The sequence below is a fragment of the Glycine max genome, chromosome 13, assembly GCF_000004515.6.
Source record: "Glycine max cultivar Williams 82 chromosome 13, Glycine_max_v4.0, whole genome shotgun sequence".
Taxonomy (NCBI): Eukaryota; Viridiplantae; Streptophyta; class Magnoliopsida; order Fabales; family Fabaceae; genus Glycine; species Glycine max.
In genome coordinates this window covers 28,622,495-28,738,245 of record NC_038249.2, presented here as the reverse complement: position 1 = coordinate 28,738,245, position 115,751 = coordinate 28,622,495, and the positions used below count along the sequence as shown (strand labels likewise).

At 29.8% G+C, this 115,751-nt stretch overlaps 11 protein-coding genes, 1 long non-coding RNA gene, 1 other non-coding gene and 1 pseudogene across 16 annotated transcripts; 8 read left to right on the top strand and 6 right to left on the bottom strand.

Annotated features, from left to right (window-relative positions):
• Positions 1-7,933: 7,933 nt before the first annotated feature.
• Positions 7,934-11,095, bottom strand: LOC100780480 (50S ribosomal protein L21, mitochondrial). The gene is made up of 5 exons (XM_003542699.5): positions 10,593-11,095; positions 9,748-9,828; positions 9,364-9,465; positions 8,371-8,445; positions 7,934-8,281 (listed from the first exon to the last, which is right to left on the bottom strand). Exons 1-5 carry the CDS (start codon positions 11,016-11,018, stop codon positions 8,162-8,164), a joined length of 804 nt encoding a protein of 267 aa, XP_003542747.1. The 5' UTR covers positions 11,019-11,095; the 3' UTR covers positions 7,934-8,161.
• Positions 11,096-16,632: 5,537 nt separating this feature from the next.
• Positions 16,633-19,479, bottom strand: LOC100790788 (GTP-binding protein At2g22870). Its single transcript, XM_003541485.5, has 4 exons — positions 19,005-19,479; positions 18,801-18,870; positions 17,494-17,656; positions 16,633-17,401 (listed from the first exon to the last, which is right to left on the bottom strand). The coding sequence occupies exons 1-4, from the start codon at positions 19,477-19,479 to the stop codon at positions 17,192-17,194; spliced, it is 918 nt and encodes a 305-aa protein (XP_003541533.1). The 3' UTR covers positions 16,633-17,191.
• A 2,108-nt stretch (positions 19,480-21,587) lies between these two features.
• LOC100779951 (probable hexosyltransferase MUCI70) lies at positions 21,588-28,368 on the bottom strand. 2 transcript variants are annotated; one of them, XM_006594255.4, is made up of 9 exons: positions 27,452-28,368; positions 26,592-26,828; positions 26,159-26,372; positions 25,877-25,986; positions 25,599-25,798; positions 25,152-25,255; positions 22,906-23,093; positions 22,620-22,819; positions 21,588-22,013 (listed from the first exon to the last, which is right to left on the bottom strand). In XM_006594255.4, the coding sequence occupies exons 1-9, from the start codon at positions 27,624-27,626 to the stop codon at positions 21,792-21,794; spliced, it is 1,650 nt and encodes a 549-aa protein (XP_006594318.1). In that variant the 5' UTR covers positions 27,627-28,368; the 3' UTR covers positions 21,588-21,791. The 2 variants fall into 2 exon arrangements, with proteins under 2 accessions (XP_006594318.1, XP_003542746.2); XM_003542698.5 differs by having other exon boundaries at positions 27,438-28,363.
• A 4,898-nt stretch (positions 28,369-33,266) lies between these two features.
• TRNAG-GCC (transfer RNA glycine (anticodon GCC)) lies at positions 33,267-33,337 on the top strand. Its single transcript has one exon. It is a non-coding gene; the product is annotated as a tRNA-Gly (tRNA).
• A 5,926-nt stretch (positions 33,338-39,263) lies between these two features.
• Positions 39,264-42,137, top strand: LOC100779411 (uncharacterized). Its single transcript, XM_003542697.4, has 3 exons — positions 39,264-39,874; positions 40,622-40,853; positions 41,529-42,137. The coding sequence occupies exons 1-3, from the start codon at positions 39,590-39,592 to the stop codon at positions 41,999-42,001; spliced, it is 990 nt and encodes a 329-aa protein (XP_003542745.1). The 5' UTR covers positions 39,264-39,589; the 3' UTR covers positions 42,002-42,137.
• A 5,091-nt stretch (positions 42,138-47,228) lies between these two features.
• LOC100778883 (probable RNA 3'-terminal phosphate cyclase-like protein-like) lies at positions 47,229-50,712 on the top strand. Of its 2 annotated transcripts, XR_001383998.3 has the most exons (7): positions 47,229-47,497; positions 47,625-47,777; positions 47,874-48,052; positions 48,138-48,313; positions 48,453-48,669; positions 49,077-49,454; positions 50,001-50,712. XR_001383998.3 is itself a non-coding variant. In NM_001255470.2 (6 exon segments), coding segments are annotated over 6 exon segments (1,140 nt in total). In that variant the 5' UTR covers positions 47,268-47,292; the 3' UTR covers positions 49,287-49,519.
• Positions 50,713-55,446: 4,734 nt separating this feature from the next.
• On the top strand, positions 55,447-59,640 carry LOC100778344 (serine/threonine/tyrosine-protein kinase HT1). 2 transcript variants are annotated; one of them, XM_014765636.3, is made up of 4 exons: positions 55,447-55,878; positions 56,098-57,037; positions 57,543-57,998; positions 58,966-59,640. In XM_014765636.3, exons 2-4 carry the CDS (start codon positions 56,282-56,284, stop codon positions 59,236-59,238), a joined length of 1,485 nt encoding a protein of 494 aa, XP_014621122.1. In that variant the 5' UTR covers positions 55,447-55,878; positions 56,098-56,281; the 3' UTR covers positions 59,239-59,640. The 2 variants fall into 2 exon arrangements, with proteins under 2 accessions (XP_014621122.1, XP_040864130.1); XM_041008196.1 differs by having other exon boundaries at positions 55,447-57,037.
• Positions 59,641-64,895: 5,255 nt separating this feature from the next.
• Positions 64,896-66,161, bottom strand: LOC112998726 (uncharacterized mitochondrial protein AtMg00810-like). Its single transcript, XM_026124859.1, has one exon. It carries the CDS (start codon positions 66,159-66,161, stop codon positions 64,896-64,898), a length of 1,266 nt encoding a protein of 421 aa, XP_025980644.1.
• A 5,704-nt stretch (positions 66,162-71,865) lies between these two features.
• Positions 71,866-72,763, top strand: LOC100789728 (transcription factor bHLH162). The gene is made up of 3 exons (XM_003541484.5): positions 71,866-72,001; positions 72,099-72,431; positions 72,506-72,763. Exons 1-3 carry the CDS (start codon positions 71,879-71,881, stop codon positions 72,569-72,571), a joined length of 522 nt encoding a protein of 173 aa, XP_003541532.1. The 5' UTR covers positions 71,866-71,878; the 3' UTR covers positions 72,572-72,763.
• A 7,315-nt stretch (positions 72,764-80,078) lies between these two features.
• Positions 80,079-82,222, top strand: LOC100777472 (non-classical arabinogalactan protein 31). Its single transcript, XM_003542694.3, has 2 exons — positions 80,079-80,783; positions 81,723-82,222. Exons 1-2 carry the CDS (start codon positions 80,189-80,191, stop codon positions 82,010-82,012), a joined length of 885 nt encoding a protein of 294 aa, XP_003542742.1. The 5' UTR covers positions 80,079-80,188; the 3' UTR covers positions 82,013-82,222.
• A 5,824-nt stretch (positions 82,223-88,046) lies between these two features.
• Positions 88,047-88,978, top strand: LOC106795697 (uncharacterized). The gene is made up of 4 exons (XR_005887884.1): positions 88,047-88,100; positions 88,192-88,313; positions 88,669-88,736; positions 88,816-88,978. It is a non-coding gene; the product is annotated as an uncharacterized lncRNA (long non-coding RNA).
• Positions 88,979-90,762: 1,784 nt separating this feature from the next.
• LOC100776944 (60S ribosomal protein L30-like) lies at positions 90,763-91,099 on the bottom strand (annotated as a pseudogene).
• Positions 91,100-100,433: 9,334 nt separating this feature from the next.
• Positions 100,434-101,713, top strand: LOC100776411 (VQ motif-containing protein 4). The gene has a single exon (XM_003542693.5). The coding sequence runs from the start codon at positions 100,625-100,627 to the stop codon at positions 101,468-101,470; it is 846 nt and encodes a 281-aa protein (XP_003542741.1). The 5' UTR covers positions 100,434-100,624; the 3' UTR covers positions 101,471-101,713.
• A 7,312-nt stretch (positions 101,714-109,025) lies between these two features.
• LOC100775865 (protein RALF-like 19) lies at positions 109,026-109,793 on the bottom strand. The gene has a single exon (XM_003542692.5). The coding sequence runs from the start codon at positions 109,656-109,658 to the stop codon at positions 109,323-109,325; it is 336 nt and encodes a 111-aa protein (XP_003542740.1). The 5' UTR covers positions 109,659-109,793; the 3' UTR covers positions 109,026-109,322.
• Between the last annotated feature and the right edge of the window lie 5,958 nt (positions 109,794-115,751).

Here is a 115,751-nt window from a genome sequence, read left to right as displayed (position 1 = left end):
AAACACCAAATGAAGGAACTCCACCCAGAAGAACTAAACAAATTGAAAGTATATATGCTACTTCACAAAATTTGCTTTCAGCTTCAAAAGGCTATCTTATGCTCTCTTCTTCTTCTTATCTAAGAACTTCAACCTTAATAGAAGAAGGAAGAGGAGGGTATTGTTCAGATAGGCTTAGTTTCAAGCCCAGTTCCACCATCATCCACGTCACCACTAAGCTTTGGAACCATTGTAGAGTGTCACTTTTCTCTCTGTAGAATGCTAAGAATGCTTCGTGGTGAAGATGGGAACTTGTAGTGTTAGTGTAACAAATGGAGACTTTTTGTTACATATAAATAGTGTGACTATTGAACCAACTGAAAGAATATACCAGATAGTATCCGACACAAAATACTACGAGGAGACAGTTAGTGTGTAATTACCTGTTTGCCCTCACTATGTGTCTCATACAGAAGTCAAAATTTTGAAACTGGTCTGAAGCCACAAGGAAAATGACTATAATTTTGGGAAATTTCCTTTGATTCTTATTATGTGTCACCTTTTTTCCTTTGTGGTGTTGTTTCATGGATGAATTATTGAAATCGAATTGACTAAATGAAAGATTTGATGTCATTTGGTTACAATTTACTCTGACTCATATCAAACCATTATGTGGGTTAGTACCAATGGTTCAAAGATTGTGTGCATGTGGGGTTTTTTTTATTTTACTTTTTTGGGTAAAATTGCTAGCTAGGAACTTTGTATGATCACTGCCATCTGTCAGTTTTTTCTTTTAATGATCTAACTATAATTTAATTATGAAATTTTAATTTTAAATATAATATAAGTAATGTTAAACAAATGCCTTTTTAAAAAAAAGTAACGTTAAACAAATTAAAGACAACAATATTGATAATTTTATAATATTAAAAATTAAACTTCACTCAAAAATATTATAATTCATAACTTATAACACATAACATTCAAAATTAAAAATGAAAAGAAATATAATGTATATTATTACATTTTAGTTCAACAACACACAATAATATTTATTAACAATTATAATTAGAAAATAAATTCATGTAACTAATATAATTATCAATCATTATAATATTAAATTAGAATTACATTAATTATCATAATATTGAATTTTTAAATTGAAAAAAAAAATCCAACAAACCATTTACCAATTCAAATTGGTTATGTCCGGTTTTAAATTAGTTCAATTGGTTTTATAACAATTTTTTTACACGTCCTGTTTTTTGTACTATTAAATTTAAATGGCCTAGTTGTTGGTTTTCGGCGCTAATAGATAAATGGATGCATGATAATGTTGGCACATTGTTGAAAATAAGTACTTATTTTAAACAATAATGTGTATTTGGATTAGCATTAAAAAATGTTTAAAATAAAATGTGTTAAATTTTTTGTCAAGAAAAATAATTTTAAACAAAATTTTATTTTAAATATGCTAAGTTTTTAAGAAAAAAATTATATTCTGTTTTTTATAAGTGAGGGAATAATCTTTCGAAATACAGTCATGTACTAAAGTAGACATTCCTTATAAAAGTGTTTTTTCACACAAGAATCTCATATTCAAATTCAAGATTAGTATTAGTCATCTTCCTAAGGGTTAATTAACAAAATTAGATGCAAAAGACTTGAAAAGAAATTAAACACCTCATGCATATACTAATATACTTGCTGATTGAAGCATTAAATGACTTGCGTGTTGTCAATTAATGGAGTATATATCGAACTTCACTTTTCTAATAAATAAATACCAGATGTTAATCTAAATCCACCAAAACGTGTACTTTGGTGATAAAAAGCACTAATTAAGTTTGCCAATTATATATAGCAATTTCTAGTCATTAAGCAAGGATATCTCAAGTTTATTCTCCTGCATATTCGTATTCTTATCATGCATATGCTACTTTTCTAGCCAAAACCAAAGAATATCCTTGATGCTTCAAAACTGAGTGGAATGGTTTTACATAAAAATGTAGCATTAGCATGATCTAAAGACAAAGGGACAAACATGTTAAGAATGTTTGCAGAGACAAGTGATTCAATCTTTTTATTTCCTATTAATAGACAGAATATGCTACCTAATGTCCTTGACAGAAACAAAAAGGATCTTAGAAGCCAATCAGTATGGTTGTGTAGTAATATGAACTAAACCACAAAACTAGAGGATTTTCTTTTCTTAGTTGCCAATATTTAAAGAATGTGACTTAAGCACTAAGACACTGTCTAGTTGGAAAAGTAGAACAGGCCACGAACTGAAAATGACCAACTCCTAACAACTTATCTCTCTTCCCATAACTAAATGGAATTTTAAACCTTCTCTTTTTTACTTTTTGTTTAGTGGATTCCAGATTGATAGTGCTTTTGGTACTTTGTTATGTTATGCATATTCATGCATTTCCCAAGATTTGATTCTAAATTTGAATGACCTTTGATGATTGCTAGGCGACCAAGTTATGGAAAGATATGAATGTTCTTCTATATTAGTCAATTAAGCATTTAAAAATAGCAATTCTTGAAATGTTTTGGACTTCTGACTTTACCTGTATAACCCATTTGTTTGTACTCAACTTTTCTGCTTCAATTCCCACCCTACATATTGCTTTACTTTTCTTGTTAAACAACCAATGCAGAAAAAAAAACACTAACTCTTTGATTCAACCAAATCCCATAGGGTCATTGCCAATAAGAAATGCACCACCAGAGGTTCTTGTTTTGATGCTCATAAGCACTTATAAGAGAAGTATATAAGTTTTTTCATGCGTAGAAATTGATGATAATTATCATACAATTTACAATAACTCACACATACTCCTGTATAACTAATTAAATTAAATCATCTTAGTAAAAATTTATATAAGTTGATTTTTTTAATCTATAATATATAAGTTGATTTTAGTTTATAGAAAAAAAATAATTCAATTTACTTTTTATTTTGTTCTTCTAAAAACATTTAACCGTACAAGAATGATAAGTCAAAGTTGAGAAATTAGACTAGTCATCATAAAACTATGGGGAGGCATCTCTAGATTTTTTGGGCAGTGAGGACTGAATGAAGTATCCAAGCATGGCACGCCCACGTTAGGTAAATTGGATGACTAATTGCAACTTTCATCTAATCCACTTTGGTTCATATGTGCTATTGGCCATGGCCATAAGAAACAATTTTATATAAATATGCTCCAGGATCTACAGTATTTGTCATTGCTAATGCTCTTTATTTATTTTTTCCAATTTGGCTCTGGCACATTAATAAATTATTTGCATAGTGGATGGCTTGCATTTACGAACATTTAGGCCATTGCTAGTGCAAGTAAAAATAACACAAGAAAACCCTCAGGGGTACCAATTCGAATATTCACATATTTTGTATCTGTATCTCACTATTATTTAGGCTGCATTTCATGCATAATGCATTATAATTCGGATAGCATGATGTCAATCTTCACAGAATAAGGTGAAAGATCCTAATTGGTAGGTTTTGAGCCACCTGTGTAGCATATAATTATATGCTTTTGAAATGGGTGCTTGCGTGTCAATTTTGTTAGATTGTGACACTCATGGAAAACGATATTAACCGATGAAGGTGGATATGGAATTATACTCTGCGTCTGAAATGCATAATCAAAGGTCACAAAAGTGCTTGCCCACGTTTTAAATTGACAATATTAATGCTTGTGCAGGAAAATATCACCTAAAAGTGCTTCCCAAATCATGCTTATCCTGAAACTGTTCACCAATTAATCCCCCCTTCCCCCTGATTTTTGAGGAACACATGTTCCTGAGGAAAATATTGCAGTAATTAAGAGTTTAATTTTTAAGTATTAACCGTGTAAAGAACCTTTACATTCTTAACCAATTAAAAATTATAATTGATATGACTATAAGTCAATTATAGTAAAAATTAACAAATTTATTAACCAATAACAACAAAGTCAATCTTATTCTATTAAGTAAAATCGGCTATATAGAATATACAACACCATTTGACATTGAAAATCAAAGTTTTAAATATATTATTGAATCTAAGGTCTTCTTGATAATTTCCTCCCATGTCATTTTTGGTTTCCCTCTTCTCTTTTTTTTTTGGACTAAAAATTATATTATCCATTCTTATAACCATGTTTTTTAATTATGATCTTCTTTGTACATATTCAAACCATCTTAAATAATTTTTGTCATCTTTTTTTCAATATATATTACATCAAATGTTCTCTCGTATAATATTATTTCATATTTTATCGTTTCTTGAACGCCAATCCATTTTAACATTTTTATTTCTATTACCTCATTTTCCTCTCATGCTTTCTCTTTAAAATCTTAAGTTATGATAATATAAAAATCTTTTATATTCTCAATACATGTAGTATTTACTCACATAATTAAAATCCATTTTGAGTCATCCCACTATAATACCAACTTTATGTTCTGGCTGAAAAAAATTAATAATTACCGGTACGGTGAAAATAAATCTAAATGTGATTTCATGAGCACTTTAATTAATTATAAATTATGATCTCAACAAGAAACTAAGGCTGGTCAGTGCAATGGCCAACAAAACCATGTGTAGCACACTAGCACTGAAAATGCAAGGTTGAGAACAAAGACAGGGTCTGCGTCAACTACTGCAAAAGCTAGTAGCTTGGCTGTATGTTGTCCATATTTAATAATTAAATGGGACTTGTTACTTAAGAATTAGATACTCTAATGATTGAGCATTGAAGAAGATCTATGATCAAAGTTTGCTGACAGACTGGAACTAAGATGTCTTTCACAAGACAAGAATAACATACCAATGTACAAAAGTCCAAGAGTGTATATAGCATGCTATTCAAGTATTCATGAACAATAATAGCCTGGTAATGCACGGATTTTCAGTTATATGTATGTTTGCTTTGAATTTAGAGCATGCATGTCAACTTTCTGTGTGTTTGAATAATAGTTTAATTTTTTTATATACATTGGATGTATTTTTCATCCAAAATTCGAGTTAGATAGGATCCATGAAAAGTTTTTTCAAAATATTTAATATAATTGTATATTTATACTTAAAATTCAAATTAGAGATCAATAACTAGTTAAACTAAAATAATATATTTTATGTGAGTTGATTCATATATTTGATGATAAATAATGAACTTAGTTAAATATTTATTAATAAATTTTATTATGTATATAAGAATTTTTTTTATATAAATTTCACTTCAAAACTTATTAAGATAAGGTAAAAAGGAGTTTAATTATTTTAAATTTGATATATTCTTCCATGAAACTTAGTAATAGGAAATGCTAATTAATAAAAATATAATAAAGTATCTAAACATACAAAAGCTATAAAAGACTGAATATTCACACACCTGTGAGAAGTTAAATAGTTTTCTTTAGTTATTTAATTTATTTGATATGAATGTCATTAGTGAGAAATTAAACGATTTAATAATGGAATAGATATTAAAATGAAAACCCCTTCTGATAGTGGCCCATGTTTGCTTGATATAGATATAGGAAAAGGTTGAGTGATACAACCACAAGTCTAATCAAAATCCACCGTATGTTCCATCAAATTAAAAAGCGAAAGATATATATCTGCGGATGGTGCACAGTGAAAACAAAATAATGGTCACATGAAACAGCAAGTTCATTGCAACCACAACCAATTATACTAGTAATTAAATCAGATAACAGCAAACTTTTATTATTTTATATCTTATACAGTGGCAAGAAGTGGAGTAGCTGTTGCAAAAAATAATTTATTAGAATAATAATAATAATAATGAAAGTGGAAGAGGCGGAAGTGCTTTACAATGTACTAACTCCTTGTATGTAGTTAGGAGAGATTGACATGTGACACAGAAAGTAAGTCCACTTAGAACCACTTTGTTCCATGGAAGGAGATACTTCTTATTCTATTTTATTTAACCCTTAATTGCAACTATCCACACGAGGCAGCCATGAGACAATCATGGTAAGAAAATTTGATGCCACATTTTAACCCAAAACCTTAAGATACAGATTTATGAATCTTTTTTTCACTTATATGATATTTAATTTTTTCATTTTTATTCGATGTGAAACTTCCCCTTATATTTATACTTCACAGTAACAAATTGTAGGTTTAACTCCTTACTCATCTATTGGAAGGCAGATAAATGGAAGTTCTTTAAAAGTGTTTCTTGAGGCTAGAAAATTTCTCTGCCTTAAACTGAGCTACCATCTACTGTTCCTAAAATTTTCTCAACCTCTGGTTTTATAAATTATAATAACATATTTAATTATCACTAATCATAATTTTTCCCAACATAGAGATAATGGCCACGTGTGAAATGGCCCATACTATATTGCAAGGTCAACCAAGGGGTGGGGAGACATGAATGTTGATCCATTTCCTTTTGCATTACTCTCGGAATAATCAAGAACTTGAGTAGAGGGAACTAGTTGTCTGCTGAGGATAGGTTGAACTTGAATCCTGATGTTGTTGTCCATAGTAAACTGTGGAAATTAACGTAAAACTCAGTCATTGTCTCTATCTCTATCCAAAGTTGAGTAATAGTCCCAAGTTTGGATATAAAATCGAATGGACATTTGACAATGACAATTGACAAGTCTGATCTTTTTTATTTTTCATATAGGGGTGGCTATCAATGAAAGAGATATCTCAAGACCCACCAATTCATTTATAGCCTCTGGAAAGAGTATTATCCTAATACCAGATTCATCGTTCATAAAATAGATTGTGTTGTTGTTTTTCTTCTTTACCACCTCAAAGAGTTAGATTATTGTATTCTAGCTTATGGACGGTTTTTTATCATAAAAATCTGTCACTAGCAAAATGTTAATCTATTAAATTTGTAAGTATTTATGAATAATTTAGGTAAGAGTTTTAAAGAAGTTAAACTGTGCAAAAACATTGATTCATTTTACTACCTTAATTTATTTTATTTTGTGTTTTTTGAGAAACTTTGTTAAAGGGTAATAATAACTAAATCAGAAATTTCTCTTGTATTCATGATGCAATATTACAAACCATATGTCCCCCACTGTGGGAAGATGAGAAAAGTCCTGGAAAAGTCGACATGGATGGAACTTGATCTTAGTTTCAAGAAATCTCGAAATGATGCCACTTTATTTAAGCTTTCTGGGCCTAAAAATCCTAATAGAGTTTTTCAACTTTTAAGAAATAGGAAGAGATTTCCACAATAGTGACACATTCAGACACTGCATTTAAGTCAATATAGTGTAAATGACCTGAGATATTGTTAAGTATTTGAACACAATTTGCTAAATGTTGACCTAGTTCATTTGTTTTAATATAATATTAATTTCAAACTTAATTATAAACTCAATTATATAAATAATCAAATTCTCTAATATCAATATAGATAAAGACATAATTTCCCGTAAAAGTATAAATGCACTTTTAAATTATTTAAACCCAACTTGTTAAGTATTCGATAAGCTAAAAAAAACCTCAAACTTGACATTAAAAACTGGTAAATAATGAGTGAATATATAATGTTAAAAAAATGTTAATTTCATAAATCATCACTACATATTTCCTATGTTAAATATTCTATTTATTACTATATTTTTTAGCCTAACAAGTTATTAAGTACAAACTTTATATTTTTCTAACAAACCAAGCTCCAGCTTAAATAAATCCTGAGAGCCATAATTCTTTTCACAGGCCAAGCTTGAGCTTTTGGCATTCAAGTTTTTTCAACTCATTTGCATCTTTAGACGGCACTCTATAGTTCATGTCAGAATCCTTTTTCTCCAGAACCTTTGCTTTTCGAAGCACAGGATGATAATGTCAAAGTTTGAATTTTTTTGTTTGTCAGAAATTGGTAAAAAGCATTGTTTAGTATCATGTTTTTGACTAACAAAATAGTACAGGAGTCATTATTAAATTTCTTGAAACCAATTTAAGAATCAATGGATCTACGTTTCAAACGTCGAATCACTAGTTATAGCATTACAGAGGGAAAAGAAAATTTGTGTAACAATTCTACAAAACCCTACTACTGAGTGGATGGTTTTGACTATCACCAGCAATACCACCATGCTCCTACATGCCATCCAACTATCAAAACTCACTGAGACAAAAAGATAGCAATAACCATCAACACCCAAGGGGGTAGGTACATCCTTTTTAAGCTGTAACTGCAACTTTTTCCTTTTCTTTCTTAGCAGGTTTTGGAGGTTTTTCAGGCAATACATTTTGAGGTTTCTCAATTCCTTGAATATCAGTTATCCTTAACTTAGTCAACTCCTGAAGATGATAACCATGCATCAAGTAGAATTAGCATCAAATAAATGATATCAAACTTTACGTGATAAAATAATTGATTTCCAACACACCTGACGATGTCCTTTGGTTCTTCGGTAATTTTTTCTTCTCTTTTTCTTAAAAATAATTACCTTTGCATCAAGTGCCTGGTATAAAGGGAAAATGAGCACACATGCAAGTGTATGGAAAGAAATCAAATATACAGTGGTTAGAAAAACCAGAAAATTTTCATTATTGCATCACATGGAAATCTAAAGCTATTAGAAATAGGACAATTATAATGCATGGATACAGTTCAGAGGAACAGGCAATGTAGCCAGCAGGAAAGAGGGGCAGCACACACAGACCATGATAAAAGGAAATCATTATGAGCACCATTATTCTACTATTTCAAAAACCAAATCACAAGGATGGGTGCGATGGATCAAAATGGCATTAGGACAAAATGGCAATAGAGTCAGAGACTTGGATCTAGTTTGGTTGAGAATTTGTAAACTTTGAGCAAATGGTGAGTGGCGAAGGAGAGTGTTGCAACATAGGTGGAGAGGTACCAGCAGCATTCAGAACTCAAAAGCCATTGAGATGTCAAATTGTAGCATGATAGGAAAACACTCAAAATTATTATTTTTTGTTTTCAGATTTGGGCTTAATTTCAGCAAGATTTTCTAAAAAATGTTTTTTAAGTTCAACGAAACATTTTCAACTGTATTTTCAATTTTCTTTGAAAATGAAAAGAGGAAGTGGACCAAACAAACAGCTCCTAAGAGACCCTCCTTATAACACAAATGCAAAATATATGATTCTTTTTTAATTTTGAAAACCAGAGGAGATTATGTCATTTAGTCACAATTGGCAATTTAATTCCTTTTTTCATTATGAATGCAAATGAATGAATAGAAAAAACAGTAAATGGAACATAGATGCAACTCCCACCATAAAAAAAGTCTTGAATGGAACAGTAAAGACTGAGAGAGCAGATCATTCTATCCAAGCCTATGCTATTCCTACTCCCATCATAAAAAAAGTTGATTCTACACAATTTAAATGGGAAGTTCTACACTTACATGCTCCTCAACAACAGCATGAACAGCTGCATCTGGTACTATAGGTCTGCCGATAATTGTCTGACTAGCAGAGCCAAGCAATAGAACTTTGTTCAGAATCAACTGCAATGGGCAAAAATGCAATGAAATATTCAATTAACTGGCATGAAAGATTCCATAACAAAGAAAATAGCAAATAATTAGTACAAAGAAAACAAGCCATTGATTATTATTTATTAAGATTGCTGACACACTTATAAAACATATTCCAATCACACAAACAACTAGGGCAAACAAAGTAGTTTGTAGAACTATCAAAATGGTAAGAAGCAACTGTACTTTAACAATTGTTGCACATGTTAGCACATACAAGAGTTAGGATCTTCTAGTAAAAGAGACATTCACCTTGTCATTCACTTCACAAAACTTCAATCTTTCAGTGAAAATGCTGTCTCGGTTGCTTACTTTAAACTGGTGCGAACCAATCTGAACCAACAAAAAAAGCAACACAAACAATCACTAAAGCCGAAATCTGATTCTCTTTCAACTTTTTAGTTTTTAAAACAGTTTTCTAAAACAATTTCACTATGAAGCACAGACACCTCTATTCAAAGTATCGCCTTGTGGGACGTGTTTTCAACATCGACACACCTGAACACTTGTTCAACGCTTCTTATTAGGTGTCTAACTTAAAAATTATTTTTGTTAACTAGAACACTTAAGTTGTCACTTTTCCACAACTAAAAAATTGAAAAAAAAAGTTGGTTTAAAAAGATAAATGTACCATCAATTTAGATATTTTGTTATATGTTACTCATATTTCATTTAATTAGAATCTTTGTTTATGTGTGTATTGTGTTCGCGTTGTCCCGTGTCCTATATTTTGGACATTGGCCATGTCCAAGTGTCCGTGTACATTTCAGAGTCTGTCCTTCATAGCAATTTCATGCCTAATTTCTTAATCAAAATCTATCAAGTCTTGAAAATTATTTTCTAAACAAGTGCTTTAAAAAGCAAAAAACAGAAATAACCCAAAGAAGTTCTCATTCTCACTTTTAATATGCACATGAATTTAAACTATTTTCTTAAAGAGGGTTATTTGTTTTATCAAACATGGTTGATTTGTGGACACAGGCACACTTGCGGGTATTGAAAAAAACTACAAAAAAGTTTAATCAAACAAGTTTTAAAATAATATTAAAAAAATCAAAAATTATTTTTTAAAAAGAATAAAGTTTGAAAATTGGAACCTGAACAACAGCAAAAACAGGCTCGTAAGGCTTAAAAACGCTATCTTCGTCCTTTTGAAGGGGACCCACTACTCTGTACCCAATTGCCGCGGCTTCCGCTTCCTTCTCCTCCGCAGTGTACACTTTTTTCCCTCTCGACACAGGGACGTCATCATCGTCGTCGTCATCAACATAATCCTCTTCTTCATCATCGTAATCCTCATCGCCATCATCGTCTTCGTCGCTGTGGTCGTCTTTTTTCTCGGAAGAGAAATAGCGGAGGTGGGGCCATTGCGCGAAGACAGAGGCGCGTACGGTGAAAACGGGGGAAGAAGCGTTGGCGTTGGGAAACGGAGGCACGGTGAGTGAGCGGAGAGAGGATGCGTTTCGGAAGAGAAACGGTGTCGTTTTTTGCGTTAACGCTCGCAGACACCTCCTACTTGCCATGGATGCTGGTGTTGCAGTGTCTAAAAACTAGGTTTTTGTTTTGATCCCTCAAACAGCAACTACACCTGCACTGCCTCAGCCCACTAAGCATGAAATGCAAGCCCATAAGATGATGTGACTCGCTCTCTTGGGCCCAACACCATTCAAGCCGACAAAACAAAAACTCTCTTGCGGACCACAGAATAAAATTATAGTCTAAATAATCAAATTTGTTTCCCAAAGTTTGACATGAGAGATAAATTGATTCTTAAAAAATAAAAAAATTAGTCCTATTATAAAATTATTTTATTATTAAGTTTTAATATTTAAAGATTAATTTAATAATAATTTATATATTTTGATGACTAATTTAATATTAAGTTATAAAATTTATAAACTAATCTCTCATTAAATTATTACAAGATTAATTTGTCATACTTTTTATTCATTTAAAAAATAAATTTAAATTTTTTTTCTTTTATAAATTAATTTCTCAACACCTTACACATTTAGAGGCGAATTTGATTATTTATTATAAACTAAACGGAAGAACAGACAGCACTAAACTTACATGCCAAAGATAATGTAACATAGTTGACAAATAGCATTGCCACTTAAAGATTGTGGTGAGGATTCAATTATAGTCTATGCATATGAAAAAAACATGACTAAAAGAGATCAATCCTATAAATATAGATTTTAGTATTTCATGAAATTAATCATTGATTCACAGCCAAAGAATGCCCGATTTCACCCAAAACACTAAAACTATATATAAAAAATTATTAGTGCTAAATATAAGGACGCACATGTACCTATTTATTTTATAGCAGAAAAATTAATTTTCATACTTTTTTTAATAAAGAAAAAAATTCTAATTAAGATTAATCTTATCACATATTTCAATTACATTCAATAATTTAAAACTAATTTTATCTAATTTAAAAGCAAGCTAACTTTAAGTGAATCAATTAAATTGACACCGATTTTTTACAACATTAAATACAATCATAAAACCGTTTGTGTGTGAAATTATTTTATATTATGAGAGCATAAACATTTTTCTCTATTATTATCATGTCCTCCATTATTGATATTACTGAAAATCGAAAACTTGTCTACATGAAATTTGGTGCCATTAGAATTTGTTTGGTTGGGAGTTAAAATGAGTGAGTAAAAGTAAAATAAACAGTCAGGAGAAGTCGAAATTTGGCAAATTTTAATACATGTTCAGAAGTTTTTTTTATAATATACTTATTTATCATCAAATTAAATAAAAATATCATTTCATATATTTATTTTAAATATTTGGATAAGATTAAAATATTTTTTTTCTTTTAATTATTTTATTTTTTTATGTTTCAATTTTATTAAATGGGGATGCGAATAACATATGTATTCTTTTGTTGTGTTATTGTCATGTATCATCGTCATTTATATATTTTTTAGTTTAAAATAATTATATAGTTGGATAAGATTAAAATATCATTTAATCTTTTAATTATTTTATTTTCCAATTTTAGTTTTATTTTTTAAATTAAAAAAATACATTGATCTATTTGCATGTCTTTATTAGATTAATTATATCATATCATTATATACAAAATAATTTATCATATTTATCTTTTTCTATTGTTGCTTGTAATTTATTATATTTGTTCATGTTTAAAATAAACTATAACGTGTTTCTTATATATATATATATATATATATATATATATATATATATATATATATATATATATATATATATATATATATATATATATAGACACATTTGAACTTCATTTTCTCTTACCCAAAGGTTTTCATATATATCTTGCATGGTATCATATTTTTTTAATATATAAAAATTTCTATTACATTTTCTCCTACCCAAAGGATTTCATTTTATTATTATATTTTTTTAGGGGATTTTATTGCTATGTTGTTATTGATCACAAATAAATATAGACTAGACTTTTGTAAACTATATACTTACCGCATAACAATGGACTCTCTTAAACATCGACTTTTTTTAACAACAAAGACTATAATAAATTAAAAATATATAATATTATTTACTTGTGTATAAAACGTGTGAAAGTAGCCATGTCACCTATGCGAATGCAATATCATACTCGTTTTCTTTCAACTTTGACTTAATGTCAATTTTTATTCATTATATTTCACAATTATATCATTAAAGTATATTAAATTTTAAAAAATTTCGTTATAGTTTTTTAAGTTTCTAACATTTCCAACAAAAGTCATAATAAATAAATAAAATGAGACACTTTTTAAACTTTCGACCAAAGCATTGTTGGGACAATTGATAAATACACTAGCGAAGGTGTTGATCTAAAGACTACATATGAGGTCAGGCCATTAATTATCTTTTTTTATTAAAATGAGTTAAAAATGAAAACAAATTATCATAATGGGTTGATCAAGAAAATATTTATCAAAATATATGATTGTTGTCACTAGTAAGTAGAGGTGTCACCCTTAGTGTTACCTTGTGCTTCTCAAGCACCACCTTCAAAAGATCTATCATGTTTGATATTTTATTTAATGGCATTTTCACTCAAAATAAAGAGTATATTATAATTACAAAATTTACAATGAAATACAATTATATAATGAAAGGTTAAACAATAATGCAAACATTGTTATAACTGCACTTTTAATTTTAATTTTAATTTTTTTAAAAAATATATTTATTTAATAAAATAATATATTTTTTCATAAGAGTCTAACTCAATTGATTGAGTGTCATGTGAGTTGTTGTAAATCTCTTAACATGATTTTTACATATAAAAAATAATGATGATGATATTTTAGATAAAATAATATTATAAGTAAATAAATTTCCTTTATTATAGCACAAATATATGTATATATAATATAAATAAAATGAAGCCTAAAAAATGTGTCATAGGATACTTGAAAGAATTGTGTACAGTTAGATTTTAAAAAACTATTATATATGATTGAGGTTCAAACAATTTTTTGTTTCAAAAATATATTTTTTATTTTTTTTAAAGCTAAAACATTCACTCAATATTAGACTAATAATATATACAAAGAATTACCAAAGGAAAAAAAGAATATAACGATTTTTATCTATCATAATTTGTAGTATATTATATTAATACTTACTCATATTACTTCATTCTTTGTTATTAAAAGAAATAAAAATACATACTCCTATTATTAGATTGTTTGTTTCTAACATTATGTATTTTTTTCCTAATTAATTATATATTTATCTTGAAGCCGACTCTAAATATAGTTAGTGTTGACTTGACGGCTGGCACTAAATACCTTAAAAAAAAAAAAAGAGATATTAACCGGAGTTGAGCCTCCTATTTTTTAGGTGGCAAAAATTATTCATTTGATAAATATTTTTTTGACCAATCCATTAATTAGTTCAAGTTTTTAACCCATTTTGATAAATCAACCTATTAATTGTTGACCTTAATCGTGATAGAAACAGTTTTTCTTTTTCTTTTCTTTTTACAAAAAAAGGACAGCAACAGTTAACAACCTATAAAATGTTCAACATGTTTATTTTTAATTAGAGCATGTTTCTATGTTTCTTTTATGTAAATAAAAAATGTCATGATGATGCTATACTGATAAGAATAAATCAATATCAAAGTATTAAAAAAATGAAGCGAGATGAAAGTATAAAAAAGTATTAAATTTTTACTGTGCTGTTGTTTATCTCAATTTGCAACTTCCTGTATTTTGCAACATTATCCCTTTTTCTTTATTCAGCTTATAAATTAAATTAACGTTATCTAAAATTCAAAATAAATTCAAAAGATAAAAGTATTTTTCATATGCTTATTTAGAAATCAAAACCTGATTAACATATTTAAGAGACTTATCTATATTTTATAAAAACAATTATACGAAAACATCACATAACATTAGATATGTGTGTTTAGAATTATTATTATACATGTGTCAAAATTATAGAATTTAACCATTAATATTAGAAATTCATAAATAAGACCATTGTCAATTTTTGAGAAATTAAATCATTATCATTTAATTCCTCAAACATCAATAATATCGCACATCGAAATTAACTAATTGTTCATAAGGCTATCATGTATGTATTTATTCTCATTTTTAATAAATTCATGTTTTTATCCTTTAAATTACTATCAAAGTATAATCATTATCGAAATTAACTTTAAAATAAAAAATAATATTATAAAATCTAATTAGAAATTATCATGCCAACCATTATGTGATATAATTAGAATCATCTATGAATATTTTTACCAAAATTATTATCACCATATATATTAAGTATTAGACAAATTTCTCATCAGTAGAAAATTATAAACTTACTTGTTTGATTGAAAAAAACTTATAATCAAAAATAAATTTTATATCTCATCTTTAAATATTTATTTGTTAATAGAATCATTTAATTTAATAAAAATTACTTATTATAATATTACATTCTTTTCAAAGAATAAATATAATTTTCACAATTAATATTATTAAATTTATCTGTATTTTACCATATAGTAGAAGTTAGTCTTCAAAATTTCGAGGATAAATTTCACTACTAGAAAAAGTCAAGAGACCTATGTTTAATTTTCGTTGTTCAAGTACAAATCTGATTCACACACCATATATTTTTCGTGGACAAATTTTAGTAAACGTACTAGAAAATGATTAATTATGGCCTTGGTGTCGGCGTGTGGCGTGACTCGTGATTGTGCTTAATTTTCTTAATACAATGTTTGATCTTTGTAAACCCTTTATAAATACTATATTGACTTACATATTTTTTAGTGTCGTATAAATATTCGATATTTGTTTTACCTTTCTAATAGATTTTCTAGTTATATTAAATCTCTACTCTATTAAAACTTTTATTTTGAATTTGCACCGATCAGTTAATATATCAAAAAATTAATATAACAAATTTTTTTATTAGAAATTTTAAAAAATTCGATAATTTATTATAAATTTGTAACATATTTAAGTCATTATATCCCTTCAAAACTTCTCATTTATGTTATCACCTTCAGTGTCACAAGATCATTTTTTGTTTTCTGATATAAAGGTTAACAATTGTATACACTATACAGAAATGGCTGGTATAAAGACTCTCATGGTCACGAGTTCTGGCAATATTAATGGCATGCTGCACAACAAAATTCATTTGAATTGCCAATTTCTTGGTCTCGGCCATTCCATTAGTGTGCTCATCGACACTGAGTAGGAGTGGTAATAAGATGAAACTTAAGAGTGAAGAAGAAGGGGAACCAAAGTAGTTCCTCAGCAAGCATGATGGTAGCACTCAATGAGGGTCATGAGGTTATCTCTAAGGAGTCCACTACCTTGAAGCTCTCGGCAGTGGTGGCTGTGAGGAATAGTAATGATAACAAGGTGTTTGCAAATGAGATGGTGAATAACCTTCTAACATTTTTCATGCGTTTGTGTAACCGTTTGCATCAGGCGATGAAACCGGACGTTGGCAAAAGGAAGGAACCCCTTATGTGTTGAAGGTGCCTCGGAATAAATGCTACGGCAATTCAGATGCGCACACTTCGCAGCATTATTTATCCCAGCCTCAAAAAATACATCAAAACATCTACAATGTTTACATAATGCAAAAAGATCATTTTTGCTCCAGAAAGTCCTAAATAAATGCCAAAGCAATGGGATTGTACTCCTTTCCAGTACTGGATTTTTCCAGTATGAGAGAGAAAGACACAATGGGTGTGTCCCTCCAACGGGAAAAATCCAGTAACTGAAGACAATCTGAACCCAATACAATGGTAACCCAAAACATGTATTCAGGCAACTAAAGATAAATAAAGCTAGCACAATACTATATCCCAGTTGAAAGCATACAACATTTCCTGTGATTTTTTATCCCCATTTGCATAAAACGTTACCATTAACCCTAATACTCAGTGTCAGTATGTGGAAATTCATTATCCAGAAACAACTCAAACTTGATTCCCATGCAAGTTATATATCTTGTTGCAGTTCAAGAAGAACAAAGATCCCGAATCCTGAAGAAAGATCCAGCTGAAATATTTCAAGGCTCAACCCAACCCATAGCTCTTTCACATGATTCTTCCATATAGTTGCATCTTTTGTAATTTCAACTTTGATCCCGCATGGCCTGTTTTCTCATAGATACTCACATCTTGCTTAATTTTGAGCTTTTTCTCCTACTGATCCCAGTAGTTTCTTAGCTGAGACATATGCAAGAGAAGCTCATCTCTACCCATTCCAGTGACACTGCTGGTCATAATCCATGGAGGATGTTGCTTGTAGTTTTGTCTGATTAACTCTTGAAAATCCCTTATGTTCTCATCGGGCCGTTTCCCTTTTGCCACCTTCATTTTGTCACATTTTGTGAAAACAAAAGTGATTGGTATCTGCAATTCACAAAAGTTTTTACAGGATTTAGACCTGTTTCAGTACCTTGACAACATTACTTTAGGGACTATATATGTATAAAACATCATACATTATTGCGTCCAAGCCAATTTGCACAATCCAAGTCAACTTTTTGGGGTGGAACACTTGCATCAATGAGAAGCAAGACAGCAACCAGAGTACTTCTGTTCAAAAAGTACCCTTTTGTGAATGAGGACCAATCCGTTTTTGCTGCTTCAGGTGCTTTAGCAAAGCTGCATAAAAAACAGTATTTCACGAGTAGATAAAACACTTAACAGTATCACCACCAACCACTAATCCCAAATCCTCTCCAATCCAGGAAGGAGGTGGAAATACAGGGAAGAAAATCATTCAAGAAAACATATATGAAACCCGACAATGGGGAGATACAAGTAAACATACAACACAGCTACTAAGCATTTAAAAAAATTAATTGCTACTATTATTAAACAACTCGAGAAACTTGAAAACCAAAGAGGGTATCTATGGCCTGCATCAACCAGCTTTATTAAGCAAATAGGGAATCGGAAGACCTCTCTCAATATGAATCTATCCATATAATTTTGAGATTTAATAAAAATTACATTTCCATGTAGTATGTATTATGTCATATTTTTTATTTCCCCCCAATGCTGTTCTCACTAATGCTATGTTTGTATTTGCGTTTGAGACATTCAAACACTGAGATTCTGCAACGAAACATAATGTTTGGTTGCATCTCACTAAAATTAGTGTGGGTGGGTGAACGTTCGCAAAATTGGTTTTGAAGTAAAGTGACCTATGTTTGAATGTTTTTATTATTAAGCAAGTTAGTGGTAAAACTATAGTACTTGATAGAACATTATGGCGGAAGTTGATCCATGTAGCCGACCCCACCTAGTGGGATAAGGCGTTGTTGTTGTTGTTGTTGTAGTGGTAAAACTATACATAAACTATAAGATTTTGAACCCAATGCAAAAACTGCTTAAAGTTATTTTAAGTCAAAATCAATTCCTCAATTTAGGATATTTTGTACCTAAAGTCATGTTAACTGGTATTTCAACTTGATTTTAAAAATGTGAATCCAAAGATGCACTTAACTTTACTACAGAAAGCACGTTTGACAAAAAGTGAAAAATGTAACTCTTACGTCGACTTGAAAATCTCATACTACAATTCTGCTTATATGATAAAAACTTGAAAACATTAACTTTAAACTCTCCATTAACCAAAACCAATTGTGCAAAACGATCAGCCAAACAAATGCAGCAAGAGCATTTTAATTTGTGAATATAACTACTTATTACTTTTATAAATTTAAAATCTTTTTTATATATAATAAAGAAGCATAGGAACAAGAAGACATGAAGCAGAAAAAATTAAGAAATAGAGACTGACCCGTAACCAGGCAAGTCAACAAGGTACCAGCTTTTGTTGACCAAGAAGTGATTGATGAGCTGCGTCTTCCCTGCAACCACCATTACCAAAAATCAGCACAACATTATTACATCTTAGACCGTTGGTTATAGACTGTTGGCGACCTCTCTTCAACACTAGACGAACCTTATATCTCCTAAAAGAAGCTTAACCTAACTGACTAACCTGGTTTCTTGGAAGTGAGAGCAATCTCTTTCTTGCGGACGAGGGAATTGATGAGGGAGGATTTGCCGACGTTGGAGCGACCGAGAACGGCGAATTCGGGTAGGTCGTCTTTGGGGCAATCCCTGGCGCGGGCGCTGCTCTTGACGAACTGGACGTCCTTGATTCGGGAATCGCCGGCGTAGGGTCCGACGGCGATGTTGGAGCCGGGAAGGACCGTGGAGTCGTCGACCTCGTCGGGTTCAATGCCCGGAGGGATGAATAGCTGGGATTCAAAGGAAGAAGAAGGAAGAGGGTTGGTGGTGGGGGTTTTGGAAGCGTTGCTCGAATGGGAAAGAGGGTGGCGGAAGGAGAAGAAAGAGGGTGGTGATGGTGTTTTGGTAATGGAGAGAGAAGAAGAGAAGAGAGACAGAGAAGGAGAAGGGGTTTGGAATTGGAGAGTGAGCTTCATCACTCCACTTCTCACCAGCGCTGTCATGGTTCCTACTTCGTAGCTTCCAAATTCCAATGGCGATGATAGGGTTCGTTTTTCTTATCGACGTCGTATTGTGTTTTCTGGATGGTAACACTGTTCGTTTGTTGTGATGAAAGAAAAGAAAAAGATATCAAAGAGAGTGGAAAATTAAAATTTGGGATAGAGATGAAAGGGAGAGATGAGATGAGAGGAAAGAAACTCACGACTTGGTAGATAATAAAATCAAGGTAAAATTATACATCTCATCTTTTAATTTATTTTTAATTTTAAATTTAGTCTTCTAATAATTTAATTTATGGTTTTCTTATTTTATAAAAGTACAATATTGATTCCTTATAACAATTGAATGTTGATCAACATTCTACGATCTTATGAAATAGGAAGAAAAATTCATAAATTAAATTACTGGATAATCAAATTTATAAGTAAAGTATTTGTGAAATTTTAATTATATTTATGTTTTTTCTGTTTTAATATTATTTTTAAAATTATTTTGCTTTTTTTAAAATAAATATTTTTTATTACATTAACTAATATTAGATTATATATATATATATATATATATATATAATCGATTTTTACTGCCATCAAATTGGATGCTGTATGGAAATTAAATTTTACTAGGCATAGGCATATTCAATTTTATATTATGCTAGGCATATTCCCATATTTGAATTTGTCCGCGCTATATTTGATTTTGTTCCATGCCTGATGAATTAAAAAAGTGCTCCTAGCTTAGAGGGTTAGTTTTGGAAACATTTTAACGTTTTTATTTTATTCTTTCTTCGCATTTCTTCTCAGTTTAGTGCAGAAATCTAAAAGCATGGATCCCACGGATTTTATACAAATTTCTATATAACTTTCTACTAAAACGATTTCTTTCGTTCGTTTCCATTGGTGCAATCACTTTCACCACATTTCTTTCCTCTAAGACCAACATAACCTAAGTGTTAGTGTGTAGTATTTATTTTTCCGTTCAATAAGCTTCAAACCTACGGTTACGATTCTAAAAAAAGTGCATCAAAGTACATGCTAATAATAGATTGAAACGGTAAAATAAACACACCCTCAGTGGTTACTCACTTGTAAGTTATAGGAAATACGACTAGAGAAAATGTTCGGAAAAAATGAATTGAAGATACAATTAAGAGAAAAAAAAATATTTTTTCTTTTATTATTTAAATAAAAGAAATTGGTGATTTATTAGATGGAAGAAAGTGTGAAATGTATGTTTTTGTTAAATTTATATTCCCTTTTTATGCAATAAAAAAAGACAGATTTGTTATGTAATTATTTATGTAACAATGTTTGATATTAAGAATTGAAGTGCAAGTTTTAGTGTTGAACATAGTTTTTCACATGATCTCATCTACTATCAGAATTTATCTTTCGCAGGAAAGGATGTTTAAGAGGAAAAGAAAGGAGAGACGGCGATGGGTGATCTCATAAGGAGGGAATGATAGGCTGCATGGAGAAAAAAGAAGAGGAAGAAGAATGTTAAAGGTAGGGCTCGTTCACTTTACTCCATGAGATTTGTAAAATAAAACATTATTCTTTTGAAATTATAGAACTTCAACTATTTTCATTCTTGACATGTTAAAGGAGTGATAAAATGTTGACATGTATGTTAGAACAATGTGATTTTGTTATGGGATTCTTGTTTCTTTTATTTTCATGGAGTAAAGTGAACAGGCCTTCTATAATTTTAGAATTTCTTAATAAACCATTAATTTAGTGAAAGAGAGACTTCTACACCAGTTATTAGCCATTAATATGTCAAGAAATCTATTAATGTAAAAAAGTTACTTCTATTAATAGAAATGAACAAGTCTTGAATGAGTAGAGATCCTCTCCACTAAATAGAATCAGGTGATAACTATTACAGTCGACTTAGTGATAGAGGTTTGAGATAACACCCACAAGATCTTAAGTTCAAACTCGACCATTATACACCAAAAATAATTCAGGTGGGTCCTACATACACCTTGTATTTTTCACTCTCCTAATGGAGACTAACCCGTCTTGAATATATCTTTGGAGTATAGTATAACAGAGGAAGTACACTTTTTTCTGTAATATTGCGGAATGGCAAAATGAGTTGCTACGTATAATTATTGAAAATATTACCATATATACAGCAAAAAATTTAACAAAAATGGACAATTGCGGATAGTCAAAAGAATGAGAGCGTCTATATGTGGAAACAATACAACACTCATCTTGCACATTTTCCCTCCAGCTCTGCAACGAATGATTTCCGTAGGTGGAATTTTAAACAAAACTACTAATAATATAATCTCGCCCAAACAAAACTGTTAACTTGGTTCCATCTCTCTGCTTCCAGCAACAACTTTGCGGTGGTGCCGTGAACCAGCTCTTCGATCTCTTCCACGCCTTCCAGGGCCTCTTCTAATGGGAGAGTTTGCACCCTTTTCAGGTGATGTTTCAAGCACAGGCAATGGAGGAGGAGGAGGAGGAGATGGTGGAGGAGGTGAAGCTGGTGGAGCCAGGCGCAGCAATAGATCCCTGTGGTATTTCTGTAAGCACCCAAAAATAGAGTATAATAAGGTAAACAAGAGAGAAAAGTGACCATGAAATTCCATTGCCAATGAAGGAAGTTCAGATAAAAAATATAACATTCAGAATAAGTAAGAAACAATAACCCTTGAGACAAGGTTTTCAGCAAATTCCCAGCCAAGGTGGTTGTAGTACACTTTTCATAACACAAATTTTGTGAACTAAAGCAAATGCTATTATCATAAAACTAATGATGGAATAGGTCATATCCTCCCCAAGCAATGTAAAAAATAATTCAAGTACTTAAATAGTGAAATAAGGGTAAGTTCATATCTAAGTGTGAAAACATTTAGAGAAACAGAGAAAAATAATGAAACGGAAAGAGGGGGTTTATCTCTGAAAATATAAAAGGGTAATCATCAATATGGAAAATGTTATCACATTAGTTGCTTACTAAAGAGTGCACACATGCATGTGCAAATCTTTATTTTCAGAATCATGCACATGCATGTGCTCATCTTTATTGCACTACTAAATGTTTTGTCTGTTCAGAATCAGCATGTACCTTCTGGAAATCAATGCAATAGAAAGTTTCAGTCAGATATTGAAACAATTTTAATAGTTACCTGAACAACAAAGTTGCGTCTCTCACAATCCAAGAACATGTTAAAATGAAAATCTACCCTCGACAAAATTTTGTCCCTGACGGTTGAGAAACTAATCTGGTCCCTTGAAGTAAATCGGTCAACTTCATTGAACCAAAGACAAGTAAAGAGGTTGCTAATAGGAACATGCTCTCGTACTATCACACATCCTTCAGGAACATCTGCAGCATTTGAAACAAGTTTTTAAAAAAACAATGAAACAGGTGCAACTCATCCTAGATAAATACAGGAAGGCAGTTCTACCTACCACTTATAAGAGGAAGCTTAGCCTCTGTGTATGGTGTCAATCCCTCATTCTTGTAAAACTCTATCTGAAAGTCAATAGAGGCATTTTCATACTTTCCAGCAGCTTTATTTGCCTCAGCCTCAATGAATACATCAAAGCGTCTATAATGTTTTGATATTGCAAAAGTAGCATTCTTTCTCCACAAAAACCTAGATAAGTGTGAAGGGAGTTTAGGTGTCAAAACATGTATTATGGGTTTATGGATAGGCAAAGCAAAAATATAGCTTGTAAAAAGTCAGAAAGAGCATAGGTATGAAATATGACCTCAAATTAATTATAATTTGGTACACTACAGATTAACATACATATAAATCCAGTAAAATCTAAAGCTTCATTTTCATAGAAAAAATACAGTTATGTATTATCAGTATCTTGTTCATCTATGAAGAAATTGTTACACCTTGGAAAGTCACTCAAAATGGAAGGTAAATTCAGCATAGAATGGAGGGTAGATAAGAATCAAACAAAACCAATTTCAAAATCAACAATATTGTGCAGTAAAAAACAACTAAATAAAAAATGAAAGCATCAAAGCTGTTAACATTTCAATTACACAACCTCTAAATGACAGTCCTATGAGCTGAGGTAGGCATTTGACAAGATTCTAGTACTTGCATATAAGTAATATTAATGCTACAAGCCTATAAATATTTCCTAGAGGCAAGGCAATAAAGGAGATAATTGATGGACAAGGCTTCTCTCAAGTAAGCTTATTTTTTCGTGCTCAAAGAAGGGTATATCCACCATTGTATTTAAGTGAGTTATGATCACAATGTATTTTAAATTGAATTGAGAGTGGATATACCCTTACTTGTATGCTTCAGAGACAAATTCACTTTCAACTTTTCCATAACTGAAAACTCCATTTATGCCAACCCTCAATGAGCTTTAATGTCAGAGAATTATCAATTTGAAGAGATACCTACACCACAAGATGATAATTATCCTAATATCAACAAAACAGAGGTAGAGATCAAGACTTCTGATCCAATCTTATCTACAGCATGTATTGTTTTCTAGCCAGTAATCACAGGCTTCCAGTCTCTATGTTACCATACCTCTGTAGCCCCCAAGACAAACAATTTTACACCAAGCTGTCATAAATGGTATTTTGGGACATGCAAGCAGGCATGCCATGCAGAACAGATGGGAAGTTTGGGAGGAAGGAAAATGAGTCACATGTAAGAGCTATACAGAGCTATTGTTTCTTTTCTTTTGGTTTATTCTTAGAGGACTTCTTACTCTCCTTTTTTTTGTTTCCCTACTTTCTCATTCCAAAAAAGCACATGGAGATTGAATTGGTGCATCAGGTGTTTCTGGGCCCATGCTGCTGAAAACGTTGAGTCCCAAGTGCAATAAACTATAGGGCTTGTTTTGTAAGGTTCTTAAAAGTTAAACTAGCAGTCTATCGGGGATTAACTGAAAGTGGAACTAGAGTAGAGTTTAATCTAGTTGATGAGTAAGTTATCCTCACTTTCCACTGCTATACTCTGAAAAGTCTATTTTATCATTGGTTAGCAATCTACTCAGCAACACACAATAGTAGAAAACTAAGGAAATCTACAGCTTGAGTATTGGCAATCATTTCAAGGCAGAAAGCTCTGTGGTAAGAACATTCATTTGTTTTCTTTGAAAACTCGCAACTACACTGAAGACATAATCTTTAGACAATCTGAAGGGACTTTGTGTCTAGATAGATTAATATGTCACCTTCAGCTAGGGCAGGAAAGAAATTCCATACTTGGACTTCAAGAATTTCCATGTTATCAGAGAAAGATATTTATGGAGCAACAAGCATATAATATGGAGATATGTGTGAGTTGCACCTTCAATCTTGGAGAACAAATCATACACATTGTGAAGAGAATATTAGTATATAGACTTACAGAGCAAGTGTGACACGTAGCAAACTACATGAATAACCAATCTAGTTAAAGCAAGGGATGCATACTGACAAACATCAAACTCTTATCACCTCATCTAGCGGTGGATCTAGTTTGAAAACATGTAATGAGTCTTAAAGCCAAATAGCAGGGACATCATATCTATCTCATACAGAAGTGGATAGAACAGTAAACCACATGCTAAACTACATATAAAACAAAGCATAGTACTGAAATGAGAATATTTACATCCCTTTAGCATATAGAATGAATATGTATAGTGGTATATTATATGCAGTATCAAAGAGATTCACCGGAGTATACCTTTCAAGAATTTGATATGGATCCACAACAAGCTCAAGCTTCCCATCAAGCCATATAGAATAGCGAGCATTCGGAACCAATCTATGCAACAGAAGCTTTGGAATCTGTGGAAAAGGTAGTAAAAGTTACAGAGTATGCAAAGTACTACTTTAGGAATGAGAAAACACATCAGCACCTAGGCAAAAGTTTAATTTTATTCAATTCATACATAGCATTTTCGTGTCCCCTTTCTGTGTATTGAGGACAAATCAGTACGGCAATATTAACCTTGACATGGTAGATTACAGAAAGATGAAACCGCAGCCAAACAATATTACTTTTCTACAGCAACATTCAGATCATAAGAACCACATAGCAAAAAATGTTTCAGTAACAAAAATGGCTAGCATCCCATATGCTAATTTCTATTTCAGTCACAATGGTTCGGGTCAAATATGTAATTCTGACCTTTCCTGTCCGTCTTGCATCTGGGTAAGGAAGATTACGAGCAACAATAATTCTCCATAAACCAATTTTCTTGCTGATTCCCAATTTGCCAGAACTAATCAGATATTTTTCTGTTTCTTCATCAACAAACATAAGGAAGCATACAGTCTTCCTCGAATAATCACTTATATTGTTTGGCTCATTTATCTCGTCAAAGTTTCCTGAACAATAAATTTGATATACAATCAATTACAAGCTTATAAACAAGTAAACAAATGAAGAAATCACATAATACAGACCAAATATGGCTGATGCAACAACCACTCCATTACACTGCTCCATTTCAAAATGGTCAGCTTCATCAATGTCAAATCCTGTGTTGCGACCAGGTTTAATTCCTCTAACAAATCTGATTGGTATACACATTCATTATTGAAGATGGAGAATGAATTCATGTCAGTAAAAAGGTACAAGAATGCTTAATTACTAGCACGGACAATTATAACCACAAAGAACATTCCTCAGTGGGTATAGATGTAACTTATAAGTAAGGGAAACATTCAACAAAAAGCAAAACATACCCACAGTGCACACTCATCGACTCTCGTATATCAAAAGAATCATTTCTCTGCTTCAAAGTAGGATACCCTCCAAAGTCTGAACCACCAAATTCTCCATCTCTACTTAAATTTTCTTCATAGACATATGTTAAATTCCCAAGGACTGGTGAAGGTGAGGGCAAGGCTGGCATCAGTCCAATGGCTTCTTCCACAGGAAGGTAACACACCGGGCATGCTAAAAAATAAAACAACCCGAATATTCAGTACAAAGTAGAAACACCATACACATTACGCAATCTAAAATATATCTCATGCCCTACATACAGTCATGAATCACAACTTCCAAGAACTAATTGATATATGCATGGATGATGGGAACTATTCCAAATTATTAAGTGTCAAATAGTGTATAAGAAAGATATCTTATCCAGCAAAATAGTAAACTAAAACTTACGACGTGGCCCAGTACGCTTTTTATCAGCAGGTGGGGGAGGGAGTGTGAAGCTATTACACGGATGCCCTGGAGGAAGACGGTAGCCCAAAAAATAACCCGCGGGTGGAGGGGGTAATACCGATCTCTTAGTTAAGCCCATTGCATTTGTCGTTGAGTTCTCAGATGTAGAATCACTTGCAGATACACTTTCATTAACATTAATGCTTGACACAGTGTTTCCGTCCTGAGAATCTTCAGCTGAAAGCAAGCCACACCACGAACATCATGCTATGTTCTAATTAAGGTAGAAACCAAACAACAGTTGTAAATCACAACTCACAGCACATTCTAGCATACCCGGTTGAGCCAATCAAAAGAACTAGATAACAACGGCATATTAACACTAAAAACACAAAAGCTCAAATTGTAATCCAAACCCCCCCCTACTGGATATCCCCTTTAGAGGCAATTCTGTTTGATACACTATCAGAACTAGCCACCTCTTCTAAAATATATCCGAACCTTGGTACCTCTTCTAACTATTGTAATCCCTCCTAGTTATCCTTCCATCTGAGACAATCCAGATGCACTATCAGACACTAGACACCTCTTCTAACTATTGTAATCCCTCCTAGTTATCCTTCCATCAGAGGCAATCCTGTTCGATGCACCGTCAGACACTAGACACCTCTTCTAACAGCCATTATTTGAACCTTGATTCACCACATGCGGAAACTAGTCCTTTCTGCTAAACCCAACTCCCATTCGTGCTCAAATTATAACATAACACTTAATGCAATCACATAATTAAAGTTTAGCACAGTAACCATAGACAAACAAATGGAAGGAGAGAAAGTGAGGAGGAACCTTTTCCAACATACAAAACCCAGATGAAAACCGCGGCGGAGATGAGGCAGAGGAAGAGCATTCCGACCTTCTTGCGGCCGGCGAACTTGCAGATCCAAAGGAACAGCCTCTCCTTCTCCTTCTCCTTGAGCATCTTTGAAGCCTTCCGTGCAGTCCCGTTCTGATGTACCTGTTTATCCAAAGACCCATAACTTCCAGAACGAATTCCAATACCCAATGGAGCAGACATTTATGCCCCTCCTCTCATTCCTCACACCAATTCCCAATTGCACCCTCACCAATCCCACACTCTCACACCCCCAACTCCAACAATGGGAAAAACAAACAATGATAAACAACAAAACAAAATTTGATTTCTTTCTCGGTATTCGAGATCCCCAAAATAACAGAATAAAAAATCAACTGAAACTCGCGCTTCCTGAAAAATCAACTGAAATACGGTTATATTACACTGAAAACAAAATCTCCCTTTTATGAATCTAGGGTTTCTGATTGGCCCCTGTAGGATTTTTTTTCTTCTGAAATCCAAGATCGCAAATTTCAAGTGGTGAAAACAAAAAATTATTGTTTATTTTTCCGCTGATCCGGAAGTGAGGATGATGATGATGATCTCAGAGTCAGACTCAGGAAATTTTCATAGAATGTTTATTTATATGAGAGTAAATTACGTTATTGGAAATAAAAATAAGAATTAAAAAAAATGGAAACATGGAAATATGTAAATTGCGAAGATTATAGTGTGCACAATTATGACGTGGGATTTAAAAATGGCACTAGCACTAGTCATAGTTTGACATCTGGTAACTATGATAAATTATTTTCGTTAACTTAATGGTGTTAGTAATTAGAGTTTAATGCCAAAAGGCGTCTAGAATCTGGCGATAATAAAATATTTTAAAATTTGTTTGTCGGTATTGTAGTGGCTAATTTGTGGACAACCATGATGCTTTGCCTCTCCCTGTTAACGTGGTGATTGATCAACTGATTCATGGTATTGGTAGGATACTTTGAATTGTGTTAAGACACTGAGTCTTTGGTTGTTGGAGAAGATTCTTGTAAGAAAATATTAATATTTCGATGCCTACATCAGGAAAAAAAAAAAATGGCAGATGGATGATAATTTAAGGGAGAAAATAGTGTGCTTAGACCTTATTTAGAGATGTTGGTAGATATGATTATAATAGAGGTTTATTTCAATTACATTGAAATCTTAATTGCTTACTATTTATGATTATTATGTTATTTTTTTAGTCACATTTACAGTTCCTGCATATTTAAATGAGTGTTGATAAAATTAATTTTAAATCAAATTAATTTTAAAGTGATATGATTTATATTTTGATATTTTTATTATGAAATCAAATTAAAAGGAAAAATCAGTATAAACATTTTGATCCAATGCAAAAGTTATTCAAAGTAATATTAATAAAGACTCAAATTTGTTCCACTTAATCACATTAACATAAAAGTGACAAACATATTAAATAAAGTCATAATTAAATTTGATCGACTTTAGATTCAAGTTTGATGATTTCAAACACAAAATCAAACACACACTTCATAATGGATATGATAAGAAAATATTTTTAAAATAACAAAAAGATATAATCTTCTTGTCAATAGAATTTTAGTAATGCTCTTGTCTTAATCAAGCTCAGGTGATTATGGACAAAAGTCTTCAAAATGTTATCTTTACGTGTCTTGTGATGATTAATAGCTTTTATGTTGGTTGAGGTACATTTTATTGGATTAGACAACAAATGCTAAGCTAGAATCTCTACCTTGGATTAAAAAAACAATTTTTATGTAAGAAAAAAGGTTGAAATGAAAACAAATTATTAGAAAATAATCATAAACTAAAAAAATCAAATTTTAATTCATTAAGTCATTACACACCTTTTACAAGTTATACTTCAACCCCAATTTGATAAAGATTTGGTGAGAACAACTTCTAAAACTCTATCTTGATCATATTATTGATTAATACAGAATTTTCAATACTCTCCTCACTTTGAGGATTGAAAAAACTTAATATTTATCAATGGTTCAATAATGATTTGATAGTGACTAATTCAATAGACTTAACAATAATTGTTAGAATAGACTCTTATATTCTCTCAGAATTTTGGGTTAATATTTAATTCAATTTTATAAATGTAACTTATAAGGTTAGTGTTATGTCCAACCAAAGTCCACCATGCATTTAATGCACTACATGCCTCTTTGAAAAAAAAAACACTAGCCCTACTTAAAGTTATAGCTAGAGGCGCAATTAATTTTGAAAGGTATGAAAAACATTTTTACGGTGCAAGCTTTGTTGAAAAGCTTAGCAAATTGTTCTATAACTAGAGGATTTTGCAAATGCAGGAATGTATTGAGTAGAAGCAAAGTAAATTTTCTGGATAGTTGTGAGAAAATAGTGAGAGGAAAAATAGAATGTTGAGAAAATTCTAATAGTGTGGGAAAAATACAACAAGGTGGGAATCAATTCTATAGTTTTTTGGTACTATAAAAATATAGTATTTGAATAGGAGCAAGTCTCACAAGAAACACTATATTGTATTTCTTATTTGTGAAAAAGAGTAGAGAAAAATATTGTAATATTCTTTAATACAGTGTGATATTTTTTGGAGTTTGTTTTGTGATTTTTCTTTGGGTATTGGAGAACTTTTCACGTTAAATATTATTATTCATTTTTATTGTAATAATGTTTATTTTATTGTTTCGATTGTACCATGATTTCTAATTTTAATTTACACTCATATTTCTCTGGTTGAATCCAACATTTAAAACTCCTGTATATATTAATTTGATCATATCACTAATTAATATAGAATCTCCACCACTAAAAAAAATTCTAACAGTATCTAGTTAGAATTTAGAATTATAATAAAATTACGGCATGACTAATTTTTGGGATCGTTGGCATCAAAACACCCCTAATTCTTAGATGAAGCGGTTGAGTAATTGGTTAATATTATCCTAAAATGGAGAAGTGGTTTCTTTTTCAATTTTCAAATCTTTAATTTTAGGGTTTTCTTTCAAAGTTGTTAGAATATTTTCTAATATGATTTTCAAGATCTAGGAACCAAAACAGTCGCAGTGATAGTTGGTACAAGTTAAGTGCATAATCTTTTCTTACCTTTTGTGTGTGCAAGGTGCATCATATTTATATATTTATTTTTGGAACATTGGCATTATCTCTGTCTCTTTGTCAAATTGGTGAAACTATTGTCTTTAATATTGCCTCCTTAAGCAGACTACCTTTCATTATCCTTGCGTCCTCTTCAAAACAACACTCAATTAAGAGCCTAAAAGCAATGGGCAAAAAACATAACAAAATACCAACTCGAAAGAACCCTCGATTCTTCTAGACCCTGGTATCTTAAGAAATTTTTTTAACAAATTTGTACCCTCGTATTAACAAATTAAAAAAAAAAATCTTGTAAAAAAGTGGAGGAAGGATTTGCCCATAATGATCTTTCACGGCTAGAACATAATTGTTTCTGTTAAAAATATTTATGGTGTTTAAAAAAAATATTTCAAATACTTTCTTCTTTTGACAATTAATATAATAAAAAATCTAACTGTTAAATAAAATCTTTCCCTACAAATATTAACATGCAACTAAATAAAAACATATTAACATAATATCCGTCTATTTAGTGAAGATATTTTAAAAACAAGGACGGGGATATACTTCAATAGTTTTTGACTGTGTTGAATTAGCATGACATTATTGACCTTCATCAAGTTGTAATGTTTTTTGTTTGTTAAAAAACAAAAACATAAACAAAATGCATTTCTCCTTCTACACTTGGGACTTGTGGCCGATAGTTTTGTGGCCTCTTCTAGCCCTTGGTTTACAACTTTTTAAGCAAATCCATACTTTTATCTAAACTTTATAGAACGCTGATTAATTACTAGATTAGCATAGGATTTTTTTTAAAAAAATAAGAAAATGTTCATAGACCAACCTAATCTAATACTATAAATTAAAATAATTAAAAATATTAAAATTAGAAAACTAAAAACTGAAAAAATCTTAAGAAATTAAGTTAAGTTTATTATTTTTAACTAATATCTATTTTGTTCTTATAGTACATCTGTAAATCTGGCAAGTCATATCATAACTTTAATTGGGCAACTGGTTGGTGATTCAAGCTAGGTTAGCTGTCGAATTAGTTAATGATGGTATACACTGCTGTAACGCATTGCTTCATAGGCAACAAACTTTGATCAAGGAAGCTTGTCTTTGTTGTATTTTCGTGCATATGGCGAAGGAAATTAAATAGGGTAGTTGGAATTGGCTGACGAATTGCTATTGTTCTATATTGTTCAAGTTTCTTTGGCATGCATGTTAGTTTTGGAGTTTCCTTTCTTGTATGATTTTTACTTTTGAGGCTTAACTCCTCCAGAATCCAGATCTAGTTCCCAAGAAGAAAAATGGAAAGGGAGATGGTCCATTCAAATTTCAAATGTTTAAATTCAATATCAGTTAATTAGTTGTTGGCAAATTAATTGTAAGAACATATACTCCTTTCAAATGGACAGGGAGTATTTTGCTAGCATCCTAGGTGACAAGAAGTTAATTTATATATTGCCAATTATAATTACATAGTATAATTAATTGTGATACGTAATTATATTCACGAGTTATGACTAATTGTAATATGTAATATTCAATTATATCTGGTTTCATATTTTTTTTGTTTTTTATTAAAAAAATGTTCTCTAAGCCAATACAGTTAAGGGAGAAAAAAATTAAGTTAAATTTTATAAGGATAGAGTCGACATGTTTTTCAAATTAAATTGAACTATTTACTTAGTACGAAGATTTTTATTTGACCTAACCTTTCTAAAAGCTTGACAAAACTTGTTTAATAGAGAATGTGATTTGGCATATCCAAACTTTGTCTTGGACTTGGTCCAAGTACAAAGGGCTTTGTTCAAGTGGTTTATCCTTTGCTAGTTGAATCATTTCTTGATTCTTTTTTATTTCTGTCTTTTCTTGGATCTTGATTATTGTATTTTCTCTTTGGGCTATATTTTGTGGCTGTTATCATTTATATAAGTTGGATGCTTGCCTTTCAAAAAAAAAAAACTTTATAATAAGGTTCATTTATTTATAACTTACAAACATACCTCTAAATAAGTACATAAATGAAACTTATTTGTAAACTAATGAATTTAAGTATTAAATAAATTAACAAGTATGTAATATCAAAATATTAAGTGTAAGACCATTAATACAACAATAATTTATTTACATAGATTGATTTGATGTTAATTTTTTAAAAAATGACCTGACTTGTTAAATACTAAAACCAAATAATTAGGAATTTTTCTGTAAATCCCCAAAAAGAAGTAATGTTAGACACATTTCACATAAAACAAAAAAATTGTGACTATAATTTACTCTTTTAAATATATTATATGTATTGAGCGAATCTAACTCGATGGATGAATATAATGTATGACCAATAAATAAAATAATTAATGAACAATAGAAAACGAAGTAAAATAAAATGATAAAAGTTTTGACTTTAAACTTTTCTTAGAAATATGAGATTAGAAATTGTATAAATGACATGAATAAGTTATAAGGGGTTTCAGGCTTTCACAACAACTGCCAAAGTATATATATATTGCATGGTAAATTATGGAATGTGAGAATTTATGGCTGAAATTTCACGACAGATGGAAGCAGTACAATTTTTCATTCCTATTTTTATTGTCCTCACACACATCCTAATGTAAGGTGAATAAACCAATCTAATCATGGACTTATGTTTATTTATCTAATAAATAAAAAGAATAAGGCAACAAGCACCAGTGGTCTAGTGGTAGAATAGTACCCTGCCACGGTACAGACCCGGGTTCGATTCCCGGCTGGTGCAAATTTTCTTTTTTTTATTTATTATTTTTGAAAGACGCCAATTTTTTAAGTTTTATTGCTTTGGGTCATTACATCACAGAAGCAAAAGGCTAATCGCCCAAAGACGAGAAACAGAAGCCCAAAGGCCATACACTGGCGAGCCTGGCTGATTTCTGAAGAAAAAAAAAAGTGATGATTTTAGGTTTCAATTTTTTAGTACTAAAATCCAAATGACACCATCTGTCTCAACTAGGGTTTAACTTTTTTGTTCCCCGTAATACATAAAATGAGATTTTAGGGTGGTAATCTGGACAATAACTACAAGATTTTAGGATGTGTATTTTTTTTTCCGGAAATTGTCTTAGGTGTTCAAATGCACCAAGATATCTAATTTAGTTGATTTAGAAAAATGTATGATTTGCTGTAAATTCTCTTTTAGGTGTCTTCAATTTCTATGTATCAGCATAAAAAATAATCTACAAATAAAAAAATGCAATGTATATAAGTTTACAGTTTACCATTAACCTTAAATAAGTAATCACGGGTTTGTAAAAAAAAAATTACGGATGCATTTAATTACCTCCACAGATATTTATTAAACTTTCTTCCTAATAGTCTATATTTATTGTTCTTATGTATCATAATAATTTCATATAATTTAGTACATATTGTCACTACTGCATTTCATATATTGTCGATCACTGCATTTCACATAATTTCTCATTGATTAAGTTAAAAAAAAATTATATAATATGATATCTTTAGATATCAACTCAAACAAAATATTTTTGACTATTTATATGTTTTCGATTGTAAATGAAGGAAGCACATGTACACAAACCACGTGGTACTTTACCTGGATGTTCAATATATAGCCATACAATGAATTGGTCACTACGTGGACTTGTGTTATGCACCACAGAAGAAACACTAACATTCACTGACTCACACAGCTAGCACCTAAAAAATAACCAAACAGCATGGCCTGAAGTTGATCGAAAGGCCAGATTGCACACATGATACTTATCTTATCTGTTTGGAAGCATTGTTTTCTGCTAATAATCAGAGATCTGTGTTCCATCATCATCATGTGTGTACGTCGACATTGATATACACCAATAAAAAGATTACAGGGTAAGAAATATAATAAATAAAAAAGTTATATCAATTAATTAATGTATTGCATATAAGGAAATTAAACATATATGCATGATGCATATTCAATATTTGGTGTTGGCACATGTTGACCCATATGTCAATCATCACACACATGATACGTGAAAAAAATATTAAACGAAAGAAGATTATGTTTGAACTGATCCGAAGTGTTTGATTCTTGATGCTGACTTTAACTAAATTCAAAATGTTTTAGTGGTGATTCCTTCTTAAGTACATTCTTTCTGCTGTTAGGTGGAATCATAGATGCATTGTCACGGCAAAATATTTTTATAGAGAAATATTAATTATTAATTTATTAATTTTTTTTAATAAGAAAATTTTGAATTGATATTTTTTTTTCTTTTTCTTTCTTTTTTCAACTACTAATTAATTAAGTCAATATTATAATTCATACAAAGTTTCGGTGTAGATCTTGACTTCAAACGGCAAAGTACAATATCATGTGGTACATCTACAAATACTCCGATGTTTAAGTCCGTTTCAGAGGAAGAAGAATGTGTGTAAATGAGATCAAAGTTAAATGGTTATACTTGTAGTGTTTATTTAAATGCTCAAATTTAGAAAAGAAAAGTTAGTTAGGCAATAACAGAGTTAGAGGTCGAGGGAAAGGGGACTCGTAGGGGCCATTCCATCCCCCACCCCCACACACTTTTTTAAAAGTGTTTTAATTATTATAAAAATAATTTTATGGCTTTCCTAAAATTTATAAAAAAAAATATATGTTAAAAAAATTATACATGAAATTAGTGTTATCAAAATTGATCCGAACATCAATTCCATGGAAGGACTGAATCAATAAATTAGAGGTCAAACCGGTAGATTACTAATTAGTTCAATTAATTCAATATATATTAAAAAATTATAAAATATATGATATAATATAATTAACAAAATATCATCAATCCATATTTCATATTTTAAATAAAAATATATACTTTTTTTAAAAAAAATATAGTATATAAATATTATTTTTGTCATCTAATATTTAATAATTAACGTTGATCTAATGGAAATTGAATTTTTTAGTAACTAATAAGGGACATGTCTTCAATCTCTTGTTAGACCAAAATTTCACTCTTATTTTAAAAATTATAATTTTTAATGGAATATTTGTGATGTTGAGATGTCGATATATAATCATCCAAAATTATTTTATCTATCTAATTTATTTTGTTCTCATATATTACTATCTCTATTTATATATAACAAATAATTAATTTATTAAATTCAATTAAAATAATTAAGCTAGTTAATTTTAATTAATAATATCAAGAATTAATTAATTTTAATAGTAATTATATTTGATAACATTATTTGTAATTTAATGAATAACTTTTTTACCACCGAGTGTAACTTAAAATGTTATTAGGTCAATGAATGTATCTACTTGTGAAATAATTTAGTGTCTTATTAATAAATTTCCGAATGAATATCTAAGGGTATAAAAGAAAACATATAATTAATACATTTAAAAATGAGTTTATGTTTCTATAATTAGAATCAAGAGATTTTTTTTCCTAGAAACAAAATATTCACATAACCGAAAATCATAAATTAACCCTCAAGACATAGAAATTATAAAAGTGTTTTGTCTCTTCCAATAAAATCTTCTTCATATGCATGACTAAAGAATGAAACTCTATATCAACATGTTTAAGAAACTCAATTATCTACTAACTGTATTAGACTTTGTTGATAACTAAAGAGATTAATCTATTGTCTCTTGTCTAAAGAATAAAAGATAGTATTATTTTTATATTTTATATAAACATATTTTTTTTAAAATAGAATATATAATATATTATAACTTTTTATTATATTTTATGCGTAAAAAAATGTAAACTTTATTTATTAAATTATACTTTTTTCTTGGTCTCCCTCAAGCCAAATTTCAAGCTCCACCCCTGGTTATGGTCACACGATCCTCGGGACCTGCCTCAAGGTCAAGGGTAATGCATGTTTCACATAATCACATGCCCTTTTCTCGGCTTGTTGGTCTAGCCCAACTGAATCATGTCGTACATTGAGATACTAATCCAAAATACTTCAAAATATGTGTTTGAGTTTTATTTGTAATTTCATTCTTATTAATTCTTCATATTCTTTTTGTTTTATTATAATTGTTGTGTAAGATTATTTTTTTCAAAAATATTTTTTATTTTAGTTTTTTAATGTAATATTAATTATTTTTTTCATTCATATTTCTTATAATATTAATGATAAATAACAAAATTTATAAATAAATTAATGATGATATAAAGTTAATTTTATAAAATTATTTATTTATTACTTTTTATTAATTTATATAAATTTATAACGATAATTATTCTAACACGAAAGAAGCAATATGATCAAGAATATGTAAAATAAATGGTGATTTTAGGCTAACTTCATTGATTCAATGTAACATTGCAACAACCCTGCCTCGTGATATTTTGATTCCATGATGCTAACAATTTTACAAACTCTTCCATCACGTTTCTGAAACAAGACCCAAGTGATCGAATAGAATTTGACGGTTAAGAATAAGATGAAAAAACAATCATAATTACATAAAATATTGATGAATAATCTCTGAGAAAGAAGCAATTAATCATGCCGAAAACAAGGAAAACACTGAACTAGAAAAAGGTTGGCTTTCAAGTCCCAACCTGAGATTCCCCCACGAGAACGTTCATTCAAATTTGTCTTTTGTGCAACTTACGCGGCGCAGCATGCATCATCAAAGTTTCGCACTTACGCTACTGCAGTGCTGCCAATCCAATTATTGTGTCCTTAACAAAATTACAAATAAACCCTCCACTTTGAATTAAGGAATTTTTTACATACAAATCCTTTGACACTAGCAAGCGGATTTATCCATGTCAATCCCAAATAAAAAAATTTCCAATTCCACGTACACTTTACTATAATAAAGTTATCATGATAGTGGTTGGTACTTCAACTTCTTTCATTATTATACCCCCAATAAGTGATATTTAAAACTCTGCCCTTTTTGTCTTTTTTATTTTTCTTCGTCACTAATATATTTATTTTATAATTTTTAATTTTTTCTTATGATTTTAGAATATTCTTAAGTGAAAGCTCGTGATTAATATAATATACTTTGAGGTACGTATAGAGATTTTTTTTAAGAGATCAATTTTTTCAACTCAACTTATACGGTTAACTCGACTTATTTGACAAAAATGGAGGTGGTAGAGAATGTTCCAACCAGGTTTTATTCTGTTATGGAGCTTGCATATCCCATTAAATATTGCTGCACTTGTTTGGAGGATCTCTCTTAATAAATTACTTATAAAAGAGAATCTCAAAAAATGAGGTGTGGCACTTAATGAACTGGGTTATCTGTGCAGTTTTTACCAAGATCAGGAGGAGTTTGTAAATCACGTATTATTTACATGCACATTTGCAACTAAGATGTGGAATTGTATTTATTGCTGGGTAGGCATCTCTTTCTCATAACATGAAGATCCTACAACTCATTTCTTCCAACGTGAGTGTTACCACTTGAGAAAGGGAGGTTTGCTTGCTTGGTGGTGGGTGGTGGATGTGGTGTGCTTCAGTGTGGGAACTGTGGAACCATAGAAATCGGATTATCTTTGATCAAAGTTTACTAGATGTTGATAAGGTGTTCGAAAGTCTTGCATTTAAATCTTGATTGTGGAACACCAACAAATCTAACTCTTTCTCTTTTTTCATTCTATAAATGGTATAGGTGTCCACTGGTATGTTTACAGAGTTTGTAGCAGAAGGTATGATGTGGCCTAATTGAATGTGTTTGGAGATATCATCTCATGTACTCGACACACATGCAGACAGACATGCTACTGTCTGTTTGTATTGGGCCTTGGGAAGTTGTGGATAAGTGTGTCTATAGGGATGCCTTGATGGCAATATGTGTCTGGCTGATTATGATGGCAGAATATTAGTGAGGGAAATTTCTGAGTTATCAAAATTGGTATTGCTGACTGGTACCTACCATATATATATATATATATATATATATATATATATATATATATATATATATATATATATATATATATATATATATATATATATTAATTACAAAAAGAAATCAATTTTTTCAACTGGAAATAAAACTTATGATCACATGCTTAAAAAAGACAATGTTTTTTTATCAATCTATTAACACCATATTAATATATTTATTTTATATGTAGTTGTTACATATGAATGATTACATTAATTTTCTTTAATCTTTACCAAATAAAAAAAGTGAACTTTTTGCGGGAGTATGAGTCACAATTTCAAGAAACCTAGAAACGTTATTATTTGAATCAGTTTTATTTGTACTGAACTATCTGTAATTAGTTAATCGCCCCTATTTGTTATTAATTAACAACTAATAATTATATAACATTTCTAGTAGACAAATCTAACCAATGTCTTCACACATTGGTTAAAGAATTAAAAAAAAATTATTATTGATACGTAAATTTATATTATTCATAATTTTTTTTTATTTTCTCTTATAATTTTAATAATAAATATTTTTTTAATTAATGTCTTAATATTGATTAACCAAAACTCTTTCTGTTATTGGAACAATCATGAAGAAACGTATATGCATATTGCTGTTTAATTATGACATGGCAGTTTTTTTTTCATACACATGCATGATTATAATTTTTATTTGAAAGGACAAAGCGACAAGTAAGCCCCACAAGAGATAAGCCCAAAATATAGTTGAGCTTGCAATTGCAACGTATAAGCTTTTCTCTCTCTCTATCATTCTCCGCTGTTCTAATTAGATCAGGATCAACATGGTTTGCAACAGTGTGATGATGATGAGTTGGATGAAATTATTGCAAACCACTGACGTGGATCCATGCTGTATATGAATTTCACCCCAAATATTAATAAATGAACCAATAGGGTCACGCCACTACGTATATGCTACCAGAATCTACCCTTACATGTGCGCGGCGATTAGAGATTGATATATCTCACCACTACTCACTTTTTTTTCGTATATATAAATAACCCTTTCCTTAATCCAATTTCCACACTCTAATTTGTTTTAGTAAAAGAAAGAAGACCACCTTGTTCGGTTGTTGTGTTGTTCTAAATGGGTGCTACCTCTATGGTCCGAGGAGGAGTCACGAGGTTTCTACCCCGAAGGGAATCATTGGGGTGCGAGAAACTACAACTTGGAGTTGGAGATGTGGAGTTTGAATTTCTCGATGATGGTGAGATGATGATGTCGTTGGTCAAAAGTGATGAAAGTTCTGGCGATGAGTTTCGTCAATCCAATGAAATGGAATTGGATGATGATGATGATGGTGAGAGGGTTGATGGTGGCAGCGTTGAGGAGAATAGAAGCTTTTGGGATAATCAACACCAGCTTTTGCAGGTAATTAATTAACTAACATGGCATAATGTTCTTGATTAATTGATTCTGGTATTTGATTCTTTCTTTGTTTGATTTGTTCAATAGATCAACGTTAATACATGCAAAGGAAATTAATCAATCAATTAATTTTATTGGTACTTCATTAATTCTTATCTCCCACATGCATGTTTCAATGAAGTTTTGAACTACTTGAAATCTGCAAATTTAAATTCAAGTTACAGAAGCTAAAGCCTGTGTTTAGAGTATCCAATTCTTTTATTTCAAAAGTTTGAGTTTAGTATCCAATTCCATATATCCATTGTTTGCATAGAGATTTTTTATCATTTCAACTCAACAAGATTTATATCAGATATGATTTTAATTATTTTTAACATCGACAAACTTATTATATTTGAAAATTTGTGAGTAGATGATATACTATTTTTTTTCTTCCATATTCTCGATGCATTCTAATTAAGTTATAAACTTTTTCTTGAGAAAAAAAGAAAAAAATATATTTTTTAAAATAAACTGGGTTTAACGTATATATACTGAAAAATATGAACATGAAATACATGATTAAAATTTGAAATATCTTGTTAATTAGAATTTAATACATCGTTAATAATTAATTTCATTTTGATTTAAAACGTAATTTTGATTAGTAGTTTTATCATTTCCATTTTGTTGCTCCAAAATCTTAGTTGGCTTATGAGGTTTTAGACGCGTTGGTTTTGACCAAGTTGGTTTTTCTATTTAATTATGCAGAACTACCTATATAGATCAACTTCTATTGAGTCAAGGATAAGGAATGCCACCAAAGAAGCCGTTCAGGAAATACAAAACGCAGAAATAGTGTGCAGTTGCAGTAGACAGATAATTTCCAGATCCTGTAGAAACTGCTTCATTATAGAAGTCTCAAGACGCCTTCAGAATTCTGGTTATAACAGTGCCATTTGCAAAACAAAATGGAGAAGCTCACCAAGTAATATTCCATCAGGTAAACAGCTATATTGCATTATAAAAATAATAAACAAAAAAACTCTATCTGTTCCCTATTCAAGAATTAGTCAAAGACAATATACATTCATTCCAACAAATGTACCTTTTGATTCTTTTTCCCTTTTTGACATTCGTAACACTTTTTCCTATTTCATGTTTTAAAAATTGAAAAAAAAGCCTTCTTGATAGGTATATATATATATGTATGTATAATTAACATATATAATCAGAAAGAAACTATTATTAATTAACAACGTTATCTCATTTATTTTTTAATCTAGAAATCACTTTCATATCAATAGCTATTGTCACTTTCCTTTGTAGCTCTATTATAAAAAATAATTATATCATTTTCCATGTCAGTTATAATTTATATTAGGCATTAGGTGCATACATATTTTCTAGGACAACTTGGCTTCCTAGTAACTATTTAATTAAGGTGTTCGGTACAAACAAACTTTAAATTTATTAGTCCCTCACAAAAATAATTAATAACTTCAAACTTTTTGATAGACGGATACATGTAATTCAGTGTCTAATTTAGTTAGTGAAACAGTATGTGTTATTGTAAAAAAAAAAATATAGGAGTCGAATTTCTATGAATAAAAATGACACATATAAGTAGCAATTAAAGAAATGAAAAGCTAACTTAATTTTACAATTAACTGTGCAGGAGAGCATACTTTCCTAGATGTAATAGACAGCACAAGCAAAAAGCAAGAAGTTAGGGTGATCATAGAACTGAATTTTCGAGCAGAGTTTGAGATGGCAAGGGCAAGTGAAGAGTACAACGGGCTAGTGAGCAAGCTCCCTGAGGTGTACGTGGGGAAAATAGAGAGATTAAGCAACATCATCAAGGTGTTGTGTATGGGAGCAAAAAAGTGCATGAAGGAAAACAAAATGCACATGGGACCATGGAGGAAGCACAAGTACATGCAAGCTAAGTGGCTAGGTTCATGCAAAAGGAACACCTCAACAACTACTTCATCACTTAATTCAATGATGGGGTATTCCGAGGTGGTGATGCCAAAACCAAAGCCTAGAGCATCACTGCTAACAGTGGATCTGATGCTAGAAAATAATAATTTTAAGACAGAAATGTTGAAGCTTCCCAATATGCATTGTACAGCTGTTGAAGTTTTGTGATTGTAATTACTACAGAAAAGTAGGTTTTATTTCTCTAATCTCTAATTAAATTATTTGTAGCAATAGGTTGGTACTTCAAAGTCGTTGCCCTGAATTTGGAAGATCCATTAAACAATTTACCTAGCTATTTTGTTGATTGATACTCTCTTTAGACCTAAATATAATAAAAAAAAATAATCTCAAATATAAGTATTTTTAATTATTTTCATCCTTTTTATTGACATCGTCATTCACAAAAATACTTTTTAATTGATTGTGATTATAATTTTAATAACTCATTTTTATTCTTAATATCAAGTACTAATTAATGAACAGTACTTCAGAAAAAAATATTTTTTAAATGTTATTAAAAAAATTTAATGATATTAACTAATTTTTTAAATCCTAAGTTAGTTAATTTACTTATATTAGGTTCGGAATAGTAGATTGTTTTACATATATAATGACACAATTGAAGCTAAGGTTAAAATCATATTTATTTTGCCAATCTACTAAAGAGATCTACCTAATATTTTTATAAATTCAAAATCTTTTCTTTTTTCCTTTGGTGGGCTAGTTTAATTAAATCTAATGACCTTGCTTTAATCTCTTTATAAAATCATATAGGTGATCAAGGGGATGAATAATTTTTGCTCCTTTATTAGTTCAAAGTAGCATGAAAAGTAATATCTGGAAATGCAGATTAATGACAATAGTTATTTTTATCTTTATTTGTTGTTTCATTAGGATATTATCAATTTATCAAATTGATCACTAGCTATGAAGAGATTTTATTATATAATTTGGGTATGCCAGGATAGATTTTTCTAATAACCCACGTATAAGTTAAAAATCATCTTTTACAAAAGTTAAAACATATATGAGAGAGTTTTTATAAAGTATTTTATGCATAAAGTAATTTTAACTTATATTTCCATAAGCTTATTTCATTTTTCTTTTTAGTTTTCTCCTTCTATATCTTCCTATGAAAAGTTTATTCAAATAAATTCTTATTATTATGTATTGTGCACGGATTAGATTATTCATCAATGAAAAATAATTCAAATGTTATTTATTTTATTATAAATTAATTAAAAATCAGAATAAGAGAATAAAAATATCAAGACAATAAAAAAAAGCTTAAATAAGTTTGGGAGAAGAAAGGTTATAATAGATCTTAGAGATTAAGAGAAGAATTCTATAGAAACATCTCATCATATTGAATGAATAAAAAATGTGTTTAGCATAATATATGGTTCAATATGCTCTTAGCATAATTCATGAAACATTTGGTGATGAAGTGTTTGAGAAAGTGTCTACTTGCTGAAACTCTTCTGAATAATCACTCAAGATTGCTTGGCCTTTGTTAAATAATTATAGAAGAGTTTTATCAAATCAAAAATTAAAGATCATAATCTTAATGATTGAAAATATATTTTTTTGTTTGTTTGTATGCGTGTCTTCTTTGCATCAATAATACTTATATTTACTTTCATTTGATATATGATCTTTTGTTCTTCATTAATTAGTCTAAATTTTAAACGATTAATGAAATTCGTTATTGGTAATTTTACTTATATTGCGATAAAGATTTTCCCCCTTGCACTTTATTTTGGTTTCGCCCCTGATCATGATCATGTCGTATATAAGCATTCTGCAATTCTAGTGCTTGTTATTCGAAGACTAGTTTTGTTATAATTTGTAGCCTCAATTTCTAGGATAGTCCTATCCTTCTCTACCTTGAAACATAATGTCAAACAACTTTAGTTTTATCGGAAATCAAATTTTCACCATTCTCCAATCCAACAAATCAAACATCTAGATCAATTTCACATGCTTTAACATAGAAGATTACTTTATACTTTTACACTTTCTCAATATTCATATATGTCCTAGTTATTTGGATTGGAGAATTTGGAGGAATTGATGTAGAAATTGGGGATTCTGCATCTGTTTTGTGATATATGCAGAATCTTTCCTACATTTAACATCGCGTTATACTACATTGAATTTGGAACCAATGTAAAATGTCTTCCAAAATTGATATAAAACGTGTTTCTGTAGCCGTGAATGTTACATAGATGTATGGGATTGCCATAAAAATGTGTTCTCACAAAAGTAGGTTATGTTTGCATTAGACGATGTTCGAAAAGTAACTTTTTAATTATGTGGATTAAATTATGTTTGTCAAATGTAGGTAAACAATTAACTAAAAGCCAAAAAATCAATTAAAAGTTAAAAAAGTTAATAATTGCTGCAAACTATTTTAAACTAGCTTATTTAATCATAGATATTCGATAAAATTATTTATTGAAGTAGTTAAGAAATATAAAATGATAAAAATAGACATATTTATATTTGTTTGATAAAATTAATTTAAAAGTTAACTGAAACATATAGACAAGCTAGTAACTAAAAATTAAAAAAATAACTTATTAAATTAAAAGTATTTGATAAAATTAACAATTAAAAGTTGAAAAATGTAAAATAATATAAAAAAAATAAAATTATGATTTATTTAAGAAAGATAATAAAAAATTTAAATAAATATATCAATAATAAAAGTGAAATAAAATATAAAAAAAATAAAAATTAGAAGGTAATATTTTAAAAAGGGTTACTTCAAATAATATTTCAAAAAACATTAAAAATAAAAAAAAAATTATTTATCAAACAATCAAATGAGTTTTTCCCTTAATAAAAAAGTAAAAAATAGTTAAAAATATGTTGTCCAATATAACTTTATAAAGTTTTTGATATGTCGTTCCAAGATATTGTTTGCTGCCGTCCCAAGAAAAATATATTGTTTGTTATAACTTATAAATGTATTAATATCTCTATGTTACTAAATATATTTTTTTTTTGTTTTGTTAAAAAAATACAAATCTTTTGTACATGTTTTATAAATGAATTCCTTGTTACTCTTATAAAAACTAAATGCAAGTATTAGTATATTGAATTGTCAAGAATAATGTCAACAAAAGAGTTGAAAATTCTTACTGTTAAATAATACGCAATGTATGTTGATTAAATTTATGTACAGAAGTAAAATTGACTTCATGTTAGTATTGAATATTTTATTAATTATATGTAATAAATAATAATCTTTAATGTTATTATTAAATGTTATATTCATTAATTATTATATGTAAAACTTTTAAAATTAATTATTATATGTATTAATATCTTTGTTATTTTGTCTCATTCATGGAAAATCATTACATAAATAAAAAATAATAATAATTTTACAAAATTAATCTTATCCTCATTATTTTTTTTTGTTTTCATAGATCATATAATTAATATTATAAGGAATATAAATAAAAAATAGTTAATATTATATTAAAAATTTAAAATAACAATGATTTTGGAATACGTTTTTTTTATCACACATAAGAGTTGAAATTTTTTATTATTAAATAGTACCTCCGATCCTTTTTATACCGTTAGGTATTTTTTTACGAATTGTAACAAATAAGTTATCTTTTTAACTTAAATTAATTTTTATACAAATTATATTAATGATGACATATATTATTTTTTTAATAGTAATTAAATTAATTATTACATAAATTATATTTAAATTAATGATGACATAAATTACTTTTTTAATTGTAATAAACTTAATTCTTATAATAATTAATTTGATTATCTTTATAAATGATAACTTGTATCCAATTAATTTAATTCTAATTTTAAAAATAGGTTAAATTGTAATTTTAGTTTTTTAATTTTTCAAATCCATGATTTTGATTTCCTTTATTTTTAATTGTAACATTTAGTTCCCTTAGTATCATAAATTTACGATTTTGGTCCCCTGATAGATTATTAACTAATAATTATGACTATTAGAGATATTAAATTAATTAAAAATTATAAATCATTAAAAAATTTAATAAAAGACTATTAATCCTAATGTGGTATTACTATCTATTTGTCACGTGCAATAGTGGAGGAGGTTGAAGAAGTGTTTGTGGAGAAGAAGAGGAATATAGTGTTATGGGAAATTATGATTAATAATTTTTATTCATTTTTTAATAATTAATAGCTTTGGTTAATTCATAATTATTTTAATACCTAAACTAATCTAAATTATTTGTTAATCGTCTACCTGGAAGACCAAAATCACCGCTTTATAAGACTTGGGGAGGGAGACCAAACATTACAATTAAAATTTACGGACCAAAATTACGAATTTTAAAAATTAGAGAAACAAGCATTACATTTTAGCCAAAAAGATACTAAGTACTATTAAAAATGATAAATTATATCACAATTAATTTGATTATTTTAAAAAAAATAACTTACATTTATAACTGATAAAAAAATCATAAAAACAAAAAAAAAACAAAACAAAAATATGAAGATCACAATAAAATCATATTCACATTATCTATTTGTTTATTGTTTTAAGAATATAAAATAAAAATATAATTCTATTGTGTATTTCAATAAATATCAGTGTAATTGTGTTTTTGTTGTGCATTTAACATCGGGTGAAAAGAAAGGGGCACATGTAGGAGGAAGGAGACAGAAGGAGGAATAGACTGTTTGAACAAAGGGATAAAATAATTTCTTTTAGGGATTTTAAAGTTTTGTAAGAGTCAACAACAATTTTGGTTGATGCCAATATCAACTCCCTTCAGCATATAAGGCTTGGGCCATTAGTAATTGTTTGAAGTCCAATTCCTTGAGAAACCAAACAAAGAGTTGTTGTTGACTCCAACAATAATTGCTATGGACCCTTATCAACTTTTAAAGCTCATGGAGAGATAATTTTGCCCCTTAATTCAAACCCATTGCACCCTTTCTTTTCCCATTCATCGAACCAAATCTTTTCTTATTTTGCGTATAAAATCTGAAACAAAATCATGTTTTCCTTTTATATTTTATACGCAGAATCATGTTTTCCTTGTTTTTTTTATTTAAAGTTAAAACAAAAAAAAAATGAAATTGTGATTCCGTGTTCAAAATCTAAAATGGAATCGTAATTCCGTTTCAAAATTTGTATAGAGAATCATGTTTCCATTATAGTGCGGGGTGCGAACAAAATATAAAATGAAAACACATTTTCACGTAAAAAAACATGATTATGTGGAAAGGGTATCTTTAGAAAAATAAAATTGAGCCACTTGAAAGGGACAAATAGCAATAGTGTTGGGACCAATAAGAATGGGCGACTGGCCCAGATTGAGTCACACTTTAGAAACCCTACAACAAAAAAATAGACCGAGTCTGAACCCGAAAACCGTCCGTATAAATATGTGCAGCTTGATAAAGTTGGCACGAGTGAGTTTGAGTTGCTGCACAGAATGGGGAAAACGGCTTACAAGAGGCTGAAGGGAAGCCAGAGCTTCAGGCAACGCCTTCTTCTCTCTACTCTCTCCTCCACTCCCATTCTCATCGAGGACATTCGCGCCGACGAGACATGGCCCGGCCTCCGCAACCACGAAATTTCTCTCCTCCGACTCTTCGAAACCGTCTGCGACGATTGCCACGTCGAAATCAACGAAACCGGTAACCATTTTCTTAATTATTTATCGCCAAATCTTATGTTTCTTGTTTCTTAGTTTCATATTAGAATGTTAGCGAGGGGATTCGAACCAACGACCGTTTGATTATTCATTCTGTTTGGTTTGGGCAGGTACCAAATTAAAGTACAAACCGGGAACTATTATGGGTGGCAGACAACACAGTCCACACGATTGCGGCGTCTCACGGTCCATTGGTTACTTTCTGGAGCCACTCATTGTGTTGTGTTTGTTTGCCAAACAGCCCCTTACTATCAGGCTCAAAGGTATAATAGTAATTGTATTCTACTTCCTATTTATGTAGAAAAACGAAGATATTGTGGTGGTTTAAACTTTAAATCTAAAAAAAACTGTTCGCACAGGAATTACAAATGATTCTAAAGATCCATCTGTTGATACCTTCAAGTCAACGACTTTACCTATATTGAAGCGCTTTGGAGTTCCATCTGAAGGCTTGGAGATTAAAGTAGAGAGTCGTGGATTACCTCCCAATGGTGGTGGTGAAGTTCTTTTGTCTGTTCCTGTTGTTCAGAGTCTAACGGTAAGTTTCTGAATTTTTGATAATTTGATTTGATGGTTAATTTAAATTTTTTTAATGCCTTATATATGTATGTTCTTTCCAACAGGCGGTTAGTTGGATTGATGAGGGTTTTGTGAGGAAAATTAGGGGAACTTCTTTTTCAACAAGAGTGTCTGTTCAGTTTGAATATGGCATGATTAAAGCTGCCCGTGGAATCATCAATCCGCTGGTTTCTGATGTGCACATTTTCTCTGATCACAGATCAGGTCCTGAGGCTGGAAAGTAAGTATGATTCCTTCCATTCAGTGGAAATTGTTGAATATTTAAATTTGAATTGTGGAAATATATTTGGTAGAAAAGTGCAAGTCATATTGTATTGTATTAAAATGTAATTCCTTTTATTTGTCATTTGCTGTTGCAGCTCTCCTGGATATGGGATTTCTCTGGTTGCGGAAACTACGTCTGGTTGTTTCATTTCTGTAGACACTGCTGTTTCTCAAGTGAGGGATGACGATACTTCTGGCCTTGCAGATGATGCGAAACGAGACTTAATGCCGCCAGATGATATTGGTGTGGGGATTGCTAGTGCTTTACTAGGGGAGATAGCTCAAAGTGGAGTGGTAGATTCAACACATCAGGTTAGTTTATTAGCAGTTTCATCCCCTTTAATGGTTCTTTACCAAATGATTGATACTGGTATTAAACTCATAATTATGGATGAAAGCTTCTTAACAAACAGAAAACTATTACCCTGGTTGACTGATACTGGTAAAAGAGAGAGAATATAGACTTAAATTTTTTTAGATAGTAGAGATGAAAAGCTATGGAACAGGTAGAAAAAAAGGAAAAGAAAAGAGAACATGCAGCAGAGATGTACCCTCCCTGGAAGTTTTACGACTCAAATTCTATTCTTTGGTGCTGAAATAAGTAGCTATTTCAATTTTATTATCTTGCACCTGGATTTGTAGGACTAATAAGATGAAAATTGCTTCCATCTGTGGAACTTTGGCTTACCTAATATATTTTTTAATGTTTTGGTTTATAGGGTTTGTTATTTCTTCTATGTGCTCTATGCCCTCAAGATGTTTCCAAGGTTCGTGTAGGAAAACTTTCGCAGCATGGAGTTGAAACTCTCAGAAACCTAAGGGATTTTCTTGATTTGAAGTTTATTATCAAACCAGATCCAAACTCACAGTCGGTTTTTCTAAAGTGTATTGGTTATGGCATGAAGAACCTTTCTCGAAAGGTATCATAAAGTGGGGTCAACAGTCTGATATAATTCAAAATACGAGTCTGACAGAATTGTAATTTTGAAGCAACTGCTACTTCAGCACCTGGAAAAGAACTCAAGCAGCTTCAATATATAGTATTATGCCAATGATAATGGCCTACCCCGCTCCCCCTACTCCCAAATGAATTACAGGTGAAGTTTGGTTTCAATTGTAACCCATTGCTAGCAATATATATAATTGAGTGTTTTTCACATGATTTTACTTCCTTTTAGCATTTTTCTGATCCTGAACACCAAAACACTTTTCCATTTTGAAGTACTATAAAAGAAATCCTTGTGTATACCAGATCATGCAGTTTATAATCTATGATTCTCCAAAAGCTAATGCAGATAAGCTGCACCATAGTTTATTTCAATGCATCTGTGAGCTTCATTTTCCAAAAAGGCCACATAAATATGACTAGCAATTAAGTAGAATTTCTTGGAACAAACTGATAGTTTGAAGAATCTGAATTTCAAAATAAGAAAGATAAATAAATTTGCCAGAGCCTTGAGCTCTAAACATTATTCTGAGCATCGTCTGTCAGAATGATTTCAAAATGTGTAATCATCGAACTATGGCCCTCGAGTTGGTTTGTGGGAGAATCCATGTAGACAATGATGCATGCTCGGATTTGACGTTTATGGCCCTTGATTTGGCATGGGTCATTGGTGTCAAGTTTTTATTTGTGAATGCAGGTGGTGGAACAAAAACAATGGGTTGTGTATGTGAATTCAAATCCATGGTAGGCCGGTTCTTACTTGACAATGGAGTCTCGTAGAAGATGGTGATTACATTGTTGGAGGCTCGAATGATAAGGTTCAGTGAAGTTCCTTGTTGAGGTGAAAATTCTGCGTTTAATTGCTTCTTGCACTTTTCGTCATTACTGGGAGATAGATAACACTTGGATTCGTATAAGTTTTTGACTTTTTGGTGCTGAAAGGGAAAGGTGGATACAATGCAGTTTGCACTAGGAAGTTGTGGGTTCAATTAGGGAGGAATTCGGGTTAGGCTTGAGTGTTTTTTCCTCTGTTAAACTGGTTTTGAGTAAGTATTGAGAGTAATGTGTGATATGGTGGATGATAGGAATAAGTATGTAAGGTGTTTGAAAAAAAGACTTGTTAGACTCGAATTGAAAAAAAGGGGTTATGTGCATCACAACTTCCCATTGCAAACGACGTCGTATCTACCTTTCCTTTCACCACCGAAAACAACTTGTACATATGCAGGTTATGTGCATCACCCAACATTAGAGGAAAAGGCAAAAATCAATTTAGCCTTGAACAATGTCACCACTATCTTCTATGAGATTTCATTGTCGTCCTCGTGCAATGAACCTGCCATGGATGATTTCAAATTCAAACCTTACAAACAATTATTCGTGCATTAAATATATCCCATTTTTTTAAATGTTTTTTCTTGATTTTTCTTGGGAGAAATTGAGGGGTAAATTAAAAAAAAAAATCCATGGCTAAATTAAAAGCACAAATTAACTAAAAGGCAAGCAGAGAAGATGGCCAAATTAGTTGTAATGGAGAGGAAAAGTGTTGATTGTGTTTGGGTTGTTTTAATTGGGGGAGGAGTTCAGAGGATGCACTGGATTTTAAATGATAATGTGGGATGGTTGTTTGGGGTGGTTAAGCTGGCGCATTGGCAGGGGATCAGGCAGAATCCTGTATAGTCATGCATTTTTAAAAAAATTAGTCCACGGGCCACACAAATCGTGGTACCGTGGGTCCCATGGACCGGTTCATAGTCATGAACCCATTTACCCACCTCTAATGGGGGTAGGTGTTCAAGATTGAGGAAGGGAGTTCTAATGACTCAAATTGAAAAAAAGAAAGATTAATTTGTAATTTGCATTTTAAAAATAGTCTACAATATGGAAATAATCTCTTTTTTTTTTTTTCTAAATTAGTTCCTAAGTTTTATAAGTTCTAAAATGATCCCTTATTTAATTCATGACATATTAATTCTTTCAAAAAAAATTCAAGTTTTAAACACGAAACTTGTTTGATTAAAGTCACTTACAAGAAAATTATAAGAATGAATGAAATTATGGTTGTACAGTGCATGACCTACCATGGAACCATAATTCTGTGGGAAGGACAATTTGTAAAAGGGTAAGCTCCTTAGTAGGGCGCTAGGAGTAATAGGAGTGAAACTAATAACAACTGGCTTGACATAATTCGTAACAAACTAACAATCGATAATGGGCCAAGTTCTTTGACAACCAAGTTCTTTGAGGCAAACTATTACTTGTATTATTTTATTTGGGGGAGATACAACAGATAGGTTAATAATTTTTTTTTTTATATTTTCATTATTATAAAAGTTCCATGCTGTTTTATTAACAAATAACTAAAATTTGAAATGGACTTAATATTTTTCTTCCAAGAAAAAAAGGTTTTAAGATAATTTTTCTTAACTATATTTAGTGTAAAATATTTATTTTGAAACGTTTAAACTACATTAAGTTTTCTTTTTTATTTTAAAAATTACATATTCTTTCTTTTAACCCCTTTTGAAAGACATTCATATGCATTATTATAATTAAGTTCTCTTTTTATGACCCTCAATATTATCAACAACTAGTTTTTAATCTTTACTATGAATTTTGAGACTTAAGAAAAATAAAATAAAGATTTTAGGCGAAGTTTTATAGTAGATGCTATTAGTGTGTAACGTCATGTCATTTATAAAGTTCAAAAATCGCTAATAGCATTTATATAAAACTAAGACGTTTCCTAAAAAGCCAAAAAGAAATTAATATGATTTCCAATGTTTTTATTGTTTCAAGGAAATGGGAATTTGATTATACAATCTAATTAAAAAAAAAACATAAAATAGTCCCAGTTTAATAAGTTTATATAGTTATATATAAAATTAGAGACGTCATAATGTGTCACTTATGACGAAAGAAGACGCAAGTGTAGTGTTGATTATTTTTTTATTTTTTGACTCATTCATACACTAAGTGAGAATTCATTCATAAAAGATGAAGAATAGAAAAAAGAGTCAAATGTCAAATTCACATTCCATTCCCATTTTATTTTCTTTGATTGATTGATGTGAGGTGTGCGTATGCGTCGTTCAATCGTTCGCTATCGAATTCTCTATCTTTCTCTCTCCTATCATATATGTGTGACTGTGCAAGGTCAAGTTTTCCATGCCTGCCTGCAAGGTATGAAAATTTTCAACATATATGAAAAAATAGGAATTGTTCTTCTCCATGTCACGGGAAATATGTTCAACTAATATTCTAATAGATGGTTGCATGGGTAAAACTAATAACTCTTATCATATATATGCCATCTTCATCTACCTTTTTATTTTATTTTATTTTCAAAAAATCATAATCACTCACCATTTAATATTGAATGGAGATTCAAAATCCGTACAATAAGGATATTTTGTTTGGCCATTGGGAAATAATAATTGAATATTGCATTTCTTAATTTTTAAATTTTTCCAATGACATTAAGTGCAAGCAAAGGCTTCCCCCATCACCCCATGTCCCCATGTATTTGTCTTCTCTAACTTAAGCCAATAATATAATTTCTAATGAGATTTATATCTTGTTCTTATTAATTAAGACAGCATAAGAGGCCATTAACATCGAAACAAACAAGTAATGTGACAATAAGTGTTAAATTAAGTCGATTTCATTTCTTATTTTTTGGGTAAACAAGGTACAAAGTTATGTAGATTCGTACCGTTTGGTGGCCAAATGGGTTTAGTTTTGTTTTGGGAACCGTATCGTACAATGCAACCAACCGTACAAGTTGTGTAGTAGTTTCGTTGAAGTATGCATCTTCAGAACCAAACATATACAAAAATCGAATCCGTACCTCATTCTCCCCTATAGTGACACATGGATTCCTCCATTCACCATACGCTCTCACCATTTCTTTTAACTAAACAATATAGAGAAGAAAGGATTTGTTTGTTTAAAGAGGAAAATAATATTCAAAAAAATTGATATTATATTTTGTGAGACTTATACCTTTTATATTTTATTTTAATTTTAAAAAATATTTTTTATTTCTTTTTTTCCCTCTATTTTTCTTCTCTAGACTAAACACATCTAAAGTAATGTTGCAGTTCTTATTATATTTAAAAACAAATACAATAGACATTCCTTTCATTTTGGAGTAGATTTGAAGAAGAAGAAAGAAAGAAGAAAGAAAGCAGAATAAAAGTAGAAGAACAAAATAATAAATGATGTGATGAAAAAAGAAAACAGAAATGATAATTAAAAACAAGATAAAAAATAAATATGAACATAATTACTCTATATTTTTCTTATAATTTTGTGAATATTTTATAAAATAAATATTGAATAAAAATTAAATATTTCAATATTTTAAATATGTGTTTAATGTATTTAGTTCTTTCTTTATTTAATAAATAAAAATTTATAAAAAATACATTACTAAAAATAATAGAATTATTCTAACCAAAAATAAAACTCATACTTTCAATTCTGTCTCGTGACTTTTATTTTCCTTCCTTTCCCACTTCCTTCCATTTATCAAATGTATTAGCTTTTAATTTTTTTTAATAATTACTATATGAATTTTATTTCTACATATTGATATATTTGTAGTTTAGTTCTTTTTACAATATTAATCAATTATAAATCTTTGTTTATATAATTTTTAAAATAACTATTAACAAACTAATCAGTAATGGTAAAAATTGTGATTAAATAGTAAACATTGTTACATTGTCAAGTACATATATTTATTCTTGGAAACTAATAGGCAAATAACAATTTTACATTATGTTATTATCTTATTTGAATGTAATCTTATCTTATTTGACAATTCTGTGTGGGATCTTACCTTGATTCTTCTCTTCGATAATCAGTAAATTTTTTTTTTAATCTCTGTCGAGACTCAGAGAATAAATAAAACAAGAGATGTACATGCCCGCCCACACAGTATGAAGGTTTTGTCGATTCAGTATAGTACATATCATTATATAAATTGATTGCTATAAGTATGCAAATTCGCCACACAAGTTAGGTAAATCATTAATTACAATACATTTTTTTTACTAATCACAAGAATCATTAAAATGTTTTAAAACAATAAAAAAACGCATCAAGACAAGCATTAAAGCAGTATGGTATAACAACACTATCATAAGAACATGTAAGAATCTCTTATATTTAAAACCTACCAAATATAATTAATGACAATAAATATTTCTACTAAGAAAGCAATACAAAACATATTAACTCTCCTGCACGTAACAATGAGTACATCCATCCCCATCTCTACCCTACAGAGTTACCCTTCATCCCACCAAAGGAGCAAACCTCATCATGGCCGTCTCTAGTCCAAAACATCATCTTCCAATTTCCAAAATCTGCGCCCTCTAATCTCTATTTCCTGCGTTTGTCATACCAAACTCGTTCACATTCGTATTCACCATTGACCATTCTAAAATTGTAAGTATGGATGTTGCTGACTTGTGACCAAGGATATTTGGTTAACAAATTAGAAGAAGAATATTTTTCATGAAGATTTTATAAGAGTGTATAAAAAGTTATAGAAAATATATTTTTACTTATCTTAATAAAATCCTCTTTTTAGGAGGTTTTAAAAAGTCTTTTGGTAGGAAAAAGTTTTAAGTTTTTTAGGAATTTAGGATTGAAAATCTTGGTTTCCTGTGTTTTTATTTGTTTTTAAAAATTAAGATTTTGTTTTTGAAAATTTTACTTTTCGAGTTTAATTTTTCTATTACATACAAAAATCATGTTATTATTATGAGTGTGATAAATAATTAAAATAACTGGTAAATATATTATATAATTTTTTAATTTCTAGAATTTTTTGATATCCAATCAAACAAAAATTTATTCATTATTAAAAATATAATTTTAAAAATAATAAAACTTTTTCTCTATCAAACATTTCTTTAATTTCTTAATCAATATACTAAGACACCTTTAAAATTTATCAAAGTATATGTATTCTCAAAATAATAAAATAATAGTAGTAAATAAAAGATTTTTTTTCTCTCTCTCTCTTCGTGGAAAGTGGAGTATTTATTAGGTGCAGGAAATTTCTGTCTTTATCAGCATATTATAAGCTCTTATAATTTGATATAAGAAAAACAAAAAAAACACCCTTTGTAGAATTGTAGTACGCGGGTTTGATATTTCTCCGGGTAATGCAATTTTAGCATTTTACTGACACCCTTTTCTTCTTTGTATTTGGGGATGCTTTTCTTTATAAAAAAATGATTTTTTTTTTGTTTCTGTATTTGGGTCTTTTGGAAATATAATAATAGTTTAATTGGCTCGTCACTCTTTAAAATAATGAGTATTATTGTTAGTCAATGGGGACGTATAATGATGGGTGTTTCTGCATTATCAACGTAAAATAAGTACTAATAGTTTTTAACTTGTGGTTTTTCTGCTGATTTGAATTAAAGTGAATATTTTTTGTTTTTGGGGTTTGATTAGTGTATTCTGGTATCTGTGTGGGATTTCCAGGCATTTACGGAAGGTGGTGGGTGTTTGACTTTGTTGGTAAAAGGTGTCAGCTGAGGAGGTTATGAAAGGTCAAGTTTTTTTTTTGATTGATTGGAGTTTCTGTTACCTCTCGCTACAGCACTGCATGTTTGTTGTTGGCTTTTAATTCAGATTTTTTTCTCTCTTTTGGGGGGGAGGGGTTTCCAATTTCCATCAACTCATTCTTGCTGGGTTTTGATTGCTTTGAGTGGTTTTCTGATTCCAATTGGGATTTTTTTTTTTTGACTTTTCATGGTTCAATCCCTCAGTTGTTGTTGATGAGTTTGAGGAAATCTAGTTACCTGTGATTGTGTGAAATTAGTCTGAGAAGTTTGTTTTTTGGGGACCACCACCCTTTTGGCTTTAAGACTAGTTATTTCTCAGATTGTGGATAAAGTGATTTTGTAAGGTGCTTCTAGTTTTCTTCTTCTTCTGAAGAAGAAAGGGTAAAAGATGGATGAAGATAGCAGTAATTCTTGGATAAGGAGGGCCAAATTCTCCCACACAGTATGTCACAGGTTGAACTATTCCAGTTCTGGATTTGGCTCTTTCAGCATTCAGCCAAGGGCACAACACAGTTCTAGTAGTCTGAAATCAAGGCCTGAAGTGGCTTTTGCTTCCAACAAGGCTCAGAAGAAACCAATAATGAACAAGCAGAGATCTTTGTCCCCTTTGCCTCGAACCTCTCTCTCTGAGACCTTCAAGGAAGCCAGACATGAGCAGAAGAGGTTCTCAACACCTGGTCCAAGGAGGAAAGAACAGAACAAGGACAAGAGAATCATGGGGAAGTTGCTCAACAAGGATTCTCATGTGTCCAATTCCAAATCCCCTCGCAGTAGTCCAATTACTACTAAATCCCCTTACAGCAGTCCAATTAGGCACCTTGCTTCGATGAAATTAAGCTCGAAGCAGCACCGAAAGGATTTGGGATGGACAAAGTACTTTGATCATGGAGGGGGAAAGGTTACTGCTGTGGAAACAGCTGAGGAATGGAATGTTGACCTCTCCAAGCTCTTTGTTGGTGTTAGGTTTGCTCATGGTGCTCATAGCAGGCTTTACCATGGCATGTATAAAGATGAAGCTGTAGCTGTGAAAATTATCACGGTACCGGATGATGACGAAAATGGAATGTTGGTGGATCGATTAGAGAAACAATTCATTAGAGAAGTATCGCTTTTATCGTGCCTCCACCATCAAAATGTTATAAAGGTAATCTAATCCAATCCTTTACCTCCTTTTGTATATGCTGTTTACAAACTTCTATTTGCTTCATTTTTCAAGCTTGTGGCGCAGTTGTTGTTTTCTGATAAAAACAAGGTATGTGTATTGTTTTTTTACACCTTAACCTTAACTTTAAAGCCTTTTTAAAGGAGGATAAGGTAGTACCAAAAACACGGGACACTTATCACATTTTTAGTGAAGAACAGCACTACACGCACCTGCTGAACTTTATCTAAGTTTTGTCATTCGCTTTTGTTCAGATACTATATGTTTTTCTTGTTGAATACAGGGTGAGAATATCCATTATTTTGTGCTAATTACTGTACTTGACCCTTTAGTTATGTTGAGATAATCACCAGTAAAATCAAGAATACTTCATTTTATATTCTTTACCATAGTCTGATTGAGCAGTTCATATCATGTTCAGAGAATTTAATGTGATTAGGAGGCTGGTACTTACACACTTCTCATTTATCTTGATCTGATTACACAGTTCGTAGCAGCATGTAGAAAGCCACATGTTTATTGTGTTATCACAGAATATCTATCAGAAGGTTCGTTGAGGTCATATTTGCATAAGTTGGAAAGAAAAACTATTTCTCTAGGGAAGCTAATTGCTTTTGCTCTGGACATTGCTCGTGGAATGGAATATATACACTCTCAAGGTGTCATTCACCGAGACCTTAAACCGGAGAATGTCCTTATCAATGAAGACTTTCACCTTAAAATTGCTGATTTTGGCATTGCTTGTGAGGAAGCATACTGTGACTTATTTGCTGATGACCCTGGTACCTACCGCTGGATGGCACCTGAGATGATCAAACGAAAATCCTATGGGAGAAAGGTTGATGTATATAGTTTTGGGCTTATCTTATGGGAAATGGTGACTGGAACTATACCATATGAGGATATGACTCCCATCCAGGCTGCTTTTGCCGTAGTAAATAAGGTATGTTTCTTCGCAATTAAGTCATATGAATTGTAATGTGAATGTCACAATCTACTAATATTTGTTGCATTATTCTTCATTGTCTGTAACAATACTCGTTGTAAAGTTGCATTGCTTTCTGTGCACTCTGCATTGAAATCTTGTCAATAATAGGAAAAGGTCTACAGCCCCATTTATCCGCCCAAACCTCTCTGAATGACTGGCATACAAGAGTAATGCAAACTGGACATGGGTTCCATTAATGATACAGTTCGCTTGAAGATAGACAATACATGCTCCATTAACTAATATGTTTTGCAATCTTTGAATGTATTTTATAAAAGCGACTGTTACTCTCAGATGTAGCAGTTGAAACCTTTTATGTTGTAAATGGAAGGACATTTTTTCCTTTTTGCAATGCTTCATCCACTTATATCATGATTTAACTACTCTTTTCAATTTTCATCCATTTTTTCATCATTTTTTCTTTCTTTCTTAAAGCTTTTATTTCAATATGTTGAGTGATGATTGCCAAAGGAGGTATCATTATCCTGGCTGAGGAAATCAATCATATTGCCACTGAATAATTGCTAATGAGTTTATAGCCCGTCTGATGAGTACTATATATTTTATAGCTAAACCAAATGTATTTTTGAGATGTGGCTAAAATCCTTGGCAAGATACCTCCTTTGCTTTGAAAACAATGGTGAAATATAGAGATTATTTTCATCCATTCTAGACATGTATGACCAACTTATTAAAAAAGAGGAAAAAAAATTGATGTAGCATGCATTAGTTTATATGTCATTATTACATATGTCTCTGTTTCATCAAGTGATGTAGCATAGTAGTTGATAAGATTACCAAGAATGGAGCTAAATTGAATTCTTAGGATCATCATGTATTGGATAATTGTGGAAAATATTTTGCTAGCTAAATGACACTGTTTACCTATGCAATTCTAATACTTTTGTGATGCTGTATTCAGAATGCAAGGCCAGTTATTCCTTCAGACTGTCCACCTGCAATGCGAGCTTTAATCGAGCAATGTTGGTCTTTGCATCCGGACAAGAGGCCCGAGTTCTGGCAGGTTGTTAAGGTATTAGAACAATTTGAATCTTCGCTTGCTCATGATGGAACTCTGACTCTGGTGGAAAATCCTTGTTGCCAAGATCACAAGAAAGGGCTTCTCCATTGGATTCAAAAGCTTGGTCCTGTGCATCATAATAATGGTCCTGTGCCTAAACCAAAATTTACATGAGTCTTCAATGTGGCCTGGCTTTTTGTAGTATACCGGGTTCATTGTAATTAATATTGAATGGTTTGAATTACCCAAAAGAAAAACCAAAGGTTTGTTTTTTGAGGTTCTCTAGCTGTAGTCCTCCTTATGATGTTCATGCAAGAGGAAATTGATTTGTAGGCTTGTACATTGAGGTGAAAACAGCTTTTGTTTTTACTGTTTACAATTTAGTAATTGCACTAGGTTAAGTTTCTTTTTTTAGAGGGGTGGGGACACAATTTCTTGTTTATTTGTTATTATACAAGGTACTTCTATTTTTAGTTTCTCTAATGTCAAAGTTTTAATTCTATATTTTTTTCGTGTTATTTTCTTAACTGATGCAATGAACCTTGCATACTCAACTGGTGAGAGTGTATTTCATAATTGCTTATTTTGCTTTCTTTGTAGTTCTGTTTTACTCTTATAAAATTGAATTTAAAGCATATCTTCAGAAGGCTACCACTGGCTTGTCAGAATGGTAATCAAGTCATCAACCTAAGATATTAAATTTGATGGTTAACACCTGGCACTATAATTTATTATTCAACTTATTGTGAATTGATAAAAATGAAAAATATAAATGATATAAATGTAAGGTGCTAGTAAGAGGATAAGACAACTAAAATTCAAACTTTAAGTCTACAGACAAAAAGATATTTTTTATAAAGTAAAAAAAGTCACATTTTGACAAAATTATCATACACATTGACAAAAAATGCCTAATATATAACTTATTTAAAGCAAAAAAATTCTCTTAAAATTTAACTGATATGGTTTTGGGTTAATTTTGGATTAAATAGTCATATAAGATATTTGTTGAGACACGAGGGTATTAAAGTATTTAACAAGATTAATGTAGCTGATATGGATCAACACTTTTTATTGATGATTACCTTTTCCCATCTAAATGTCTCAGTATTCAGTGACTTAATGCACACTTGCACAGGTAGGTTTCGGCATGCATGTGACACTAAAGCTTAGTGTTATGAGCTGTTGCTTTTGGGGTTTATGTAATATATTCGACTACTTTGGCTTCAACTAAATACTTGTATAATATGTTATTTTTTTTTATTTATTTTTAGATTTATTGAATCAAAGATTAATTTTACTGTATGTTAGTTGTCCAAAAAAAATAATTTAACACGATAATAATCAAATACAAATTCTTTAACTAAACAAATCATTCACTTCCATTACATATGAACGAAAAAAAAATCATCACTAATTTATGGTTTAGGTTACAATACCACGTGGTATTCTGTCATTGAAAGCTTAATATCATAAACTTCATTATTTAGTAGCTGTTTGTTGAGGACTGTAAATGAGTCACATTCACGACACTTTCCCCTTAAATGACGTTGTAAGAGCAGTTTTGATGTCTGTGTTGTCATCTCAAGTTATTGCCTTTTAGCACTTTTACATACACGAGCTAAGTATGTTGAATGAATCTGAAAAATTGCATGTGACTTGCTAAATTCTATTGGTAAGTTGTTTTGGCTATGTTAAGGCTTCGATTAGGCCTTTCATGTAGAAAATGAGTATTATAATTATGAGGTGTAGAAAGCCTAGGTTTGTTTCATTAGGAGAGGTATATAATAGCATGACTAAGCATGATAGTTGTAAATTTAAACTTAGTGTAGGTGATGTAATTTGACAATAAGCTATGTCAATGTCATGGCGTCACATTTGACTATTCTTTTGTTTTTGTCGAAATGCAATGTTTTTGCTTACCTATGCCCTCGGTTAGTGGTATTGCATTTGGAAGCATTGTCACGTTATAAATTATTGAAACGTTCTTACAGTAGGGCCCCGTGATGTATACCTTCTTTTTAAAGTGGATTTAATGTCATTGGGCTTTTTCTTGTTCTAAACAAGACAGGACTGAATAGTCTTGGGTTCTCATCATCATTCATCTGTTAAAGGGTGGATGAAGATGTCACCCGGCGCCCAAAAATAATTATGTTACTCTGGCTTCAATTTAATAGTTACTACATTATCATTAAAGCAACACAAAATAATAATTTTTTTATCCATAAATATTATTTATCAATGATGGATTCTAACCCACAATAACACAATCTCTCTCATTAAAGCAACTTAAAACAATAGTGGTTGTTGGTACCAGTAATTCAACGCAAAATTTATATACGCGACATCAATGCATGCATGTTTTTGGTTCATGAAAAAGAAATGTTTATATACGTGGCACCAATTTGTGTATGTTTTTAATTTTGCTCATTTTTTTTTGGATTTTGTATTTAGTTTTAAATAAATCCTATCTTGACTTTTGGTCCTGAAAAAACTTTTTTATTTTATTTTTACATTGAAAAATTAGGTTGTATAGGCATTAAAATTATGTAATTTTGATCATTTTTTCAATCTTTTGTTAAATTATAAATCAATTTTGTCAACTCGTTGACAAATGTATCAAATTGTCACAAGTAATAAAATATTTGGAAGTTCGAGTGTCGAATACAGACGGACTTTATTTGTACTTAGATTAATGCAAATTCAATTTAAAAGTAATAGATAAAGAATTTAAAATAAAGATAAAAAAATATATAAGACAAAGATTTAAAGACCAAAATAAAAGATAAAGAAAATAAGAAAATAAAAGTAAAAGATAAGAACAATAAAAGATTAAGATAAAGATAAAAAAATAAGATAAGATGAGAAAAATAAAAGATAAAAATAAAAGAAAATCAGATAATGTTGGAACCTAACATTCCTTGTTTGCGTAGGATGTATGAGTTTATAATTTTTCTTTATCAATTTAGGTGATTCTATTTTACCCACATTCTTGCCCCTAATTCCATTCCTCATGATGACAAGTCTATTCTATTTATTTATCTCCCAACTTCCTTTGCAAAATACTCAACAAATAAAATACATGAAGTATGAAGTCTAGATGTTAAAATAATCTTATTTAGAAGTTATCATCTCCCAAGCATACAACCCCTAAAAGAATACAAAGATGAATAAGATAAAAGCAGAAAAGATAATGGATTAGAAAACACGTGGTATTTCATTGATAAATAATGAAGAGTACATTATAGATCGCTTTGGCTTGACTCTCTTTTTATAGTTGTTGTAGTGAACTTGGGCCTGATGCGGAAAATTTTCCTTATCCACTGATGCTGAAAATCTTCCTTATCCATATTTTTTATATTTTCTCGATCTTTTTCTCTTTTAATCCATTATTTTCACATCTGCAAGTCATAAATAACAAAAATATTCTTATCATTTAAGTCAAAAATAACTGTTAAATAAATATTTTTAAAGATATTTTCAATATATTTTTATTATCAAAACAACGTTATCACTTAACATGAGATGACAAATTAATAACTGACAAATTATCTGACACATATGTTAATCACGATTCAATTATGATCACTCATAATTATAATATCTAAGAAACAAAAAGTATAATTAAGCAATATCATCATACATGCCAACATATATGCCAACACTGATATTGACATTTTATCATCTAATGTGTGTTGGCAATATTTGTTAAATATTTACCAAATATTCATGGGAGGATTAAAATTATACAATTGTAAGATTTGAAGATCCAATCCAGAATTGGAGTATAGGATTTAAATCACACAATTACGGTAACAAAAGTGCAATTAAGCTAGGGGTATTCATAAAATGATTCAATCCGATGGGAAAAATCTAGTCCAAGCAGCCAGAAACCAAATGAATAAAAAAAGTGAAAAATTGGAATGTTTTATTGAATTGTATTGGATTTCAAATTTAATTTTAAAAATGGATTCAATCCAATTCAAATTGAACTTATACATGTATATATTTTTATTATAAATTCATATCATTCATGTTGATATTTTTATTTCTTATATATTTATTAAATTATCATATAATTTATACTTATTTATGAAAAACATATTTAATATATAAAAGATAATTTTTTTACTAACTCTTTGAGATTTTTTTTTTATAAAACTAACTCTTTTAGTTATGATGCATAAATATAATTATCAAATTGTCTAAATTTATTTTTGATATAATATATATTTAAGAAGTTGTACTATCATTAGTTATATAGTGACATATAAATGGAATGTTGGACATTTTAAATTATTTTTTACTGTATTTTATAAATCTTACCATTTATTTAATATTTTCTCAAAGAAAAAATAGGATTAAAATAAAAAACTGAGTCAATCCAAGTCATTTTAAATGAAACCAAATTAAATCAAATTAAAATTTTGAATCAAATTAGTTGGATGATGAACTAAGAAAATCAAAGTGATTCAACATAATAATTTTTCTCTTTAAAACTGATCATTCAATTCACGAACATCAAGCCTTATAATGATTAAAAACAAAAAAATAAATAAAAATATATAGAATTTCGTTTGCAAGATATTGTATATACATCATAGTTAAATGTACGAATTCTAGTTTTTCTTTTTATCTGCAAACAAACATTTTATTAAGGGTATCAAAGATACCAATTACAAAACAAGGAGCATCATATAAAGGATAATATCCCCTGGCAAATATTTTACCAGCGAATATCCCAAGATCCATATATTACAAAATAAACCCAGGTATCATACTTGGTAATTTTTAACAGCCCTTTTCCCATGATAAATACCCATAACCAAATTTCATAAATCTCTACATGCAGCTTTTTATATCCATGTCCCTGCTTCCCTTAATTTCCTCACGCTTCATAACCATTTGAGGCATAGCAGTGGGTTCATTCGAATGCCAGTATTCGAAGAAGGAGTATTTGAACTGTTTGACATAAGAATCCAACCACAACCAGGATTTGCGTTTGATAGTTTCCAAAACACAGTCTTGCTCCAGAGATTGCCCATCAAAAATCATATTATTCCTGTGAAACCATACAAAAACTTACTTTTTTCACTTATAAATCTATATGTGGTATAAATTTATAACCGGGATCAACCATATAGGTTTGAAGCTGTACTAAAGGAACAAATTGTTTTAGTATATTGGCGTATAAATTAATTATTTAATGAAAGATTGCCATTTGTCTAACTAATAGCAACATCTATAATGTACCTATAAGAATGAAACAAAAGTTATAAAGAGCTTGAAAGGCTAAGGACAGGATGTTGTCATATTAATTACCAAATAAAAACATAACGTACGTAATAATATCATACCAAGAACTTTAAAAAATATTTATGGATGACTTTCATAAAAGAAAAAAAAATTGAATCCAAAATATTTTTTGTCAATGTCGTTTCTCTGCCTTTTGAACTACCCTATTTACAAAAAAAATTTAGGATATGAATTTCATGGGGTGGAAAAACTTGGAGCTAGATCTACCACATGTAAAAAAAAGTGTCATTTTTTTGTTAACAACAGTAGCCAGAAATATTAAAGAATGGAAGGAAACGTAAAGAAAGAAATTGAGACGGTAAAGACTTATTTTATTTCGATATGAAACAACGTATTTAAAAACATATAAAAGAAAGTAACGACTAATAGAAAGATAACATCACTAACAGATCATGCCTAAAGAATAGGATCAAAATTGATTTATCCTATTAGTCAATATGACTTTTATTTTTCTTAAAAAATAGCATAAAAATCTTATCTATTATAGTTTGTTAGACAGTTCCAACAGTCATATCTTAACATTCCTCCTTGACTTTGGAATTGCAAACTCCAAACTTTTGTCTCAAGTATTCAAATTTGGCTTTTGGAAGTGCCTTGGTCAGAATGTCAGCACTTTGATTCTCTGTTTTGCAGTACAGTAACTTCACTTCTCCTTCCCTTTGAATTTCTCTTAGAAGAAAAAGCTTTATCTTGAAATGCTTAGTTTTGCCATGAAACACCAGATCATTAGCAATTGAGATTGCAGCCTGGTTGTCCACAAAAATCTGTGTGCTTTCTTCTTGTTTCATATGCAAATATGTCATAATTTTCCTGATCCAAAGAGCTTGATTCACTGCAGCAACAACAGCTACATACTCTACTTCTGCAGTTGATTGAGCTACAACTTCTTGCTTTTTAGAACACCAAGAAAAAACTCCAAAACCAAAGGAAAAACAGTAACCAGAGGTGCTTCTCATGTCATCAATACAACTTGCCCAGTCACTATTAGAATATCCATGAAGCTTAAAATTATGAGAATGAAAGTACATTATACCATAGTCTAAAGTGTCTTTAACATATCTAACAACTCGTTTGCCAGCTTGAAGATGAACTTCACTAGCACAATGCATGAACCTTGAAAGTATACTTACTGCAAACAAAATGTCAGGTCTGGTTACAGTAAGATACATTAAGCAACCAATTAAGCTTCTGTTATGCATTTCGTCAACTTTATCAGCTCCATCATCCTTGCTAAATTTCTCCTTTTGGTTCATTGGAGATGTAGTGCTTTTGCAGTCCTCCATAAGAGACTTCTTGAGTATTTCCCTTGCATACTTCTTTTGGTGAATGAGGATCCCACCATGATCTTGTTTCACCTCTATTCCCAAAAAGAAACTCATCAAGCCAAGATTTTTCATTTCAAATGCTTTAAGCATTTCAACTTTAAACTCCTTTATGAGTTTCTCATCACTTCTTGTCACAAGTAAATCATCAACATAGACAACAATAATGATTGAATTTGCATCTACCAATTTCACATATAATGCAGCCTCACTTGGACTTTTGACAAATCCAAGATCCTGAAAATGATCATCTATCTTGCTGTACCAGGCCCTAGGAGCCTGTTTAAGACCATATAATGCCTTTTTCAACTTGTAAACTTTCTGCTCTTCTCCTTTGATTTGAAACCCCTCAGGTTGCTCTACAAAAATCTCCTCCTGCAAGTAACCATTTAGAGAGACAGATTTTACATCTAAATGATAAACTTTCCACCTTTTATGTGCAATCAAGGCAAGTAGCATTCTAATTGTATCAAGACGTGCAACTGGAGCAAAGGTTTATGAAAAATCCACTCCAAACACCTGAGCATAGCCTTTTACCACCAACCTGGCCTTGTATTTATTTATAGAACCATCTGGATTAAGTTTGGTTCTATAAACCCATTTTACCTCTATAGGTTGTTTGTGTTGAGGTCTGTTCACTAGCTTCTACGTGTCATTTTTTTCGATCATTTTCAACTCTTCCTTCATAGCATTTATCCACTTGTCATCCTTTTTAGCTTTTTCAAATTCTGCAGGTTCTAGGACAACTACATTGCTCTTTTGATAAATCTCAGATAAAGATCTTGTACCTTTAACAGGAATGTCATCTACATCATCATCATCAAGGAACTGTGGGATTTCTGGCAGCTGCTTCCTTATTGGCTCATCCCAACTCCATTGTTGATCTTCCATAAATTTGACATCTCTACTCACAAGAATTTTCCCATTTTGGGGTTGGAAAATTCTGTAAGCTTTGGAGGTGTTGCGGTATCCAATGAAAACACCGGGCTCTGCCTTCTTATCAAGTTTGTCCTTTTTAACTAGTGGAACATAAGAGAAACAAACACAACCAAAGATTTTTAGATTTTGTAAATCTGGTTTGTAACCAAACCAGCCTTCAAATGGAGTTTTTTTGTGCAAAACTCTTGTAGGTAGTCTATTCAGCAAAAATACTATAGTGTTTGTAGCCTCTGCCCATAGCTCCTTTAGCAACTCCTTTTCATGCAGCATACACCTTGTCATCTCCATGATACTTATGTTTTTTCTCTCACTCACACCTTTTTTGTTGTGGGGTGTAAGGTACGATGAGTTGGTGCTCAATGTCAGCTTCTTCACAAAATTTATCAAAAACATCATATTTGTATTCCTTCCCGTTGTCAGACCTTATTGTTTGCAACCTACAACCACTTTGATTCTCCACCAATGCTTTAAATTTCCAGAAAATATTAGCAACCTTAGTCTTGGATTTAAAGAAATAAATCTAACAAAATATAGTATAATCATCAATAAATCTAATATAGTATTTATTACCATTTAAAGATGATACTCTCTGAGGTCCCCCAACATTTGTGTGAACCAATTGCAGCTTTTGAGTTGCTCTCCTAGCTGATTGAGGAAATGGTTTTCTGACTAGCTTACCATATTGGAAAGCTGCGCAATCGGCTAACTTGTCTTCAAGCATTGACATACCTTTCACCAAGGCATGTTTTTGCATGTATAAAAGTCCAACAAGATGGAAGTGTCCGAGTCTTTTGTGCCATAGTTCAACATTGGTGGTCATGCTTGAAAAAGCTATTTGTTTCTCCTCCATCAGATTTAGAGCATAGCTTTTAGCCTTCATTTTCACCCTGAATACGTCTTTGCCCTTTGCATCTTTGATTGTTGGATCAAGTGACCTCAGAATAATTAAGAAAGGAGGGTTAAATTAATTATGAACTTAACAAAAAGAGGGGTTGAATTAACATAAAAATCTTATCTATTATAATTTGTTAGACAGTTCCAACAGTCACATCTTAACAAAAAGGTCTCCCGTAAAAGAAAAGAAAATGTACCATATACAATAATTCTTTGGACCAGTATAAGACATTTTTATCTCATTAAAGTGAACCACCTATATGCATAGAGGCACCTCACATATGAAAGGAATGAAACTCCCCAAAGATATACTTCCATTATTACTTTGCATGAGGTTTCCAATGTTCAATTCTCCCTATCCACCCAATAGAACCCATCACAAATGATAAAAGATGAAAGCCAATGCTTACTAACAGTGTTTCACTGTCCTGCAATAAATACTGTAGATCACTGAGATATGTGTCTGAATTCAACATAACAAATTCAATTCGAGTTCTGGAATAGTCGTTTTCCAATGGTTTCTTTTTCCAGTTTGTGGCTTAAGTACCAAGACCTAAAACCACTTTATAAGGACACCATTCCTTTTAGTTTTAGTTGCCATGAACATGGGTAATTATTATAGGGTGCACTTGACAATTATTGTGCATGCAAAATCTTTAGATACGACAAAATGAAGGAGCCAATTCTTTGTGTTAGTTTTTGGAGACTAAAACCCCACAAGGCACAAAGGTTACAGCATAGCGTGTTGAGTTGAGACTACAATGACATTTTGTTTCTTTGGCGTCAAAAGCTGAAACGTGATTTTTACACTAATGATAGCTTGCCGTACGATTACTTTACACAGAGAACTTGGATGTGTGAAGCTATTTTGGGGTATGTTGTGTATATTAATTATAATGATTTGATGACTACGTACTTATACCCATGTAATACCTATTTAGGATATGTGTGGATAATTTTTTTAAAAAAGTACTTCTAAAATAAATAAATAAATGATAAAAAAATGAAATTATTTTTTTTACAAGTTAAAATTAACTTATGATTATATACGAGTCAGAGAACACCTGTCGAGTATATCAACTTTCAATTCATACAAATTAAAATCTCTCCAAATCATAAAAAAGAACATGGTACGTACCTAATTAAGAACTCACGTACTTAATACCCATGTCTAGGCGTATCCCAACTTAGCTATGACAAAGTTCCCTATATATATATATATAACCTACGCACACCCAAATATGTCTATCTATCTATGTATATATAAAACATTAAAGCGTGGGGATGACTATAAAGCATGGATCAAATTATTAATAACTAAGAAGCTAAAGGCTCACATAAGAACGAAGGTGATCACACAAAAAAACCCAAAAGATTCTATGTTTAACATTAAAGTGCCAAATCCAAAATGCATAATTCTAATTTAATTCTCTAATTTTGACAATTAAAAGTGTGGGATGACTCTAAAAAATTCTAAAAATAAGTGCTCTTGGTCGAAGCATGACATAAGGCAAGCATCAACCACTGCCACATATTATTAATTGTTTGAAAACTGTTACCCGTAAAAAGGGGAGCATAGAGGTGGTTTCCGCTAACATTAATTCCTGAATGATAAAGTACTTAGTAGCGAAATTGTCACAGTTTCAATTTGGTGCAAAATTCAACAATCAGCATCACTAGGTTTTCTTTTGCTTGAAAACCGAGTAAAATACAGTTATTTTTTAATCTGTTGAAATAAAAAATAATATTATAGAATTTACAATAACTCATACATACACTCTAGTTTAACTGACAATAATTCACACATATACTCTTGCTTAATCAAATGAAGTAGATTCTTTTAACAGCAAAATACTTGTTAAGTAATTATGTTGTAGCGGATGTTTTATGTTGCTTGTAATCCAGGGGATTAGAAAGTGCCACCATTTCCCAAATTATGAAAACGAGATATAATATTTGATTACTGCACATATAGTTGGAGCAATCCAGCCCAAACTTAAAATTATAGCTAAGTTGTAAGACCAAAATAGAACAGATTCAAATCCAGCTAGAGAAAAAGATCACGCGTTAGTGAATTTTCAGATACATTCAAAGGTTTGAAAAGTACTCTCCTTAAAGTGTAAAAGGCGACGATTTGAAATAATTTGCAGGTACAAAGCAGAATACACATCGACATATCCTGATATACGTCCATTTCAATCTTTAATCGTGAAATCCAAACTCTGCAGATTTTCTTTCTTTAATGCCAGTACTATTTAATTGTTCCAAATTGGAAATAACAAGAATTAATACTAATCAAGTGAGTTAAATTCGTTCGTATTAAGATCCTATTTAAATAAGATTATTATCCCTAAAAACTTTACAAAGAATAATAAGAAAAAAGATAAGTTTTTCTTATAAGTTAAAATTAACTTATGTATAAACTAATTTTAACTTATGAAATAAATTTATTTTAGTTTTCTATTTTTCTCTCTCTATAAATACTTATGAAGAAATGTATAAACTAGTTTTAACTTATGAGATAATAATTTTTTTTCTTTATTTTTGGATTTAAACCCTAGACTCTAAAACAAGGCTTTACTTCTGGCTCCCCTAGGATACCTCCCATCACTCTCCCCTAACCACCAACTAAAAGGGAAAAAAAAGTTGATCACTACTCCATCTCCCATGGTCTCAGAGTAATGCTGATCAACTCTATCCTTAGCAATGGGGTGATCGTCCTCTTACATGGGGTATATGTGCCTCGGGTACGAAATTAAAATTTTTGTTATGCTGTCTTCGGGTTGAAAAAATTAAAATGAGGAGGAAAATTATACTTTTTTTAAAAAAAAAATTAAATGATTTGATTGTCGTGAAAAATAAAATAAAGTATATGTGAAATTCGCAAAATTTTAATTACTTTCACTACCATAATGAATTAATTTAATCAAGTGATTAGCATTTGTCTTATTACTTTCATACTTAATGTTTCCTAGTTCTCACTACAACCTAGCTAGCTATATATGCAAAGCAACATCTTATTTATTTTATATATATATATATATATATATATATATATATATATATATATATATATATATATATATATATATATATATATATATATATAACAACATATTATTGTTAATCTATTAATTACATTATTTGAAGAGTTAATTAAATGTAATGATTGTAATTATTTTTTTATTTCTCATAATAATCAACCACTCGTTATCAAAAAAATGATAAAATACAAACCCATGTATAATATTTATACTGATAATTTGCGTTATATTAGCGGATGTAAATTAATCTTAAAGTTTTGATTTTTTTGTGCATTAATAGAGGATAGTTTTTTTTATATTATATATGTTTCTGGTGTATTGTACATCACAATTGTATCATACCGAATAGTCGTAAATATCTTTCAACCTTAACACACAGAAAACAAGTTATTCCTAAAGAGTATCCAAGTACTCAGTCTAACAGAGTACCTGATTATGAATCAGGAAAGTATCTATAAAACACATAAGTATTCATGCCCATAGGTTCAAGTACCCATTAAAATATGTATAACTACATGTGAGAATATCAAGGAAAGACTATTCATAACATATTAAATATGCTTGTTTATTATTCTTATTTGAAATCCGACTTGAGTTTCCTTCCTTTTACAGTCAAGCATCAATCACTAGAAGCATAAGACCTTAGACAAAGAGTTAGCAAGAAGAAAGATTACCTAATTATTCTTTTGTAGGTACAACAATATCATTTTTATGTATGTATCAATAAAATATTAGATATATAGTAATTATTTAAAATTATAATCTCTGATATAATAATAAGTGAAAAAGTCATTAACTACTTCAGAGCAGTACGTAAAATGCCAGTTTCAATTATCTATTACACCTAAAAACTGTTACAGCTGAAATTCCTACATTGTTGTTTTATATCATCAATAAAAAAATCGAATATATAATATATTAATAGAATATAAGAAATATTTTAATCCTTAAATTGCTGTTATATGTGTATATATTTCTTTAACATTGGTGGAGGTCCAAAATTAGTAAGCCCACATTGGTGGATTTTGATAGGGCATTTATATTTAGTGTTCATCATAGGAACCAAAAAAGGAAAAAAAATGTATATATATCCGACAAAATGGTGCCCCACCACATCTATATCACATGAACCTTTATCAGTAGCATCCAATGATACTAACTAGCTTTTCTAAAAGCCACGAGAAACTCCAATTACCTTGCAACCCTTGTCTGAAAAGTATTATATTTTAATGAAATCAATGATGAGTATTCAGAGTTCTCTAGCGGATGAGCTATTGCATTCATAAGGGATATTAATTAATGGAGAACAACCCTAGTTCATCATCAAGAACTGATAGAAAATTCATTGAACAGAATAGAAGAAATCATTTGAAGGATCTTTTCTTCAAGCTCAACTCAGTTGTGCCTCATCAAAGCTCAAGGGTATTATTACTCTCTTTCTCTTATAATTACTTAACCAACTGCTCTTATATTATTATATGCACACAAACGTCTCAATTTTATTTGAATCTTTTTGTAGGAGGCCATTTCGCGGCCGGATCAGATAGGTGAAGCCACAAATTACATAAAGAATTTACAGATTAAATTAGAGAAAATGAAGGAGAAAAAGAACAACCTAATAGACATTAAAAGATCAAAAAATGTTAGCATGAATATGGGATTGTTGAAGTCTCCACAATTTAAAATCCAACAAATGGGTTCAACTTTAGAGGTTTTTCTAATAACTGGGTTGGATTGTCAATTCATGTTCAATGAGACCGTTCGTGTTCTTCAAGAAGAAGGATCAGATGTTGTTAATGCCAGTTATACCGTTGTTGAAAATGAAGTTTTTCATACAATACACTGTCATCAGGTGAAACATAAATTCCCCTTTCTGCCCTCTGCCCTATGAATTTTATGTAACTTTATTGTTTTTGCATTTTTCAGGTAGGGGAATCTGCAAATGGAGCTTTGAGGATATCTGAGAAATTAAAGAAGTATTTCAATGGCTGATAGCATTAATTGTTGGTGGAAATCTAAATTGAATATTCTCAAGAGGATACTATACCACCGTTTTATCTAGTAAGCAATTTCATATTCACTGTCTTGCGTTGGCTTCACAATTAAGATTTGATCGATTTACGTGGGTGTGAGCACGCACTTGTATGTTTATATATAGAACTTGTGAAATCTGATGAAAAGGTTGTTTAGTTTGTTACTATAGTTTGGATATTAAACATGTGTTCCGATTTCATATACGATATATCTATATAATGGATGATATTGATATCTAAGTCTCTTTTGGGAAAGAAAGAATTAACAGAATAACGAAGGACTGGTAGTTGACAATAATTGTTAATCCAGAGAAGATGCATGCAAATTAATTCATGAATCGATATTTTTGTTCCAGGTCTCTTTCTGTTTCCTAAACAAATTAGAGGGTTTTTCCATGCCAAATTTGCATTTTGGAAAATGCAGATCTGTTAAGAAACTGCATAAATTCTACTATTTTATCAATTCAAGTATATATGGTTATATATCTATTTTAGAGTAAAAGTATCTGATTAAAAGTCAGTAAATGATGTAAGTGATCATATCTCTTTTACGTCACGCTCTCTCTATATATGATGAAAATGAACAACGTTTAGGTTTATGATATATAACTGCAGCTTTCGATTCATTTAGGTATTTTTTTTATCATTTTAGTGAATGTGTGTGTCGATATTAATTTTGATCCGTATATTGTATAGCTCGATCCTAATTATGTATATTTTTCCCTTGCATGTGTTCATTAGTTATTATAATGATTTTTCATTAGGCCTGTGATTTTTATTTAATTATATCAATACATTAAATTGGCACCAAGGAAAGAGGAAACCCAAGATATTTATATCGGTTGTTTAGATAGAAGTATTTTCAACACTTATAATAAAAAAAAATAAGATTTATTTTACCTTCAAAATATACAATAATAATAAATAAATAAATTTATACACTCGATAAATAGATATACAAATTTTTTCTTAATAATAATACATAGACTCTACGTATTAAACACTTTGAGTCAAATTCTAAAGAATAAACTATTTTTTTTAACTTTTCAGATCTAAAAATTTAGCTTGAATTTTTGTAGTTTGTGTGGTACATTTTGTTCTTACATATATGTTTATGTATAAAGTTAAAGATATACAAATTTAGACATTTTAAAAAAAGAGATTTTATTTAAAATAATTTCATATTCCTTTATTTTTATATATGAAAATAAAAACTATCTCACTTTTTTTTTACAACTAAGCACATAATATGATCTTGGCATGTCACAGTGGAATCTTAATTATTCTTATTTCATGAACAATTTTCATATTTATAAAATAATACTTTTTATTTATATTAATTATATCCTTATTTTCAGTGAAGAATATAATAATATTTCATTAAAATATTTATTTAATTAAATTAAATTATTTAATTCAATTATCAAATAAATCATTTAAAACAAAAGTTTTATCATAGTAATTTTATACTGTTCATCAAGTAAAATTGTTTTTGGTGTAAAATACACACGACCTTCGAAGTATACATAATGTTGCTCAACTCTAATGTCCTACGTACTCATGTAGAAGAATTGAAGAACGACCTTTTGGGTTGCAAACTCGTAAGAAAAAAGAGCTTAAGATTCCAGAGTGAGGGACGTTACACCATCTTAATTAATTCTTAATGCCACCAACCTCAGATCTTGCCCCCAACAACCTCTTTTCACACATCCACCTTTAGCCTTGCCCTTGTGGTCGCAAAGACCTACTACGTACGTGGCAGCCTGAGAGCCCTCACCACTAATATGCTAGCTTATGTTGTTGATAGTCCTCTTAATCAAAAGAAACAGTACGTACCTAGTAAGATACATATTTTGTTTATAATAACAAAGTTATATAAAATTCTATAAAACCATGCATTAACCGAATGACCTTGTAATGGTACGCAATTTTCAACCTTTTAACATGTTTGCTGCCATTATTTATCAATCTGCAGAGACATGTTACAACTTATAATCGGGAATATAGTTTGTATCCAGCATATCCATAGAGAAGGAAATCAATATGCGGATATCTCGGCAAAAAACATGGGTTCTTAAACTTCTGGGCAGAGCTTCATGTTCTTGGATTCCCCTTCCCTTCACATTGGATTAATTGCTATCTCTTTTGTTTGCAAAAAAATAGTATTAAGTAATCCAGACTACCAAGTGTCCATAGTTCCAACCAATTTATACGTAGGTGACATGTATTTAAGCTTTTCAATTTATAAGAAAAGATTAATGACACTTGGTTACATGCGGATGCACCAAAGCACCAGGGGTGTGTTTTCTAAAGAACTGATTTTGTTCCTTGTTTTTTCTTTTTTTGGTTTTCCTTTGTCGCCCACCAGATAATTGATAAGACTTGTAAGATTGTTGATCAGTTTTATATATCCTTCTTAAAACTATTGTTTCATTACTGTTATTTGCAAAAAAAAAATAAAAAATTCAATTATTCTTAAAGAAAAAGGTGAAAAAAACTATATATTGTGAAACATCTGAAAAATAAAAAGGTGAAAAGGTTTATAAAGAAAAATTGGTATATCATTTGTAAAGTGTGGAAGTACAGCTCTAAGGCTCTGATATTAGCCACAAAATCTATATTTTACAACAATAAAATTATATCAGTATTCTAATTTTATCAGTCCTTAAAATTATATCCAACTAGTTAATTTTTTCATCTCCATCCTAAATTTCAACACCAACAAACTAATACAGGGTGCAAAATTGCAAACTGTAGGCCCAACAAAACAATCAGCCCAGGAAGCCCATACAAACAATTTGGGTTAGTCAAAATTTTTAACTCTCTAGTTTGCAATGGGTAGGGATGAAGCTGAATTTATCCAGCTTGTGGTATTTGATGAGTTCCAACTAAGTTTAATATGTTTGCTTGAGAAGTTTCAAAAACAGATCTAGAAGATAGCATTGATTGTTCCATGTGAAGGTTTTAGCCTAAAACTTTGTGACATGAATTTCTTTTTTATTATGTTTGCCTTCATTAATTTAGTGGTTTGATTACATTTTTGTAGTCAACTATCTAGCTTCTTCAACAAGAAATGAGACTCTTAGAGCAATTTTGGAAGTTCAATCTGTTCAGATTCTGATGATCAAAGTTGCAACATGATAATCAATTTTAGCCTTGTGTATCCGGGGTGCTGTTAATGAGCTTGAAAAGTTTTGTACGTGACTAATTTAGACTAATATTACATTGAAAAGTTAAAATAATACTACTTATTACGAGTATTAGTAGGAAAAAGTGGTTATTATTATATTAAAAAAACTAAAACAAGGCTTACTTTAATACTTATTTTTTCTTCTTACATTATAATGGGACATATATAAAGAATAAATAAAAGCATAAACTAAATAACCGAGAAAAAAAAACATCAGAGTGGTGTAAATTGTAATTCTGTGGTTTGGTTGTGGTTAGTGAAGTTTGTGTTTGGATGTTAGTTTACTTATTGGAAATATGTGTATAGTTTCTATATATTTGGTTAAAGGTAATCAAGGTTGTTATACTTTTATATCAATGAATTTTATTCTTAATTTTTTTTTAAAAAAACACGCGAATTATGTTTTTGACTTTGAGAATTGTTTGATTTTCAAATAATAATAATAATAAAATAATAATAATAAGTTACAATTTTAGTTTGTTTAATTTTTTATGTGATTTTAGTCCACTTTTTTACAAAATTTATAATTTAGGTTCATTTCTCAATTTTGTATATGTTTTATTTCTTTTATTTTGATCCAATTAAATTTTAGACCTAACATATTTATTTAAGGTACCATAAAAATAATTTAATTAATTAAAATATAATAAAATAAAATAAATAAACATAGGTAGAATTTAGATGGAAATATAAAGGAGAAAAAAATTACAATTTATCCTACTAATAATAATAATAATAATAATAATTGTAGAATTTAGATGGAAATGTTAGTATATATATGTTCCATCAAATTGATGATAAACCTTACTTAATCAATAAAATTTTCAAAAATTAAATGACGGCAATCTTGTATGTAACTCCAAAAAGTGGAAATGAGTTGTTATCAGATGGGCATGGCAAGCTTATAAACAAATTGAGCATAAAATGTAGTGGCAAATGACAACAAACTAAGCACCAGGATTCACGGACGGGATCCATGTCTTAATACATTTAGTAAATTAATGTGCATTATTTTGGAGTTCCCTCCAATAAATTTAATAAATGTTTACTAAATATATAACTAAAACAAATGCTAATAAATGTCTCAAAGATATTAGTTAAGAAATTAAGAAGGCTGACACCATATTTTTCATGATTTTTTTTACACTATTTTATAATTTATACATTAATTTTTTTTTATTTCCTTTTTCCTTAGGACAATGATTAACAAAATCTGACAAAGAATAATCATTACCTCTACCTCTCCATTAATAAATGTTTAAGTTTTTTGTTTTTTTACCCATAATAAGAACAATAAACAATGAAAGTTCAAAACTATAAAATAATGTTAAGTTGTGTAAACAAATTAAAAAAAAAACCCTAAACTACGCAATATAATAGACTAGATTGTAGTATGTATTAATTTGTAAAAAAGATAAATTGTTAAATAAAAGTAGCATTTTTTAAGAAGCAAAGAAAATATATTATTAATGGGGGAGCACACAAGATGTGCCCATCACTAACCCAGAAAGATAGAACATGTCTGCAGCATGGCTCAATGATTTTGCATACAGAAACTTAATCAATAGGAGCGTATCACTATCCTTTTTGTTACATTATCGAAAATAATATTTTGGTTCTTCTGTTCTTTTCAATGCTAGTATATACTTATTTTCCTTTTTATCCTGTTGATTTTTTTAAAAAGAAAAATAATTAACCATTATAACTATATTACACGCGCTGATGAATCAATCCAACTAAATCTTCTTAATAAATAATACATTTATTCAGTAAAAAAACAAAAAATATATCTATTTAGATGTTTCTTTTACGAAACTCGAAGAAATAAAATAACAATAAGAACGTTTATCTAAAAAAGTTAACAATAAAAACTAATTTGTGTTCTAATTGTGTTTCTTGTAAGGTGGACAGGATAATACTGTATATACGTTCAAACGGCTTTATTTTAGACCGTTCGTGGCCGAACAATTTTTGTCCTTATATTAATGTCCTTTTCCATCAAAATTTACGGGAAAATGAGGTGCAAACGAAGAAAAGTAAGGATGATATTTATATAAATTCAATTTTTATTGAAGTTGTTAAATAATATTTTGTTTAGAATGAACAAAGTTTAATTTATATATTGGAGTCTGCACAAAAGGTTTAACTATCATTAATGACAATTGCATAACCTGGATTTTGTTTTTGTACAATTCCATTTAGTGCATGATGTTAAAATGGTAACAAAAGTAATTCTAGTTATATATGTTTAGATATTTGATTTTACGTTGAATTTAAAATTGGTTTTGAGGTTAAACAAATAAATTTGTATTAGATAAAACATTACATTAAGTTTTATTACTAATTTATTTTTAAAATAGAATTATTCTAACACAAATTATTTCATTTTAACATTTGAACATATGAAGGTAAAAGATAAATTAGGCTACCATATTTTTATTTCTAGTTAAAATTATTACATTATTTTTAATATATTTTCATTTCTATATTTGAATTCCAATAAAAAAACCACTAATTCACTTATAGCATTTGTTACTTTCTTCTTTTTTATCACAAATTTTTACTATTCTATCTTTTGTAATACAAAATTATAGTCATACCTTTTGAGATGATATTAAAAAGTTATTACAAATAAATTCAAATATTAAAATTATTAAATATATATTTTTATGTCATTTGATATTTATTAATTAATTTTATAAAATATTTTTAATTAAATCAGTTAATTTGTAAGTGTTCGGTTATTTCGATTTCTAACTTTATCAACAAAAAAAATGGGTTGATTTTACCAATATAAAACACATTAAAGTGCTACTAACCCTTCTGGCCTTCTCTATCCATCATTCCATGTCGCCTCTTTCGTGTTCATAAAATTTGACCTTTTCGTGGGTTTTCTTTTTGTTCAAGTCATTTCTGTTTTCTTCCCTAATAAATGCCATATCAGAAACTCAAAGCCAGTAATAAAAAAACGCAAAGCTATTACCGAAGTCCTTGGAAACTTCTACATAAGCCTTGTAAGAAGTGCAATAACAAGCACCTATGCATGTGCATTCATTCTGCCATTTGCGTATTCTTAATTATAATTGTATTAACACAATTCCATACTAAAAAGTGCGAGTTGTTTCTTTTAAAGAATCAAATTTGTTAATAATTTGTCATGTCTTTTTTTTTTTTTATAGAAACATAACACTTATAAAATGGTTAAATAAAAAAGTTTTATGATTATAGGTAGTCAAATTTTACACAAGTGTCAAAAACCAACTACCAAAGTTTCAAAAAAAAAGCCTATCAATATATTTTTGGACAATTTTTTATAAAATATTTTATTTACCGTTCAAAATTTACTAAAATTCATGTACTTTTTTTTCCTTAATTGCTTTTGCCAAATTTGCTATCAAACTATAGATTTTGCACATATTGTCACAACTCTTTCAAAATCTGGATCGCTCATTTTGTGATTCATTTTTTCTTCAGACACATTTTGTTACTTAACTTTTACAATTTTGTATATTTTATCATCCAATTTTAAAACAAAAATGCTTAGATTTAATATAGGAGGTAGAGACAGAATGCACAGATTTCGTAATATTTTGGTGACAAAATTTAAAAAAAAAACATAAAAAAGATAGTAAATTATAATTAAACCTATTTTTTAAAAAATTTGTATTTTGTGCAGTTTTGGATTAACGTCAAAAAAATAAGTTTGAATAAAATTAATTTTAAAATGATATAATTTATATTTAAGAAATAAAATTTAATATAACTTTTTTATCTAACACAAAAATTACTTAAAATTATTTTAACTTAAAATTAATTCTAAACTTAAAATCAATTCTTCCATATAAAATCATATACACACTTAATAATTAATAATGTGTCTCACGAGTACTATACTACCCAAATACTACTAATATGTTAACATCAGCGTAGGGCTAGCAGTAATATATCACAGACTCATAGATCCATTTAATTCAGCCTGGGATCTCTGATTTTCAAATTTACCTTCCTCACATTACCATTTCCCTAGTTTTCCACTCTGATGCCATCATCACGCAAACCTAAGCTAGCTAGCACTAGTTACTCTAATAAGCAAAAACTTTTTTTTTTCTTCACAATTATGATTTATTTGGTATAGTAAAAAAAAATTAAGATATAACATGAAAATTTTGAATTAAAATAAAATATAATAATTTATTTTTAATTATATTTTTCTACAAACGAATACATCCTTAATTTTTTGTATAGATATGAACAAAAACCGCAGAGAATCCCGGCATCAGCCCCTATAAATCAACCACTGCCATACTCATATGATACCAACACAACTCTCCTCTCCTCTCTCTCTCTCTCTCTCTCTCTCTCTCTCTGCTTCACTTGCTTGAAGCAATGGCCAAAGCCTTGGCATCAGTGCTGCTGTTTCTCCTCGTAGCTGTGAGTAATGTGTTTGCTGTAGAGCTTGAACTTGAAACTCTTCCACCCTCTTACCCTCACCCTCACCCTGTTCACTCCCCCACACCAGCACCTCTTCACCCACCAGCAAATGCTCCTCACCCACACCACCACCACCACCACCACCACCCTCCAGCACCAGCACCAGCACCAGCACCTGTTCCTTCACCTTCTCACCACAATTACCCTCCTACCCCTGCCCCTGCTAAGCCTCCTACTCACCACCATCACCATCACCCTCCTGCTCCTGTTAATCCACCTCCTGTTCCGGTTCATCCTCCAGTTAAACCTCCTGTTCCGGTTCACCCTCCAGTTAAACCTCCTGTTCCGGTTCACCCTCCAGTTAAACCTCCTGTTCCGGCTCACCCTCCTGTTAAACCTCCGGTTGTTCCGGTTCACCCTCCTGTTAAACCTCCGGTTGTTCCGGTTCACCCCTTTCCTAGAAGCTTTGTCGCAGTTCAAGGAGTTGTTTATGTTAAGTCCTGCAAGTATGCTGGGGTTGACACCCTCTTGGGAGCCACACCACTACTTGGTTCGCTTACTTCTTTCAACTAACACTCTTTAGTCTTAACCTTGTTTTCACTTTTTTGCTGCGAAGACAACAAAAAAAAATATTTTTTTTAGCTTATTAACTAATTATCTGCATGCTGTTCGATCCTAGTACACATTTAACCTTCAAAAAAATAATGTCTTGCAAATATTGTTCTTGTTTTTTCAGATCCGGTCACTGTAATAATTTTTTTTATTTCACCTTTCTTGCTTTCATCTAATGCCTCAACTTTACTACACTAGCTAAGTAGACAATGTTAAAACCTTAATCTGTCATGAATTTAACTGCTTGTAAATTATAATGTCAGTGTACATAGGAACCAAGTAGATAAACTAAGCTTTTTTTACTTAAATTTTGTTTTTTATTTTACTTTTTCTTTCTGAAGCTTTTCATGGATCGCACCGGGCACAGCTATTTATTTTTCTTGTTTATTTAGGCACATCGTTTTCAATATTATGGGAATAATAATCGTGTCCATGCCTTAAAATATTTTATTTCAGTTTACTTTTTTTCTAGCATGATTTTAGGAAAGGAAATTTTATAATAGTAGTTCTTTTAAAAACCTGACTAATGAGTAGTAGTGTTTTTATATAAATAATTTAGCTAGCTTTAATTAATTACGCATGGTAAAGCAAAATAAACCTATGATGACGTGACCAGTGTATGTGTTTGTGTGTCTGAGAAAGAGAGAGAAGTGGTATTGCAAAACAGCGAAAGCTTAATGTTAAAGTTGTTTTTGTCAATTTTAGCAAAGCTTTCACGGTTACTGAGAACACAATAGAGAAGTACTATAGGACATTGTTTGTTGCGACTCTTTTTACTTTTCACTTTTCACCCCTTATGAAATGACTTTTTTCCACCCTTGTTGCAAAAGGACACATAAATAACAATAACTGTGTCGTGTTAAAAAAAAAACTGCAGGTGCCGTTGTGAAGCTCCAATGCAACAACACCAAGTACAAGCTGGTTCAAACAAGTAAATCTGACAAGAACGGCTACTTCTACATTGAAGCACCAAAGAGCATAACCACGTACGGGGCCCACAAGTGTAACGTGGTTTTGGTTAGTGCACCCTATGGGCTTAAGGCCTCAAATCTCCATGGTGGTGTCACTGGTGCTCTTCTCAGGCCCGAGAAGCCTTTCTTGTCTAAGAGGCTTCCTTTTGTGCTCTACACTGTTGGGCCTCTTGCATTTGAGCCCAATTGCCATTAAATGCAAGAAATTATGGATATATCATATTTCAAGTTATTTTAAGTTATATGATAGAGCTGTGTTGTCTCTAATTTGCCTTCTTTCTGGCCTTGTTTTGTTTGTCTTCATTTTTATTTGTGGTTTTGCGTTTGTAGGCTCTGGGCTTGAATTGATCATACACAATAATGAGTGACAGTACGTATGAAATGGATAGTTCTAGTATGAAATTAATTCTTGTGTAAAAGAATTGTTGTTTATGGCTTTTAGTTTAAATTTGTTGCCGTTTCTTGTCTTTGTTTAGCAACGTACGAATGAGGAAAATGATTAAATGACAGAAAGGGAAGAAGAGGCTCCAAGGAAGAATGAATCTTAAAAGATAAAAAAAAAATGACTGTTTAAAAGAATTTTACATTATTATATCAATTGATTAATTAATAATTTTGCACAACTCCATATGTATAAAAAAATGTTAAATATTCCAAGTCATTTTGTTTTTCGTTTTTAGTTTATCTTAACGAGGCTCTTAACCTACAAAAAAAAGGCTCTAAACGATTATAATGACGTTTATAGCCCTTTCACTCTGGATCTTCAAGTAATGTTTTACAATAAACTATTTTCTTGCTCTTAAAATTGTGACAATTTTATATGGTGTCTCTCGTAAACACTTAACAAGCCCTGAAAGTACTTATATTAAAGAAAATTCGAGGTATGTATTTTTATTTCGTTAATTTTAAAGACTAAAATTGTATCTTGGTAAACCATTTGTACGAATTCTTAAAATTGTAACATGATGTAATGTAATATTACTTTCTCAAAAGCCTCTACTTCTAATACATAGGGTTCTCAACTTTGTATTGACATTTGAGTTGGTAATGGGTACGCCTTTGATAACCTTCCATACAAGTCTGTGTGTGAGTAGGTTATTCTTTGTCCCGATGAAGATGTTGCAATGTGTTATAGAGGATTGACGGTGTTGTTGGTTTTAATCTATAATGGTTCATGTAATTTTAAATTGCTGGTTTATACAAAAGATATTTAGTGTGATGATTATTAAATATGAAAGGATAATTAAATTAGTGAAATTAATTTAGTTCTTAAAATTATCCCTCTCCTCTCCCTTTGTAAAATACGGTTATGAGCGGTTAAAGAGTCAATTTTTATTTTAAATATAAACTTACTGTAAAGAAGAGAGTCACTTTTCATGTATGATTAAACTTTCTACCATGAAGGAAGAACACACAATAAAACTTGTATCTTCATAATCAGAGATACACATAAAATAAGGTAGAGAGACAAGAAACTTGTTGTAAAGATTAAACTGTTGTTCAAGAACACATTAGGGCTTCGGGTAAATTTTTTAAACTATTATAATCATTACATGGTATACTATATGTGAGAATTATGTTATTCAATATCTTATAATGTAATTATTATGGTTATTTTTTTTTCATATTATATATAATAAATTTAATTTTTAATATATGTAAAGATTTTGCCATTCTACTCAACTAATTAGAAGTGAGTCAATTATTATAAAAAATTTGCATTTTTAATTACATAATAATTTCTGTATATAATTTTGAAGATTATTATTTTATACATAAAAATATTAATTATTATCACAAGCAGATTTAGTTAAACTTGACAATAACTTTTTAATATATTTTTCTTATTACAAGGATTAAGAGGAGAGAATTTTATTCCTTTCCTTTCCAAGTATCATTAGTCATTATTATCTTGTATCACGCCAGGTATGTTTTGTAAGTGATAAAACATGTATGGGTAATGAGTGTAATGATTTCTGTTCGAATTATAAAACATGGCTTTTATAAAAGAATTTAGATTTCGTCCAATGAATCGCCTTCTATTAGCATTAGAAAAAAAAAAAAAAGACTGGCAAGTGTCTTTAAAGAAATAAAAAGTATGAAATATTTTTAGAAAATAAATAAATATTTCGTTAAAAAATAAAAATTGTTTAATTTTTTAAAAAATATTTAAATATTTAGTAAAATGTACTAAATATATTTTGGTAAAAATTTCATATTGTTTAATTTTAAAAAATATTTGTTTTTTTTACTGCATTTGCTTTATTTTTTAATCAAAAGTTCTTCTAGGAAGTTAAAAAATAAAAAATAATTTCTTTATATAAACTAAACTAAACACGTACACTTATTTGTTTATAATAAAAATATTTTTAACAAAAATTAAAAAACTAATCTTATATTTGCCTTAGTTTTCAGTCTGATATTTTAGAGAAAAAAAAGCAAACAAAACAATAAGTACGTTCAAGATTTATTAACTTTATTTGGTACTATTGTTTAAGGTAAAAGAAGGAATATTTATATTTTTTTCTCTTCCTTTTATTCCTATCCATTAAATCCTTTTTCCAAATGCAAAAATTTTATGGAAAAAACGGAGAAAAAAGGTTAAGGATTACTGCTTTCTTTGTTTAGATTTGGATAAAAAGTAAGATTGAGTACATAATTATTAATTATTTACGTGGGACACGCTATTTTCATAGCCCAATGGGACTCATTTGTTTAAACATTTTTTAATTTTTTTTAAAAGCGCTTATTTTAGAATTAGCGAGGATTTTACTTCTTAAAAAATTATTTAAAAAAACAGTTTAAACAAACAACTTATAAAAGAAAATAAATTATTTATTTTATTAAAAAACACTTTTTTAAAAATGAAAAGAAAATTTAAATAGTCTGGCCCAATATCTATGACACAAAATTATGACATTCAAAAGTAACTACAGGTTGAAAAATATAAGTAACACACTCTTTAATATATTTGTTTTTAAGACATTTTATTAATAACTAAAATTTCTTTAAAACATTAAATTTTATTAATATTTATTCTTATTCAATAACTTTCACTTAGAATTTTATAATTTCTAATAAATTTTAACTTTGATAATATAAAGTGTAATAAAATTTGTTCAATGGTATATTGATATCACTTCTCCTTTCTTAGAATGTGTTTTGGTAGAGAGAGAGAAAAAGTAAATAATAAAATAAATGAAAATAAGAATGCTAAGCTTGAGAGAAATAAAGAGAAAAATCTGAATAGAATAAAAAACAGTTTTTAATTGATTACTAACTTGATAATCGATTGTCTTCCTTCAAAATCTAAAGCAATTGGTTATCAAATTTGATAATCAATTGGCTTCCATGTGAAAACAATTGATAATAGATACGGAACAAAAAAAACAACTAAATATTTTACATGAAAAAATATGTTACTATAGAAAATTTCATTTGTCAATGGAGAAAGTAAGTATAAATGTGGATAAACGTTATAAACAAACATTGAAATCAAAGAAAGGTTTGCAAGCATTTTCATCCTGTCTTTTACTTTCTGTTTGTATTAGCTATTGGATTTGATTTTAAAATCCGCGCATAATACATAGATTACAATTTAAGTATGTTCTAAATCACGGTGAGACTCACTTTTTTTTTTCTTCTCTCTTGATTTCCACGGTGTTAAATTATTAGTTTTATTTATTTTTATCTGTTCTCGATTTCTCTTCCTTCTTTCCTTGTCTCCTTTCAAAATTTCCCTGGTCCATTTCTGTTGTAACCAAATACAAGCATTAAGCTATATATATCTGCACACTCATGTTCAATATCACTCCTTCTTTAAGCTATGATTTGTTCCATTAAGATACATACACATTTATTATTCTTCCAGCCTTGAAGTTAAACCTTGGTCTGTATGTAGGTAGTGTGGTGTACACAGGTCATAGGATTTGTACAACTAACATGGGTCCATATCATATATGGATAAGCCTAGTTTGGGTCCCCCCAAATTCCTAATTACCTCCAAGGTAACCAAATCATTAACGAAATTGACTTCAATTACAAACTGGATTTTTCGACTTTGGATAATTACAGATTGCTAAAAGACGGTAACACCAAATTTTTAAAAGACTCTATGGAACGGACCAAAAAGTAAGAGAGAAAAAATACCATACTAAAAGGTTATGCACTACCGTCATTTAATTATAATTAATTATATATGATGAGTTTATTAAATTTTAAAATGATTATTTTATAATAATTAAAATAATAATTTGTGATTAGATGACAATATATTTTATACAATTAATGTTTAAACATTAAATTCAAAAAATATGATATAAACTTTTTGAAAACGTTTTTTAAAAATGCCCACTACATCATTATTAGGGTTTAAGAGAGAAAAAGATGAGACCCTTCAATATGAATGCGTGACCTCAAGTTGGATTGTTTCAAGGCATATTTAGTTGAGGAAAATAGTTAATGTTTTTAACCAAATCGACCGACAACATCCTAATCATTACTCGATTTCGCGACGCTTCTAATGAAATTTACTTTTGTGATCCCAATGAGTAAAAGGAAAAGGAGATATCAAGGCTAAGATATGATTTTTTGGACCACGGTTTTTACTTCACCGGTCCTGTCAAAAGACTCAAAACCCTGAATAATACAATACAGTATTTTTTTTCTTCTTGTAGAACCCAGGTATTTCTTTTTGCCATATAAATATATTTTTGGTTGAAGTAATTTAGTGTTTTTTTTTATATTTTTGTCTTTTTATAAATTTTTTTAGTCTTTATAAAATATATTTATTTTTTTCGTCTATTAGACACCTTAAATAGTGTTTTGAATAGTAAAAAAAATATTTTAAACAATGAAAAAATATCATTTAAAATATTTTAAAGAAAAAAAATAAAATAAACATATTTTGTAAGGACTTAAACGAAATAAATAAGTTTGTGAAGATAAAAATGAAAAAATAATAATTTACAAAGACGAAAAAAGTATTTTAACATTTTTATTTAAATTTTTCTTTCAAATATTTAACACAACATTCATAACTTGAGATTTTTGTTAAATTGAAATAATCCCACAAAAATTAATCCACTGATACCATGATTGTGAACTCTGTGAAGAGTTCTTCACATTGTATGGTAATTGGTAATTATCTTGTCCATCCCGCACTTACTAAAGTTGCAATATAATGTCATGCATGAACAGATTTACTTGTGTGTATGTAGCAATAAACCTTTCTAGCTAAATGATGCTTATATGCAAAACTTGGCTTGGGAAATATGCATTAAGGGATAAATTATGGGTAAAGTTCCCTGAGAGGTAAATACCGATGTGGAGATTTTACCTCTCATGGAACTTGCTAAAAATTCCTCAAATTGCTGGAAGAGGGTAGTAAATTCTGTTGGGAAAAAATCTCACAATCTTTGCAATGGCAATTAGGAGATGGCAGCAGCATTTGCTTCTGGACAGATGATTGGATAGGTGATGGTGGGACATGAATTACGCATGATTTGAAACCTCTGAATAAAGATCAAAAACGAATTCAGAAGCGTATTAAAGGGGTTGATTTTTTTTTTTTACATAATTATTTAATAAATAAAAAGTTTTAAAAAAATATTTATTATTAATTTTATGTGCAAAACTATATATATATATTATAATCTACTACTAAAAATGGGCATTTTCAACAGACTCTGCTCTTTTGTTTGGGCCATTGTAGGCCCAGAGAGGAGTAGAGCCTTTCTTTGGAAGACAACACACACACAAAGCCATATATTTTATGGGCCTCGTTTAACATGTCCCAAAATTAAGCAAAAATGTTCCCTTTCGCTTTTGATTAATTTTATCTTTATCAGGATGGAAATTGGAACCTGGAAAATTTGACACAAGAGAGCCTCTGGAGAGTTATTGATGTACATTCCCCCTTCTACCCTGGGTGCTTTCATAATATGATTAACTCATTGTGAATTTCTGGTTAACTCATTAATTAATTGCTGCTATATTTTTTTTAACTGTTTTTTAATTAATATTCTATTCTTATGTTTCTGGTAAACAGGCATAAGGACAAGCAGAATGAGGTCTTTAGGGAACCATATAGATCAATGTTACATGAATTGCAAAAAATTCAGGTTGTAATATTTTCTCCTCGAAATTCTTTACTTGGGTATTGGGTTTTGTTTTCTTACACCACTTGTTTATATATGCTTTATTCTGCTACAAATTTAGGAAAGCAACAACTCTTTTGTTCTGCTAACGATGTCAAGTTGTGAACACGACATGTGACTAAGAGGGTAAAATTATTGATTTTACAATGTGTTATTATTTTATGATGGTAAATTATTAACTCATAATTCTGGCTCATTTGATTTTAATTTCTTGCAGCATAACAATCTGGCCAATTTATTTATCAGCTCTTTGTCTGATTTATCCTCTGCACAAAATGCTTATATCACGTTGTAGACTACTCCTGTGTCTTTGCAAAGTGATACTAATGATTTCTGATGGTAAACTTATTATGTGATCAACCTAGACCCTTTGATTCCAGTTTCGTGCTGCAAAATATTCTAGCCTATTGATTTTATCTACTATTTCTCTGATTAATCTTATACGTGCTATGTATTATGTTCAGTAACATCAATTGCAAATGGGTTTATTCCACAGAAGTGGAGAGGAAAACCTTGTTAAAGTGTTAAGTTGTTCTAATTCTGGACTGGATCATAATGTTGAGTTTTGGGATTTAGCAATCTGTCTATGTCCAAATATAAATTGGTTGCCCCTTTTGATGATGTTGCCTGATGTATACAATTAGATAGTTTTGGTTTATTTCTGTGTTAATATTTTTTTGGTTCTGGTTGTTAGGTCGAAGAAGAAATGCTTATGCGAAAGCTTCATGAAGTTTGTGTCAGCTCATGGTCACACTAAAATAGGTACATTTATCTGTTTTATCTCATTTACCAACCTATGGGAGATGTGTTTTTTAGTAGGAACACTAAATATTAATTGCAGGAGCTGAACACTCCAATAATTAAGGAAGTCAATTCAGCACATGAGGAACAGTAGGGACATACTTCTGTTTAATTCACTCATAGATTCGTGCTTTATGCCCAAACATTGGGTGGGGGAAAGATGAAATAGATCCTTTTTCTGTTTACATTTGTGCAACATTTGTTTTGCCACTTTTCTTTTGCAACATTTGAATGTAAGTTATATCGAAAAATATGTTTTGAATCCTTTTATTTTATAAAATTCATATATTTTACCATCTGAACATTTTAATTTTTGAAATTTTAAAAATAAATATTTTTAGTCCCTTGGAACAATCTTTATTAACACTATTTTCTTACATGGTATCTGTGTGAAAGATTAAAAATACTATTTTTTTAAAAAACTTAAGACTAAAATATTCATTAAAAAAATTATAAAATATAACAACTAAAAACATTTTTTCTATGATAAAAGCCCCCACCCTAGTCGAATGTAAATTATAAAATTTTCTACTTCAATATATTTAATATAAAAAAAGTTGGGACTTTTGTTTGGGTCCGGGGGCGATTGGTTTTCCAACATATTTGTTTAGCCTTTACAAAAAAAGAACCGCACGATTTAAAACAACACGCATCCAACGGCTATTATAACTTTCTCAAAGTGGGTTGTTTTAGGATAGGAAGTGTAATGCGTCCAGTTATGCATACTATGCTTTTGTGTCCAACTTTGGGACAAACTTAAAAATTTGGCCTCATATCGAAGCAAGAAGCTTCCACAATGCAAAACGTGGGTATAATGTTCCACATTTTTTTTATATTAAATGACTTGAGCTTACACATGGTTCTATATATTTGGTGGTTATACTATAAAGCACACATATTTGCATTTGCCATAGATATTGTATCGGATATGCATTCAATACTCAATACCCAGATACTTGGATACTCTAGGGATGATTCATGTTTTTGTTTTAGTATAAATTGGAGGTATATGAAGCTTTTATTTAATTCTCAACTAGTTTTCCTCTTTTGAGTTTGGTCCATTTTGAATGAAGTAATATTTCTAATTACAATTCTGTCCCTAAATTTGAAGACTGAACCCCAAATTTCATTTGAAAGACGTAAGTTCTGAACTACTTGTATCAACTACTAAGGTTTGAAAAATAAGACTGGGACTATTTTTTGTTCTTCATATCAGAGTGATATTTATTAAGACGATAACTTATGATTTCTATTTTATTTTTCATCATGTCTAAAATGTAAACACGCCATGACGCCATAATGGTTATTCCTCCCATGGAAATTCCCTATTCACATAGGGACTATGAGTAATTTTTATATGGAGAAATCCTTTGTGAGTGTATCTTGCAGGGAATCTTGGCCTATCCCTTGAAATCCGAAGCATGTCGCTGCTATTGAAAAAAAAAAGACTCTTTAATATATATATATATATATATATATATATATATATGAGTTTAGATTAAAATAAAAATATTTAAATATATTTTTCATATTTATAATATATTTCCTTTTCAATTTACTATCTAATTTTTTTTATTTTACTTTACGTTTTTTAAATTTTGCTTTTGATACCTATTTTTAATCTTAGTATGTTAAAACTGGATTAATTTATCAAACATCACTTAAACAATATCAGATAAAAAAATTAAATTTCAAAAAAATCAGATAACAATAAATTAAAAAAATATTAGTATCACAAATATCATCAACATATTTAAACGAAACAAAAAATATATAAAGAAAAACTCCCTCTGACAAGTTTCTTCAGCATATTTGGATTTTTTATATATAAATAATCAAATTTGTTCAAGAAGTTTTTTTTTTTACCCATCAAGAATACCCAAAAACCATGCACCTTACACCAAAGTCTACAACTCAATCAGATATTCTTTCAAAATCTGAATCAAATAAAACCAGAAAATAACAAGCAAGGAACTTTATCACTACTTTACTGTTCGCCAGGCAATGTCTTAATAATGATATCCGAATCACCAGGATCAATAATGCTATTATGCTAAGGCAGCACACTCTGTAATATTTGCCGCATGCAGTGCCCAAGTCCACATTTGTAATGATGAACTCCAACCTTTGCCAACATAGCATAGTATTCAATCTCTGATTTCCTCAAAGGGGTGCAGTTGTTAGCAATGATAATTAATTTCCCTTTGGAGCTCCTAAGGGATTTGAGAACGGTCTTATAACCGAGGGTGTATGTATTTGCCACACTTCATGACAAGAAGGAGCCTCTTGTTGATGCTCTCATGGGTCTTCTTGGCGGCAACCATTGTTGAGAAGAGGAGAAACCCTAGAGGGAAGAGATGACGGTGAATGGAAATATGAGACACTAATAAAATTAATCTTTTAAGAATTAATAAATTTAAATTTAATCATTAAACATATAAAAAAGTATGACAAATTAATCATGTAGACATAATTTTCTTTCACCGCTACAAATAACGGAACACTATTTGATTCAACCCTTTTTCTAATCAAAAGGATGAAGATCTAATTGGTTCATTAATTTATTTATTTTTTATCAGTTTAGTTAAAGATTCTTCAAAATAGTTTTATTAGCATTAGTTTTTAGGGCTCATTTTAAGTAAAAAAATATAGAAAAGAACATATGTTCTTGTGAAAATACAAAGTGTAATGAATAGATATTGTCATATACTACATTACTTAACAGAAATCGTTAATCATGAGTTATTGACTAATGCGCGTGTAAACTCTAATTTTCTTTTTTCAGGAATATAACATTCAATTATTTATCTGAAAAGAGGTATCCTTGAGTTGTCTGTTATGAGCATTTGCTTAGCTCGGGTGAAGTTACTTCTTCTATACTATTTGAGATCAAAAGAAGTCAAATGAGAACAGACGAACAAAATAAGGAGAAGTATAATTTGAGCAATGTATAATAAGTACACAAAAGTAACAAGACAAAAGGAAGTCTTAATGTTGCAATAATATACTTAAAGCAAAAAAAGAAAAGTTGTAAACACAAATACTAACATATTTGGTTTGGTGCTCCCGAGTCCACTAATAACGCATAAGTGTGTACTTTTTGCTTTAAGTTGATCTATGTTCCAGAACATAAATAAAAAATATTTATTTTTGCATATTGAGAGATTCTAGACAGGAATTGTTACAAAATGTGAATCTTAAACTTAAATCCGAACACATTAATAATTATGAAAGCAGCTTAGTTCAATTGATTAAACAAGATAATAACTAAGTGTTATAAATTCTTTAATTTGATGCTGTGTTTAATTCCTATATATAAAAAAAAATAGATGCATGCACAACAAATAAAACAACTAAACATTTAAGCTAATCCAACATCAATTATATTTTTTTAATTTCTTCAATGAATAGTCATTAACATAGAAAATTGAATAAAAAATGAAAGAGGATTTAGGAATCAATAGGGCAGAAGGAGAAAGTGATCAACGAATGAGGAAGGACTTGTAGGCATAGGAGATGAGGACGTTGAGATCAAAGGTAAAAGGACAATAAACAATGTCAACAATGGCAAGAATTTTACAGTAAAACTTAAAGTTCTTCTAAAAATTCAGCGTGCAATCATGTTAGTACTGTACTAGTCAGAAGAAAGGTTATCTCAAGAACAACTTTATGAGCTTGTTTAATAGTATCATCTAATTATTATATCTATCCTTCGAATTTCAAAGGATTGATTTTCTCACTAGAAATAACTATTTATCTTGTCATCAAATTGGGCATGCTAGCATCTTCTTGTAGAAACACTAAGGAGCCAATCCTAACGTCATTCCAGCTATTTTATTTGCTTTAATTTTTTACTCCTCTTTTGCATATGGATCCCTCCTACGGGGTTGAAAATTGAAATATTCAAAACCTCTATAATTTTAAATGAGTTTTCGCCTACCATATTGGCATAGTTCAATTTAAATTAATATATAGTTAGCTCCTCTCGGTATGCTTTTCTATCAGGCAATAAGCCTTTCAAAGACTTTATATTTTGGGTTGATAGTATTTTTCCTAAATGATTGAGTACTAATTCGGAAAGCCTTATTTATAATATTCAATGTTCTGACTTTTATATTCTTACATTAATGGTAGATGTTGACAAAGTTAATTGCTAATGACCTACAACATGTCCAACAAGTTTTCTAGTTTATCCACTAACATTATTTTTTATCCTTACTCCATAGACTTGAAATTTCAATATATAAATGTAGTGTATGAAACGTACGACCATGTGCAGCAATAAAGAACTTTACGTTTTCATAATGCGTGCGAACTTGTCAATTCTTTGGAATCAATATTGTGGTAAAACGTGTTTTTGTGGCTACATGTAGCACTGTCGAAACATAAATGGACTCTTTTTCGATTATTAGAGCACCTCGATATTTTGCTAAATGTTGCACTTAGACACTGTGATGTGGTCCCTTCCTTTTTCTTCCCATCATTTTACAGCATTTGTAGTCTTTTAGCCTTTTATTTTAATACAAAAAAATTAGGGGAATTGGATTCACCACTCACTTTCACTTTTTTCTTGCCAGCAAATGTAGCTTAGGATTCTGGAATTGGGAATTAAGCATCAACTTCAATATGTCTGACTTGTAGAAAAGCAAAGGTATTTGAAAAGAATGTCCTCAAACTCTTAGCACCCCACCTCAATGGCATTGATGATTTAATCAAACTTGGAATTCGAACTTCAGAAATTTTTGTCCTCTCTAACAGTCGTTAACTGTCATTTTTTTCTTCATTAGTATTTTTATAGGTAATATTAGGTTGCATAAAAATAGTCAACTGTTTCAAAATTGAATTTTCTTTTTGTTGGACAAGTAATCAAAAGTGTTTAGAGTTGTTATAATTTGTCAGAAATAAGTTCTATATATATAGCACTTCCACATTTTCATTGTATCTTTAATCAAATCAATCAATTATAGTATGAGTTGTTTTTATTGTACTCTTTTGTTCTTTGAGATCTATGATCTCCGGCCACATCAATCAGGTGCTTTATGTATCTCTCCTCACTTTTCTAATACAAAGAACAAAAATTAGAAGGGAATTATTTTGCACATCAACACCCCAAATGGAACTCTAGAAGAGATATCTTACTAACGGAATTTGATCCTTCATATGGTTATCAAATTATTGAAGGTAAGAAATAGTCAATTATTTCATCTTAAAGATGAAGAAGAAGGACAAGAAGGAGAGATAGGGATTGTTAGGTAATAATGATTATAAGAAAAATATTTCTAATACTGTTGTAATACTAGGAAAGTGAATGCTAATAGCATTAACATTTTGGCATATAAAAACAAATTCGGACCTTCTCCTCTGCAAGACCTTAACTTGGAAGGATCAACCAAGACATTTGTCTAATCTGTTCTTTATGAATCTTAATTTGGAAAAAAATTAAATTTATACCCCAATTCATAACCTTTTTCATCCTTAACAGACAAAACCGGATATAGCTTTGTTTACAAACTTTAGCAACTAAATTATCATCTACATATCATAGAGGAGGGTGGGGACAATAAATTCTAAGAATCTTTAACTGCCACCGTACCAAATAAGTTTTTACAAGGCTGAACAACCTGTGATATGTATGTATGTTTTCAGCATGCTAGTGGGACATAAGGGGTAAATGTGAAATTACAAGTTATTATTAAATAATTAATCATTTGATGCCTACACTTATCCACACCTTGCAAATCAAATTTTTATACCTACAAATTTTTTTATATTTTACTAGTTCTTATATGATTTTACACTGTTTTGAAAACTTAATTTATGATAGATATACAAGAAATATTCTTGTTTAAGTTAAGAAGGATCATTATGAATAATAAAATTTTCTCTGTGAGTATACCAACATCATTAGACATTAAAATATGAAAAAATTGGTTGTATATAAATTAAAATAACAGAAGATTTAAGTCTAAAGAATAAAACATGAAGGTGAGATAAGTATAAAGACCAAAAAGATTAACTAAACCTAAAAAAAAATCTTATTACTATGAGAATGGATTAACTTGATGTTGGAGATAAGAAAATCAAATAAAAATATGATATGGTTAGTTAGACACTTTCCTTTCCGGAATTAATTGCATAAGGAGAGTTGTTACCATTAATGAAAAAGTGGATGAAAATATGAGTCGTCCCAAACAAGGCACTAGGAGGGTGTATTTTGCTTTGCTTTGCCGTAGTCAGAATCATCATGTCATGGGCGCAGCCTGAGAGTCAATGCCAAATATTAAACTCTTTTTGACGCTTTCTGTTTTTCTCTGTCATAACATAACAACAACAGCCCCACTCATGTTTGTCTAAAATTCTTACTATCACCAATGCAACCTTACCATTTGGAACCCCTTTTATTCAATCCCACCTTCTTTTGTAGGCGCGTGTTTAAGTTCCACCACTTTTTATTTTCTATTTCTTACTATTTCACTTTTTTTTCTTTCTCGATAGTACTACTCGATGAGTGTGATTCTGTCTCAGCTTGATTTAATATCTCAACCTCAATTTTTATCTATTTTAATTATTATAACTATGAGATATTTTCTGAGAAAATAAGTTAAAATTTTATTAAAGATAAAAATAAGTCTTAGACATTTATTTTCCTCAATAATTTTTTGTAATACAAAGTTTTAAATCTAATTATTAAGCCATGCTATATTATGTTATTGAATATGTATGTCAGATTTTAAATAAAATGTATGTATGTTAGATTTTAAACAAATTGAACTTTCATAAATACACGATCTTAGAGTCAATATTAATATTTTTATTTTAAAAAAGTATATTATATGCTGTAATAAGATTAATTGATAAAATATCAAATATTTTAAAATCATATAAAATTTCATAAATTTTATCTACTTACTCAAAACTCTTGAACCAATAGTTAAATTTAATGTTTATAAAAAGTTATTTAGTAAAATAAGTTACATAAACACACCAAGTCAATCAATCCATCAAAATTCTAATTTTCCCATCTCTATAAAGACACATGTTCTCTTTGCATGTTTTTCTCTCAATAATCATGTTTCTCAAACTCAGGCTTATGCATATGACTTATGACTCATATAACGCATACTCGTACTTCGTTGCATGGTTCCCATGATATGTCATGGTTAAAAGACAATACCAGCAGTACTTCATTGTCTTTACCTTTCTATTTGAACCAAATCTCAACCCACTTAATATTGTATCAAATTCATAGAGATATTAATATTTTAACCGACTGATGTTTTTTTTTTTAAAATAAAAGCTTGGCATGCACATATGCATAAAAAAAAACTACCAAGATCCCAACTTTGTTTTTTTTTATCACTAATCTCAACTATGTTGATATATATATATATATATATATTGTCTGGACCACCTATGATGATACCTGCGGCAACAACAAACCAATATCTATATAACCTAAGAAAACATGTCACTCCCCATACCTCAAGAAGCTTGCACAATGAGAAAGAGAGGGACTAAAGAATAGCTTCCACCAATAACATCAATAAAACTGAGACTTTTTGCTCCTAAATACCAAGAACTAACTAGTTTTACTGTATTAGTGACAAAGAAATGAAAAGGTGAAAAAAAGTGTTTTTGTGTGTGTGTAGATGAAGGAAAAGAAAGAGAGGTGAGAAAGTTTTCATTTTTAATATCAATGAATGCATTCTTATACATTATTAATGATAGTTTAATTAACATTAATTGGAAATGTTTGTTATAATATCCTTTTGTATCTCAATTTGTGATTAATTTTTGTGCATGACATGCCACAATAATGTGTTTCTTATCCGTAGTATATTTTAAATTTTGCTTTTTTGCTATTAATTCATATAATTGTCAATTAATTAGGATAATAAATGTAAATTAAAAATTGAATGCTTATTTGTAATGATGACTCACCAAGTACTAGTTAAGGAGAAAACATTTAGTCCTAAAATAAATAAATAAATAAATAATTATCATTTAATTAATTGTATTGTATTTTTAGGAAAAATTAAGAAAATTCCATTTTTTTAACAGAAGAAAAATAAAAATTAATTATGAATTGTTATAGATACATAAATAAAACCTTATACATATTTTTTTATCTAAAAATATGATGTTTATAGGTTAAAATAGCTTTTTCTTATTTTACTAACAATTGAAAGTATTTTGGTCATTTTGCATATGAATTCCAAAAATATTTAAAAAGTACAATTATATTTTAACATTCTAAGCTTAAATTTTTTGCTAAATTTATAATTTAGTCTGTTGAATTTGATTCCTTAATTATTAAAAGTTGAATTTCGTCCCTTGTAATTTTCAAAATTGATACAATGTTGTCCTTTCCATATATTCAATTGGAAGAAACAACGTTAACTTTTCTTTTTGTATATGTGGCAAAATAAAAAAAATGCCATCTAGGAAACCTTTGTTAAAAAATTAAATGGGATGGTGTTAACAAAAAGGAAAATATTGTATCAGTTTTGAAATTAAGAGATTAAATTGAATTTTTTAATAATAAAGAGACTAAAATAAACTAAATATAAATATATAGAGGAACCAATTGAATTAGTAATTTAGAATATTTTCTGTTGACTCGATTGTTTTTATTATTTTGACCCAATACCGTGTTTTAGGATGTTCTAGGTATTTTTCCATCATTCCGAATAAATTATTAAAAGTTACAACTGAGTAACATTCAATGTTTTTGAGTCGAACTATGTCTCTCATAATTTTGAGTTCACATTCAGTTGTTCATAAATAGTTAAGCACCTTTAATAAAAATAAAAATAGAGGCATTACATTCAGTTTTCACACCTTACCATCAAAAGATTCTTAAAAGCCCATTATTATTAAACCAAATAATATGTTGTCACCAATATTTATAATTAATCACTTAATTACAAAGTGGATTGTAATAAAATTTTAAAGCTCAATAAAATGTTCTTATATGTAAGGTTTAAGCTAAAATTTTGCGTTTGGAAAGTTATGAGAAGTAGATTGTAATAAACCTTGATTACACAAGTATTCTACTTTCCATAACCTGTTAAGGCTTAAGCATACACTAATATTCTTTCAGAAAGCCTTTGCAAATTGTACACTAACTTCAAAGCTTCTAAACAAACACTAACTCTTATAGTAATTAACTTAAGAGACACAACAAAGATCTTCATTGATTATCTCTTAAGAAACACCTTTTTTTCCCTCAAAGACACATGATTCCATGCTCTTTTAACACTTAAAAAAAGTGGATGTACCATACTCGATCTACAGAGCTCACACACACTCCGTAAGTTAATACAATTGAAATAGACAAATTTTGGAGTAGTTTTCTAAGAAAGGATATTCTTTAAAAGGTGGATGGTGGATATTGAATTTCGAAAGCACTGATATTGCTTGAATGATGTTATAATGTGTTATACTTTTTTTTCCTTGTTGACTTTGTATAGCAAGTAGCCTTCATAAAGTGTTATAATTTACAAATTAGCCTTCTGATAAATGTTAGAAAGTTAGTTGAATTTTTTTGAATGTATATTGAGTTGCCATTTTCGTCATACCCGAGTTTTTTTTATTAGTTTAAAAGATGTTTTAATCACTTTTACTTATTGTTAAGGAATATGTTTAAACTTAAACATTATAGTGTATTAATCTCTAAATGGGTTCAAAAGCAAAGATCATGTTAAATTATTCCAACAATGGTCTTACTTGGATTAGAATAGTAATGTGATATTTAAATGTCATAGGGAAAATAATATGTGAAATTTGTTTATATATGCTACAAAGCACTTTCATGACAACAAGAAAAAAAATATAAACTATTTGAAAAATAATATTGATACATGTTTAATTAATAAATATTTTTTAATATTATCATCATTCAATTTTGTGTTATTACATTTAATAAAGTTGACTTAAGTAGCAATTACATGCATGATGTATTGACCTTAATGTATATAGAAGAAAAAAAATTCATTGTTAGATATAGTATATATAGCATTTTACATGTTATTTCATTAAAAATAATTTTTTATTTTAAGAAGTAAAGAAATCTAATTAGAGTATTTGCCATTCAGTTTAAATACTTCACTGTAAGAATGTTTTAATAGAATTATGAATGATCCAATGTATATTTCTAATGGTTTTTATTGTTAAAGAATTATTATTATGCATTTTTTTCAGTTTCTCAATATCTAAAAATCATGTGAGATTTTAACTAATTTGACTTGAGTTGAATTGGATAAATTCATCTAATGGAGTAGAAAATCTTGAACACCTATGTTTTAATTTACAATATTCTAGTCAATAGTTTATTTGAGGGAAATCAAACTATATAAATTTTGAATCAAATAAGCATTTTATTATTAAGCTTTTAAAGAAAGGATTCAGCAAATAAAAAATTTATGCATTTAGATTTTAAAAAATAATTAATTCTTTTATTGAATTGATATGAGGATGCACACTTAAATTTTTTTTGTCTCCATTTACATATGAAAAGGATACAGTTGTTATGTATATGTACAGTTAGTTATTTAGTTATGATATTTATACTTATGTATCCCTTCATTTTAAATTTTATCATTACTGTATTTTTTTTATCATATCATACAATCTTATAATATTTATATTTTATTATTTTTTCTCTCTCCCATTATGGGACTAATAAGGGGTGTCCATTTATCGTTTTCCTTAACAAATATTATTGTCATTATTACCCAAATAAAATATACAAATCCTCACATCATATTAGCTTTTTTTAAAAAATAAAAAATATATAGGAGAGGAGTGTTATAAATAGGATCGTAACACTTTTTACATGATTGGCTGAAATTTGTTTAATAAATTTTATATTTAAGTAAAGAGAGAAAATTATTAAATGATAAGTGAGATTCATAAAATTAATAATTCTCAATAAATTTTAATTAATCATAAAATAAGTGTTGAAAAAAGAATGTCAGTAACATTTTCACTTCATATAACAAGTGTTAAAAACACTATTGTGAGCATTTTTCTTACTAAGAAAACCAAAATCATATTTTAACACGGTAACAAATTATTCATGTGCATGAAATAAATGAATCTCCCCCATCTGATCCCCCCACATTAACAAATCAAGAGAAATTTATCATTTTCTTAGTCCAAATAATTCATTATGACAATTAATAATTTAACTCAAAAGAAAATGGAGTAAGAAAGTAGTACATTACAAGCAAACCAAAATCACATTTTAACACAGTGAATAAATTAGTCATGTGCATAAAATGAACGAATCTGCCGCATTTATTATTTTGCAGAATCCAAATTCTCCATTACAACAATTAATATTTTCACTTAAAAAGAAAATACAGTCAACAGCGTGTGTGCATGTAAATGCTAATTTTTTTTAGTTATAGTAAAAAATCCCAAACATTAAAAATTACATCCCCAATTCTTTATGTTCATTTGACTAGGACTCATTAACACATCAAATCAAATTAAATTCAAGAGAAGAAAAAAACATTAAATATCATTAACTGAACATGGAGTTATATGGCAAGAGAAAAAAATAAAATTAAATGTCATGAAACAAATTTAAAACTTGCTTAGTTGGTCACTTGGTCCACACTGCTTAAATAGCGCGTAGGCAGTGCCCTATTGCTCTCACTCTCAGAGAAACCAAAGAAAAAAAAGGGCCCTACGAATACATTTCTTACCAAAGCAAAACCAAAAAAGTTTTACAGAGAGAGAGAGAGAGTGAGAGAGAGAAGTTTCTCTTTCTCTTCTTTCTCCTTTTTCTTCTTTCCTTTTCCCTCATTTTCGTTTCTTTGTTAATTTCTTCTCAGTCAACCATGGACTCTCCGAGGTACCACCAAGAGCACCACCACTACCACCACCATCACCGTGTGAACCTTCTTCCTTCGCCGCGCCACAGTTTGAGTTCTTCAAACAGCAGCACTAGCAGCACCAGCAGCAACAACAATGGACTCCACCACTCCCAATTACTGCCACCTCTGACTCCTACCACCGTGTCTGTTCCTCCATCTCCTACATCACCCTACCCTCCGAAATCCGTGACCAGATCCGAATCCGGCAACCCGTACCCGACAACCTTCGTCCAAGCCGACACCAACTCCTTCAAACAAGTCGTTCAAATGTTAACCGGATCCACCCAAACCGCAAAACAAGCCTCAGCTTCGGCCTCCCCCAAACCTAACTCGGAACCTAGCAAACCCCACAGCCACATCCCACCCATTAGAAAACAAACCGGCTTCAAACTCTTGGAGCGGAGGAACAACTCGCTCAAGAATCTCAACATCAACCCTCTCATCGGAACCTCGGGTTTCATCCGCGGCAGCGATAACAACATAAAAAACGTCGTCGTTTCGTCGTTCTCGCCGTCGTCGCGAAAACCCGAGGTTCTCTCCCCGAGCATCCTCGACTTCCCAGCGCTCGTTCTCAGCCCTGTTACTCCCCTCATACCCGACCCATTCAACCGATCCCGTTTCCTTAACGAAAACGGCACCGTTTTAATGGACGCCATCGAAGCTGCAGCTGAAGAGAAAGCCATCAAGGAGAAAGGGTTCTTCTTGCACCCTTCTCCGGCCTCCACTCCCCGTGACGAAAAGCCTCGCCTTTTGCCCCTCTTCCCCACCGACGCGTCCCCAGGTTCTGCTTCTTCTAATTCCTCCTCTTAAATTTTCAAACAGCTAAATAATAATAATAATAATTATTATTATTATTATTAATTACTTCCTTCCTTTTCCCTTGTCCTTATTTAGATTTTCTTGTAAGATTCTTATATATGTTTTTATGGCATTCATGAGGAGGAAAAAAAATGAGAGAAATAGAGGAGATAAACTTGTAATTGCTTATTCTGAGAATGGAACAAGAATCTTGCTTCAATTGTATCTAGTAAATTTTTGCTTTTTTTTCTTCAATTTTTTTTTTTATGTTTGCTTTGTTTAATGCTAATTAAGAGAGGGAGCGGAACTGCGGAAGAGTGGAAGTTTAATTTGACCGTTTTTTTTATGCTGCTCTAAATGCTAATTATTGAGTTCGTGGAGTTTTAATTAAACTTTGGGTATCAATAATAAATTCGTCAATTATTAGGAGCCATGCCGATGAGGGCATTGAGAATTTAATGAGAGTAAAAGTTTTTTACTACTATCAACCGTAAATTTCGGTTCTTCGTTTTGGACTTTTGGTCTTTGTTTTATTTCAAAAAAATAATAAATTAAAAATTAAATGTGGTTCCTGCAAGGTCGCTGCGTATATCAGAGGATTTTAATTTACTCCACTTCGTTTGGCACACTGTCAAACCTTTCAATTAATGCCGAATTTGAATTATGTGATCGAATTCAGTTGCTTCCGCTTGAGGGCAATGCAATGATAATAATGATTATTGTAATGAAACGTTATACCTAAGTGCAGTCCTTGCAGAGAGAGAAATTAAAATGTGTAATTTGTAATGTGTAATGTGTTGGTTTACTACATGGGATGGCAAAACAAAAGCAGTGTTGTTGGGCTAGCTGTCAAAGAAAGAGTAGAAGAATGGGTAAGGAATCTTGACCCTTTTTGTTGTCTTTCCGAGTGAGGGGAAGGTGCCAACAAGAGATGCAGGCATTCAGGGCATTCTATGTGGGTTTTTCTTTCTTTCTTTCTTTCTTTCTTGTGTTGTGTGTGTAGATCAAATAGAACGCATCCACCGGTTTTATCATGCTGTGTACTTTATGCCTCTCTTTTCCCAAAGCCCCGCAGGCTAACACCACACCAATGACAAGGTAGATCCACACAACATGTGTTTCCCTTGTCAAACGTTGAAAATAAAAAATAAAAAAAAACACCCTTGTGTAATTATTAAGGTTGTCTTGCCTTCTTATTAGCTTTCTTTTGGGACTAAATTTGATACTACAGTGTTTCTTATTGCTATTTAATTAAAATGGGTACTTTATATGCAACCGAAATTGTGGATCAACTTACACATGATTATTTCAGTTTTATTATTAGTAGTTTTAAGTTCAACTTCTAGGTATTCAATCATGTTAAGAAGTTTGTGGCCCATTGTAGTTTTTTCTGCTTGAACAAGATTATCTTCAGTGGATCTTGAGGATATTTGTGGTCTCTTCAAAGAAATGGGTACTTTATATTAATTTTAATTATCAAGATGAATGATGGTTTGATTGAATGATAACACTAAAGCTGAACTGAAGTTTTGTTCTTAATTGGAGTTTGGATTACACTTGGTAATGTGATGATTGATATCGTTTTCATGAACCGTGAAATTGTCGCAACAATGTTGTGTAAGGAGTAGAAGTCAAACTAGCTTGTTAGTGGGTTTAGGTTAGAGCAATAAATTGGATTTTCGTTCAAGGAGTGAACTGTGAACAGAAAAAGTACACGATGTGTGAGCCATTGAAGTTTTTTTTTTTTTTTTTCCTTTTCTTTTCTTGTGTTGTTGTTCCTTTGTAGTAGGGACCTCGTTTTCTTTTGAGTCACAGGGGTGTTGAATGAAAGCTTTGAACATCCGTAAAAAGCAATGATGTTGCAAAGACAGTTAGTTCCTCTATCTCTGATTTCAGAATTTTTAATTATCCTTTTTGACTCGAAGGAGACCACAACTGTTGTGAGTGAATGAATGGGGGCATGGGAAAATGAAAGGCTAAGTGGGACTTGTGATGATGAAAGGAAAGAAAATGGGAAAGCCAAAAAACATGGTGCTAATAAGATAGATGACCCTCTTATGTGTTGGTTTGTTTGATTGTGTGGGCTAATATAATTTTTGAGGACTATATGGAAAAAAATAAAAAATAAAACCTCTTTGGTTGGTGGTGGCATTTATTGGGAATTTGAAACTCAACATGTGCACTGCTCTGAAACACTAGTGGCGTTTTGCTATCCCATTATCAACTTCGCTATCCTTTTTTGAGAAAGATATTAAGACAACATGCCTCATGTGGCGTGTTTTCATTTGAACCATTATTAGATAATAACCCCTTTCAAAGTCCACACAGATCTTATTTATTTTATGATGAAGAAGAAAATTCAAGCATGGTATATTTGACTGTCACTGATACCTTCAAATTCGTAAGAGCCACAAGTACTAATCCGTAAGCTTTATGTGTGTTCTTGAATTTTATTTTATTTTGGTTTGGTTACTCGACTATGTTTTGTTATCATTGGTCGGCAATGCTATCCTTTTGAAAAGATACACGTAATCATTATTATTTTCTTCTATTTAATCTTGTCTCAGGTTCGTGATAAAATGAAAGGTGTTTTTGTTTAAAGGCATTAGTTAAAGAATTAGTGAATAAAAAGATTTTATTATGATTGAGAGATTAATAAAAATTATAATAGAAATGCATTAATGTTAATTTTTGTTTTTTTAATTAGTGTCCTTAAATAAATAAAAAATACCAATTTATGTGGAGATGGAATGATGGATGATGGTTGACAAAAAAACTTGAATAGTTGAATACGTTAATGCTTGAATACTGATAGAGGTGAAATAGAATCAAACGAAGCAAAATATGTACTAAAGGATAATTTCTCCCTATTAATAGGAGAAAAATAGGTGACGATGAAATAAAAAAATAGTCAAGCTTTTCTTTTTTTAGTCTCACTTTTTTTAAGCATGATATTAAGTAGTGTTTTAAAACATGACTTATTCATATAATATTTTTAAAATCTATCCATTCATGTATTTTTTTTTTTAAATTAACCCACTCGTGTATATTTGCCGCAGAAGATTTTCCACTTTTCTGATGCACCAGGATGGACGAACAATAAGGAAAGGGACAAGACATAGCTTAATGTACGATAAATGCAAGGAATGAAATGAACACGCTCTTTTTTTATATATTTTTCTTCTTGAATGATGTAAGATTGTAAGTACTAAGTAGCGGCTAGATTTTCCTTGCAATTATAATGAGAAATGGTAGTGGTGATCAGATTAAATTTTATGCATATGCATTTTATAATCAAGAAGAAATCTATATAGAACCAAGACCTACCATGATATATGAATATTTTTTGAAAAGAAAAACAAAATAAAATATAGGTTATACACTTTATTAATCTATAGGAATAAAAAACATATATTAAAGGATTTATAACAATTTATACATATTGTTAAATCAAATGACTTAAATCTCAATTATTATCCATTTCAAATTAGCTTTCTGTAAACTATTCTATCTCAACTTTCAAAATGCTTAATTTATCCTATTTGCTACTAAACTGTGTAGAGGAGTAGCCGCAAGTTTTGACGTTGCATTGAATATATATGTGGGATACGAGAAAACAACACGGGTCTCACGTGCCGCAATTTTCACTACACTGCAGTTCCACTTGCATTGGTTCATGTCTGAGTTCCCATACTATAATTTCCCAGCAATTTGGCATATTGAGCGAAAGATTAGGTTTTCCCTCCATGAATTAACATACCTTTCCTGTTGCAACTTGGATTAGATTCAGAGAACAAGCCTTTGCTGCCATGAATTTATTTGAAAATGATTTCGTGTACTTCTGTTCTTATTATAGCAATTTATGTATATACTCCACGTGATCTTATGTAAACAAAGTTTCATGGAATACCCGCGCGTATAAACAAGTTTCCATGAAACTACCCACCACGTGATGCATAGGGTACGTATATGAATGATGAAGAATGTTAGGTGATATATAATTAAGCATGCAACATTAACAAATTAAATGGAATCGTTCCAAATCACTTTTTTTAAAGTTGGATTTATTAAATATCACTACTATTTTAACTTCTACATTGCGCATATGATATATGTTTATTTTTCTACAATTAAATTTTATACTAAATAAATATATTTTAATATATATCATATTATAATTAAAATTTATAATAAATATTTTTTTCGTATAAATCATAATTTTTATTTATAGCAAATGATTTAAATCATTATATGAAGTTATTTTAACTATTGACAATTCTTTTAAAAAATAATTTAAATTAGTGGCAGTGTAAAGACTTTTTTTTTAAACTAACATCTACAATCATCAAATATGATTAGCTTATTAAATTTTTATAGTAATTACTTAAAAATAACTCAAAGATAAACTTTAATTAGTTGATAACCTAAAAATGTTTACATTGATAGTCATGTGAGTTAAACTATTTAAAAAACAATTAAATTCAACTTTTAAAAAAGAACAGATTAAAATGGATGGGCAGTTAAGAAGATCTAGTATAAAAAATAAAAAAATAAAAAGATAATTTGAAATGGTTGATATATGAGAGAATTTTATTTTTCTAGTTGTGGGAGAGTGTGTGAATTATTGCATGAAAGAGAAAAAAATATCAAGAATGTCTATTTAAGAGTGTGAGTTTCACCCTTATGTATTTTAATTTATAATATAGGAATAAATTTTAAATTCATGAATTTTCAGCTTATAAAAAAACATGTGAATTTTTCCACTAATTGTTTATGAGAAGAGTTTAATGACTATGTATAAAAAGATTTTACATTATCAATTAAATTTATCATAACAGTATTTACAATTAGATGACAATGAAAATTATAATTGGCCTTAATTATTTGTACATTTTAGCTAGCCCGATCATATCACGCTATTTTACAAATAAAAATTAACCTAAACTCACAGTCTAAACAGAACGAGTTTCCTCACTCCTTCGTGCGTTGATTTTTTCTTCCTATTCCCAACTCAGATACATACTCCATTCTAATTTCTCATGTTTCGCAAAGGGGCCTCATCGCTGCTATTGTTCTTAGCGATCGTGTTGGTTTCTGTTCTACCTATGATAGGGTTTTTCTCAACTGGAATTTTCATACCTTTTTGTTGTCAATTGGGAACATTCTTTTGGTCTGAAATTGTGTTGCTTGCACTTGATAGTGAGTGGAAAGAATATCAAAGAACACAAGCGACAACCTTACCCCCTGTTATATGCTTTTGTGTGGATAAAACCACTGAATCCCAAAGTAATTGTTCTATTTGCATGGAAGAATTTGAGAATGGAGATTTAATTAATCCAACCATATATTTGGAGAGTGTCCATGAATTTCATTGGTCTAGCATTAATTTTTGGCTACCTTTTGGAAAAACTACTTATCCAAATTATCGTAAGGAATTGTCAATTTTTGGTTACTTTGTGGACAAACTACTTGTCCAAAATGTGGATTTGAATGATTTTGTAAAAATTTATTTATGTTGTATATATCAGGTTTGTGTAAGATTGATTCAGAAGCAAAAGCTAAGAAAGTTACTGTGTGGTGATCGATTGACATTAATTTGTCAAGGAAAGGATTGTCGAAAGAAGAAGAAGATTTTATTTCATTTGTCACACAAAATACAAGAATATGATATACTACTTATATTAGAATAGAGTGACTATTCACATAATTGCTTATTCAAGAATACTCAATACTCATATAATTGTTTATTCAAAACTTTGTAACTTATAACTTTACAACTTTCATCTTCCACAATTTAAGGCTCATAAAACTTGTTATTATTATTTTTCTAATTAATATGTAAGAAGGATTTCGGGGAGGAACATGATGAACCCTATAAATCTATAATTAATGTTGTTCCGCGGCATGTACGTGAAATCTCAATGAATAGCAAGATGCTTGGAACTTGGGTAGGAGAACACAGGCTTTTGATAGAGTGCTTAACTATGGTAACCAAGAGGATTATTTCAAGAATGAAGACTGCATGTGCATACTGTTTTTGTATTAACAATTATAGCAGGTGTGGATAAAATTTGCAATTAATTAAAATACTAGCTTCTACTAGCTAGTTATTTCTGGCTACATTTTGGTGATTTAATCTTAATTATTTGAATTTGTTCTCTTGCAGGCTACTTTTTGTTTTGTTTTTCTTTTGTAGTACTTCAGGTCGTTACTATATGTAAATATTAACTATAGGGTTCACGGGGCTGGTACCAATGGTATATAGACTAGGAATTTTTATCCTTGTATTGCAGGGGATGATCTGTTTGTAATTCGGATATGCATAAGTCATGCCATGTTGATATATCTTTTGAGTACTTTTGTTTTTCAATCAATAAATGTTATTTTGTTAAAAATGTTTGTTGAAAAATTTGAACCCGTAATTTTTTCTTTTTTTCTTCATTTTTTTCATCCTTCTTTAACCATTAAACTAACATTATATTTCCTTGAGTACTTCTGTTACGCCTCTTTAGAAATAGTTGATTTCTTTGCTGATAAAAAAAAAAATGGCTTTAGCTGCCGTTTATACCTATTTCATGCATGCCGTAAGCTATTAGGTTCTAATTTTGTACTTTGGCTTTTCTCCATTTTGTAATTTCGAAGGGTGTCCTCTTTGTATTCCACGATCTGTCTGTAATTGACAGATATTACGTTGTATGTTTGGTGTTATTATGGTCACATCTTGTGGCTTTACTAATACTCTTCTTAATATATTTTCGCTTTATTTAAAAAAATGAAAGCTTCCTTCTAAGGTAAAAGATGCGAAAAGTGTTAAACGTTACTAGTACCAATTAATAATGTTTCGTAAAACGACTTATAAAAAATTGAAAATTTGTTATATTGTATATTAATTAATATACGTATTCATTCTTTAACTTTCTTTTTTCCTTCTCAGTCATGATTGGTTATTGAACGTATTTTGTGCAAAAACTTCCCAGTCAATCGTATAGCTGATGATATGCACTAACTAAATACAGTTTACACACGTGTTAAGCTGTTAGCTTTAGTCAAATTGAATTAATTAGGACTGTTATAAGATTATCACCAAAAAATTAGGACTATTATAAGATGCTTTAAGTAAGAAATGTGCTCAATTATGCCAACAAAAAACATTTTTTAAGTGCTTTTGGATTAAGGCAGTCTTCAAAATAATAATGTACTTATGGATAGTATTGGAGCCGAGAAAGGTATATATCAAATTGAAAACAAAGAGAAGAATATGAATATGATTATATGCATAAGTACTGATAAACTATTTGAAAAGGAAATAATGATTACTTGTATATTTGAGAAGATGATTATGGTATTGTCTGCAGAAACAATGAAAACTTAACATCAGCTAGAAGACATTAATCATTTGCCTTCCGTTCTTGACAAATACAAATTATGTGTTTATTTTAAAAATAAAAATGTAACGCGACAAGCTTTAACAATTAACGTGAAATTTCATCATTCTCCAGTACTTCTGCGCATCTTTCTAATTTTTTAATTTATTAGATATTTTTCTATAGGCTCCATATATATTTGAAAACAAGAGGAAAAGAATTGTACACGGATCACATACCAAAAATATATATAGAGAGAGAGACCAATTAATTAGTCCCCATATAACATTAGCATCACAAACACTCGAAAATTGAATAAAAAATTAATTAAATAACCTCCCCCAACAAATTAAAATAGAATCTGTTCAATGGGAGGCTTATGTAGAAAAGTGTGGCAAGAACTCACGTAAGTTATTCTAGAACCACAATTAATACTTTATTATATAACATATAATTATATATCATATATATTTCCCTCTCCAGCTTCATGACTTGTTCATCTAGCTGGTGTCTCTAGCACAATGTGTGATTTTGGTGCAACCACGATTGTAAGGGTTGGCACGACCCCTCTGCTGGCAATTGTAGTAGGATCTTCCACGGTTACCACATGGCACATTGTTGGCATTTAGGGCACCATAGCTAATGTACCGTTGTCGCCCGGTGAGGGTTCGGCGATTGGATTCGGAATCTAGCAACATCTCATTGTCATCTCCAATGAGATCATGGACCACAGCATTAACATGGAAGCCATATTCATGATGAACACTAGAAGCCTCAGCCACCATGGCCAGGGCCAGGGCCAAGAGGAGGAAAGAGAGCCAGGGTTTGAAGTTCATTTCAAAAGGGTGGGGGTAGGGTTAGGGTTAGTGAGTTTTTTGTTTTGTTGGCTTTGGAATGTAAAAGAGAACGAGAAGAGCCCTCTGAGGCGGATTTTATCCCTGCCCTTCCTTGCTTAGGAGGGGAAAGAAGAGGATATAGGAGAAAAAAGTTGATTAGGTGGTTGTTAGTTTTTCTAGGGATAAAAAAAGGATAGAGTTTCGTGGCTGAGTTACTTGTGATTTAACCTAATTTTGGGCAGTGCCCGTTTCTTGTTCCTGCTTTTTCTCTTTTGGTCTTTGTGGCTTAGAATTAATTCTATATATGCTAATTAAATAGAGATCATGTGTTGTGTTTTATAGTTCAAATGCATGACTGCCATGCATGATGGTGAAGTTGCTATAAATTGAAAAGAATTGCGTGTGGCTGACTTTATTTGCAATGAAAGATACTAAAATGAGAAATGCAAGATAATTAAACATTAAACTTGTGTATAATTTTTTTTAAGGAGCTTGTATAGGATTATTAATTATATACTTAGTATTGCTTCTATCTCACATTTTTTTTTATTTCATTTCTGTTTTTATTTTCTATTACATCAATTGCCATGCATGTCTATAATTTTTTTTCCTTCTTCCACTCATACACCTTAAATTTGGGATGTGCGATTAACTTTTTTTCTATTTAGATATCATTATCTATAAAGGTGAGAGATAGAGATAAAATAAAAAATTGTGATAGTAAGCAACAAACTTGAGCATTAATTGGTAGAAGGTTATTTTTTCTCTCCCTTTTTTTAATTTATTTATTTATAAGAATTAAAAAAAATATAAGAAGATTTATAATAATTTATACAAATTTTTTAACTAACTGAATTAAATTTTTTTGATAGGTTATTTTTCATTAAATAATAATATTGAATTTGAGTCTTAAATATATAATTATGTTAAATACATAAAAAAGAGATTTTATTGCCGGTAATAAGCTAATTTAGCTTAAGCAGAATTGTTTTTCGTTGAGGTTATCTATGTTTCTAAAAAAATGTGTTAATATTAAAATATTAAGAAAACAATACTATAAAAAGCTTATTATAAATAATTTAACTTTGTTAAAATTAGGAGTGATCATAATCCGTCCTATCCCATTAATTTGACCGGGTTTAAGAGAATTTTGATAGGTTTAAATTTAAGAAATTAAATTAAATCCAAATACATTTTTAAGACACATTGGGGCTATATTTGGGTCATCTCAAGCAGATCATAAACCTTGCTCAATTCCTGACTTTTTATTTTTTTCATAATTTGATCTGATTTTTGTCAATATTTTTTTGGTTTAAATATTTTTTAATCCTTATAATTTAAATTTTTTTTTAATCCTTGTAATATTTTTTTTTATTTTTAATTCTTACAAATTATATTTGTTTTATTTTTTGTCCTTTTAGTATTTTAGATAACATTTTTTTTACTGATCATTAATTTTTATCCTTTTAATATTTTAGATAATATTTTTTTTATTGATCAAAATGTTATCTAAAGTGTTAAAAAATGAAAAATAAAATAAACATAATTTGTAAGAACTAAAAATAAAAATGATTTTACAAGGATAAAAAATATTAAATTGTAAGGGTTAAATTTTTTTTTTCTCAATCCAAGATAATTAGATTGTGCAACCTTTGGTCCATTGTCAATTGGGCTTTTTTTTATGGTTAATGTAAAACAGCAACGCTCTAATCAACTGATAGGTTAATTATGTTTTAAAATAAATAATATTGTTATACATAATACTAAAATTTATAATGTATATTTAATACGTATATAAATTTAAATAATAAATTTTATGACAATTAATTTTGATATAACTCATTCAAATTATTTAATCTGTATAATTTTTATAAATAAAAAATATTTACTATTAAAAAATTAATTTATTAATAAATTAAAAAAAACATATTTTTAAAAAAAAATAAAAAAAATACTTACAAATCACGTAATCTGTATGAATTTCTATATGAGTTAACTCATACAGATTATGTGATCCGTATAAGTCATATGAATTAACTCATACGAATTATGTAATCTGTATGACTCATACAGATTATGTAATCCGTATGACTTATACAAATTAATTTCTGTATAAGTTAACTCATACGGATTGCGTCCGTATGAGTCATATGAATTAATTAGTATGAATTACGTAATTCATATGAGTCATACGAATTACGTATTAATTTGTATGACTCATACGAATCATGTCGTAAGTGTTTTTCTTTTGTTTTTTTTCAAAAATATGGTTTTTTTAATTTATTAATATATTGAATTTTTTTATAGTAAATATTTTTATTTATAAAAAAATATATAAATTAAATAATTCGTATGAGTTATATCAAAATTAATTGTCATAAAATTTATTATTTAAATTTACATGAGTATTAAATATACATTAAAAATTTTAGTGTTATGTATAGTAACATTATTTATTTTAAAATATAATTAACCTACTAGTTCAGTTGGTTAGACTATTGTGTTAATAACAATGTCATAGATTTAATTCTTGCTTGAGTCATTAATTTGTAACACATATTTTTGAAAAAAAAATTAAAAAAATTCAGATTGAGCCTCATATGAATAAGCTAATCCAGGATCTTCATACAGATCACCTAATGTGCACGTATTGAATAAAGAAATGAATTCTGAGTGGAAACAAATTAAGGAGTTATATAGAAGTTATACATATTAAATGAAAATTACACAACTTTCAAATGAACTATATATCTTTTTTTTTTATTTGTATACTTGATTTTCATAACTATTTATTTCTTTTAATTTATTCTCTTTTATTCTAATCTCTAAATTGAATTTAATATTTTTTAAAAATGATTTATCAATAATTAAAAATAACTTTATAATATAATTTAAATTATTTTTTAAAAACTGACCTCAGTAAAAGTTTGGCCTTAAGCATAGGCGATTAATATATGGTGTTTTGTTACTGAAACGAAAATGGAATTCCACTTAACTAAAATGTCAAAAACTTTGCTTAAAGTTCTTGTCTTTCTGGATCATGCTTGTGAAATTGGTTAACCTTGTAAGATAGTATTATTATAGTGATATCTATCATTTTCTCATTGAAATTAATAAATGGGTAGACTCCAAATGAGAGAATTCTCCACAAAGCAAATGGAAATATATTAGACTTGTTCACATTTAGAAGTTGTATTGGCACTCTAAAAATTATTCAAAATCATATTTTTGTCTGTAATAATCCAACCCATCAATCATGAATTCCTGAATTTCATTAGTGAATTTTTTTTCCATGCCCGTGACACAGAATTCCAACTAAACCCATGTTTGCATTTACACTAAGTCCCTAGAAGTTCCTTCCAAAAATTCTTGCCCTCAGGTAAAATTGGTCAACACAACTTAAGGTTACCTATATAAAGTGCTTGTCAATCATTTTCAATTGGAATTTATTAAAGGGGTATTCCTCAAATTGTATGACTCGGAAGATATGGCCAAAGCTAGTCAATGCATATGATATAGTTATAACTAGACATTACTAGAAAATTATTGTCTCGGTCCTTCTCTTTTATATTTCTATGCCGTGAGAAATATTAGACTTTAGAATCATCGCATTCACAATCAAAATAGTTATCGTCAGAAATCATCACTTGTCTTTAGCACATGCTGCATCATAGGAAATTGAGGATGATTGTGTCATAGGTTTCATACATGAATAATTAGGTTTGAATTTTGGCATGAAATCAACATGAATTGCTAACCTAACAAACAACTACGTAGACCTGCGTCAATCTTTCCAGTCTTTGACCAATCTATCATAATGTATAGTTAGTTGGAACTCAACAATCTTCTACTATCATCTCGATATTGGGATTCAATATCAAGTGTTTGTTCATTAACTTTACCAATGTAATTAATTGGTGTTAAGAGATTTTTTTTTATTCATAGAAATTAAACATGATACAAAGAATTTATATTCATATTATCTGGTCAATCAATTAAACTAGACCTCCTTGATAATATCATGAGATTTAACATTACAATATTTCATATACTCTTTATTGATATTTAAAAAATATATTTACAAAAGTTATGTTACAAAGTGTATTGTTAGGTTTATTAGGTTAGAAAATTTAATGACTTAAAGTATCATATCAAGTAATTTATTTTATTTAATATAAGACTCCTAACATTATGACTCTTTAAGAATCGATTTTCACACACAACAATTTTCATTCTCTTAACATTGACATGGTGATAGTCCTTTTATCTTTGATGACTTCACTCACTTACTTATTTGCACCTTAATCTAGCTAATAAAATAAAAATAGAGTAAAAAGAGTATTAATTGAATTAAGGCTTAATATATATTTTTGTCTGTGTAATTTAGTGTTTTTTTTTTATTTTTGTTTCAAAAAAATTATTTTTTTCATTTTAGTCCTTATAAAATATATTTATTTTATTTTTCATCCTTTAAGATATTTTAGATAATGTTTTAAATAATAAAAAAATGTTTTCAATAACGAGAAAAAAACATTATCTAAAGAATTTTAAGAATAGAAAATAAAATAAACACATTTTATAAGGATTATAACCTGAAAAAAAATTCCAAGGATAAAAATAAAAAGAAAAATATTAATTTAAGGATGAAAAAAGTATTTAAACCTTGAATTAATATAAATCAAAAGAAAAAAGTGAATAAAAATCCCTTACTTTTTTTTTAATTCAATCCCTTATTTGGATGAGTAAAAATATAGGGGTCCTGGTTCCTCAGTTCGATTCATGTCGATTAAAAAAATTAGATGAGTAAAAATAAAAAATATTATTAATTAAAAAAAATAATTTTTCATTCTATTATTTTTTAAGAGAAATGTTTTATTATTATTAAAAGTTATATTAGAAAGTATATTTAATTTTTAAGCAACATTTTTCAATCAACATCATTGTTAAAGTGAGAGGAAATTAATATGAGACACAAGGTTATACAATTTCTCTTGTTCAGTTTCCATTCAAACAAATAAAAAAAATACCTAATATCCAGCACACGGTACAATCTTCCATCTTAAATTTCTTTTCCTCAAATTACCCAACACGCAGGGTAAACCATCTATGCGGCGAATGAAAATTACGTGCCTTAAAAGTTTCAAGTAGAAATCAAAGTCAGGCGTGGGAAATGAATATCCAGCTTGGAGTTTTATATGATGAATCATAGGAAGAATATGTTTTTTATTAGCAAAATGAGAAAGAAAAAAAATATTAGTGAAAAAAATTCGAACTCACTACAATTTTTTTTTTTAACTGTCAAATCAATTTTATAATTTGTAATTTTAAAAAAACACTTTGAAATGTCTTTTTGTGTGTGTGAATATATATTTATAAATAAATAAATAAAAACACCTCATCTTAATTTGGCATGATAAACCATACAGCTCTTGTTAGAGACCACTTAGGAATAGCATTCACACAGAAAAAGAAACAAAAAATAATAAAATTGATTTGAAATAAAAACAAAAAAATAGGTATTCAAATAAGATGACTTCATTCTTATGTGACTCAGCACTGGTCAGAAAAAGACATCTTGAAATATTGGCAAGCATTTGGAATTGACCCCCATGGAGTCTTAACGACCCACCAGCATCTATCTACTCGTCTGTATACATGCATGTATGGGCACCTATCTCATACAGGGGAAAGTGACACACAGTTAAGTTGCCTTTTAATTATCTAATTTTTCTTGCAATCAAGTTTTATCATGTTACATTAATATGATTTCTTTACTTTAGTTGAAGGTAAAAGTGATGTTAGGATTGTAGGACTTATAGTTTTTTTTTATCATTGTAATTAGGACATTTGACTTTTGAGATATTTTTATAAATTTTAATTCATTTGACTGATTATGATATTAATTCTCAATCAAATATTTAGTCACACTAAAGCTCTTATATATTTTAAGAGTATATTATATGGATTGAATTCAAATTCTTCCATCTCCACAAACTTAGGTGTGTTGCCAACTAAATCATGATCATTTGATTATAATTTATTTTACTTAACATCAAGTAATTAATATAATTAAGATGTAAGCATATATTAATA

Bases quoted from the DNA above. Each gene is read 5' to 3' on its own strand.
- LOC100780480 (XM_003542699.5), bottom strand. From the start codon at position 11,018: ATGGCAAGTAGGAGGTGTCTGCGAGCGTTAACGCAAAAAACGACACCG. The intron at 9,829-10,592 runs GTTCCAATTTTC...TTGTTGGTTCAG, and splicing joins CTGTTTTTGCTGTTGTTCAG to ATTGGTTCGCACCAGTTTAA. The intron at 8,446-9,363 runs GTAAGTGTAGAA...CCTTTATACCAG, and splicing joins ATGCTGTTGTTGAGGAGCAT to GCACTTGATGCAAAGGTAAT.
- LOC100790788 (XM_003541485.5), bottom strand. From the start codon at position 19,479: ATGACAGCGCTGGTGAGAAGTGGAGTGATGAAGCTCACTCTCCAATTC. The intron at 17,657-18,800 runs GTCAGTCTCTAT...TTTTTTATGCAG, and splicing joins GTTGACTTGCCTGGTTACGG to CTTTGCTAAAGCACCTGAAG. The intron at 17,402-17,493 runs GTATGATGTTTT...TGTGAATTGCAG, and splicing joins ATTGGCTTGGACGCAATAAT to ATACCAATCACTTTTGTTTT.
- LOC100779951 (XM_003542698.5), bottom strand. From the start codon at position 27,666: ATGTCTGCTCCATTGGGTATTGGAATTCGTTCTGGAAGTTATGGGTCT. The intron at 23,094-25,151 runs GTATACTCCGGT...ACACTTATCTAG, and splicing joins CCATATCAAATTCTTGAAAG to GTTTTTGTGGAGAAAGAATG. The intron at 22,820-22,905 runs GTAGGTAGAACT...CAAATGCTGCAG, and splicing joins TAAGCTTCCTCTTATAAGTG to ATGTTCCTGAAGGATGTGTG.
- LOC100779411 (XM_003542697.4), top strand. From the start codon at position 39,590: ATGGGTGCTACCTCTATGGTCCGAGGAGGAGTCACGAGGTTTCTACCC. The intron at 39,875-40,621 runs GTAATTAATTAA...TTAATTATGCAG, and splicing joins ATCAACACCAGCTTTTGCAG to AACTACCTATATAGATCAAC. The intron at 40,854-41,528 runs GTAAACAGCTAT...TTAACTGTGCAG, and splicing joins ACCAAGTAATATTCCATCAG to GAGAGCATACTTTCCTAGAT.
- LOC100778344 (XM_014765636.3), top strand. From the start codon at position 56,282: ATGGATGAAGATAGCAGTAATTCTTGGATAAGGAGGGCCAAATTCTCC. The intron at 57,038-57,542 runs GTAATCTAATCC...CTGATTACACAG, and splicing joins ACCATCAAAATGTTATAAAG to TTCGTAGCAGCATGTAGAAA. The intron at 57,999-58,965 runs GTATGTTTCTTC...TGCTGTATTCAG, and splicing joins CTTTTGCCGTAGTAAATAAG to AATGCAAGGCCAGTTATTCC.
- LOC112998726 (XM_026124859.1), bottom strand. From the start codon at position 66,161: ATGCTACTTGCCTTGATTGCACATAAAAGGTGGAAAGTTTATCATTTA.
- LOC100789728 (XM_003541484.5), top strand. From the start codon at position 71,879: ATGGAGAACAACCCTAGTTCATCATCAAGAACTGATAGAAAATTCATT. The intron at 72,002-72,098 runs GTATTATTACTC...ATCTTTTTGTAG, and splicing joins TGCCTCATCAAAGCTCAAGG to GAGGCCATTTCGCGGCCGGA. The intron at 72,432-72,505 runs GTGAAACATAAA...TGCATTTTTCAG, and splicing joins ATACAATACACTGTCATCAG to GTAGGGGAATCTGCAAATGG.
- LOC100777472 (XM_003542694.3), top strand. From the start codon at position 80,189: ATGGCCAAAGCCTTGGCATCAGTGCTGCTGTTTCTCCTCGTAGCTGTG. The intron at 80,784-81,722 runs GTTCGCTTACTT...AAAAAACTGCAG, and splicing joins GGGAGCCACACCACTACTTG to GTGCCGTTGTGAAGCTCCAA.
- LOC100776411 (XM_003542693.5), top strand. From the start codon at position 100,625: ATGGACTCTCCGAGGTACCACCAAGAGCACCACCACTACCACCACCAT.
- LOC100775865 (XM_003542692.5), bottom strand. From the start codon at position 109,658: ATGAACTTCAAACCCTGGCTCTCTTTCCTCCTCTTGGCCCTGGCCCTG.